Below are 115,607 nucleotides of genomic sequence, written 5' to 3' on the forward strand. Positions count from 1 at the left end.
GATAAGTGGTCCCCAGCACTGCAGATCCACACAGTTCTGCTGTCAATCCAGGCTTTGCTAAGTGCTCCCAATCCAGATGATCCATTAGCAAATGATGTAGCTGAGCAGTGGAAGACCAGCGAAGCCAGACCATGGAAACAGCTAGAGCATGGACTAGACTATATGTCATGAATAATATTTAAGTCGATCTGATCATCAAGTGTGCATCACTTCTCCTGTTCTGCCAAGGCTTCTTCCTTGTTTTGTTTGCATTTAATGGACACAGTCTTAGAACCATTACTGAATAAAAGCCCAGACATCTTCAGTCTTTTGGTGATTAAATGCACATTCGCAAAAAAAAAGAACTGTCATACCATATCCCAGTGATCCCTATGCATGGTATATATCCTAAAGAAATGAGAGCCAAAGCACAAAAAGATATATGCACATCCATATTCATCGCAGCACTATTCACAATAGCAAAAAGATGGGAAAACCTAACTGCCCATTGGGGGGAGAACGAATCTATAAGCTTTGGTACAGACACACAGTGGAATTCTACACAACGGGCGGAACAACGGTGGCTCTGTGAGCCACTCTGTGCATGAACCTGGAAGGAATCGTGCTGAGTGACACTAATTGATCACCAAAGGACACATCTTGTAGATGTTCTCTGTTATAGGGGCAGGAGGAAATCCAGCAAAGGTGTTCATGCTAAAAGAAACAGACACGAACGGCTGCCAGGGCTGAGAGGGAGCATGCAAGGAGACGCTGTCTCAGGCTAGAGGGTGGACAGGCTCCAGCTCGGGCAGACAGGAAGCGCATCTCCAACGAGACGGAGACTGGGTGAGAATGACGGAAACAGGCCAAGACAAGGGGAGGTTTGAGGACTTGTCGAAGGAGCTGCTCTGTCAATGTCTCTGGATTCAAAAATTTTTTTAATAATATGTAAATATGCAGATTCTGGTTTTTGTTGAGTTTGGGGTTTTACATCTGCTCCCTTGGTACTTACTTTCCCTTGTCCGTGGGCACCGTCTTCAGAGCTTTGCGAATTGCTATCTTCCAGTCTACCTCCACCCCACCTGCAAAGCGGTCCTTACGCACCTCTGAGGTGGCCCAGGCTCGGGAATCACTGGCTTATTTCCACAGACCTCTGTTTGAAGGTACAGAAGCCATGGCCAAGAGAAGTGTTTGTGAATTGTACATGGCCTTGAAGAAGGACACTTATTTCCTGACTGGTTTGCCCAGAGGGATGTCTTTTGCAATCCACCAGCCACAAAGTGGGAGGGATGGGAGGGGGCAATTTTCTAATTCTCTAATGGAGCCCATGCCAACAGCCCTTGGCAGGAAGTTATCTGTCCAAGATCATGCAGCCTGTTGAAGCAGAGCTACCTCTTAAGCTGAATTCCGTTCATTCGCAGGCTGGGTCTCTTCCCTCCTCTCCAGATTCTGATCGGGGTGACTAAATCTTCCATTGGAGAGGGCCTCTCTACTGAGGACAGAACAAGTCCACCTTGGTGGGCTGAGGGGTCCTTTGAGGCAGACCAGCCACCATGAGCACAGCCTGCATACCGCTGTTGTTGTGCTCGAACTGGTGGAGAGGGGCGCTGGGCATGATCAGTCCTAATGAGACCACTTCCAAAGAGATCATCTCAGGTTAGCAGCATTAAGGGATGGAAAACATTAGGGTTGATGGTGTTGTGGGTTAAGAATTCACTGCTCACTGAAAGGCTGAAAATGAGGCCATCTGTATCAGAGAGGAAGGACGTCTCCGAAACCCTGGGACGCATTCTCCTCTGTCCTGTGTGGTCCCTGAGCTGGAAGTGGCTGGAGGGCAATGTGCTAAGGGATGGAGAAATGTTCTTAGGAAAAGCCCTTTTGGGGGGAACTGATCACAAGCATCTACATATAACATCCTCCCAGGGGGATGGGCAACAGAAAAGTGGATGAAGGGAGAGGCCGGACAGTGTGAGATAAGATAAAATAATAATTGTGTATGGACTGTGATAAGAGTTGTATGAGCCCCTAATAAATTGTTTAAAAAAGATAAAATAATAATTTATAAATTATCACGGGTTCATGGGGTGGGGAGGAAGAGGTAAAAGGAAAATGAGGAGCTGATTCCAGGAACCCAAGCAGAAAGCAAGTTTTGAGAATGACAAGGGCAACGAATGTATACGTGTGCTTTACACGATGTATGTGTGGATTGTGATAAGAGTTGTATGAGCCCTAATAAAATTATTTGTTTTTTAAAAAAACGCTAAGAGATTGCTAAAAAAAAAAATTAAAAAAAAAAAAGCCCTTTTCAGTATCAGGAAGTACAGCAGCTGAAGTTTGGCAGGCTCTTTCCATGGTCAACCAATTCAGCCTCCACCATGAACCTGTCACGTACAAGGATCCTCCCTCCAAGAAGTCATTTTCCAGCCTCTGTCAGAACACTTTGAGCGACTGGGCATCAGGACCTCCAAAGGTGGTCCTCTGCTAACTTTCAGTGGTCCTTTGTGGGCTCCCACAGCATGTCTGCCACATGGTGCTTACTTGTAGCCTGGTCTTCGGAGCTCTGGAAGTGCTTTCTCCCCGACCCGATTCCCCTCCCCTGCACAGCTCCCTCCATACATAGCCTCAGACAGGTTGCCCAGCGCTTACCAAGTATCCAGCCCAGGCTAGGCCTGTGGAATTAGGAAGCTTCCAGCTCACTGGGGTCAAAAGTGATGACCTGTCGTGTCACCGGTATATCCGAGCGCCACTTTATAAGCAAGCAGGTCATGGGCCACATTTCTCCAAGCTGCTCCAGCCACACATGGCCTCATTCTCTTTACCTGTTTTCTGTCTTACTCGGGTCTTTAAATGACACTGAACATAATGGGCTCCAAATCATGACCACAGCTGCTCCCAGGGCCTTGGTCCAACCTTGGGGCTCAGCAAGGCAAAGATGTCTCCTCAAAGTCCAGGCCCCGAGGAGCCCCAGCCCAGAGGAGGGGGGCCTTCATGGGGGGCGGGCTAGGAAGTCATGGGCAGGAACGGGGCTCCGCACCCCGCTCTTCTCTGTGTTCCACGCCGTGTGCCAGAGGATCTTATCAAGACTCTCTCGGGAATGGAAGGGCCAGGCTGCCTTGGGACCGGGTTCTGTCCCAGAAGCAATTTAAAGTTTGGTGAGAGACTCAGCGTTCAGGCTTCAACCCCATAGGCCCAATTAGACAATGTTTTGGAAGTCTAGTGAAAGCGCCCTTCCCTACAAGGAAACTTCAACGCAAAAAGTTTCCTGCCTTGAAGTAACCAGAGTCCTCCAGGGCTTTGATGACAATAGAGGGCCCAAGGTGTCGCCCCTTGAAGAGCTCAAAAGGGAAGAAGAGCAAGACCTAGGTGACCCGAAATCCTGGGACCCACATAGTCCGGAGTGTCAAGAGGTCCCTTCCCTCCGCTCCACACAGTGACCCACCTCCTCCTCTCTCAAAATGACCATCGTCCCAGACAAGCTCCACGTCACCAGCGCATGCCAAATGTCAGGCAACAAAGAGGGTGTTGGAGGTCAACACAGGATGACTGGAAATGGATCTTTGGCTTTGGAGAACCGGCAGAGAGGCTGAGACATGACTGTGAGGGCCAGAAGTTGTCCAGGAGGTTAGGTATACACAGGAGGTACCTGAAGTGTGCAGACCTAGCCCAGACTCCAAACAGCGGAGAGGAGGGTAGCCCTCTGTGACGTGATCAGGTCGAGATGAATCTGAAGTCGAATATGCAGGATAGAGAGGAGTCGACAGTGGCCCAGCTCCCAAACCTTGAGAGCCCAGGGAACGACCTTCAGGAAGAAAGGAGAAGCTGGACTAATGTGGGGGGATGCGTTGTTTCTGGCTTTTCAATACACGGTGTCTGAGCATTGATTACGTCCAGCTGGTTCCTGGAAAGAAAGACAGAAATAAGAAATCGTTTTTGTGATGGAGGAGTGTGCAGTGCATCGAATGTGTTGTGTTGCAGATGGTGATCAAATGTCAATGCTAACAAGAGTTATTACTTACTATTGACAGCCGTTCTCCAACAGCTAATCTAGCGCTCACGTCAACCCTGTGACGTAGACCTGCAGATGTTTGGGTTGGGCTTTTTGTTGATTTGCTTGTTGGTTTGAAACTGACCTGTGTGCAAACAAAACATTGAAGTCCGTTTCCACGCTGTGGTTCCTCCTTGCGCCACCACTCCGACCAGTGTTTAGGTTGGATGGGGAAGGAAACGGGGCGGGGGGGGGGGTTATGCGACTTTGCATGTGAGCAGGTAGAAGGACCCTCCTTCATGGGCTGCAGCACGCTGCATTGACGATATCTAGCACCCTGAGCCTCTGCCCTCTGAATGCCCGAGACTCCCCATCTATCACGTTCAGATTTCCTCGGGGTTAGGGGAGGTTGTGTGGCTCGTGGACCTCGGACAGTTCACATTTAGTGAGAATTCTAACACGAAATAAAAGGGATCCTAGGAGTGTCAATACTCCCTCCATAGTTAATTTCATGCTTCTTATGAAGTCACTGAATTCAAGTGAGGAGAAACCAAACTCACTGCTATGACTCGTTGTGACTCGCTGTGGGTTTCCAAAACAGTAACTGTTTAAGGGGCGGGGATCATACAATAACGACCTCCTTTGAAAGCCTTCCAAGTCTTTCGCCCATGAAGCTGCTAGTGGTTTTGAACTGCTGACCATAAGGATCACAGCCTGTGTTAGTCTGGGTACTTTAGAGAAACAAATCCACAGAAACTCACATGTATAAGAGAGAGTTTTATATAAAGGTTAAGTGCCTATCAAGAAAACATCCCAACCCAGTGCTGCCCAAGCCCACAAGTCCACATTAGCCCACATCTCCAACACCAATCCACAAAGTCCTCCTCCATCTCACAAAACACACGCCATGATGCCGACTGCAGGAGGAATGCTGAATCAGTGAATGTGTAAGCATCTCAGTACTGGCAGGGGTCTCCACACAGCTGCTCCAGCACATGGGGCTGCATTGGGGTAGGTCCATGCGGTTTCTCCTCAGGCATGTCTCGCAGGAAGTGAGGTTTGCCGGCTGAAGAAGGGAACTGGCTAACGCAGCTGCACCCTGGTCTGGCCATCAGAAAACAAGAGCCCCGAGAACTAGAATGACGAAGCTCACCGAGCCATTTATCCCTCTGCCCTTCAATTAACCCCACATGTGTTCGGCCAGGTTGGCACAGTAAACTAACTACCTCAATCCACCCCTTGCCAACTTGGCACCTGTACATAATTCTTTAGCCTCACAATTGCGATTAAGTAACACCTACACCTTAATCCTATAATCCTGTGAATATGGCCCCCCACCTATGAAAGTTTGTAAGCCAACCACTTCATGCCTGGATCCCCCCAATTTTGGGTATCCAATTTATATTCTTCCCACTTACCTCAACCCAGTGCTCTGAGGAGACAATCATTTTTCAGCATAAAGAATCTTCATTCCTGTTGGAACCTTGTGAAGTCTGCATCCTTAAGCAAACCCGGACAGGCCATCCATAAAGTCAGCAATAATATGCACCCATTCACAGGCTCAAAAAAATCTCTTCATCTGGTCGGATTCTGGTCAACTCAATGTGGGCTGCCTCACTCAGCCTCCTCAGGGTGCCCATTGGTCGCCTTGCCTTTTGGCCATGGGCTTTCACCAACACTCAACAAGGCTACCCCCTTTGGGCTAGGTCATAAACCTTAGACCAGTCAACCTGCTCTCATCTTCTGTTCTTTTTCCTGTAAACCAAGTCCACAGGTGTCAGTGGACAAACTCAACTTGTCTCTTCATTGCTGCATTTCTCCCACTTCCACTCAACAAGTAGATCCAGGTGGTCACCTAGCAAATATTTTAGCCTGCTCTCAGGCTCCCTTTAACATTCAGTCCTAGAGGGGAGTTTTCTTCATGGTTCCAGATTTTTTCCAGCTTCTGACAAAGACTACTGGTTCCTGAGTACTCCAAAGCACTGGGCGGGGCATTTCTTTTCAAAGCTTTCTTTGCAGGCATGAAAACCCATCAAAAGATCAAATTTTAATGGCTGAAAGCAAGTGAGCTTACAAACTTTCTGTTTTCCTACTTCCCAAATTTTCCCCAGAAAACAGAGTAAAGTATGGCTTTATCTGACCTCTGGTTAGACATAGAAGAAAAAGTACCATGTGGGAGAGGTCAAACAAACATCTACTCTCCGTCTTATGATTTATTTCTCCAGTACTCCACTCCCAAGGTACCATAATGTGCTAGTCTGGGTACTTTAGAGAAACACGTCCACAGAAACTCATATGTAAGAGAGAGTTTTATATAAAGGTTAAGTGCACATCAAGAAAACATCCCAACCCAGTGCTGCCCAAGTCCACAATCCCAACATTAACCCATATGTCCAACACCAATCCTCAAAGTCGTCCTCCATCTCACAAAACACGCCATGATGCTGACTGCAGGAGGAAAGGAGAATCAGTGAATGTGTAAGCATCTTAGCACAGGCAGGGGTCTCCACATGGCTGCTCCAGCACCCAGAGCTGCATTGGGTAGTTCCATGTGGCTTCTCCTTGGGGATGTCTTGCAGGAAGTCAGCCTTGCAAGCTGAAGCAAGGAACTGGCTAAGGCAGTTGTACTCTGGTCTGGCCATCAGAAAGCAAGAGACCCAAGAACTCGAAAGACTAGGCTCACTGAGCCATGTATCCCTCTGCCCTTCAATTAACCCCACATGTGTTTATCAGCCAGGTTGGCACAATAAACCTCAGAGAAGGACAGGGCTTTCTACTCCCACAGAGTAACAGTCTTGGAAACCCACAAGGGCAGTTCTATCCTGTCCTGTAGGTTCGCTGTGAGTTGTTGTTGTTTTTTTTTTTAATAAATCTTTATAGTAGCAGATATCATCATCTTTCTCCCATGAAGCCATGATGGTTTTGAACCGCCAACCTTCTACCAACAGTGCAGTGCATACCTGACAGTGCCGGTACATTCGAAGGTTTAGAAAGTATATTGGCATAGAGTTTTAGCCTTGTAGATATATTGATATATGTAAGCTAGGCTTTCAAAATTATTTTTGTTATAACTGCCATGAAGTCCAAATAGAGGACACTAAACCAAAGTCCAACGGTTAGCCCAGGGTCCAGTCTTTGACCCTTCTTAACTTCTGTGTCTTCCTGACAGGCTATGAACCTGTGCGAACTCAAGTACATAACTCATGAACATTTGTGCTGTGCGTGGTTATGATATAGCCAGCATGTTCTATTAGGGTCTCTCTCGCTCTCTTTTTAATGCAGATTGCTAACACGATCTGTTATGTAAGAGGCTCTCAGAAATGTATAAGGGGACTCCAAAATCTGGGGTGTTCGACTACCTAAAATGAGATTGTTCAAAGGCCTGAATCAAACTCCATTTGTCCTAGGCGAGGCTCTGCTTCTGTTTGTGAGGGGCCCCATGACTGTTAGTGGGTAAACAAAGGAGGGGCAGCTTGTCCTCAGGAAGAATGTGGCTCAAAGTATAACTAGTGTGTATAAAAGTGCTCAAACAGGGAACTTGCCTGGGAATGGCCTTAATGATTTACATCAACTAGCCGATCAGGAGTCCCGGTGGGGTAGTGTGCTGCTAATAGTAAGATCCGTGGCTTGAAACCACCAGCCACTGCGCTGGGAGAAAGATGAGGCTTTCTACCCTGGAAAAGATTCAGAGTCTTGGAGACCCACAAAGGAAATTCTGCTCTGTCCTATGGGGTCACTATGAGTCAGAATACACTCTATGGCAGTAACTTTGGGCCCATCAATTAGAATGTTCTTTACTGTTAACTCCTAAGTCTAACCTGCATCTGTACTCGCAAAAGGCTTCGCGGTGTGCACACACTGAGACACTATGAATCCCTTTCAAATGGTCTGGTGCTTTCAATAAATCCTCTGGATTTGTTGTCTTTTTTAACAGAGCCTGGAAGGTTTTGTGTTTTGCGCATACTGATGATATGTTGGATTGATGACCCAAAAGCCAGCAGGCTGAAACCACAGGAGAAAGATGGGACTTTCGACTCCTGTAAAGGGTCACAGTCACTGAAGCCCACAGGGACAGTTCTGCCTTGTCCGGTGGGGTCACTATGACGCAGTATTGACTCGATGGCAGTGAGCTTGGGTTTGGTTTGGTTTGGTTTTTTTGGGGTGGGGGTTCTTTGGGAGACACAAAGTAATAAATGTCACTGTGATGTCACCCCTTTGACAGCATCCGCTGTGTGGTCTGCACCACCCAGGAAGCCTGGATCGGCTGCTTGCCTGTTATGTAGGTTTTCACAACAGTGTGGACGTTCTCCCTGGCTCTGCACCTCTCACCTCCATTAGAAATGGTCTTTCCCAGGGCCTCTCTCCTGCCACTAGAGGGTGGACCCCTGGGAAGCCGAGAAGGTGAGCTACTCTGGCTAGATTTTCCTTCTGTGCAGTTAGGAACTTTTGTTGTTGAGTCTATTCCAACGCCCAGCGACCCTCTGGCACTGCTGCCCAGGGTTTCCAAGGCCGGCACTCTTTGTCGAAGCAGACTACTGTAGCTTGCTCCCACGGAGCAGCCAGTGGGTTTGAACCACCAACTTTCCAGTGAGCCGCTGACCACATGACCACTTCAGCATCAGGGCTGCTTTCCTGTGGAGTACAGGCTTAATACCTGCCTGCTGAATGAAGGAACACACCCATCCTCTGGACCCATCCTGGGCCTGGGTCACGTTCTGTCTGTGGTTCCTACAAGGTTTGGGGGCTGATGCCCAGGTGATGGGAAGCTGGAGGGGCAGGCTGCAGAGTCAAAACTGAGGAAGAACGAGAAGGGCCCTAAGCCAGGGAGATGAACCTTTGGGGGGGGTGGGTTTAAGCCTTTCCTTCAGACTGTGCCCCCTGCTCTCCCTGCACAGTGGGCTTGGCCGCAGCCCAGGGGGAAGACTCAGGCTCTGAATGAGTCATAGAAGCCCTGGCCAGCAGGCTGTTGGCCTTTCTGATCGTGACGTTATGATACTCAGGGAGAGAAGAGAGAGAGGGGAAAGGAGGGAAACAAAGAAGCGGGGGGAGGGAGGCAGCAGAGCCCAAGCTTCTTGGTGTGCCCCACCATAATTGGATCTTGGGGATGTTATCCCAGAAGGATGCCAAGTTTCTAAACTAAGTACAACTCACTTTCCAAACTTTAAATGACTTCAGGGACTACAATGATCCCAAAGAACAAACTCAAAATTTAATTATGTTCTAAGGGCGCTGGCCAGCCCTTTGAAATTGTACCTCAAGCACACAAGGTGGGTCGAGAGGCATAACCGGCCTGACCCTTCACCTCTCACACGTTCAGAGCCCCACCCTGTTGCTTCAGACCTAGTCTCACTATTCTGGCATGCATCCTCTTCCCAACAATTAAGAAATTAATGCTTCTTGTTCACCATGGTTCTGATAAAGGTAAGAGCAGTTTGGGGAGAAAGGAACATCAACATTTTCCTTCACCTGGCTCCGTGTTGACCTTCAAGTTGGAGGGAATAGATAAAGAAGATAGATCAAACATGTCCGCTGACCTAATGTTCTCACAGAGTCAAGTAGACCCATCACACTTCAGGAGTCTCCAAGATCAGCGGACTTCGCCACATTATTGTACAGAAGGGAGGGGCTGGCTTAAGGTCACAACAAAAGGGGTAGGAATTTGCCTAAAACCATGCCGTCTCCTTCTTACACATATTTGTCTCTCCTTGGTTCAAACTTCTGTGCTCTTTGTCCTTTGGTTGGGGGACTGCAGAGGGCTGATAAGAAGAAGAAACCATGTTTCTGGATCTGATGCACACAACCAAAGGCCAACCTGATTTCCTGCCTCAGCATCACAGGTAGTTCTGGGTCCCGGCCACTGGGAGGCACTGTCATCCTCAGAGTGATCAGCCTTTCTGGTCCATTCTTGACATCAACATCTGCCTCTTAAAAGAGACACAGAACAGATGTAGGAAAAATGGGAATGTGGTTCTTGCTTGTCTTCATGCTAAAGCCAAACTCTTTCTGGATCTGTGTACTGTAGGGCTGTTGTGTAGAGAACCGATGAACTTCCTGTGGGAGCTCTAGAGGGCAGAGCCGGGCAACCAGGAGGCAGCTATCAGCAACTTTTCAAAGGACCGACATCAAAATGTAATTCCTGGAGGGAAAGAGCCCCACCTCACTCAGGTAATTGAGCCTAGGCTTGGACTTCTGGTCAAGGACGCAGAAGAGGAGTGTGTGTGCTACCCTGTTCTTAAGAATCTCTATGAGTAAAAATAAAAAAGAATCTCTGAGTCAGAATCAACTCGATGGCTATGACCTTGGTTTTGAGTTTGAGATCCTGCCTATGGATCTGCTGATGGGCGTTTGAGTTGTTACCAGTTTGGGATTATCATGAATAGGATGCTATGAGCTTCATTGTCTGCGTAAGCCTGTGCATGCACTCCTGTTGAATACATACCTAGAAGATTCCTTAAAATGAGTATGAGTTTTTTTCAATAAAATAAATAAGACATGTTTTCAAAGTGGCTTTATCAATTTACATTCCCAGACACAGTTCACGAGCGAGACGATCCCTGTCCTCGCCCACACTTGCACAAGACGCCTCGCAGTTCTGATGACTGCATGCATACAAGAATCTTACTGAGGTTTGTATTTCAACCTCCCTGGCTACTAGGGATGCCAAGCTTCTTTTTCACATGCTTATTGGTCATTTTTAATAATCTTGTGTGTGATGTTTCTGTTCAAGTCTCATTTTTATATTGACTTATTTGGGGGGAAGGGGTTCCTTATTAATTTATAGTAGGGTCTTACACTTTGGAAGCAAATCTTTCCCTTGTTTAAATATTGTAAATACCTCCCTCAACCTATTTCTTGCCTTTCTCATTCCCTTGACAACACCTTTTCATGAACACTCACTGCCCACTCGTGGCAATGCTGTGGGACAGGGTAGAACCGGTCCCAAGTTTCCGAGCCTAGAAATCTTTCTGGGTGCAGACAGTGTCATCTCGCTCCATGGAGTAACTGATGGGTTTGAAATGGCAGTGTTGTGGTTAGCAGCCCCATGCTTAAACCCAGGGTCCTTCTTCTCAGGAATAGAAGTTCTTAATTTGATAAAATCTAATTGATGCCTCATTTATCTCTATGGGTCGTGCTTTTGGGGTCCTGTCTAGGCCATCTTAGGCTGCTCCGTGTTTTAAATTAGTCAGAACGCTTGTCCTCTCTCCAACAATGCAACTGTCTTCGAACCCTGTAACTCCATTCCCGCTCCTGAGTCACGCGATGATGTCATGTGTGTTTTACCTGTGACGTATCTTTTAAACCCAACGAGGCGTTACGACTATCATTGTGTAGTTTGTGTAGTTTGCATTCACTGGATAGATCCACCTATTTGTAATTTACCACGTTTGATTGCTCTTCACTTTATCTGGCATTTCTGACCTACCATGGGAATCGTTCTCCTGCCTGGCCTTTAGTTTTCCCTTTGTTGAAGCTCCACTCCTGACGGCTTCTCTCCGGTTAATATTTACCACATCGTATCTTTGTTACCAGCATTTCTGAAGGATTTTGAGGAGTAGAGAATTCTAGTTTGCCACCTTATTTCTCTTGGCACCTGAACTACATCATCTGGTTATCATTTATCCTACTGAGATAAGAAAGTGAATTATTGCTTCCTTGAAGGTAACTTACCTTCTCCCCCTGCCTTCTCTGAAGATTTTCTCCTGTCTTTGGCGCTTAGCGGTTACGCTCCGGTGAGTCTACATGCGGATCTCTTTTTACCTACGGTATTCTGCTGGAGGTTCTTGGCGCTTTCTGAATGTGACTTGATAGCTTTCAAACACGTTAGAATGGATATTCTGAAGCACTCTCTCTCCCTTGCCGTCCTCTTTCTCAGAGCAGTTACAGGTGTGAGAACGCTCTCCTGAGTGTTAGAGGCATCCCGGCGGTGTGGTGTGTTAAGCACTGAACTGCTAACCACACTGTCGGTGTCTCAAGCCCAGCTGCAGAGGGAGAAGGAGAGGCTGTCTGCTCCCGCGAGGGTAGCAGATTTTGAAGCCCTAGCTAAGGAATCCGCTCCGTGGTGGTGAGCAGTGAATCTCACAGATGTAGTAGTTTCCTTTGGTGATCCCGCCACACCTCAGACTGCTCCTTCTGCATTTTTTATTCTGATCCATCCATCATTCAGCGCATGACATTTTCCTCAGGTGTGTCTGATTGTCTCTTCTAGCGACCCATCGAGTTCTTGTTCTTTTTAGTTCTAGAATTTCCATTTGGTCCTTTTATTTCATTAATTTTTAAAATCATTCTACTGGGGCTTCATACAACTCTTATCACAATCCATCCATCCATCCATTGTGTCCAGCACATTTGCACATTTGTTGCCATCACCATTCTCAAAACCTTTGCTTTCTACTTGAGCCCTTGGTATCAGCTTCTCATTTTTCCCCTCCCAGCCTGCACCCCCTCCCTCATGAACCCTTGATAATTGATAAATTATTATTATTTTGTCATGTCTTACACTGTCCGATGTCCCCCTTCACCCACTTTTCTTTTGTCTGCCCCCCAGGGAAGGGCTTATATGTAGATCCTTGTAATCAGTTCCCCCTCTCAACCTCACCCTCCTGGTATCGCCACTCTCACAACTGGTCCTGAGGGATTCATCTGTCCTGGATTCCTTGTGTTTCCAGTTCCTATCGGTACCAGTGTACATCCTCTGGTCTAGCCAGATTTGTAAGGTAGAATTGGGATCATGATAGTGGGGGAGGAAGCATTTAGGGGACTAGAGAAAAGTTGTATGTTTCATCGTTGCTACCCTGCACCCTTACTGGCTTGTCTCCTCCCCTTGACCCTTCTGTAAGGGGATGTCCAGTTGCCTACAGATGGGCTTTGGGTCCCCAGTCTACACTCCCCCTCATTCACAATGATATGATTATTTGTTCTTTGGTGCCTGATACCTGATCGACACCTCATGATCACACAGGCTGGTGTGCTTCTTCCATGTGGGCTTTGTTGCTTCTGAGCTAGATGGCCACTTGATTACCTTCAAGCCTTTAAGACCCCAGACACTTTATCTTTTGATAGCGAGGCACCATCAGCTTTCTTTATCCTGTTTGCTTATGCACCTGCTTTGTCGTCAGCGATCGTGTCGGGAAGGTGAGCATCATGGATTGCCAGTTTAATAGAACAAAATGTTCTTGCATTGAGGGAGTCCTTGAGTGGAGCCCCCCCCCCATTTGGTTCTTTTAAATGTGTTTATACTTATTGGCTGAAACTCTCAATCTCTTATCTCTCTGAACGTGGTAAGCACCATTCTCCTGAAGTTTGGGTCTGGAAATACTGTGGACCTCTTTTTATTTTCTCTCTCTCTTTTTCCTGTTGGCTTTCATTTATCTTGTCTTTCTTCAGTGTGTGCCAGACGTTTGGTTTCAAATTTTAATTTGTAGAAGAGTTGAGGAACTGATCTGATGTTGTTTTCCTCTGCTAGGGACGTGGGAGCACGGAAAAGCTGCAATCACCCCAGTGCATTTACAAGGTTTTGAAAGGATTTAAAACTGAGGTCCAGCACTTGTAAGTACCTACATCTTTATTCACACTTATTACTGTGGTGCAGTACTTTGAAGTCCTATGGCAAAGAAGAAAACTTTATTTAGGAGCTGCACCTTAGTCCTCAAAGTAACATCCTTATTGAACAATCGTGGTAAAAGGATACAACCCTGAGCACACCTTTCCTGCTTTTAAACCATGCAGTATTCCCTTGCTCTGTTAGCACAGCTGCCTCACGATCCATGTACACATGCTGCGTGCGCACGGAGTGTTTGGGGGATCTTCTCATTCTTCTTAAGGCTAGCCATAGTTTGTTATGAGCTACACAATTTAATGCCTTTGCATGGTCTATAAAACACAAGCAAATATCTGTCTGGCATTCTCTACTTTCAGTTATGATCCATCGGATCCCAACAACAATATCTTTTGTTTCGCATCCTCTTCTGAATCCAGCCTGAATTCCTGGCAGCTCCCTGTCAATGTAGTGTTGCAACTCTTGTTGGATGATCTTCAGGAAAATATTTGCTTGCATGTACCGCCAATGATTTTCTCTATAGTTTGCACATTTTATTGGGTCGCCTTTCTTTGAAAGAGGTTAAAATATGGATCTCTTCCAGTCAGTTGGCCAAGAAGCTGTCTTCCAAAGTTCATGTCAATGAACATATGCTTCCAGTGCTTCATCCATTTGTTGAATGTTTCCATTGGGATTCCATCAGTTCCTGGAGCCTTGTTTTTGTTCATTCCCTCAGTGCGGCTTGAACTTCTTCCTTCAGCACTATTAGTTCTTGCTCATATGCTAAGTCCTGAGATGGTGGAGATTTGACTAGTTCTTTTTGTCGCCGTGACTCTGTGTATTCTTTCCATCATCTTTGATGCTTCCTGCTTTGTTCAATATTCTGCCCATAGAATCTTTCAGTATTGCCACTGAGGCTTACTGGTTTTTTTCTTGAGTTTTTAGTTTAAGATATATGTTCTTCCTTTTTGGTGTTCTAATTACTAGTCTTTGCACAGTTCACTATAATGTTTTGCCTTCTTGAGCTGCCCTGTGAAATGTTCTATTCAGCTCTTTGACTTCATCGTTTCTTTCATGGGCCTTAGTTACTCTATGTCCCAGAGCTACTTTCAGAGTCTCTTCTGGCATCTACTTTGAACGTTTCTTTCTTTGCTGCCTTTTCAACGACCTATTGCTTTCTTTCTTTTAATCGTTTTATTAGGGGCTCATACTACTCTTATCACAATCCACACATACATCAATTGCGTAAAGCACATTTGTACATCCATGTGTCTTTAAATGTCCCTTTGCTTTCTTCGTGAACGCTGTTCCTGGTGGTTTCCCATAGCCCATCAGGGCTCCTGTCATGAGTGTGCACTGCAGAAAATCTGTTCTAAAGTCAGGTGGGATGGACGGAGGATATATTTTCGTTCTCTTGGACTTCTTTTCATTTTCTTCAGTTTCAACTTGAATTTATATGTGAGCATTGGTGGTCCGTTCCGCAGTCAGGTCCTGGCCTGTTTGAGCGGCTGCTATGGAGCTTCGCCGCGGCCCCTTCCCACAGAGGGAGTCAATCTGTGTTCTGCGTAGTCTAGCTGGAGACGTCCACATATATAGTTGCCTTTTGTGTTATTATAAAGAGGTATTTGTTGCAAACTTCTGTCATATGACCTTCATCATTGTTTCTATCACCAAGACCATATTTTCCAATTACTCTTTCTTTTTTATTATTATTCGTTTTATTAGGGGCTAATACAACTCTTATGACAATCCACACATACATCAATTGGGGTTTTTTTTAATTACTTTATTGGGGGCTTATATAACTCTTATCACCATCCATACATACATCCATTGTGTCGAGCACATTTGTACATGCATTGCCCTCATCATTCTCAAAACACCCACTCTCCACTTAAGCCCTTGGCATCGGCTCCTAATTTTGCCCCCTCCCTCTCTACTCCCCCCTCCCTCATGAATCCTTAATAAGTGATAAATTATTATTTTGTTATATCTTACACAGTCCGACATCTCCCTTCACCCACTTTTTTGTTGTCCATCCCCCAGGGAGGGGGTTAAATGTAGATTCTTGTGATCAGTTCTCCCTGTCTACCCCCACCTTCCCTCTACCCTCCCAGTATCGCCACTCTCACCACTGGTCCTGAGAGGTTCATCTGTCCTGGATTCCCTGTGTTTCCAGTTCCTATCTGTACCAGTGTACATCCTCTGGTCCAGCCGGATTTGTAAGGTAGAATTGGGATCATGATAGTGCAGGGGAGGAAGCATTAAAGAACTAAAGGAAAGTTGTGTGTTTCATTGTTACTACACTGCACCCAGACTGGCTGATACAAACACATTTCTAGCACACACAGTCACACACACTATTTTTAGGAGCTGTCTGATTGTGTGTTCAGATCCATATTGTTGGGGGTTTTTAAACGTTTTATTAGGGGCTCATACAACTCTTATCACAATCCATACATACATCGCTTGTGTAAAGCATATCTGTACATTCATTACCCTCATCATTTTCAAAGCATTTGCTCTCCACTTAAGCCCTTTACATCAGGTCCTCTTTGTTTCTCCCTCCCTCCCTCCTCCCTCCTCAACCCTTGATAATTTATGAATTATTGTTTTGTCATATCTTGCCCTGTCCGACATCTCCCTTCTCCCCCTTTTCTGTTGTCCATCCCCCAGGGAGGAGGTCACATGTAGATCCTTGTAATTGGTTCCCTCTTTCCAACCCACTCACCCTCTACCCTCCCAGTATCACCACTCACACCCCTGGTCCTAAAGGGATCATCTGCGGCTGGATTCCCTGTGCCTCCAGCTCCTATCTGTACCAGTGTACATCCTCTGCTCTATCCAGACTTGCACGGTAGAATTCGGATCGTGATAGTGGGGTCGGGGGGTGGGAGAGGAAGCATTTAGGAACTAGAGGAAAGCTGTATTCTTTATCAGTGCTACATCAGACCCTGACTGACTCATCTCCACCCCTAGACCCCTCTGCAAGGGGATCTCCAGTGGCCGACAAATGGGCTTTGGGTCTCCACTCTGCACTTCCCCCTTCATTCACTATGGTAAGATGTTTTTGTTCTGATGTTGCCTTATACCTGATCCCTTTGACACCTCGTGATCGCACAGGCTGGTGTGCTTCTTCCATGTGGCCTTTGTTGCTTCTGAGCTAAATGGCCACTTGTTTACCTTCAAGCCTTTAAGACCCCAGACACTATATCTTTTGATAGCCGGGCATCATCAGCTTTCTTTGCCACATTTGCTTATGCACCCGTTTGTCCTCAGCGATTGTATCATGGAGGTCTGCACCCAATGATATGATTTTTTATTCTTTGATGCCTGATAACTGATCCCTTTGGAACCATGTGATCACACAGGCTGGTGTGTTCTTCCATGTGGGCTTTGTTGCTTCTCAGCTAGATGGCCGCTTGTTTATCTTCAAGCCTTTTGATAGCCGAGCACCATCAGCTTTCTTCACCACATTTGCTTATTCATCCGTTTTGTCTTCAGTGGTTGTGTTGGAAGGGTGAGCATCATAGAATGCCAATTTAAAAGAAGAAAGTATTCTTGCATTAAGGGAGTACTTGAGTAGAGGCCTAATGTCCTTCTGCCACCTTAATACTAAACCTATAAATATAGGCACATAGATCTATTTCCATATATATATATATATATATATATATATACCTTTGTCTAGACCTCTGTAAATGCCCTTTGCCTCCCAGCTCTTTCCTCTATTTCTCTTTACTTTCCTCCTGTCCCACTATCATGTTCCATCCCCACCTGGGTTTCAGCTATACCTTTTTGTTACATTACCCTTGATCATCCCTACCAGGCCTGCCACACCCACCTCACCACCAATTTGGATCACTTGTTCCCTTGTCCCTGGGTTTGTTAACACCACTTCCTTACACCTTACCTCCCCTATCCCATTTCCCCCCAAACTGTCGGTCCCGTTGTTTTTCCTCCAGATAGTTCATCCAGCCTGTCTTATTTAGACAGACCTGAGGAGACAATAACATGCACAAAAACAGGACAGAGCAAAACCAAGCAACAATATACAACAAAACAACAATAAACCACTGACAAAGAACAAAACAAAACGCAACAAGAAAGAAAAGCTTGTAGTTAGTTCAAGGATCATTTTGTTGGCCTTTAGGAGTGTTTTCCAGTCCAGTCTGTTGGGGCAACGCCCTGGACCCAAAGTCCACCTTCAGCATTCCCTGCGGACCTTACCACTCCATTCCCTTGCTGTTCCGCTGCATTCCCCCAGTGCTTTGCCTTGGTGTGGTGGGATCAGATTGGGTGCAATTCCCACACTGTGGCTCCGGTGCTGTCCCCCACAGGGCCATGGGTCAGTGAGGGACGTCATGTCTCATAGTGGGGTTGGCCATGTGGTCCTCTCTGTGGACTGGCTGCTCTAATTGGGATCTTCATCCTCAGGGCCTGGTGAGCCAGGATGTGCTCCACTCTCTCCTCTTCCCCCTTCATCTTCTCCCATGTGCTCCCATCAGATATGTCCCTCTCCTGGAGCTGCAGATTCAATGTCCTTTGGAAGAAATTCTTCTGGGGGAAGGGGCAGGCATTCACTTAGTATTTGGGACTGGGGCCAGCCTCCCAGACCTCTCCGCTGGTTCCCTACTCCACCCCGGAATGTTGTACTCACACCTTGAGGCACTGGGTTGAAGTCTGGTCCCTCTTTCCCTGTGGAGATATAAACAATACCCTCCGCTTGGGTGGGTCAGCGCCTCGTGCCCCTGCTCCCCTTTTCTTCCTTATTTTCATCCTTTATTTTTCCCTTTCCCCACCTCCTCCCCAGTTGTCTACCGTATGCATCCCTAGATTTGATCTGGTCCCTGCCACACTACACGGTCCTCACCCCAAGAATGTTTGTATATAGTAGCTTTTTCCCTGTGCCCCTTTTGAATTTTTCTTTTTAATGCTTACCTCAGCAGGCTCATGTTGTAGCTGTCCTTTTGTGCCTGACTTACTTCGCTTAGCATGATTTCCTCCAGTTCGTCCCATGCCGCTATGTGCTTCATACATTCATCACTGCTTTTTAGTGATGCCTAGTACTCCATTGTATGTATATACCACAGTTTTTTAATCCAATCGTCAGTTGATGGAAATGTGGGTTGCTTCCAACTCCTTGCAATTGTGAACTGTGCCGCAATGAACATTGGAGCGCAGATGTCTGGCCTTGGTTTCTTTCTTGCCTCTTCTGGGTATATGTCCAATAGGGGGATGGCTGGGTCATATGGTAAATCGATTTCCATCTGTTTTAGATATCGCCAGATCGATTTCCATAGTGGTCATACATACTTACAAGTCCACCAGCAGTGGATGAGAACTCCTGTCTCCCCACAGCCCCTCCAACACTTGTTGCTTTCTGATTTTTTTTAATTGGGCTACCTTTGAGGGTGTTAGGTGGTGCCTCATTGTTGTTTTAATTTGCGTTTCTCTTATGGCTAAAGATCGGGAACATTTTCTCATATGTTTATTGGCCATTCAGATTTCTGCCCCTGTGAAACTTCTGCTCAAGTCCTTTGCCCACCTCTCAAGTGGGCAATTAGTTTTTTCCTTTTTGGAGGCTAGCACAGTATTGTAGATTTTAGTAATAAGACCTTTGTCTGATGTGTCATTGCTAAAGATGTTTTCCCAGTCTGTGGACTCTCTTATTACGCTGTTGGTGAATTCTTTTGATGTACACAGGTGTTTTCTCTTCAGTATATCCCATTTGTCAATTTGTGCCTCCTCTGTGTGTGTGTCCTTCCCTATTTCTGATAGCCTGTGTATTCCCTGTGCCAAAGTTCTCAAGTTGGTCCCAATTCCCTCCTTGATGGTCCTATTAGTTTAGGGTTTAACTTCAAGGTCTGTGATCCACCTTGAGTTTATTCTTGTGCATGGAGTGAGAAAAGGGTCTTGCTTCATTTTTCTGCAGGTAAATATTCATTTTTTCCAGAACTACTTGTTAAAGAGGGCATCTGCTTCCCATCTGATATTTTGGGGGCCCTTATCAAAGATCAGTTGTCTGTATGCTGATGATTTTATTTCTGGGTTTTCAGTTCTTTTCCATTGGTCTGAGTATCTGTCATTGTACCAATGCCATGCAGTTTTGACAACTGTGGCTGTGTAGTATGTGCTAAAGTCAGGTAAAGCAAATCCTCCCACTGTGTCCTTCTTCTTGAGGAGTTCTCTGCTAATTCTGGGCTTCTTCCCTCTCCATATGAAGTTAGTAATCAGTTTTTTTGTTTCTTTGAAGAAAGATGAGGGTAATTGTATTCGAATTGCATTAAACTTATATAGTGCCTTTGGCAGAACTGACATCTTAACTATATTGAGTCTTCCAATCCACGAGCATGGGATATTCTTCCATTTGCTGAGGTCGCTCTTGGTTTCTTGTAATAATGTTCTATAGTTTTCCCCATATAGATCTTTTGTTTTTTCAGTCAAGTGTATCCCTAGATATTTCAGTTTGTGTTTGGCTATTGTGATGGGTACCACCTTTTTGATCTCTTCTTCTGTGGTCTTATCTGATGTGTATAACAGTCCGATGGACTTCTGTTTGTTGATCTTGTATCCTGCCACCCTGCCAAACTCCTCTATTGCTTCCAGTACTCCCCTCGTGGAACTTTTGGGATTTTCCGTATATAAAATCATATCATCTGCAAATAACAATAGTTTCACCTCTTCCTTCCCCAGACAAATACCTTTGATGTCTCTTCTTTGCCTTATACTGTTAGCTAAAACCTCCAGCATGATGTTAAATACGAGTGGGGATAAGGGGCATCCTTGTCTGGTCCCCTTTTTCAGTGGGATTGTGTTAGTTTTTTCTCCATTGACTACCACGCTGGCTGTTGGTTTTTCACATATAGCTTGTATTGCCTTGAAGAATTTTCCTTCCATTCCTATCTTCTCAAGTGTCTTAAACAGGAATTGGTGTTGGATGTTGTCGAATGCTTTTTCTGCATCTATCAATATTATCCTGTGGTTCTTATAGTTTTTCATGTCAATGTGACGAATAATACTAATGGTCTTTTGTATGTTGAACAATCCCTGCATCCCTGGTATGACTCCCACTTGGTTATGGTGAATTATTTGTTTTATATACTTTTGTATTCTGTTGGATAGTATTTTGTTAAAGATTTTTGCATCGATGTTCATTAGGGATATTGGTCTGTAGTTCTCGATTCTTGTGGGATCCTTGCCCGGTTTGGGTATCAGAGTTATACTAGCTTCATAGAAGGAGTTTGGGAGTTTGCCATCTTTTTCTATGTTCTGGAAAAGTTTGTGTAGGATTGGTGTTAGTTCTTCCCTAAATGCTTGGTAGAATTCTCTAGTGAAGCCATCTGGTTCAGAGGATTTTTTTTGTTGATAATCCCTTGATAACCTTTTCTATTTCTTCTATTGCTATGGGTCTGTTGAGATTCTTGATGTCCACCGAGGATAGTCTAGGGAGGGATTGTTTTTCCAGGAATTTGTCCATGTCTTCCAAATTGTTGAATTCATTGAAGTACAATCCTTGATAGTACTGTGTAACTATCCTTTTGATTTCATTAGGATCTGTTGTAATTACCCCTCTTTCATCCCTTATTCTTGCTATTGAAATTTGTTCCCTCCTTTCTTTGGTTAGGTTTGCCAGTGGTCTATGGATTCTGTTTATCCTTTCAAAAAACCAACTTTTAGCAGACATACATCAATTGTGTAAAGCACATTTATACATTCATTGCCCTCGTCATTCTCAAAACATTTGCTCTCCACCTAAGCTCCTGGCATCAGCTCCTCATTTTTCCCCTCCCTCCCCACATCCCCCTTCTTCATGAGCCCTTAATAATTTATAAATTATTATTTTATCATATCTTGCCCTGTCTGATGTCTCCCTTCACCCAGTTTTCTGTTGTCCGTCCCCCAAGGAGGAGGTCACATACTGTTTCTTCCTCTTTGTTTCCAACTTTTGGGTTCCATTCTCCAATAATTATCAATGCACCTTGATTGAGTGTTTGATAAATTTCTCCTTTTTTCCAAAAAAAATATTTTTATTAAAATGTCTTACTCATTCCAATATATCCCTTACCTTCCCAATCAGTTCTGATGTTCAATTCCATCAGGTGGGGCTTTACAATTATCAAGCCCCTTTCTCTCCCCCCTTCCTCCCCACCCCCCATTATGAATTTTTAACTGAAGATGTTGATAGACTTCTTCAATTTCTTCTTAGCAGTCAGTGCATAAATTTGAATAATAGTCATATTGATTGGATTTCTTTAATGTGTGTAGATATAATCCTATCATAGCCAACATTGTATTTCTAGATCTTGAAATGCCCTTTTTAACAATGAATATAATGCCATTCTTCTTAATTGTGTCATTCCCAGCATAGTAAACTACAACTTCCTGATTCAAAATGGCCAATACCAGTCCATTTCAGCTCACTAATGCCTAGGATATCAATCTGTATGCATTCCATTTCATATCACTCACTCATTTCCTTTTCGCTTCCAATTTTCCTATATTGATACTTCATACATTCCAAATTCCCATTAGTAGCAGATCTTTTCAACTTTTTCTTCTCGTTTTGAGGCATACCCATAAGCACATGAGGGTCCCAAAGGTTTTACTCCCATGGACTTTCCTCCAATCATGTCCTTATGTCGATTCAACTGAGAGAAAGTGGTCAGATTGTGAGTAGCTGCTGACCTGAGGGCCAGAAGCCCTGATGGTAATTACACCAGAAGGTCAGCATTCAAAGTCACCAGACTTTGTGGGAGAACGAGGAGGCTCTCTATCCCATAAAATGTTAGAATCTCAGAACCCCACCGGGCAGACAACTAGATGACCGTGAGAATCAACAGTCAGAATCAACCAGATGACATTGAGTTTGATTTGGGTTTGAGCTCTCAGACTGAGGAGCTCATCTTCGGACAATGTTCTGCTTCTATTTATAAAACCTTCCATGTCTGAGCATGGTTTGATGCTGCCCATAAGGTTTTCCGTGGCTAAGTCCTGAGAAGAGGACAATCTGCTCTCTCTTCGTAGTCTGTTCTTAGTCTTTTTTCTGCTGAAACCTTTTCCCTTTGGATGACCCTGCTTGCATTTGAAATACCAGTGGCATCGCTTCCAGGATCACAGCAACACACAACCCACCACAGCACAACAAACTGACAATCATTTAGTGGGAGTTACAAAGAGGTGGATAAATGAACTATATTAAGGAATCTCACTTTACTACATGGGCTCTTCACAATGGAGCTGGCACTTAAAGCCTGTTCCCCAACTCCAAAAGATTGCCTGTAGTGCTTTCCAACATCTCAATGGGTCCCCAGAAAATGTAAATGCCCTAGATGAGAAGTATCCTCGAGTTCTGGTTTCATCTGTCTAGGTCTTTGGTATTCCCAGAAACTTATCCCCCCCCCCCCCCGCCCGCCCCAATAACTCCTCATTGTCTTATTGTCTCTTCAATGCTTTGCAAAGATTTTAAAAATATGTTTTGTCCAAGTGTTCTAACTGTCCTCCGCAGAAGAGTAAATCCAAATTACACCACTCGTTCTTACTGAAACCTGAAGTTAAATATTGGTCTCTGCGACATCTTTCCTAGGTGTTCATTGAGACATCTCAATTGCCAGCGTTATTCTTGGATTGGTCAGTAGGGCAAGAATTTTTCCCTGGCTGCCAGGTCTCTTTTCAGAGAATGTGGCAGAGCAGAAGCACCGTGGCAGGATTCAATCAGACCTCATCTGTGATCAGTTTCATTCTCCTGGGACTCTCTGCCCATCCCAAACTTGAGAAAGCCTTCTTTGTGCTCATCCTGCTGATGTACCTGGTGATCCTGCTGGGCAATGGGGTCCTCATCCTAGTGACTGTGACTGACTCCCGCCTGCACACACCCATGTACTTCTTCCTGGGGAACCTCTCCTTCCTGGACATCTGCTACACCACCTCCTCTGTCCCCCTCATTCTCGACAGCTTCCTCACTCCCCGGAAAACCATCCCCTTCTCAGCCTGTGCAGTGCAGATGTTTCTCTCCTTTGCCATGGGAGCCACAGAGTGTGTGCTCCTGGGCATGATGGCATTTGATCGCTACGTGGCCATCTGCAACCCCCTTAGGTACCCTGAGATCATGAGCAAGGCTGCCTATGTGCCCATGGCTGCCGGCTCCTGGGCAGCTGGTATCATGAACTCCGTCATACAGACATCTCAGGCAATGCGGCTGCCCTTCTGTGGGGACAATGTCATCAACCACTTCACCTGTGAGATCCTGGCTGTCCTGAAGTTGGCCTGCGCTGACATCTCCGTGAATGTGATCAGCATGGGGGTGGCCAACATGATCTTCCTTGCAGTCCCAGTGCTGTTCATCTTTATCTCCTATGTGTTCATCCTGGCCACCATCCTGAGGATCCCCTCAGCAGAGGGAAGGAAGAAAGCCTTCTCCACCTGCTCAGCCCACCTCACAGTGGTGGTCGTCTTCTATGGGACCATCCTCTTCATGTATGGGAAGCCCAAGTCTAAGGATCCACTGGGAACTGACAAACAGGATCTTTCAGACAAACTCATCTCCCTCTTCTACGGGGTGGTGACCCCCATGCTCAACCCCATCATCTACAGTCTGCGGAACAAGGACGTCAAGGCTGCTGTAAAGAACTTAGTGACTAAAAAAGAGTTTCACTGAGTCATTGTCACCAATATTCCCAAATCGCTGGAGCACATGACTTCCAAACCCTTGGTGTTGGGTGAGAAAGTGGTAACCCGGGAAAGTCGATAGTGTGACAGAGAAAAGCGCCTCTCTATTGTTGACATTGCTCATTCATATGCTTGCTTCACATGTACCTTTCTGTCTTATCACTTAACTCCGCTTTTCTACCCAAATATTAAATCCTCTGATAGCAGATTTGAATGTTCATCATGAGCAATAGTGACAAATAAATGAACAAAAACTTACAGTTATCCTGGGATCGTGAGAGGCATTATTTTATTCTGTGCAGAACTTCTCCTAACTCTACTCTTCACTCATCTCATTCCAAACAACTCTATTTTATCCAAGTGGGCATCAGTTGGAAAGTCTTATCCCCCTAACATACAGTAATGTGCTTTACCGTCATGGTATGACTTAGCTCTAGAAATAGTATAAGGTAGTGGCTACTTTGATTTGATTTGATGAAAACAAGGAAGATGTCATTGACCACATTCTTTTTGTTTTCACTGTAGGGAAGCTCCCCACCCCCACCCCCACTGCAGTCATAGGAGAGTGTGTTGTGAGTGACTAGTGACTCCCAAACTTTTCCCCGGGCAATGGGCAGGATGCAACAGAGTGATGTTCAACACACACCCATGGGGATGCCCCATCATGCTGAAACCCTGACGCAAATGGAAAACAGCGCTCAATCCCACAACTACTGCCAGGCCGACCGTTACAGCTCCTCTCCACCATGTGGCAGAGATCAGATCAGCTGCACATTCTGGGCAGCTCCAGGATTCTGACCCAAAGCTCATGACTTCCTCTTCTGCTCAAGGATCATACTAAATTCTGATGAAAAGTGGCTGTATTATAAGGATCGTTTTAAATGCTACACTTGATCTTAGCCAGCAGGTCAAGAAGCGACCATTTCCAATCCTATTTCATTTATATTTGTAAAATTAGTTCTTTCTCAGCTTTGGTTCTGTAACCACCGTTAGTCTCTGAGAGTATATGATTAGTCTGTGAGCGTATATGTTCTTTCCTCCCTCTTCCTTCCACAGCCCTGGGTAAGCCAGACCCAAGCCTTTGCCTCTCCCGGGTTTTTGTTGGTGGTAGTTCAATAGGGTCCGTGGGGCAGGGCGGGGGGTGGGACAGGGAATGATGCAAAGAACTTTAAAAATTGGAATTCATCAGCTATTTCGCCTTTTTAAAAATCTAAGCCCACTAAAGAGATACATTCGGCTCCGTGACAGAGAAAGGACAAGAGTGCCCATGAGAACAAGAAAACCAAACCAACTCACTGTTACCAAGTCCGCTCTGACCCACCGCGACCTTCTGGGACAGGGTGGAATGGTCCCTGTGGGTTTCCAAGACAGTCACTCTTTCCAGGAGTAAAAAGCCTCCTCGTTTCCTGTGAGAACAAGAGGAAGGCGAAATTCTTAAAGGCAGGCAAAGGATAGGTGTTGGCAGTCACTTGGGGTGGGAATGGCTGTTTCTCAAAGTTGCGCGTGCGCGCACACACACACACACATACACACACACATACACACACACACACACACATACTGATACATTACTTAGTGAAGAGGGTGGCTTTTGAGCCTCCCTAGGTAACACCGTTGGGTGGCAGTCCATTCCAACATTTCCACACTCCCTGGACCTTCTGAGCAATTCTTCCATACTCGGCAAATTCACTTCCAGCCCCTTCACCCCTTTTACTCATGGTCGTTGTTGCGTCCCAGCTTCATGAACCCATCACAGTAATGATTAGCCTTGCCAATCCTTTCACCCTAAATCAGAGAGGTGGCTGCATACCAAGAAACTCTCCCCTTCTGGTCTTGGATCCTCTCCTGCCCAACACCTTCAAGATCCACTCCCATCCAGAGTCCCCATGCTGCTTCTGGTACATACTAACTGGATCGTAAAATTCTGTCGTGACTACGTCATTTACTTTTTCCTCTCAGGAACTTGAATGAGTGGGGATATGAGAGGAGGCAGCAGTGGATCTTGTGCATAATATCTGCTTTAGGTGAGAACTTTGCATGATCTCCAGGCAAAGGGAGGAGCTGCTTCTGTTGGCCTGGAGGGTTCATGTGAGAACCTAAGGTCCATCGATCTTAGGTGCCTACATTCAAATATCCTGCATGCCGGGACTCAAGACCCACATTTCACCACCAGGACCTTCATCGTTGGGAAGTTGCTAAGCCGACAGATTCCGACTTCTTCGACAATTTAATTTTGACAATTAAATTTTTTTAATTCTTCTTTTTAGAACAATGTGCCCTTTGGGTGCAGAAGATAAGTATTTCTTTTAAAGCATTCGTAGAGACTGTTTTACGTTTCTAGTGCCGCTGTAACAGACATAACACTAGTTAATGACTTTAAAAACTAATTTCTTTTCTCCTGGGTGGGGAAGCAAGAAGTCCCCACTCAGTGTGCTGGCTCTAGGGAAGGGCTTTTTTCTCTTGCCAGCTCTAGAGAAAAGTCCTTGCTTCTGCTTCCTGGCTCCTTGGAGAGTTTTATGTCTTTGCATGTGTCTTATCCTCTCTCTCTCTCTCTCTCTCTCTCTCGGCTCAATTATTTAACCTTTTTCTTAAATATCATAAAAGAGATTGACTCAGGTGGCTGGGTGGCTATGGTTTAACCACAAGGTCCACAGATTCTAAGCCACAAGCTGCTCCTCAGGAGAAAGACGAGGTTTGCTGCTCCTGTAAAGAGCTACAGCCTTGGAAATCCAGAGGCAGGCCCAGCCTGCCAGAGGGTCACCGCGAGTCGGAATTGAGTGGATGCCAGTTGAGAACAACCCTGTGTTATCAGCATAACAAAGACAATCCATTCCCAAATGGGGTTGTAACCACAGGCATAGGGGTTAGAATCGATCACACATATTCTTGGAAGACATAATTCAATCCATAACAAGCTTTCTGACTCTTACTGCGTAGCCTGAATTTACAGTTGGCTTACCCAACTTTAAGGCTTACATGGTTTTGAACAGAAGCAAATCAATTCTGCTACCTTAACAAATTCCATTGACCCATATTTGTTGACGTGTTAGAGCTATATCTCTACTTGTACTTCTTTAAGACTGGACTCTTGATCCCCACCTCTCTTTCCCCATTGGCTGAACGTCACCTCCACAGTTGTTAGATTGTTTTTCTATCACAGTTGATAGTTTAGCAGTTTGAGCAACACTCCTTTATTATGAGTGCATGGCACTCCTCGCCGTGGGTTCTTTGTCCACAATATCAAATAACTGAATTCAATCACAGTGTCTTCTGGACACTTGGAGACGCTGGGGGGAAATGAACATCCAAGTTCATTCATGTTGTCGGTACAATTTCAACAACTCCTACATCTATAATTCAGTTCCATTGATCATACTCTTTGAATTGTACAACCACTATGGATATCCTACTCCAAATTGTTCCTCCACCACTAAAATGACCTCAATGTCCCCTGAGCAAAACCTCTTCCTCCGTCCCCCATGGGAACCATAGGTCAAGTTTGTTTTGTTTTGTCTGTAGTTTTCGTGATGACATATGCACCTCTATGCCTAGCAACAATTTTGACGATGACACAGGACCACCCAGTGTTTTGTCCTGTTGATCAAAGGGTCCCTGTGGGTGGGAACCGACTCCACGGCACCTGCAACAACCACAACATCTCCATCCATACAAATTCCCAGCATCGGGACTCCTGAAGATGGTCACTATGAGTCAGAATGGATTTGATGGCGGTTGACTGGTCTCAGCTCTGCATTTAGATGCCAGCTGAGAATACAGGTCCTCATAAGATTACTAATGACAACCAAGGACCAAAAGTCTTCCTCTGTTGCTAAGTCCCAAGTGGTGACATGAGTGCTACATAGTTCTCTCAACACTTTGGTCGTTGGGGAGAGAACCTGACTAGATCAAGAACTGAACTGGCTGAGATTAAGTTGTATTCATTCAGTCAAAAGAGGATGTAGGAGGGACAACCGGTCATCCATCAAAAACTGTACACTCCTTCTGGAAGTTCCTGTTGGGAAGTAACTGCCCAGCCAAAGACATTTTCCAGATGCTCGTGTATCGTGTCCACTGTCGATGTTATGATTGGGGGCATGGCCGTGGTTGTTCACTAAGGGTCCCTGTGCCATAGAGTGGAAGCGGTTGTTTGCCATTCGCATGGATGTGCTAACCACAAGGTCAGCAGTTTGAACCCAACTGCCCAGAGGGAGAAAGATGAGGCTGTCTGCTCCAGACAATAGTTAAAGTGTCGGACCTTGGAAACTGAGGGGCAGTTTGATTCTGTCCTAAAGGGGTGCTATGAGTCACAGTGGACTCTGCGGCAGTGGATTTTATTGGTCTCCAAGTTGAGAGTTCAGAGAAGGAAGGAAAACGCTGTCCCAAGGCCCTGGACATCTGCAAAGGGTGACAGCAAGCTTTGTGAGTCCTGACCCGGGCTCCGGGTGTAACATTTTACCAGCCTCACATTAGCCTTCAATGATAGGAGCCTCTGAAGAGGAATATGACATTGTTTTTTATGCTCTGCTTTCTTTTCCTACTTATCTTAGTAGTTTTAAAACTTAAAAATTATTCATTTTATTTTCCGTTATGGAATTCTTTCCTCCGTAAAATCTTAGTCCTACTTTATAAAGCAGGGAAAGGCTGTTTCCTTGCTACACGTTTATTTCATAAGTTCAAGTTTACGACAGTCGCTTGACTCAAGGACAATGAATGAGGATGTGAGGTTCTGACGAAGACACAGATTTGGAAGGAGGAGTTATGGATAGCAGTTGTATTCATACCATTGTCAGCTTCTAATTTGTCTCTGTGTTTTGTCTTATTGTCTGCGGCAGAGAAAATGCTGATGCATACAGAGGAGCAGTTTGCACAGGGTCACATTTTTTTTAAATGGCTCACTTTTCAATGGCAGGCTACTCTTCTATTAAAATAAGATGAAACCTTTAAAAAGTAGGGGATTTTTGTTTCAATCATAGCTTCAGCTTAATATATCCAGCCTACTTAATAGATGCTCAAGTCCCTTATCATAAACATAAAGCCAGGGAAGTAGCATCTAAAACTCACCGTGAACGCGATGCTGTTCATCGTACTATTTATCACTTGTTATGGTGCAATCGGCTGTGCCACCGTGGTGAGAACATGCACTGAGCAGATGACTCTGAGCTTTGTCTGGCCCTAATTGAGAGCAGCGCCCATAAGTACTCCCTTGTATAATTTTGCACGAGGGGACATGCATAGGCTCAGATTAAAGAAAAGATCCGTGCAGAACTACGCTTGTCCTAATCAAGGACACATTTGGAGAAGATCAAATATGCACAGAGATGACAGGGAAATATTTATCTGTGGGCTGTTCAGACGTGAGTGGATATGACAGCACACGTGGCCTCGAGCATGGTAAAAATAGAAACACGTTTGTGGGAAACTCTTTTTTTTAACTACATATTAAACATTACTTACAAACCTCCATCTGGGAAAAAATTGGTTCTAAATTGATCAAACTAGATTATTCAAGAGTTTTGTAAAAGGTGCTTTTAAACACTATGTCGGATAAAAAAAATATGTTTAATAACAGTATAAAGAATCTGCAAAAAAATGTTAAACTTCAGAGGGGTGAGTTAAACAGAAAGCATCATGATTCTAAAAAGCTAGAAGAGACCAGAGTGACATATTTCCGCCAGCTGTGGTGGAGAGCGGGATTCATTATTTTAGAAGAGAAAAGGGGAATCAGTTAAAATAAGCTCATGAGACTGAAGAGAGGATAGAACGCTGGCGGACCTTGCCTGGTTTTAAACCCTACAGTCAGTCCTTCCCTGGTCGTTTGCACAACTGCCTCTTGATCCATGTACACGCTCCGCAGGAGCACAATGAAATGTCTGGAATTCCCGTTCTCCCCGAGGTTACCCATAGTTTATGATCCACACAGTCGAATGCCTTGGCACAGTCAATAAAGCACAAGGAAACATCTTTCTGGTATTCTCTGCTTCCACTGAGATGCATCTGACCTTAACAGTGATGTCCCTTATCCCACATCTTTGTCTGATTTGGGCTTGAATTTCTGAAGCTTCCAGTCAATGTACTGCTGCAACTGGTTTTGAATTATCTTCAGCAAGAATTTCCTTGCCTGTGATCTTAATGGTATTGTGCAATAATGTCCACACTCATTTGGGCACAGATGCTGATTTCTCCTAGTTGGTTGGCCAGGTACCTCTCTCGAATGTGTACTCTCGGTGCTTCATCAGCTTGTTGAAACATTACCATTGGGGTTCTGCCTACTCCTGGAGGCCTGTTCTTCACAAATGTCTTCAGTCCTTCCTGGACTTCTTTCAGTGTCATCGATTTTTTTACCATATGCTTCCTCCTCAGATGGTTGAATACCAACCAGTCTTTTTTGGTACAGTGACTCTGTGTATTTCCTCACTTTCTTTCAATACTTTCTTTTGATTTTCGCGTCCTTCAGCAGTTTGACCAAAGGAACTTTCAATACTACAACTAAAGGGTTGAATTTGTTCTTCAGTTCTTTCTGCTTGAGATATGCTGAATGCGTTCTTCCTTCCTGGTTTTCTGAATTCAGGTCTTTGCACATTTCATTTTAATGCGCTACTTTGTCTTTGAAAGCGGCTTTTAAAGTTTGCTAATCTGCTCTTTCACTTTATCATTTCTTCCATTTGACTTGAACTACTCTGTGTTCCAAAGCAGTGTCTTCTGACATCCACTTTGCTCTTGTCTTTCCTCTTTTTAAAGACCTCTTTCTCTCCCCTATATGATGTTCTTAATGTCGTCCCACAGCGCATCGGATCTTCTGTCAACACATAGATTCTTGAGATGTTCTTGAAATTCAAGCAGGATGGAGTCACGGTCGTATTTTGGCTCTCATGGACGTTTCTTCTGCTTCCACCTGAACTGACATATGCACACCTGATCATCTGTCCTAGAGCCCCCTGGGCCTTGTCTGGCTGCTGGTGTTGACTTTCGCCACGGTGTCATACCACAGATGGAGTTCATTTGATTCCTGTGTATTGCGTCTGGCAAGGTCCATGTGCACAGTCACCATCTATGTTGTTAAAAGAATTTGCAATGAAAGAGTCACGGGTCTCGCAGTTTTTTATAATGGGATCTCCAACTTCACTTCTGTCATCAAGAATCTATATTCGAACTACCGTTCCTTCCTCTGTGGCAGTGGGTCTCGCCTTCCTCACGCCGCGACCTTTCCATACAGTTCCTCATGTGGTGGGGACCCCAACCAGAAACTTAGTTTCGTTGCTACTTCATCACTGTCATTTTGCTACTGTTATGAATCGGGCGACCCCTGTGAAAGAGTCATTTGACTCCCAAAGGGGTCACGACCTACAGATTGAGAACCACTGCTCTAAAAGGTCTGGAGTGACAAAGTAAATTCTGCTGTAAGGATAAGGGAGTGTGTGAAAATTAAATTGGGAATGGGTTTGGACCCATTTGCTACCAATGCTATCTCCATTACATAAGGATACGTTACTCTCTCCTGAAAGGTGTGGCCCCTTTATGTTTGAGAGTTTGAGGCAAAAGAACGGTCTCCCAAGAGCGGTGTTTTAGGAAGTTCACTGTAACCTCGTCATGTTTTCCTTTTGTAAGTTTAGAAGAGGACGAGAGCATGGATTTAAAGGGACTGAAGAAGATATAAGGAGCACTGGTGGTGTAGAAGGTTACCAGAAGGTCAGCAGTTAGAACCCACCCACTGCTTTCAGGGAGGACTAGACTTCCGGCTCCCTGCAGAAGTGCAGCCTCGGGAATGCAAAGGGCAGTTCTACTCCCTCCTGCAGGGCCGCCGTGAGTCTGACTGTCCGTGGGTTTAAGAGACAGGTAAGCCCACTGCAATATAGAGACTCTATTTGGAGCTTGAGCTGAACAGGCTGTCAAAAGAAACAATAAGACTAACAGAAAAGAAGGTGACGACTAACTGGATAGTGAATGACACTGAAGTTTGCTTTTTTAATTGTTTATATGTGTGTGTTTAAGGAGAATGGAAAATAGTAGTTTTAATAGCCAGTGGACTCTCTCAAACATTGTCCACAGTAGGGCTGAGTGTGTGTGTATGTGTGTGGGTGGGTGGGTGGGTGTGTCCAGGGAGAAGTGATGAGGTATGGTGGGGAATCATCACCAAATTGTCTCTCAAAATCTATACTTCAAGGATCTCTTCACATCTATACATCCCTACCCCCACCCACCCTGTTTCTTGTTTTCCCAAGCAGAATATGTGCTTAATAGCATTTTAAAAACATATAGAGGCTCTTTGATGCCTGATACCTGATCCCATTGACACCTCGTGATCACACAGGCTGGTGTGCTTCTTCCATGTGGACTTTGTTGTTTCTGAGCTAGATGGCCTCTTGTTTATCTTCAAGCCTTTAAGACCCCAGACGCTATATCTTTTGATAGCCGAGAACCATCAGCTTTCTTTGCCACATTTGCTTATGCACCCATTTTGTCTTCAGCATTGTGTTGGGAAGGTGAGCATCACATATTGCCATATTATTAGAACAAAGTGTTCTTGAGTTGAGAGATATGTTAGACAGGGTTCTCTAGAGAAACAAAACTAGGACACTAATAATTTTGTATATATTTATATAGATAACATAAGAAATAAAGAGTTAATTAATCTATGAAGCAGTACAAATGGCTCAGTGCAACTCACTTCCATGAGACAGCTAGTACACTGGCAGTCCCTCAAGTCTTGAGGGCCAAGGGATAGTCCTCTGTGGAGCAATTCAAGCTATCTGTCCACAGGCAGCAAACAGCAAGCAGGTCACCAACAGTCAGCCAGATGACAGGGTCCGACAGTCCCCAGCTCTAGAGATGTACCTTCCAGTGGCACGGCGAAGCAGGTCTTGAAGGAACCTCAAGTTACAGCAACACAGTCCACGTGTAGTGAGTTAGTTAGTTTATTGTGCCAACCTGGCCAATAAACACATGTGGGGTTAATTGAAGGGCAGAGGGATAAATGGCTCAGTGAGCCTCACCTTTCTAGTTCTCGGGTCTCTTGCTTTGTGATGGTCGCACCAGGGTGCAGCTGCCTTAGCAGTTCCCTGCTTCAGCTTGCAAGGCTGACTTCCTGTAAGACATTCCCAAGGAGAAGCCACATGGACCTACCCCAAAGCAGCCCTGGGTGCTGGAGCACCAGTGTGGAGACCCTGCCAGCGCTGAGATGTTTACACATTCACTGACTTGGCTTTCTTCTTCAGTCAGCACTGTGTCTGTTTTGTGAGATAGAGGACTTTGTGGACTGGTGTTGGACATATGGATTAATGGGTTAACGTTGGGCTTGTGGGCTTGGGCAGCACTAGGTTGGGATGTTTCTTGATGCGCACTTCATCTTTATATAAAACTCTCTCTTATACATGAGAGAGTATGGATTTCGGTGGATTTGTTTCTCTAAAGTACCCAGACTAACACAGGTAGGCATCCCACAGGTAGTGTAGCTTGCAAATGGAGGCACAGAACAAGCAAGGCAGCCGCACGCTCGTCTGATGACCAAAGAGCCAGAGAGAAGGAAGAGAGGTTCGCCGAGCCATTTATCGCTCAGCCCTTCAACTAATCTCACATGTGTTCATAGGCCACGTTGACACAACAAGCCTATCACAAGGGAGTACGTGAGTTGAGGCCCAATGTGTATCTGCTACCTTGATACTTAACATATAATGTTAAGATCTAAAAGTACATAGATCTATTTCCCTATTGTTATATATAAATGTATTTAAATATGAGGGGAAGTGCAAAGTAGAGACCCAAAACCCATCTGTAGAAACTTGGACGTCCCCTTACAAAAGGGTCACGGGAAGAGATGAGCCAGTCAGGGTGCAGTATAGCACTGATGAAACATACAACTTTTCTCTAGTTCTTTAATGCTTTCCCTCTCCCCCACCCTTATTCCCCCCCCCCCCACTATCCTGACCTCAATTCTACCTTACAAATCTGACTAGACCAGGGCATGCACACTGCTACAGATAATAACCCACAACACAGGGAATCCAGGATAGATAAACCCCTCAGGACCAACAATGAGAATAGGGATACCAGGAGGATACGGTGAAGGTGGGAGGAGAGAGGGGGAATCGATCACAACGATCGACAGATAACCCCCCCACCACGCCCACGGGGACGGACAACAGAAAAGTGGGTGAAGAGAGACAGTGGACGGTGTAAGATTTGAAAATAATAATAATTTACAAGTTATCAAGGGTTCATGAAGAGGGGAGGGTGTTGGGTGAGGAGGGAAAAAGATGAGGGGCAGCTATCAAGGGCTCAAGTACAAAGAAAATGCTTTGAGAATGATGATGATGGCAACATATGTACAAATGTGCTTGACACGATGGAAGGACGGATGGATTCTGAGAAGAGCTGTAAGAGCCCCCAATAAAATGATTTAATTTTTAAAAATGGATAAGCAAGAGAATCTGAAAAGAAAAAAAACATATAGAGGCTACAGGTGCCAAAGAGCTTCGGAAGGGAATCCACGCCTCTGGTGCTTGTCAGTGATGTCTGAGACGGCGTGGGAGAGGTCCATAGCCCTGGGGCGACCCGCCTGGTTTCGGTGAGGGAGGGGCGGCATCTCAGGAGCAAGAAAACTAAGCTCCGTAGAGGGAGCGGTTCCTTGGTCCGCGCTTAGCCCGAGCTCTAGTCCTCCGGCCCATCTGTAAGAACCGGTCCGCTTCCTCTCCAGCTTGGGTGGGCCGGTCCGCGGGTCCAGCTTCGGTGAGCCCGGCACGGCGTCCTGGGGCTTCGTAGCTCGCACGCCCTTGACTGGCACGCGCAGCAGAAACTGACACCCAGCTGGCCCTTAACAAAGAGCCGGGGTCCCGGGCACGTTCCCGCCCGCAACACTTTTCAGAAACTCTGCGCGGCCGAGGGGCGGGGCTTGCGCGCCCCGCAGCCAATCAGGAACGGTCTGGGGCGGGGGCGGAGCCTCGCGCGAGCCTGGGCGGCCGGCTGGGTCCGAGCATCCTGCGGCGGCTGCGGACCCGTCCGGCGCGGACATGGCGCCTGCCCGCCCCTCGCCGCGAGGCGCTCTCCTCCTCCTGCTGACGGTGACGGGGGCCGCGGACGTGGCAGGGGGCTTGGCCCCGGGCAGCGCCGGTGAGTGCCCCCTGGAGCAGCGGTTCCGAACGACGCTCCAAGATGGCGCGGGGCACGGGCGGGGGCGCGCGCGACCCCCGGGCCCGGCGGGGCCCACGTCCGGTGACCCCGAGGCCCGAGCGGAGGCAGGGGCCCAGGCCCCGGACCCCACCTTCGGGCTCCCGGCCCGGAGGTCCCGCGAGCCGGGAGCGGAGACCCTGGTTCGAGGCCCTCCTGTGTCGCTCCGGCCCCGGGCCCCCAGCGCACCGCCGACCTTCCCGGGCAGCACGCCTCCGACCGCGCTGTCCTGAGCCGGTTCCGAGAGGCCGGCCTCGGAGGCGGTGCGCTCTGCCGGGCCCGGTTCTAGTCCTCTAAACCCAGTTCCGCCGCCGATCGTCCTGGCCCTCCTGCGTGTTCGAGACAGTGCTGGGCCCAGGCCACGGCTAGTGGGCAGGCTTGAGTTTTGACCTTGCTGTGCAGAAATTGTCCGTTAGGATTGGATAGGGCATAAATTGTGTTCAGTGCCAGTTGATTGTCTCCCAGATGCCGGGCTTTAGCCGTTGGGGCCAACTTCTGGCTAGCAGGTGAGACACCACAGGACGATTGGGGCACGCAGGACAGGCGTGTCGCTGCGGCAGGTGAAGGGCTGGGTGCACAGAGGGAGAGATGTCCACTTCATGAATCACCCCCACCCCCACAGCGGCATCAGATATTAAAAGATGCATGGGGTTTGCACTTGCAGAAATGAAGGGCAGTGCTTACAGGGCCAAGCCAGAAGCAAACACCTAATTTACGGTCCCCTGGATTCGACTCACAGTGACGCTGTGGGTTTCCGAGGCTGTAAATCGCTGCGGAAGCAGAAAACCTCATCTTTCTTCCTCCAGGGGCTTAGGGCTTGGTGGGTTTGAACTGCCCCTGGGGTTGGCAGTCCAGTGTGCAGCACACTATGCCACCAGAGCGATGTCAATGCCAACAAGGCTTAGTACCAACGACAAAGGAAAGCTTAAGGAAGGAAGAGGATCCCTTGTTTGCGGAATGCGGCGTAAGATAGACACATGTCACCTGTGAGTCAGCCCAGGCACCGAAGGGGAGAGAGAATGCCTGATTCACTGCAGGTTCCCCCTGGCCCCCTGTGAAGGGAAGGAGATCAGACCAGCGCACTGCGAAGTCGTGGCCCGGGGAATGAAGGGAGACTACTGTCACTTGCATCCCAACACCTACTTGATTGATACTCCAGTGAAGTGCTTCCCTTATTCTGTTGGACTCTTTCGTCCCTTGGTGTCCACAGTTAACCCTTTGCCACCAGTCTTTTCCAACTCCTAGCGGCCCAGTGACGGGGACAATGGCCCCTGTGGGTCTCTGAGACAAACTCTTCATGGGCGAAGAAAGCCTCATCATTCTCCTGCAGAGCACTTAGGGGCTTCAAACTGCCCACCTTGCAGTTAGCAGCCCAACCTATTACCTGCAGGGCCACGGGGGCTCCCGCTTGTAAGATGTAGCTATGAATAGTACCTCCCGATGGATACAGAAGTTAGAGGTGGCCGCGGCCGTGCATGTACATGCAACGTTTCATTGTTGTTAGGTGCCGTCGGATCCGTTCCGGCTTAGAGCGAACCCCGTGTAGAACCGAATGCCACACTGCCTGGCCCTGCACCTCCCCCCAGCTGCTTGTGTGTGAGCCTGTTGTGAGAGCACATATCAAGCCCTTGAATGGTCACTACCAAATATGTTTGGGAAACATTTCACACTGTATCCCACTCTTAGAAATTCACAAAACACAGTGGAGTCATAAAAGGACCCAAGAATTCCCAGGGTGAAGAAACATGTTCGCTGGGGGAATGGATGTGGTGCGTGTGGCAGTGCTGAAAATGTTCTAAAATTGAATATGCTAAGAGCCGCTGAACGGCACACTTTAAAAGGGTGAATTCTGTAATCTATGAATTCTATCTAAATAAAATTGTTACCAAAAAGAAAAAACTGATTGTTCATAGTCCGCCCACTCCCATCCCGCCCCCCAAACCCATTGCCATTGAGTAATTCTGACTCGTAACTGTCGGTCTAGGGAGTCTGAGGCTACAGGTCTTGACAAGAGGAGGCAGCCGTATCGTCCGCCTGCAGAGCAGCTGGTGGGTTTGAACTGCCAACTTTGTGGCCTGTCCATGGACTTCTGTTTCCCTCTTCAGAACACCCACAGCACACTTTTGAAAATGCTGAGCTAGATTATTTCTAAAGGCCCTTTCAGCTCTACAAGTCTGTGACAATGCACATTTAGTATTGTTTGATGAAAAGCAACATTCCAAGTTGGTTCTAAAAGCGAATCTTGTTCCTTGCCCTAAATTCTAGGAAGCATCTATTGCCTGAGCCATACAATAGACAAAGGCCTCCACTGTTGATTTGTAGGAAGTGTGGGAAATGTTCTTCAATGTGAAATAAAAACTAAGAGCACAATCTTAAATTGTATTTTAATGAAAGTCTGGCTTGTGTTCCTCTCGGGCAGTCTTCTAAACCTTCTCTTTACTGCCATCCTAGCTTCCTCTGGTGTGTAAGGCTGTGCCTGTCACACACACACACACACACACACACACACACACACACACACACACACACACCTTGTAAAGATACAAGCCTTGAGTCTTCTCTGCCTTGACTGAAGGATGTCCATTCCCATTCCTGAGGAATGGACAAGGAGAGTAAGGGCCTTCACTTAGTCATTATCTCTTAGGAAGTTTGACCAGAAACATCGGCTCAATGGTGCTGCATTTTATATTCCAGTATGCTGCTCAGTCGCTCACACCCATGCACACACACCCCGGGCAGAACTCCCTGTGAAGGGGAAGACTGAGACCGTGCTGTAGTCCCAGGATCTGTGTCTCCTGGCACCTGAGCGTAGTCCTGTTTCCATTGAAGATGTTTTGTTATAGTACAAAAGAGGGAAACGTGTAACATTCGTGGCTAGGTTTCAAGAAGTTGACATTTAAGGAATTATGTAATGGCCTGGAATCCTGAAAAAGAATGGAATGAATTTTCGCTTGGAGCCAGCATTCTTGTGGAGGAAAGTGCGGCTGTGCATTGCTTGAGGTCCCAATACCTTCCGTGAAATAGGTCATTATCGGACCTCGGTGTTGTGAGAACACCATTCTAGCCTAGTCTCTGCTGTTCTTTGAGCACCTCAGGCACGCTTCATGCTTAGCAGTGCCCGTCAGTGTTCAGGGGAGGGTTCTGGTCTGGATGAGGTCCTCAGTCCACATCACTACCACTTTCTCCGGATCTAACGGAGACCTTGTCACGCGTTCTCAGGCCTCGGAGCTCTCCGTGCAGCTAATCCTTTAAAAAACGTGGAGGAGTCTTTCCTTCCTTTTTGAGGATCAGGGGGATTGTTGAGTGTGACAAGCCGGCATCACTGATTCCCCACCTTCGTTTGTTGAGCCCCCTTGTGTTTCCCTCCAAACCCGTGCTCTGTGCTTCCTGCTGCTGCTGGGCCATGATGCACGGCACAGGGATGTTTTTAAAAGAAATTTTAACGGAGCTGAGTTGCAACTCAGAGATGAAACTAGATGCTATTGCAACCAAGTCGAAGCATACCGGACATATGGTAAGCCTTTGAGCTAGAAAGCACCATGCAGTGCATACCTGGGCCTGTAAATCTAAGTGTGTGTTAGTCTGTCAAGACCTATGCACAGTAGGTTGTGTCTATACTTCTGCCAGTGCAGTTACTTTGTATACGAAAAAAAACGTAGAAAGTTGTTGCACTGCTCCATCCCTTTCTCCAGTCAAGATTTCTGAACTCTGATATAACCCTATGTGTGCTAGCCTGGGCAGACTAGAGAACAAATCAATAGACACTCGTACGTGTGTAGGAAAGAGCTTTATGTACAAGAGAGTTGAATGTTGAGAAAGCATCCCAGTCCAGATCAGTCCATCAGTCCCATATGAGACCATATGTCTGATACCAATCTACAAAGTCCTCTGCAGACTCACGAGACACATGCAGTGACGCTGAATGCAGGAAGACCACAGGCCAGCGGGTGGGAAGTCTTGAGGATTCAGTGGCGTTGTAAGCATCTCAGCCCTCGCAGAGGTCTCCATGTGACCTCTCCTGGCTCCATCAGCCTCCCTCCATGTGTCTTCTCCACAGGACTGTCTCTCAGGGAGTGGCCAAGAGAGAAAGTGTCTCTCCTGCCTCCAAGGAGGAAATACTGGGGTTCCCAGAATCCTCAGGACAAGGGCATGCCCACACAGAGGCCTCGTTGGCTACATCCTGATTGACAGGCTAGACTCCACCCCTACACTCTTAATCCTCAAAGTGACACCAGATTATATAACTACCACACTAAGGGGCCCCTAGTATACATACAGCACATAACTAATCAGAAGCAGATTCTCGTCCCATGGAAGTATCTTGGGCCGCCTCGTTAACACATGGGGGACTGATGACAGGCCAGCCATGACGGTTCAGTCTGGTATGCTGCCCTGCGTTCTAGCGCTTCATCCCGTGGTGTAGGCTCCTGCCCTGTCAGTTCCCACCCACACCAACACCACGTAGAGCAAAGTGAAACGCTGCCTGGTCCTGTGCCATCTTCACAACCGCCGTGGCTGCCACTGCGTCACCCCATCTCCTTGTGGGGCTTCCTCTTTTCCGCTGACCCCGCCCTTCATCAAGGAGCCCTGATGCCCATATGGTTTCCTCCAGTCACCTGTCCAAAAGATGCCAGGGCAAGTCTTGCCACCCTCACGTCTACGGAGCATTCTGGCCGCACTTCTTCCGAGGCAGATTTGCCCCTTCTAGAAGAAAGTAGGAGCCTGTTGGCCTAGTGGGTTACACATTAGGCTACCAACTGCAAGGTCAGCAGTTCAAAACCACTAGCTGCTCCACAGAGAGAGATGAGGCTCTCTACTCCCATAAAGATTTACAGCCTCAAAACCTCAGAGAGGCGGTTCTCCTCTGTCCCACAGGGTCGCTATGTTGATATTGACTCGATGACTATGAAAGTGAACGAAGAGAGCGGGGCAGGACAAGGAGGGGGCCTTGACACCACAGGTCACCTGGCCTGTGCCAGGGCGCTTCGGGACAGGTGCAAACAGCCAGCCTTCTGCTCACCACTGACATCTCCCAGGGGCTTTTGATTTGTTATAAGTGTACTTTTTTTATTTTTTAAGTAAAACAAACTTAAAGATTTGTTTATTTAAAAATACTGACTGCTTACTGTTGTACTTTCAGGGTTACTGCTCACAAAAGTAAATAGTGATAGGCTTACTTTCTAGTGCAGAGAAGATACACAATAAACAAACAGTGTTCTCTGACAGTGATAAGTATGTTATGAAATGACCAAACCAGACAATAGCTCAGAGCATTGTGTGAGTGCGCGAGGGTGCAGTTCTCACACCTGCTGCCCTCCGGTCCATTCTGACTCGCCATGAGCAGATCGCCTCATCTTTCTCTCAAAACACGGCTGGTAGGTTTGAACGACTGACCTAGCAGTTGACAATCCATTGCTTAACAGACTGTGCCACCTGGGCTCCGTGATTTCTTTTTTCCTCGTGTACAGAGTTGAAAAATGACAATCACTTTAATGAAGATGTTTTCATTAAATTTGATTTTAAAATGAGATTTCACATCAGTAATAAAAACATGACCAAGATTTTTAACATTAGCATGTCTTTTTTATTTAGAATGATTTTTTCCCCAGAATCGGCTCAGATTTAGCTCCTTTCCCTTAGTATATATTTTTATTTCAGTAATTCTGTTGAGAGATTAACTAAAAGGAATCTGTATTTTTATTTTAGAAAAGAAAAACAAGAATGACTTTTCGTTAACCTAATTGAATTACAGTTTGGAGGAAGCTTTTGTGGCAAAATCCCTATAATCTTCAAAATTCTATAATTCTATGAGTATTTCTTATTTTTAGGTTAGGGTGTGTATTAGTTTTTTAAATGCTAGTTGGTCTTTGGGAAGTTGCACTTTTCTGTGCGTGGCCGGAGCAGGCGTTTCCTGCCTCTCTCTGGTGCACACGTGGCCCAAACCAGCTGGCCAGACCTTGATGTTTCTAATTATTGGAGAAGTCTGCTTTTCCTGGGCTACGTAAATGCCTTGTTCAGCTTGGCACGCATAGCCTTTAGTGGTCAGTTTTTAATTTTTATTAGTCTTATGATTACCGATTCTTGGAATAAGTGTTCAAGACATGACACAACACCCTTACATTCCTTAATAGCACCTGAGCTGCCTTGTTTTCAGCATCTTGGGTTTTATTTTGAGCTTCACTTTTTATCTGTTACATTTCATTTTTGAGAATAAGGTGAGTCTTTGATTGTTTTTGTTGATTAAATTATGAAAACAGGACTTTCATGGAATGCATTGTTGTGTCCTGTGGAACACATCCGGCCTTGCAGAGTAAACCATTCTTGCTCTGTAATAGTTAAATGACCCAATTAATGTATTTTAATTGCTCTAAAAACTATTAAAACCTTTATTGCCACATTAGTTGCACTTGAATTCTTCCCTCCCGCAGTAATCCTTAATGAAGGCGTACGCACTGATGTATTCAGAGTGTTAAAGAGTCTAATAAGTGTTTTTCCAAAGAGAGAAAAATGTGTGCTAATGTGATTGTGGCTGAAGTTAAGAAACAGGGTGGGGGAAGGAGGGGGAAAATGAGGAGCTGATACCAAGGGCTCAAGTAAAAAGAAAATGTTTTGGAAATGATGATGGCAACAAATGTACAAATGTGCTTAATACATTGGAATGATGAATTGCTATTAGATCTGTAAGAGCCCCAATAAAATGGTTAATATAAACAGGAAGAAAAACTCTAGCTTTTATTTCTGTTCCCAGGTATAGAAGTTGTGTCGGGACCAGGTATAAGGCATCATGCAAAAAAAAAAATACATGTGTGTATATGTATATATGTGTGTGTATGTATATGTATGTATGTGTATATATATATATATACACACACACACCATATTGAATGAAGGGGGAAGTGCAGAGTGGAGACCCAAGGCCCAAGTGTCAGCCAATGGAGATCCCCTCATAGAGGGGTTTAGGAGAGGAGATGGGTCAATCAGGGTGCGAGGTAGTACCGATGAAGAACACAGCTTTCCCCCAGATCCTGGATGCTTCCTCCCCCCAACTACCATGATCCGAATTCTACCTTGCAGGGCTGGATAGGACAGAGGCTGTACACTGGTACATATGAGGGCTGGAGGCACAGGGACTCCAGGGCGGATGATACCTTCAGGACCAAGGGTGTGAGGGACGATGCTGAGTGGGTTGGAAAGGGGGAACTGATTACAAGGATCCACATGTGACCTCTTCCCTGGGAGAGGGACGGCAGAGAAGGGGGGGAAGGGAGACTCCGGATAGGGCAAGATATGACAAAATAATGTATAAATTACCAAGGGCACATGAGGGAGGGGGGAGTGGGGAGGGAGGGGAAAAAAGAGGACCTGATGCAAAGGGCTTAAGTGGAGAGCAAATGCTTTGAGAATGATTGGGGCAGGGAATGTATGGATGTGCTTTATACAATTGATGTATGTATATGTGTGGATTGTGATAAGAGTTGTATGAGTCCCTAATAAAATGTAAAAAAAAAAAAAGAGGAAAAAAATGATTAGGGCAAAGAATTTACAGATGTGCTTTATACAATTGATGTATGTACATGTATTAGAGTTGTATGAGCCCCTAATGAAATGTTTTTTTAAAAAGTTGTGTCATCGTATAACAAGATTGGAACATTTTAATCTTAATAAAGGAGTCTAAACCCTGCGGGGAAGAAAGAAAGAGGACGTGGAAAATGTGGAACCAAGGTCCCCTAGCGTGTTTGTGGAAGGTAACAGCGCTCTCGAGGGGAGTGGATGAGGGAAAGATATCACCAGAGAAGAATGAATACTTGGTTGTGGCAGGGAAAGAAGACTTGTTACCAGGAGAGTCCTACGGACCTCTTTAATACAAATTTTCAGTAAGATTGAGAGTGGGGGGGCTACCAGAAGGAAATCTGGCATCCACCATGTCAACAGAGGTTGTCACAGAATGCAGTGAGTGAGTTATTTAGCAGTGCCTCTTCTGGCCAGAGCCCTTCTTGTTCCCACCAAACAACCTAGAGCTTGGAGTCCGGCGCTGATAGGATTCCGTTTGGAGTGACTGTTGACGGGATTGATGATGACGGCCACTCTGTTGCATGGGAAACGAGCTGCCTTGAAAGCAGGAATGGCAGGAGCTCACTACCAGCACCAGAGAGGAGCCAGGAGTGGAACGCATCCTTTGGACCCAGAGCACCTTACACTTTGAACCTCCTGGGTCCAGGAGACAACTCTGACACCAGAGGAGCCGTGGCAGAACCCCGCGCCTGAGCACCAAGCAGCGGTGGACGTGCCAGCACTCCCAGCACGTGGCGTGAGCTGCCTCCAGACATTTATTTAGGAGCTGGTTTTGCCGGCCATTGGTCAGCTAGAGCTGAACCCCTTTGGGCGGAGGCGTGCTCCTTGGACACTTTTTGGCAGCCCCACGAGTGCTTTGTAACATTGCACAATCAGGGTAGAGACCAGTGGCCCATGTGGCTGAGAGCCCAGAGATCAAATAGCTGCCTGCCTTCAGGCACCACTGAGAAGCTGTCCTGTCTGTGTGTATCCGTGACTGGCTAGCTTCCTTAATAAACATCACCATCCTGAGGATGGGCTGTGATTTCTCTGTGGCCGTGGCAAGGAATTCGCAAACCCAGCGGAAAAGTAGAGTGCGGTGTGGGTGGGCCGCTCCTGACCTCCGGCGCACAGAATGTCAACAGATAATGGGAGAAAGATCATTTTCCTTTTCTTCTGAATTTTAAATAGAAAAATAAGAGATTATTTTGAAATTGGGGAGGAGGGGAGTCACTCCATTACAAATTTGACCTTCACAGTAATAGGAAAAACGAGGCTTTTAAATCGAGATATTTTTAATAACACCTTCACTATTTATTATTGGTGGTTTTTTCTCTTTTTTTTCCCTTTTATCTGTTTTTAAATCGGTTTATTAGGGGCTCATACAACTCTTATCACAAGCCATACATACATCAATTGTGTAAAGCACATCTGTACATTCATTGCCCTCATCATTCTCAAAACATTTGCTCTCCACTTAAGCCCCTGGCATCAGCTCCTCATTTTCCCCCTCCCTCCCCGCTCGCCCCTCCCTCATGAGCCCTATTATTGGTGTTTGAAATCAAACATGTTGTGTGTTTCTGTTCTAAACAGACGTCTGTCCCAAGAAACTGTTTCCCAAAAATCGCAAGGCCCAAGTCAGACGCTCGTCTGTCTGCCTATTTGTTTACTTTCTGCTAAGCCTGTGTTTATTGGGACCAGATGTTATCCTGAGTTATCAGCAGGATATTTTTCTCTCATCTGACCTTTGTGTGAGAGGGTAGTAGAAAGTGCCAACTTCTAGAATACTTCAAAACCACATCCAAGTGGCCCGGAGAGCCTGTTTCCCCTGCCCACCCTCCCCATTCTAATGAGCCGCCTGGTATGCTGTCGGGAGGGGGAGGAGGGGGCCTTGGGAGTGACTGGACCCTCCTCCCAGTCGGAATTTCTTAGACACTAACTGCGGCCTTAGAATCAAGAGACCAGCTTCTCCCTCTGAAACAGCAAGAATGTTAGACATTCTCCAGAATGTTCCGAGTCCCATGCTTAGGACTTCAAAGCACCCTTTCCCATAGAAATAGTACCCGAAAACCAACCTGCAATATTCCTTTATGAAACCAAATGACGGTCACATGCCAATAGCATAGATCCTGTCATTTCTGTTGGAGAAGCAAGGCCCAGTTCCCACCGTAAATCCCAAAGAGGGGCGGTCTAAAGAGAAGTTCCGCTCACCCTGTGACCATGCATTCCTTTCTCCTCTGGACCACTCCTGACTCCAGTCAGGAAGCACTCTGCTTCTCTGTGATTTGCATACGGGCATAAGAGATAGCTTTCTAGCTTTTGTCCTCGCTGCCCGGATGCCACCCTCGCCCTTCACTCACCAGTGTGCATTGCCAGTCCCAGACAGTCCCTGTTCAACCCAGGGCCACCTGTGCCCGCCAGCCCCATGGCTAGCCCATCTCCAGAGCCAGCGCTGTAGTTCCTCACGGCTCGGAAATCTGCTTGGCACCCTTTTTGGCTTTCTTTAATTTTATTTTTCTCAAGCTAGTGTTTCTGAAATGTTCATACGTGACTTGCAAAAAAAAGTGTTTCGTGCACTGAGAAATCTGTTTATAAGATCTCTATGTAGAAAGCAAAAGTTCTGAAGAAAGCTGATGGTGCCTGGCTATCAAAAGATAGAGCGTCTGGGATCTTAAAGGCTTGAAGATAAACAAGCAGCCATCTAGCTCAGAAGCAACAAAGCCCACCAGCCTGTGTGATCACGAGGTGTCGAAGGGATCAGTTATCAGGCATCAAAGAACAAAAAAATCATATCATTGTGAATGAGGGGGAGTGCAGAGTGGAGACCCAAAGCCCATTTGTAGGCCAGTGGAGATCCCCTACAGAAGGGTCTCAGGGAGGAGATGAGCCAGTCAGGGTGCAATGTAGCAACGATGAATCATACAACTTTCCTCCTAAATGCTTCCCTCCACAAGCTATCATGATCCCAATTCTACCTCATAAATCTGGCTAGACCAGAGGATGTACACTGGTGCAGATAGGAGCTGGAAACACGGAATCCAGGGCGGATGATCCCTTCAGGACCAGTGATGTGAGTGGCAATACTGGGCGGGTGGAAGAAGAGTGGGGGACAGACAACAAAAAAAATGGGTGAAGGGAGATGTTGGACAGGGCAAGATATGACAAAAATAATAATTTATAAATTATCAAGGGTTCATGAGGGAGGGGGAAAAATGAGCTGATGCCAGGGGCTTAAGTGGAGAGCAAATGTTTTGAGAATGTTGAGGGCAATGAATGTACTAATGTGCTTTATACAGTTGATGTATGTATGGACTGTGATAAGAGATATGAGCCCCCAATAAAATTATTTTAAAAACAAAACCAAAAAATATCTCTGTAGAAAAGTCATAAGGTACATTTGTATTCTAAAGGCTTTGTGAGAAGTCCCGCGATAGAGGAATCTGTTTAACTTGGTTCAACCCTTCGTTCGCGCTTTATTTAGACTTGGAATGTGTGTTTCCTGTTGAGGCCAGATACGAACAGTGGACAGCTGTTCCTTAGAACTGTAAGGGTTTGCTGTGCTAAAGGGCTAAGGAGTGGCCACCCACGTGAAGTGAGGCCTCGTGTTTATTCACCAGGGGCAACGGGTGTTTGTCTTCTCTCCAGGTGTGCTGTGCTGTAGTCACTCCAAGGACAACCAAATGTGTCGGGATGTGTGTGAGCAGGTAAGCTGGCATCAGGGCTGTGAAAGCTGTGTGTGCCGTTGCTTCTAAGGTACCGCTGTTTTCGAGGAGGGGAAGTGAACCTTTTTCTGCCATTGGGTATTTATAACATCACTCTCAGACCATACAAAATCATCAAGGTCAGCAGTAGCTGCTCTGTGGGAGAAAGACGAGGCTTTCCACTCTTGTAAACCTACCCTGTGAGTCAGAATCCAGTCGATGGCAGTGAGCTTGGGGCTTTTGGGGTTTATATTTGGTCACATATTTAATTACTTCATCCCCATTGTGATGGCTGGGACTTTCTCTCTGGTGGGGTGTGATGTGAACTGCTAGTAAAAGTTTCAAAGTCTTTATATGGCCTTTGGGACCAGATGTTCCCCACCCCTGTTTTAGAGGAATCTGTTGGCGATTGCCTTAATCAAGTGATGAGATTTCACATTACCAATAAGGGGACAAATTGATGTGTCTGTTGACACGAAACCCTGAGGAGTGAAGATGACTGATGTTGGATTCCTGCCCACATTGCACACTCTGAATGATAGGAAGCAAGCCCCGTCCAGGAAGCTCACTCAAAGCCACAGCCGGGACAATTCAAACATATCAGTGTGATAAGAACACAAGCTAAGAAATAGGTCCAGACTAAGAGACGAAGGAGATGGGACAGCTAAATGCAATGTATGACCCCCTGCTATATCCTAGAATTTTAAAAAATAAATTGCCGTAAGGGACACTGTTGGGATAAATTGATGAAATTTGAACCTAGACCAATAGAACTATAGCAATACTGTGACCCTGAACTTGATTTTTGTCTCTTGGTTAAGTGTGATGGTGACTTTGTGCTCATACATAAAGAACGATCGAGAAGTCAGTAGTTTCTAAACTGGATCATTAAAATAATATGAATAATAGTGTCTAATATAAAGAGAGGGAAAGTTAAAGCAAATGTCACGAAACTCAGTGTCGCTCTAGAAAGAGAACGGGGGTGTTCATTTTCTTCCTGACGTTTTTTGTAGCTTTGGATTTTGGTGATTAAGTTTTGCTGGGCAAGTCCTACTGAGACCGTCACTACCTGTTCGTAACGGCTACCTTTCTTTCATCATCCAGGTTACAATTCTATCCCTAAAGCCTGAGGAGTAATGACCCCAGTTATCTTTTGGAGAAGTTTTGATGTGATAACATATATTTGTTTTCAGTATTTCTTCAAACTGAGAAAGCTACCTAGTTAGAATTGTAAGGGCTCTCAAGTAATATTTTGGACTTGGAAAGATGTTTTCAGTACATTCTCTAATGATAAGCTATGACAATGATTCAGTTTGCCGAGGTAGCTGCTAGAGAATTCAGTGACATGGTGCAGTTGGCAATTGCTATTGCAAATTAAGTTGTCTGCAAATTTACAATAGAGCTGCAAACTCGAGTTCTGTGGAAAAAGCCACCAGGTGCACTGTCCGTGGCCGTGCACAAGCTCTTTGGGCCTCAGTTTGCACTCAACAGAGCAGGCTGTAGCACGCTGTGTTTGTGGACTGGGTTACTCCAGTTGACCTTGGTGTCCCCCGCCCCCACCCTCAACCATGGTCCTGAGCCCCAGACTCCTCCAGGTCTGTTTGGTTATGTCTAAAAAGTTTTAATAACAGGCAGATGTTGGATTTATGTGCTTTTAGCTTGTATGCTAAATTAAGGCACCCTGGTGGCATGACAAGGGGCCCTCGAGGTGCTGAGGATCAGACGTTGGTTGCGCTGCTAGCCTTTAGGTCGGTGGTTCAAATCCACCAGCTACTCCATGGGAGAAGGATGAGGCTGTCAGCTCCCATAAAGATTTACCATTCTCAGTGCAGTGTAGCACCGATGAAACACACAATACTCCTCTGGTTCTTTGAGGCTACCTTACCCCCTCCCCGCCCCCCGCTATCATGACCCCAGTCCTACCTTTCAGTTCTGGCTAGACAGGAGCATGTGTACAGGTACACATGGAATCCAGGTCAGAGAAACCCTTCAGGAACAGAAATGGGAATAGCAATACCAGGAGGGGACAGGGAAGATTGGAGGAGAGAGAAGGAAGGACACATAACCATGGGTAAAGGAAGACAGGGCTGAGTGTAAGATATGAAAATAATAATAATTTATCATTTAACAAGGGTTCACAAGGGTGGGAGGGTAGGGGGAGGAGGGAGAAAAGAGGAGCTGATACCAAGGGCTCAAAACAGAAAGTAAATGTTCAGAAAATAATCATGACAACCTATGTACAAATATGCTTGACACATGGATATATGGATTGTTATAAGAGCTGTAAGAGCCACCAATAAAATGAACTTTAAAAAAAAAAAGATGCACCATTTTGAAAACCCTGGATTGGGTCCTTCTGAATGGCCTCAGTGTCAGTGAACTTGGTTTGGGGTTTCATGGCACGGTGGTTCAGCATTGGACTGCCAACCTCAAAGTCAGTGTTTCGAGCCCATTAGCTGCTCTGCAGAAGGAGGTGTGATAGGCAGCTTTGTAACGAGTAAGATCAAGCTCACTGCCATCAAGTTGGTTCCTACTCAGAGACACCCTATGGTTCCTACTCAGAGCCAACTGCTCTTGGGAGTTTTTCTGAGACTGTAACTCTTTAAGGGAGTAGAAAGCCTCATCTTTCTCTTGTGAAGTGGCTAGTGGTTTTGAACTGATGACCCGACAGTGGCCCGATGCAGCAATCACCGTGAGTCTGAATTGACACAATGGTAACACAGTTGGTTTAATTGGTATTATGTATAATTATAATTATAAATTATAAGGGCTCGTTTTTAAAGTTGCAGTACTATTATCACTCCTTAGAAAATGTAATGTTCGACAACTGATCATTGTTCAAATTTCTTAATTGTTAGTTTTAATCAAGATGCAAGTGGAGTATGTGCATTCTAATTGGCTATATGCCTTTTAAGTTTGGTCTGGAGACCCTTTCTTGCCATTCGATGAAGAAATCTGATTGTGTATCTTGTATCATTTCTGAGTCTCCCTGTTTGCAGCCTGTGGTGTCATTTATCCCATTCCTTTCTCCTCTGTGTTCCCTGGCACTCGGTACTGAGACGTAGAGCCCACCTGCCCAGCACAGCACTGCACAGTGACGGCCCTGTGCCTGGACTGTCGGTATGGGAGCTGCCAGGCAGGTGTGTCTATTGAAATGTGACCAAAGAGGCAGAGGAACTGAATTTTTAACTTAATTTTAATGGATTTAAATTTAAGCACACATGACTGGTAACACTATTAGATCCAGAGACCTGGTTAGATTCAGGTAAAATGTGTCCAGTTGGGCAGGTCTTTCTCATGAGTGGCATTGTGTCTTTTTCTAGTATTAGTAGCCATTGCTGACAGTTCTCTAAATGCATTAATTCATTAAACCCAGTGCCTTCGAGTCGACTCTAGGACAGACAGAACAAGTCCGTAGGTTGTGACGGAGCACCAGCCTCACCTCCTCCCGAGGAGCAGCTGGCGGGCTGAGCCCCCGACCTTGTGGCAAACGGTCGGTGGCTTAACCCACCGTGCCACTACCCGGGTTGCAGATTGTCCGTCTTAGTGCTCTTCTCAGTTCCTCATTCTTGGAGGCAATTTGGATGAAAAATGATTATTAGATAAACTAACTGGAAACAAATCCTTTTTTCTTACCCTTAGCATTCACGGATGGTATAATCTCGACTATTTGCAGGTTACAGTGAAGGTCTGTCGGATGTACGTAGAGGGTTATAATTTTCTAAGGTTCCAAATTGTGATTGTATTAATTAAAGTCCTATTTGGAAGTGAGCCATTTAGCCTGGTAAGTGAACCTAGTCGCCGTAGCAAAAAATAGCTTGTGTCTGTTATTTTTGGAGAAGAAATATACTATTGTTCTGTGTTCTTTGCCAATATCAAGGGTTTAGTCAATTTTCCATATAATTAGATGATGAAGAGCAATTTATGGATACATTTATCTATTCTCTCTCTCTCTCTCTCTCTCTCTCTCTCTCTCTCTCTCTCTCTCTCTCTCTCTCTCTCTCTCTCTCGCTTGCTCTCTCTCCTCTCTAACAAGTTGGTAGCTTGGTTTTCTCATTTTAGATCGTTAGGAAAGGGTCTGCATTTACTGTATTTGAACTTGATTATGTACCCGACTATATATATAAAGGATCGTGAGCCTTATCTTTTCTCTAAAACAATGCTGCCATTTTTTTATATAGATTTTCTCTTCAAAAAGTGACTCCCGTTTAAAACATCTGCTGCAGCGAGCCCCAGATTACTGTCCTGAAACAATGGTAGGTCTCATGTAGTTCTACTGCGGGAGCCTTTGTCTAAATGAGCCACCTACTAAGTTACTTAGACATCTAACAGGGTTTGAAATGTTTTGGGTTGGGGGCTTGTGGTCAAAATAAAATTTAACTGGATATTTTTTAAAGATCTTAACAAAAATTGCTAAATAGACTGAAGTTTTTCATCTTTATTATCTATTCTGCGATCTAGGAGCAAACAGACATAAATGTATTTCAGGCTTTAAGTTTCATTGTAATATTTTATCTGGAGTTTGGGGGTTTAATGTTTATTATATTGTGACCAATTTTATGAAATTATGATAACTAAACCTTACATTTACTTTGAACTTGAGAAGTTGTATTTGGGATATGTGTGGCTTCCCTCTGACCTTCGTACTACAGATGTATTACGGAGCCCTGGTGATGTAGTGGTTACTCACTGGGCTGCGATCCGCCTGTCGGCAGTTCCAAACCACCAGCCGCTCCAGACACTGGGCTTTCTGCTCCTTGAGCAGTCACCGACTGAAACCCCACAGTGGGGTCGCTATGCGTCTGCATTGACACAGTGATGGCAGTGAGATAGATACCTCCCTTGTTAGTGTGCACCGTGGAACCTAAAAGGGCTCAAACACTTGGGCACATGTTGGACATGTCCTCAGTTTCTTAGGCTAAGAAAATCTGACCTTGCCTGAGAGAGCCTCTTCTGAGAGGTTGATTGGCACGGGGAAGGCGGGGGAGAGCAGGCCCAAAGCAGGAGGCTGGTCAGCAAACAGCTCGGGTGCTTTGGTCTGCATCCTTGGAAACTGAGCTTCCAAGAAGCACCCTGAGTGACCGGCCTCTCCTCGGGACTCAAGAATGGAAAGGAACCAACTCTCTTTCTGTATCTCCACTCCACACCCCCTGTGTGCATACTCCGAGACCCTCACTGTAAACACAGCCACACGTCAGCTAAGCTACACGCCACTTCTCTAGAAGTTAACCGGTACGTTTAGGAATTGGTGACTGACATAAAACTCTTGGCGATTTCTATTTTAGGTTGAAATTTGGAGTTGTATGAATTCATCTTTGCCAGGTAAGCAATAACAGTTGAATGTTTAGCACTTGATTTTTAAAAACCTATTTTGTGATCGCAAAATCTGTATCAGAGGTGCTGTACCCCAGCGTGCGCTGGGGTGTTTCTGTCGTCTCCTTCCTTGGGCCCCCGAGGTTGTCAGGCGTGCGCTTCATCCCCACTCGCGAAGCCCTGGCCGTGGTGCCTTCGCCACTTCTGGCATTCTCCTGCAGCCTCTCCTTGAAACACCACCGAGTTCTCTTGGACTCTATGTCTTACGGCTTTTCTTAGGACTTACTCGTTCCCACTTTCCTGCCACTCTTGAGGCTGTGAGCGCCTCCCTCCCTGTGACCTTACATTTCTCCTCTTGGCCCCTTCGGGGCGGATTGTTTCTGTGTGCCTTGTCCCTACGTGCCTTACTCTATCCATTCTCTCTCTGCTTCTCTGCTTCCAAAACCATTAACAAGTTACCTCCGAGAAGGAAGGTCACTCTTTGATCCAGACCATGTCCCCTGACTTCTGTCCAGCTCTCTCTCCATGGGACGCTGCATCCAGGTGGCATCTGAAGTAGACAAATCCCAGACCAGACTCCCAGCTGCCCCTTGTGTTAGTGGCACCAGACCAAAGCCCAGACCCCGAGCCTGCTGTTGAAGGTCGTTCACCAGCCTTCGTTAAAGCGACACCCTTGAAGAAAGGATGGGGCTGTGTGCCTGAATTCTAAGGGCTTGTCACACTGTTTAAAGTTTGCACTTCAAACAAAGTGGTCTATTTGTCTTCCTGGCATGTCCCACCTGCTTGTCCCTTCTTCTAGTTGTCCCTCTGCTTAGTTACCTAGCATCTCTCTCTTACATGCCATCACTGCACACTGTGACCCCCACAATGGGACAGAGTACAGGCGGGTTATCCATTCCCTAGCCTACATGGAACCTAGTGCCTTGTAGTAGTGGCTCACTGAGTGGAAATGCTTGGTAAAGATGTTCTGTTTCCTGAGAGGCCCCCGAGCCTGTAGACCTATAGCACCCAGGAACATAGCAGCTTATCCTTTGAACCATTTTTAAGCTGTCTTCACCGCTGGGGTGGTTCTGTCTGGGCGGTTTACAGTTACATTTGAGGCTTTGTCTGTGTGCCATTTGTCTGCTCTTTGCTTGTTGGGGTTTTCAGCAGAGGGACCCGGTGCTAGTTTCACCTGGAGAACTTGGTTCCCTATGCCACTGAGAATCCCTGGGATGTTGTTATACGTCAGTAGGGGATCTGCAGATCCCTGTGTTTTATGGGAAGCCAGCAGCGAGCTCTTTGTAAAGCACGTAAGGAGAATGTGCAGCGTCTCTAAGCTTAAGTCTCTTGCTCTTCACAGTTCCATACTGTGTCTCCTCATCGATGCCCAGGAGCCCCACTGACATTTATGATTGCACAAGGCATCCAGAAGCTACATTAGAATATGTGTGATAATTGTATCATCTCTCAGCGAAGCCATGGTTTTGTTGGGAAAATCACTGCTGCGCATACTTTGAACCAGAATGGTCCTCTGGCGTCTTGATCCAGTTCACCCATCAGAGCCGAACCCAGTTCACAGAAAACACTCCTTGTTTCGTTCGCTAAGTTTCTCTTTTTAAATAAGATCTTGGTGTTCACTGTCGATACCTGTCCATTTGGTATTCATATTTGGAACACAGTCATCCTTGCGTTTCGTTTGTTTGCCTGCTCGTTCCGTTAAATTGGAACCTCTGCCTGTGCTTCCGTGTGGAGCTGAGGAAGCCCTCTCCCGCGCTTCCCTTGCCCCGTGTGTCCTCTGACGAAGACATGACCGCCCCTGAAGTGAGTGTGACCGCCCAGAGTCAGGGTGGACAGGAGGAGGGGAGAAAACAAACAAGGGACCTAATGGGGAAGGCCGCTGCCTTGGGTCGGTTTGGACGCGTAGCACCCCCACATGGGGTCTTCTCTAAGTCTTGACAGGGCACCTGATGGGCTTGAACCGCCGACTTGGTGGTTAGCGGCCCAACGCCTAACCCGTCAGGCCACCAAGGAGGAAGGGCTCCGGAGTTTGAGATCCTGCTGCGTGAGCCACTTACCCTGTGGACACCTGCCTCGACTTCTCGCGGTCGCCGTGAACCCATTTGGCATGCTGTTTGTGTTTGTCGGTGCTTATGACCCACATTTGGACATTTTGTTTTTAAGGTGTGTTTAAGAAGTCTGACAGCTGGGTTGGCTTAGGCTGCTGTGAACTGTCTATTGCCTCGGAGTGTCGACAGGCATGCAAGCAGGTAACGCTGGGCAGTCAGGCTCACGAGAGAGGATGCAGGTGGGATTGTAGGCCGTGCATGCCCTAAGCCTTGCCCAGCGCATTCTTCGCTTCGGCAAGGCGACCCCGGCCCTGCAGCCTGGGCACTTCTTGCACAGACTCTATCTCCCTTCAGCCCTGCTGCTGGTTTAGCTGTGGCTACTGCATGTAAGACCCTGCCTTCTCCCATCACTTCTTTGTCTTTCCTCCTCTCTGCCACGCAAAGGAAGACTGGTCTAGGAACTCGGGACCCTCTGTACTTTGCCCCTGGGCATGCCAAGTCGATGGCGAGTGGCCCCCAGCGGGTGGGCACACACACTTAGCCTGCATCCGGGTGACCGCAGCTGGCATAGTTGCCTTATTTTCATGTCATCCTCCCCGCTCTCTTTCATCGGGAGTCTTCCCGATGCATGTTCTTCTATCCCGCCTCCTCTGCTTCTGCTTCGCAGGTGAGCATGGCTCCTGCAGCGGGTTTTGACATCTGTGTCGAGTTGGTACGTCTCGGGCCCACACCAGGCTAGGCTCCCGCTTTCTTCCTCACTGCCTATGTTTCCAGAGCACTGCTCCGTGTGCTCTGGGGAAAGGCCCTCCCGGCTCCTCGAACCCCAAGTGAGGAGGGCAGGCTTCACTGGAAGTCAGAAAGGATTATTTAGGTAGGCTTGACACTAGCTTAGTTTCTTCTTGGGACTGGTCTCTGGACGGGAAAGTCCTGCAGCCTGGGCAGCACGCAGCATAACCGCCTGAGCCTCTCCCCCAGGCCCAGGGATGAGCTGGGTTGTGGAGGATTTGCACGGCCATGAACAAGCCACCAGCTGCTTGCCCGTTCTGCTCGCTCCCTCCCTCCCTTACCATTGGGCCCGTTCTGAACTGCACAGGCCCGTGTGCTGGACGGAGGTGCTGAAAGCGCATTTCTAAGCGGGATTGTCGCCATTTGGAAGAAAGCGCCCCGAGGCAGATTTGCTGTGCCCTGTGTTACACCGGAAGTGGCTGTTTCAGTGTGGTAAATAGCGTGTGGGCTATTTCTCCGGGCGCCCTGTCCTCATCTGCCCAGGAGATGAAGATGTCTTCAACTTCCTGAGGGACTTTATATGAAAACCCCAGTTAATCGCCTGCCCCTTTTTAGTTCTCCATCCACTCTTCTGAAGAAGCTCAGTGAGTCCAACATGAAAGCTCAGACCCGCCGGGTCAAAGAAAAAGCAAAGTGTGAGGGTCCTGGCAGAGCTTCACAAGAACGTTTGCCACCGAGTTGGACTCGGCTAAAAAAAAGCCCTCTGATTTCCATCTCCTTCAAAGTCAGCCCGCTTCTGAAATCACAGAAGGACCCGTGAGATTCCAGCCAGAGGCTAGTGTGAAGTTCTTGCGCACTGGCCCATCCTGGGGGAGGTCCGTCTTCAAGAGACTGCATGAGAACCGTGGCTCTCATGAGCTTTTAAATACTTTAGCTTAAGGTTTTCCTTGGCGAGATAAAGAATTCTGTATCAGCAATTAATACATGCTTTATTTGTGTTCTTTCTTGTCTTGTTTTGAATACTGTGAATAATATATTAATGGAAAGATTTGTTGGCTTTTAGGCATCTTCAAAGAATGATATTTCCAAAGTTTGCAGAAAAGAACATGAGGTATGCATTTTATTTAATAAATTGGATATATGATTCAACTGTTATCAATTTATAAAGCCACTTAAAGTTTTTTAAATGAATTCATTCTTTTCTAAACTGCCTTACACCTTACAGAAAGTTTAACCTTGATAAAAATACCGTTTGCCTTATTTGGAAACATTGTGACTGTAGTAGATTTTTTTATTGAAATTAAGCATTAACTTGAAAGAAATGCCTAAACCTTATATACAGAGGACTTAGCCTGTAAGGCTTTTATATTAAAAGAAACGGTTATCCCCGGATTGTGAAACTGATCATGTTTTTCTTAGGTTCCGTATCTTTTTATTGCTCCTTTTGAATGCCCCTTGATCCATCCGGTATCTATTTATATCAAACACCTTCATTATGAAAAAAAGTAATCAGAAACACAGTCAGCATTTCTGGCGTGAGTAGCTTTAGGCATTCCTAGTATCGTGCATTTCAATGAAAATACAAAATGGCTAGGGCTCTGGTGAACCTGAGGCCTCCTCCCAGCGGTAGAATTTCAGGCACCGTCTAGATGGGGAGGGGCGTTCGGTGGGGGTAGAGAGGTTTCCACACCATACAAATAGGTGCAGAGGATTGTCCCTGAATTGGGAAAAGCCCATCCATCTAAATAACAATTCAATTTCTAGAACTGTTATTAAATACGACCGTATTGACATTTTTCATAGCATGTAAGGATACTTAAAGGCATATGCTTCATTCATCCTTTTTCCCCATCTTTTTTATATACAGTCATTGAGATTTAATAGTCTGTCTTCTCTTGGAGAAGAGAGAAGCAGTTCTTTTAACTACCTCTTAGATTATAGTTCTGGTGGGTTTTTTGTTTGTTTGTTTGCTCATGTCCTTTTCCCAAAGCCTGATGATAATACCTCTATTAGCATTTTTAAGGAGAAAATCTTGTTTATCAATTGTTCTGTTGTATGGTGTGCTACTGTATCTATTTGCTAAACTACATACTTTGCTCTGAAGCCAAGTTTTCCAAATAACTGCAGCTCTCTTCTTTCTTACTGAGAGGGGCCTTGCTATAAAGAAGTTAAAAATCTTCCTTTTTTCCCTTTTCCGCTCTCTAGCTTTGAAATGACCGTGGTAGTTCCTCTTGACCAAAGTGGCTACCTGCGACAATTCCTTTTCTCCTACCTGATGCCTGACACTGCCCACCTCCTCTAGCCTGTCCCCCCACTTCCGCGCGCTTCCTTCCCTTTCTGGATTTCTCCATTGCCCTAGGAAGTCTGCCAGTCTGTGTTGATGACGGACGGACAGGAGAGGTAAGAGAGACAAAAACTGTCCTGTGATGGAAATACTATGAGTCGTTTACGTTTCCTGGTTTGCCTGCCTTCATTTGGTCTAGGACTAAGCATCTGTTTCCCAAATAACTACATCCCAAGAGAGTTCCTTTATTTTTCTATTAAAAACTGGCTCACAAATGATTCAAGACTCGATGTGATTTTTCTTTGTTTAGAAATAAAAAGACAGACAAGAAAAGAAATAGGTTCTACCTTATAGAAGCCACGTAGACCCTGCATGTCCCAGTTACTGACTAGAGTCTAGAGATGCTGTTTGCTAGAATACATGTGGCAGCATGTATTTGACTTATTATCCATGACTGCGGAAAGAGTTGGGAAACCCAGCTTTTAGTACTTTTCCCTGAACCTTAGAGTGGTCCCCAGGTGAACTTCTGTTGGGGTAAAGCCATCCGAGAGGCCGGTTTCGTGTGCTTTGATTGGCGATTCAGAGAATAAGCACGGAACTGGGAGGTGCTGGTGTGTAAGAAGCCCGAGAGGTGATGTTGGATAGGTGGACTGTTCAAACCCACCATCTTGTGCTCCGAGAGAGATGTGCAACCTCGGAAACCCTGCAGAGCATCACTAGGGGTCAGAATCTGCTCTGTGGCTGTAGGCCTGGCTTCATGTTGATCTTTCTTTGCTGTAAAGCTGCTGCTAAGTCTCTTTGGACAGAATTTCCTAAGAAATTTACTTACATGGCTAAAGTTTTAATGTCATCTATGATTCTGTTTCTTTCTAACCAAGCTAAGCTAAGCCAGTTCCATCTGAAGTATTATCTGATGGAGTCTGAGTTCCTTGTTATACAAATCGGCACGTGTTTATTGATGATACTGAGAGGGAGCTGTATTTATTGTACAACACAAGCACAAACTTTGGAGTCAAGCCTAGGTTAGAATTATAATTAATTTACTTAGAACCTAATGAAATATTCTAATACTAAAAAATGTAATACAAAATTGAATTGTTTCAGTACTAAAGAATTTTGTCTTTGAAGTCTAGTTGATAGGGTATATATGCTGCACACAGAGGGCTGGAGAAGTCAAAGGGCCGTGTTGGGAGGTTTCGGGGAAAGCTGCACAGGAGAGCATGGTAGCTAGGAACGAGAACGCTACGGACCCCAGGCCCGCGCGCAGAGGCGCGCGTGGGTTGTGCAGTCGGAAAATAAATGATAGTCCCGCTGGGAACTGAAGTTTATTGTTTGATTGGCAAAGTCGAGTCAGATCCTGGGAAAATGGTCTTGTGAGGTTCCACCCATTATTAAAGAAAGGGAAGAAGAAGAAGATTTTGTAATGGGAGACCCACATAACAAATACCAAATTCAGAAAGGCCCGAGAAAGAGATCATGGAAACTTCATTTGAAAACCTCTCATCACATAAGAGGAAGCTAGTTGAAGGTCAGCAGGCTCCTGCCGTAGTATTACAACCCTGAAAATAAAGAAATTAATTCCAAACCCTAATAAGGCAAGGAAACCACCCAAAAGTAAGAAGACGCTTCAAAGTAACCTTGTACAAAATGCAGAGCTGTCGTGTTGTATTATTTGTAAACCAATACCTGGAAAGAACTGGTGGGACTAATAAAATGAACCACTTTTATTAAAAAAAAACAAATACCAAATTCAGAATTTTAGAAAGCTGAAATTCCTAGTTCTGTTCAGGCCTACAGTGCCCCCACAGCCTTCTCTGGCTTAGTTTAAAAGAGGTAGGGTGATAACAATAGGGTCAAGTATTAAAGGAGAAATAAGAGATTTGAAGGCAGAATCCACTCCACAGAATGAATGTGTTATGTCGGGTTGAATATAAAGGGTATTTGCAGAGAGAGAAGCCATGCTAAGCCTTGAACCTAGGGGCTCCCTGGTGTACATTTACTGTTGCGCTAAGCTTGCGATGCTGTTTGAGACGTCTCGTTCTGAAATAGGGTGGACTTGGTACCTGGACCCACTCTCCTGCGGAAGCAATTCAAATGCTGGATTAATTTGTTGGAAAGGAACAATGTTTGGGCCAAAGACTAAGTGAAAGCAGGGCCCGGTGAGGCAGGCAGACCGTAAACGGAGGCCTGGGCCGTGAGGGACTTTGCTGGCAGGATTTCACCACCTTGTAGCGCCGTGGCTTCGGAAGTCAGAAGACACAGCTCAGTCCAGAGTAAGGTGAGAGATCTAATTGAAGCTCCCTCTTCTCACCAGGAAATGCGGGCCCCAAGGAACACCGGGCTCAGTGCTTGGGTGATGGAGGTACTCCCAGGTCTTCCTCGGAGGCCTGCTAGGAAAGTGCTCCTCTGACATGGCCGTGTCCTCGCCACTGGGCGTTCGTAACTACAAACTGGCCCGACTCCAGGCTCAGCTACTGTTCCGAAAACCTCAAGCTGTGAATTTATCTCAACTTGTTCTGAATTGGTCGGGCTCCTCGGGAAACGAAGGAGAGCAGACACAAACTAGTCTTCTTACCAGGCTTCTCCAGGCTTCCACACTCGAGTTCTGAGCAGAATTAGCAGCACCCAGTGAAGACGGTATAAAATTTACCAGAAAGCAAGAGCCAACAGAAATAGTGAACAAAACCACACCCGAAGACATTTTTGTTATTGAAATCAATAAATGTAGAATATAAAGCGTTAGATATGTTTAAGAAATCAAAGTTTATTTGGTAAAGAACCAAAGAGACTTTCCAAAAAATAAAGTACAGTGATTGGGTGTTACTACACATTGCTTGCAGTGAAGAAAAGTTAGCGAACTGGATGATAGAACTGAAAAAAAATTGCATAAAATGCTACGGAAAAAAGCACAGAGGACAAGAGGGCTGGAAAATGAAGTTGGCACCTCCATCCCTGTGCCTGTGAATGTGACCTTGTTTGTAAACGCAGTTTTCTGCTTGTTATCAGTGAAGTCAAATGCTGTCCTCCCGGAGTTGGGTCTCTCATCATCCTAATTCTTTTTGAGTGATGTCTCATGTAAAAAGACGACACCGTCTAACGACAGGCGCAGATGCATCTCTAGGCAACAGCGAAATGCTGATACGGCTTGCTGGCAGGCACCAGAAGCTGAGAGAGCCATGGGACACATCCTCGCAGAGAACTCTCGAAGGCATCAACACAGGCCTGGTGTGCGTTTCTAGGCTCCATAAGCCGGGCAGATGTCTAGTCTGTAAAGCCACCCACTGTGTGTTGTTTATGGCAGCCCGAGAAGACAAAGAAGAGACGTGGAAGATGGAATGAGAATATCTTCTCATTGGGATCCTAGAAGAAGAAGGAAAAAATTGGGCAGAGGCAGTGTTTAAAGACGTCTGACCAAAAAAAAAATAGTCCAACAAATTCTCAACAGGATTTAAAAATATATATCCACACATTATCATGAACTTGATGGCAGTAGGGGGCATAACCAGAGATCTTAAAAGTGGTCCAAATAGATAATATGATATTCAATAAGATCATGAACTGATCTCACAGTATTAACAGAAAATAGTAGAGTGATACAGAAACTGTTCTGAATGGAAGTAACTATCAACGTAGAACTCTATATTCAACAAAAAGATATTTTCAAGAACAATTAAGACATCTAGGCAATGAAACCTGAATGACATTACTGAACCATTTCTTGAAATTCTTCTCTAAAGCAAGTCGTGAAAGGTAAATTTCAGTCCCAAAGTCCCTTGAGATGCAAAAGGAACTGATGAAAGTGGCACCTTGAAGCTCACGGGGCCACTTGATGGCAGTGGGGTTTGGAAGGCAGGAAGTGACCCTTGGACCTGGCGTGAGTGAAAAAGCAAGAGCTCCGTGGGAGAGAAAGTGCCCAAAAGACAGTAGCGAGCTGAGTTTCGAAAAGATGCTTCCTTCAAGGGCCTGGGAAGAGGGAGCCAGGTACTGAGTTGGCACACCAGCAGGTAGACCTTCAGGAGAGGCTCCGAGAAAAAGAACTTCCTGCCACAGGAAATGGCCAAGCAAAGGCTTACCTGGTACTTCAGGCAGGCAATGACTTAACAGCCGTCACCCCTTCTGGAGGGGATTTCTGCCACGAACGGGAACTTCATCTGCAGAGCCCCCCGTCCAACTCTGCGGCTTTTATTCCGGTCTAGACTTGAGAACGAGCATTTGCTTGCAAGTCCCCAAGCCCTGGCCTGTGACAGCTACCAAAATCAACTGTGGACAGGTGGCCATGGTCAAGTATGTGGACACACTCCGTTTGGGTCTTGGGTCCTTTGGCACGGGCTCGGCCCTGGCCCATTACAAGGCTCCCTGGCCGGGCCAGCTGGGAGCCGTTACAGGTAAGTGGTGCCAGTCCTTCGTGGAGCCACCAACACTTCTCGGCGGTTGGAAGGAAATGAGGACCACAGGACAGAGGCTGGCCTGTCGCAGCCGCACGGGTCCTGTGACTTCCTGAGACTGCGCTACAAAAGGAGGTCCTGCTCTTCATGAGGTGGGAGACATGTACTGGTTCTTTTTGGTACAGACTTTGTCCACACGTCCCGACATTTTCCGGCCACTAAAATGGTGACTTTCTGTGGTTGATCGTCATGTTCTTTCCTCCCTGGCAGAAAAACACCATCAAGGTGGTGCGAAGCCTGTGCATTCAGAAACCTGACTGTGCATCCCTTGAGGCCCACTTTAATGACAGCTCTCTGTGTGTTCTCTTAGCCGTGGCCCAACAGCCTCGCCGTGTCCTGCGTGCTCCGTGGATGCAGAGCGATGTGGGTTTGTCTTCAGACGTTTCTGTTCCTTTCACACATCTTGCTGTAGGGTTTTCTTTCTGTTTTCACAAGTAGCATTTTTCTCCCTCCTTTCCGCGCTTCCTTCCGTCCCATTCGTTGTTTGACGCTGTTTCCTCGTGAGGCAGAATTCTCAAGCCTTGCTCTGCTGGTCCACTCTGGTTCCGTGAGAATGCTAAGATACCAGTCAGGCGGAGGACATTAAAAAGAGCCCCCAGGAGCCACAGACCCAAGGATGATCCGTCTTCATGAGTTCCCATTCGGTTGGCACCGCCCCGTCCACACAGCCGAATGCATAGCAAACAGGTGCAGGTGTCTGTTGAAGTTGGGTTCTTTCTGAACACTCACAGAGCTCAAAATTCCAAATGGCGTAGGGCCCAAAAGCCTTTCCCCCTGGTTCCACGCCAGCCACTCGGCGGCTAAGGTTGTCAGAGGTAACGTAGGTGGACAAGAGTGGGCTCCCCGCCCCCTTGCCAGATCCTTGGTCGTGAGTGCGAAGCAGCTGTATGGGACGCCCATGGGTGACGGGATGTGGGGGTGTAGGCTGCAGAAAGTGTCCTCGGGTCCTGCCACATCAAAGGCTCTGCTTTAAAGGTGCTTGGTTTATTGTTTCCTTGTGCACATTAACCTCGATTCTAGCTCTCCTCCCGGAAGCCTAAAAGGGAAGGGCCGCCTGCGTGATGAGACGGGCAGGGTCGTGGACACCAGCCAGGTTGTTCCCACAGCCTGTCCCCAAGGCCTCAGGGATCGTATCTGTGCCTCGGTGGCTCCGTGTGAAGAGACTTTCTGATGTGGCAGATGTCCCTCACCCAGTCAGCTTTTGAATGTTCGACCAAATGAGCTTTGCTCTGGGACCTAATGTAAAAGCTTCGGGTTGAGGCTCAGGAAGCTCCGAGAGTTGTCGTGAAATGCAGCCCCGTTAGGTCAGGGCAAAGTGCCCCGTCACCATCCCCCGGCTGCAGTGTTTACAGATGCACATCTCCGTCCTTTCGCCTGTGGGCAGCTGAGCCTGACTGTTGTGCAGAGTGGAGATAGACTGAATTGAAGAGCTTGGCCATGAGGCTTTGCGAATGGTATTAGGAAAGAGCCGAGCCGTTGCCTGCAGCTGATGAGCTCCAACAAGAGCGAAACCGAACAGGTCCTGCAGTACGGGTGGGGTCAGCAGCAAGCCCTGGGTTCTCGTCCCCGGCGGTGTTGTGCGGTTGGACGTGTTTTGTTTTGTACTTTGGGGAGGAAACTGGCGCCTGCTTGCTCTCCTTGCTGCTAGTTTGTTCATGGCTCCGTGGCCAAATCCATCCCCCTAGGCAATCTTGTGCCCCCCACCCCATAGCGAAGTGACTCTAGCCTTCCTCTTATTAACCTCTCCAAGCTCCAGGCCCATGACTGGACACGTGTGCTTAGACCGAGCAACTTAAGCCAAGACGTATTGTCTAATCTTTACTCTCTCACCATGGCCCATTCTTAACTGGCTCTCCAGCTCTAAAGATTTTACCTCCTAAATATGTATAGACCGTATATACTCGTATATAAGCCGAGTTTTTCGGCACATTTCTAATGCAGTTTTTTGCTAAAATTAGGTGCCTCGGCTGATATTCGGGTTGGCTTATACTCGAGTATATACTGTATTACGTCATTCTCCCTTTCAGATCCTACGTTACTACCTTAACTATGTTCGCTCACTAATGTACCTCACACACCTTTCTGAATAGCTAGTTTTCTTACTGCAATAGCAGCCCCCAAGGAGATTTCTGATCTCTAATGGTTCCTCTTACCTACTATCCCAAGAATGCTGGTGTTGTATAGGGGGCTAGTTTTGGGCTTCCAGGGTCTTTTGTTCAAACCCACCAGCCTCTCTGCAGGAGAAGAATGAGGCTCTCTGCTCCTGTAAAGATGACAGCGTGGAAACTCAGTACTATAGGGCTCTGTCCTATAGGGCCACTGCGGGTTGGTTTGGATTGGATAGCCCTGAGTTTGGTTTTTAGTTGATCTGTCCCCACTGCTCCCAGAGTGAGCTTTTAACGTCCAAACCCTTCGCTCTTCTCCCACAGGGTACCAGCTGTCGCCATCTAGTCCGACGCTGGCCTCGTTTACGTTACTGCCGCGCTCCTTGTAATTTCCCAGTTGTACCGTGTTGTCTTGGTAGTTTTATTTGCATGTGTTGTTGAGCTCTTAGCTGGAATTCTCTCTTATCAGCTAAGGAGAGCCGATCATTAGCAGGAGTTTTGCAAGCCGTTTGTGACTTGGAATCAGTTGTGATGGGAGTGTTTACACCACATTCCGGCTTTCCCCTCATCCCATCCCAGAGAGCCAGATCAGCACGCTGGCCAACTGGCAACTGTGACCTCAATTTCCGGCTTCTTGGAGACCTGCCCCTCCGCCCTCCGTGCACGTAAAGTCAACTGCCACGCGAAACCATTTACACGCTACAGTATAGCACTTGTAACTTTGTGTGTACATGTCTCTTTTTAATGCTAAAAAGAATCTCATATGGAAATGTAATACTTTAAATTTAATTCTAAAATGTTCACTCCACGTTATTGGAGTTGAGTTTATGTCTCAGTCGTCTTGTAGCTGCCATTTGTTCATTCACTCAATGTTCACGGAACTGGTGCAATTCATATGACCAGAAACCAAGATTAAACTAGATGTATGTATGTGTATAGCCACTGTCTGCAAGGAGCCCCGGTGGAGCCCCCAGTGTCAGTGGTCAAACTCACTAGCTGCTCCTGGGGAGAAAGATAAAGCTGTCTGCTCCTGTAGCGATTTACAGCCCCAGAAACCCTATAGAACAGTGGTTCTCAACCTGTGGGTCGCGACCCCTTTGGTGGTCTATTCATAACCATAGCAAACTTACAGTGATGAAGTCACAACGAAAATAATTGTATGGGGGGGAGGGGTCACCTCAACATGAGGAACTGTATGAAAGGGTCGCAGCATTAGGAAGGTTGAGAACCACTGCTGTAGAGAGGGTCTCTTTAGATCATCTAGTCCAGGGGCCGGCAAATAGCGGCTTGTGAGCCATAGGGGGCTCTCGGTTACATGCACGTGGCTCTGAAGTATAATGGAAAATCAAAACAAAATTGTCAGTTTCATTTATAAAATTTGAAAGGATTGATATGGAGGGAGGGGGTTGGAAAGAGGGAACCGATCACAAGGATCTACATATAACCTCCTCCCTAGGGATGGGCAACAGAAAAGTGGGTGAAGGGAGACGTCGGACAGTGTAAGATATGACAAAATAATAATAATTTATAAATTATGAGGGTCCATGAGAGAGGGGAGAGCGGGGAGGGAGGGGAAAAAATAGAGCTGATACCAAGGGCTCAAGCAGAAAGCAAATGTTTTAAGAATGATGAGGGCAGCAAATGTACAAATGTGCCTGACACAATGGATGGATGTATGGATTGTGATAAGAGTTGTACGAGCCCCCAGTAAAATGATTTTTTTTATTTTAAAGGATAATATCTCGATAATGGTGATGTCATTTGTTTGTAAATATATATTTATTTTTAAATTATTGTGAGTGACAGGATTGGCTCTTCCATCTCAGAAGTTTGCTGACCCTGGTCTAGTCTATAGGAAAAGAGAAATTCAAATAGCCTATTATGCAAGTTCATTGACGTGTGTTCAAGACACTTGGAACCTGGAAGGAGAAACCCTACCAGAATCATGTGGGAGTCTTCCCGGAGCAGCTAAGACTTAGAGGATAAGCCAACATGTGTTGCTTATTAAGAGATCCTACTGTAAATAGTTTCAAATTTGTCTTCTTCGTTTTAGACAGCTGAATACGCAAGCTCAGAGTAAATGGCAGTTCTACACAACTCTATGAAAATGTCTACCAGGCGGCCTTTGACTGAGTCGAGAATGTGCCATTCATTTTACCCAGCGAAGATTTATTGAGCATTGTTAACAGTTACCTGTTCTATGATTATGATTAAGCTTTATAGTGGGCAATTCTCAATTCAAAGTGGGCAATTCTCCTTGGGGCCAAGCTTAGCTGGTTCCACTGGTCTCGCTCATGCCTCTAACCAGCTAGAGCAGCGGTTCTCCACTGTCCTATTGCTGCGACCCTTTCCTACAGTGCCTCATGTGGTGGGGACCCCCAACCATACAATTATTTCCATTGCTACTTTATAACTGTAACTTTGTTACTGTTATGAATCAGGCGACCCCTGTGAAGGGTCATTGGACCCCCAAAGGGGTCGCGATCCACAGGTCAGCTCACCTCTCCTCGGTGTATCTCTCATCCCCCTCGCAGCCAGCTCAGGCATGACCCCAGGGAGGTGTCCAAGAGAAGAAGTAGAACCGTGCAAATGGATGCTCAGGCCGCAGTTTCAAGTACGCTAAGACCTCTGCCTACTTCCCTTACCAACTATCTCATTCACCAACATTTCTCACTGACAGCAATGGTGAAAATCTGCCAGCAACTATTTTGTACATTAACCATGTATGTTTGGCAGTAACAGCAAGGAGGCCGCACTGACTCGGATGGTTGCGGTGGTGTCAACTTGCTAGGCCATGATTTGGCAGTTATGCAAAGCAACATTTGGCAGTTATGTAATGGAAGATGACTTTTCGTTTGATGCTGGTTTTTGCATAATAGCCTGGTGTTCGGATCTCCATCATGTTGATAAGTGAGGAGTGGGTGTGTTCCATTTTAAAAAGCAAGTTGCTCAAGTTCTGAGTTAATGGGAACAAAACCACCAAGGATCCTGCACAGATACTAGGAAGTGTGGAAAGTCGGGGACGGCCGTTGGTCTACCACAAGCACATAAACGGCCCCAGGGGCACCTACCGAGCACTAATTGCCAGTAAGGGTGCTCCCACCTGATTGCATGCTCTATGATGATCATGAACAAACTTCTGACCGTTTGAGTCATATGCAGCTTATTCCAGCTTTGAGTTTCCATTTTTTGTTTGGTTTTTTAGATCATTTTATTGGGGACTCTTAACAACTCTTGTTACAATCCATACATCAATTGTCTCTGACATATTCTTACATATATTCCATTGTTCTTTTCTAGACATTTACTTTCCATTGAGCCTTTGGGATCAGCTCCTCTTTATTTTTTTTCCCTCCCGGTGGCCCCTTGATAGATTATAGATTGTTACTATTTTCATATCTCACACCGACCGCAATCTCCCTTCCCCTCTGGATTTTGTTGTTGTTCCCCCTGGATGGGGGGAGGTGTGTGCCGTTCATTGCATTCTGTAGCTCCTTCGCCCCCATTTATCCTCCCCTCTCCCCTACCCTTTTGGTGTCACTATGCCCATTCTGTTCCTGGGTTCTGTGTGTCGTGAGCTTTATCTCTTGCCTTTACCTATGTACATGCTCCTGTCCAGTCCAGGGTGGGGAGCAGCACTGGGGTCATGATAGTGGGGGGTCAGGAGGCCTCAAGGGATCAGGGGTAGATGAGTGTCTGTTTTTATCCAACTATTTGAAGTTACTGTTATCATTTGGCTGGCCGATAATTGAAGCTCTCCACGTCACGATACCAAATTTCTTCACACAGTCTAGTTTCTTGCTTTCTGCTAGCCATCGTGCCCACCGTGAAGAAAAACACCTTGTAGAGGTTTAAGAACCTATGTTTTTCAGTGTCTACTATTTCACATCTCCAACTGGGCGTTGAATGAGTCGAATTCCTCTCCTGAGATGCAGCGCCTCCAACGGGGAGGAGCGGCAAGCCACCTGTGAAGTTGCGAACAGATTGTATTTGTTGAAGCCTTGGTCTCAGATCGGCACTTTCCTTTTATTTAGCTCGTCGTCCGGAGACTAGAAAGCATTCGGTAACCGTGCACACAATGTGCTCTTTTCAGTCTTCATCCTGATACGACTAAAACACCCAAAAGGCAACCCGGAGTCTTAAAAATATGATTCATAAGATCCGTGTTCTCATTCTCAGTGCCCTCAGTGTTGGCCAAAATAGGCGAGGGAACTGGAGGGGCGGTCGAATTAGGGCCTTGGTCAGAGAACGGCTTGAGACAAGAGGACAAGAGAAGAAATATGAGAAGAGAGCAGGGCCTCTGGAGTGGACAGCGGGTGCTTGGGGCAGAGAATAAGTAAGGGCTGGAGGTTGGACCTGCTAGGTGCTCTCCAAGACGCTTCACCCCACACGGAAGGTCAGTGTGGCACGAAGGGAGAAGTTGGATGTCCTTGACTTTGATCATGCAGTCTCATCGTCCTAGTGTCGGGTCTGCCCCCGGCTTGCCTGGTCCCACCATTCAGGAAAGAGCTTGTCGAATCCTCTGAAGCCACTGGGAGGCGGTTAAGGAACTGGTGAAAGAAGCACCTTCCAGAGGAAGGATTTCAGGATCGATAGTGTGTCCATTCAAATCGGGTCATAAATTCAACCCTGCGTTGACGGTGAAGGCAAAGTCCTCAAAACTGTGCTTACAGAAAACTGAAACAAAATATGATCATTTTCTACTAAATAAAGAATTTTGAAAGGGCAAATATTTTAATGTAATATAATATAATATTTTGGAGTAAAACAAGACTACAAGCCTATGGCAAAAAATGTGTTAAATTATGCTATGGATTTTCAAAGGTATCCTCAGTAAAATATTAATTTATAGCTAGTATTTCTTACATAAATAACCTGCATATAGTTGGGAGCAATTCATAAGAAATCATCTCAAATTACCTAAGGACATTTTTTAATTACACAGGAATAAAAGTGATCTGTTTGATATATTTTTGAAGGATAAAATAAGCTGTGCTTACAGCATCCCTATCCTGGAAACTGAGGGCGAGCAGAGCAGAAGCTGTGCCCTTGCCCGTGTTCAGCGAGGGGCCTCTGCAGCTGATTTGGGAGGTCTTTTAGATTTGAAGATCTCTCGGGAGCTTGTCCCTTTGGCCCTCTGGGGTTGTGGCAGACGCGCCCCTCCGGAGCCCCACACTTCTGATCTGTGTGGGACTCCGTGGGCGGGGAGATGCCCCGGGGTAAGCAAGTGGGAGTAATTTCAGGGTCAGCGCGTGGGTACCTCCTGCTTTTGCCGCCAGGTGGCGATCAAGCGTTTGAAAGACTTAAAAATGGACTTCCCTAAAGCCCTAAGGTTGGATAACTTAGGAAACAATGAACCAGCCATAAGCTCAAATGCGGCAAATTCTGAGTGTGTGTGTGTATATCAAATAAATTCATCTGCAATGATTTTAAACAGTGTAAAACTAGTGTTGCTACATTTAGTAAGATTAGGAAACTTTCCTCAAAGAATTATCAATGGAATCTTAATGGATAATCAAATGAAAAACAGAATCGATAAAATCCTCAAACCAGTATTCCAGAATGTCACACCACTGGAGACACCGTAGAAAAGATGTAACTCATGCGCTCCCTCACCTCACTGCCATAGAGTTGACTGCAATCATAGCAGCCCTATAGGACAGAGTCGAGCTGCCCCTCTGGGTTTCTGAAGCTGTGAGTCTTCAAAGGAGCAGACAGCCTCAGCTTTACCCTGAGGGGCAGCGGGTGAGTTTGAACTGCTGGCCTTGCAGTTAACAACCCCACATATAACCCACCACATCAGCCGGGCTCCTTATAGCGAAAGATCGAGGCATAAAGTTAAGGACTAATTCTAGGGCACTGCCATGTGAAATGCACAGATTGCACCTGGAAAACCTATCGATGAATAGTAAGAGAAATGAGAGGTACCTTGGGAGATCTCTGAACTCTGGAAGTGACGACAAGGGAAAAAGGCCCCCTTTCTCCTGTCCAAGGGATTAGAACCAGAAAGAACGTAGTTTAGACTCTCGAGCCACATGGAGTGTTTCCCAGCTTGGCCACAGTAGAGTGGAGGTGCTGTGGAACCATTGTCCAGTTGGTTCCAACTCACAGTGACCCTGAGTCTCAGCAGAACTCTGCTCAGCCCTTGAGAGGGTAGACACGCAGGCTGACAGGTGTGGGGAGAAGAGTGGGAGTGTGCCCACAATCACATGAAAGTTTGACAAAGGATACTTGTACGTGTGTATTTGCCTTTCCTGCAAATCAACCCATAAATGTGGTAGAGCATAGAGTGAGCAAATTTAGGAAATACCTTGAAGAGAGGAGCCACTGGGCCTGGGGATTCAGGACCAGTCTCAAAGGACCCCGAGGTTAATTGGCATCAAAGACCAATAACTGTTGGCTGTTCCCGTCCAGATGAAAGAAGAGTGACAGAAAATCAAAGATTTGTGGAAGCAATTCCAATGGACTAACGGACCTTGCAAACACAAGTCTTCGCCAGCCTGAGATCAGAAGAACTAGACGGTGCCCAGCTACACTGCCGGCAGCTTTGACAGGAGTCACATGATGAGGTGCTGGATGGACTAAGAGAAACCCGTGGAACAAAGCCCCAAATGACCCGCAGATACCCTTCAGGTCTGGAAATTCACGTGTCCCCGTGGCTCAGTGTTCTGCCAGTCCAGGTCCGTATGGGGAACTAGATGAAGTAGTACACCTCAGGATAATTAATTGTATGGACTCAAAGGTCAGCATCTACTCAAAGACAAAGTTCAGAAGGGTTAGGAAAGGAGGAAGAATGAAAACAAAACATGGGTGAATAAAAAAAAAACAACTGCCCAGCCCTGCTCCGTCCTCAACCACTGCTGTCTCTGAGCCCATTGTTACACCCAGTGTGTCCATCCATCTTGTGGAGGGTCTTTTCTTTCTTTGATGCTCCACCAAGCCTGAAGTCCTTCCTCCTCCAGGGCCAGGTTCCTCCTGATAACATTCCCAAAATATGGGAGGCAGAGTCCCACCAGACTCCTTTCCCAGGAGCCTTCGGGCAGTGCTTTCTTCCAAGACAGACTTGCTTGTTCTTCTGGAAGTGCCTGGTAGGGACAGTTCCTGGCCAACACCATCATTCAGATGCGACGATTGTTCTAAGGGATTCCTGATTGAAAATATATGGCTTGGGTCAGGGCACCTTAGTCCTCAAGGTAGCAAACATCTTTACTTTGTAACACCTGAAAGCCATCTTTCGCGGCAGATTTGCCTCGCCCGGCATCGTTTGATTGCTTGACTGCTGCTTCCGTGGGGCTTGATTGTGGATCACAGCAACTTGAAATCTTTGACAACTTCAGTCTTTTCTCTGCCTTTCACGATGTTACTTACTGATCCAGTTGTGAGGGTTCTGTTTGTGTTGCGGTGTGAGCTTCGTCAGGGCTTCCAGTCCTCTTTGCTTTCAGCAAGCAAAGTGTGGCTTCTGCCTGCGGGGATTTATTCACGAGTCTTCCTCTAGTCTTGACGCTGTGTTCTGCACGTCGTCCAGCTTCTTGTCTGACTTGCTCAGCCTACAGATCGCATGAGTATGATTGAGGGACCCAACCCTCACACACACCTTTCCTGTATTCCCATGCTCTGTTCAGACACCTGCTTCTTGGTCTAGGCAATGGTTCTGTACAATTAAATGTTCCAGAATTCCTATCCTTTGAAATGCTTCCGGTGATTTGTTATGTGCCACACAGTCGGACGCCTTTGCCTAGTTGATAACGCATAGTAGGCATCTTTCTGGATGATGTTTGCATAGATGATCTCCTCGATGTCATCTCTTACCCCATCTGGCCATCTGTCGGTGGTGTTCAGTGCATCAATCTGTTCATGAGGTGCTCTCTCAATTCAAGTGGGAAACACTCAGCGTTGTATTCTCCTTGCTCTGTTGTCATTTTCTTCGGCTTCAACTTGAGCATGCATTTGAGTAATTGGTGGCCTCTCCTGCAGTTGACCCCTGCCCTTGTTTTGACTAAGGACAATGAGCTTCTCCACCATCTCCTTACACCGATGGAGTCTGTTTGGTTCCTTGTAGAGCATCTGACAAAGTTCACATGTATAGCTGTTGTTTGTGTCATGGAAGAAAGGTGTTTCTAGTAGGTTACTGGTTTTGTAAGATTCTGTGATGCAACCTCTGGCAGCATTTTAGCCAAGATCCATCTGACGTCAGCATCAATACCTCGTCTGCCCTCTCCTAAATCCAGCTTGAGTTACTGGGCACTCGCTGTCAGTGTCCTGTGGTAAGCCTTTTTATTTTTTTCAATGACTTCAGCAAAATTAGACTTAGAAGCGATATTATTTGATGGTGTGCACATTGCTGGGTCACCCTTCTGTGGGATGTACGTAGACCTGGACCCCTCTTCTAGTCAATTGATCAGCTCTTTCCTGGTTCGGATGAGGTAGCATTCCAGCAGTGCATCGAACCGTCTTGCCAGATCTTCCACAATCCTGCCTGTCCGTTCACATGCAATTGTGTTGTTTGATCCCATACAGTGAGACGTCTTCATTGGGGTTTCCTCAGTTCTTGACCACTGACCCCTGAAGGCCAGAGCCCTCAGTATAGCTTGGACGGACTGCCTGATCCCATCTGTTCTTCAGCAGATGCCTCTTGGTCTTGTGCAAGCCATCGTGCACGTCCTCTGTTTCCGACCAGCTGACACTACATGCAAAGACCCTGACTTGCTTAATGGCTGAGCACGTGAAGAGTGGGACATGGCATGTGCCTGCAGCAAAAACTAGAGCTGATAGGGGAGGGGAAGGCATGCCATCTGGGGAATCAGATCAACTATACACAGAAACAAGTGTAACATTTGAGGCACCGAAACAGTTGTTGGCCAGTGTTATCAATACCTCTTGATTATATGTTACATGTCTGACCCATCTCCGACTGCAGAATTTGGTGAAGAAAATCTTCAATTTCTTCATCTTTAGCGTTGGTGGTTGGTGTTGGAACTGAATAATGGTTGTGTTAATTGGTTTTACTTGTAGGCATGTGAACAGTATCCTAGCCCTAAAAGCACCTTCAGGATAAATCTTGCAGGGTTATCTCTGACGACAAACCTAACATACTTCCCCTCTTCAATGTGTCGTTCCAGCATTCCCAGTGAAAGTAGCCATACATGATCCATGAGCCATTGCGTGTGGCTGTGTGTAAAAATAGGTTTGGGGGCAGTATGTGACTTCACCAGGGAGAGAGAAAATCAAACTCCACGGCTGAGTCCTACCAGGCAGAAGTCAGACTCGCCTCCGCTTTCCACCCTTCCAATTCTGCCGTCAACCATCTCCCCCAGGGCTCCCTCTGATTCTCAGCTGGGTCCAATAATTCATAACAGTGGCCACACAGAACTCAGACAATACTCACAGTTAATGTGCTTTACTTATTAAGGAAGTTAACGGGTTACAATTCAGCGTGAGAAATGCTTCAATCACTGTTCTTCATTCAGGACAGCATCTTTCCAGCCATGCCCGTAGGCAGGCTTCTTAGCCGCAGGGCCCTCGGCCTCTGCCCTGTGGCTTCTGAGTAAGGTTACCAAGTGCTTTTAGGAATGCCGAAAAATGCCTACAGGGCCCGCCATTCTAGCCTAATCCTCAGCCTAAAGGCAGTCCAACTCCAGCTCCACGGCTAGCAAATCTAGCTCCCCTCATTGAATGCCTACAGGGTCCGCCATTCTAGCCTAATCCTAGCCTAAAGGCAGTCTACTCCAGCTCCACGGCTTAGTGAATCTAGCTCCCCTCATTGAATGCCTACAGGTGCCCCACTCTACAAGCAGGCTCCTACCCAAAAGCACTCAGCTTTCCCCTTTCTGGCCTGGGAAGCCCACCACTGGTTCCTGCTCTGGCTCTGGGTGGGGCTTCTCTTCTGGGAGTCACTGGTTCTGTGCCTGGAGCAAGGAGCTGTAGTGCTCCGAGATCTCAAGTGCACAGGATGCGCTCCACTCCTGGCTGCTCTTTCCCCCTCTTGTCTCTGAACTGGCTCCTTTTATACCCAGCAGGAGGGGCAGACGGACCCAGCTCCACATTAGAGTTCCAAGTTTTCCCATCACAGTTCACCCTGCTAGCCATCATCACAACGGAGCCCTGTAACCCTATCAGCAGCAGCCTTCTCTTACACAAGCCATATCAAATGGTGCACTGCACCACACTGAGTTTCAATAAAACTTTATTTCTAAAAAGCAGGCTGTAGGCAAGATTCGGCTCTTAGGCTGTTACTTCTGACTCCTGTGTGTGAGTGAATGATTAGTCCCCTTTCTAGGGTTCTGCCAACTGAGGAAGTTGATGGAGGCTCCCCTTGGCACCCCTCTGTTTGTGTTCCCTTTAGTAGTTCACCCAGAAGCTAGATCCACGCGGCTGACCCAGAGTATCATCTCCATTGATGTTTAAGGTCAAATGTGTAGGTCTCGAGCCCTGGCAGGGTTCTTAACCTCAGCACTGGTGACATTGGGGCCAAGTAATCCTTTGTTGTGGTGTCTATGCTGTGCCTTAGAGGGCGTTGCCAGTAGTAACCTTCCTGCCACCCCTCATTTCTGACAACCAGAAATGCCCCCTGGGAGGCAAAATCAGCCCCGTGAAGAAGCACTGTTGTAGAGACTTTTTTGGTAGCTGGGAGAATACAAAACGCCAGAATAACAAACATGCAACCCAGGACAGCCACCAAGAGAACCAACCTGTTTCTTCAGGCATAAGGTCCAACAGGACAAAGCCCAACACCAGCTTTTCAGAAAGGGAAAGTAAGAAAAACTGCCTCCGTTTGGTCAAAGGGGGCGAGGAGTGGGTAAGAGATTGAAGAGTGATTTAACTCATACGACAGGAAGTACCCGGACACAAGGGCTCAAATAGAGGCAGATCTGCAGGGGGGACGTGAGAAGACACTAAAGCAAAAAATCATGGCGAGAAGAAGCAGAACCGCCTTCAAGGTCATGGCGAACACCAAGAACACACGCAGCTACGCGAGTTGCTTGGTGCAGTGTCTAGCGGAGGAATGCGCAGGTGCTTGCCTTCTGCTGCGTCTCTTTTTCCTTTCAATGGCTAGATCCAGCGTGGCTTGTTTCTTTTCTTTTTTTAATCATTTTATTAGGGGCTCATACAACTCTTATCACAATTCATACTCCATACATACATCAATCGTGTAAAGCACATTTGTACATTCATATGGCTTTGTTTCTACAATGACATATTGTTTGGTGGTGAAAATAAAGCAATATCACCTCATGCACCTGAGTGGATGGATTTTGAATCTAGGCTTTCAATGTTGGAAAGGCTGGCCTTTATCAAGTTTGGTCACATAACCTGTTTGTGATTTAGCTACAGATAAAAGCCAAAATCACATTGTGTTAGACTAGGTTGACTAGAGAAATCCAGAGACGTTCATATATGTATAAGAAAGAGCTTTAAAAGATTTATTTTAAAAAGAAAGAAAGATCTTTATGTCAAAGAGCAATTGTATATTGAAAAAACATCTCAGCCCAGTCTGGATCAAGTCCATAAGTCTGATATTAGCCTATCTGTCCAATACTAGTCCGTAAATTCCTCTTGAGACTCCTGTAGCCACTCACAATGATGCTGAATGCAGGAAGATCACAGGCCGCTAAGTGAAAAGTCTTGTGGATCCAGTGGCGGGGAAGCATCTCCAGGGCACTGGCTGCCATCGGCATGGCTCCTCAACAGGAAGGTGAAGCAGAGGGAGAGTGTGGCCTGCTTCCAGGGAGGAAGAGCGGAAGTTCCAGGATCCTCATGAGAAGGCCACGCCCACGGGAGGCATCATCAGGCTGTGACCTGATTGACGGGCTAGACTCCGCCCCTTCACTCGTAATGCCCTCGAGTTGACACGAGATGATGTGACTACCACACATACCTACCAGTGAGAATGGGTTTTATTTTTGGCTCCTTTTATTTATGCCCGTATTCTTTGTCTAACGAATATCTTACCTTCTAAGTGGGAGTGATACTAATCCTAGCCAGTAAGCCCTGGATATCTGAATGGCTTTTGTAGAAGGAACGTTTTATTTAGATCTTGCTTCGCTTCTCATTTTCTTATATTTTCCTTACAGTGACGTTAATATGGGTGGTGTTTTCTGAACAGTGACCTAAGAACTCTAAACACAGGTGTAGCCTCAGACACTAGGTGCCTAAGCAGTGGAAAGCATGCCTTCATTTATAAAATGGTAGGGAGAGTCTTACACTGTGGTCCTAAACGAGCTACATCTGAACCATCTTTGAAGCCCCTTTAGAGTTCAGGTTTCTCGGCCTTGCTCCCAGATTCGAGTTCTGTAGTCCAGGGTAAAGCCTAGGAGACCACAGTTCCACAAGCTTCCCAGGGGATCCCGAGGCATAGCCATCTAGGAGATGATCTTAGGTCCTTTCAACTATAGAATGTGGTGACTAAAAGAAATATGGATTTCCCTAAATGCCCTTTATTAGATTGTTTTCTGGAAGCTTTTAAATATTATATAAGAAGTGATTTCAATTAATTCATTGTAGACCCCCCCCCCCCCAATGTACATACTTTGGTGCAGCTTAAATTTAGTTTGCTCTAGTGTGGTTAGTTTGTGGCTCAGGGACATGATCCTGCTCCCCCATAATCGTGATCACCAGCATGTCATTACACAGCGTTTTTGTTTTCAGTCTTGCATTAGAAAGTCATTACACCGTTTGATGCCCCGATTCCCATGTAACCATAAAGTAGATGAGGATTAGAAATTCTGTCTGGTGGTTGATTTCTGCTTGTTTCTGTTTAATTTGCAGAATGCTCTTTTCAGTTGCATCAACAGAAATGAAAGTAAGTGAGTTGCCAGTGGTGATGGTGCAAGCAGTTCAAAGAGCCGAACGCGGTTGACAGGACATGACGTCACTGTCGGGATACTTACTGCCAGGGCACTGGCGTTGCAACACGCTCGAGAACCAGCGGGGTGGATGGGCACTGCAGGGTTCCGCTAGGCATCGGGTGTTGGGTTCATTGCATATTGTAACAATTCCTGTGACCTGATTGGAGAGCTGGACAGGAGGTACCAGAGCTAGTGTGTTGTAGCAATCTTATGTCCCACTTCAATAAAAGGGTCACTTGCAATCATTAAGTCCACCAACATTATATTATGCAACTTGCCAAGGATTGAGGAGCCCTGGTGGTATAGCAGGCTGATAGCCACATGGTCAGCAGTTCAAAACCACCAGCCATTCCTTGGGAGAAACATGAAGCTTTCTAGTCCCATAAAGATTTAGCCTCGCAAACCCACAGGGCAGTTCTGCTCCGTGCTGTAGGGTCTCTCAGGCAGATCCGCTCGATGGCAGTGAGTTCTGCCTCTCAGTTCATTCAGTGAGCACTTACTGAGTGCTGACCATGGCTCAGGGGCAGCAGATAAAGATGCCTGGCACAGGGTGATACATGAGGACTCTGGTGCTTAGAGACTGACAAGATGCCGAAGGAGGACCCACATCCTGCAGGTGCTTAGAGACGTCTTCTCAGAGCGAGGAACTCACCCAGGCCTTGACAACATGCATGGACCTGTGTGAGCAGGAGAGACTGAGGACGGGCATTCCGGTCAACAGAAGAGTGGCAGCAGTTAAAGATAGGAAGACACAGCTAAGGAACAACGAGTGTTCAGTTTCACTTGCCCAAACAGTGTAGCAACAGCTTGTAGAAACACTGACTCGCTGTGGGTTCTCTTCTACCCTTCCGCACTGGGGCTTAGTTCAAGATTTCCCAGAGACTCTCTGGCATCAAATCCTAGACCCTCCGGCACTGGGGAGGATGTCAGCCTCTTTGGAGGGTCAGGGGAGTGAGGTTGGGGCAAAAGATGGGACTCTGTGTCTCTTCTGCCCTCAATCATCACCACCTGTTTAGTGTTCTGAGTTTTACAGTGGTATATGTAGCCCTTAGCAATGATTCTTGTGGTGAAAGTAATCTTTTTTTTTTACATTTTATTAGGGGCTCATACAATTCTTATCACAACCCATATATATACATACATCAATTGTATAAAGTAATCTTTTCAGCAATGAGCACAGGAAATTTGATAATGATTACAAGTTGGAAATTTAGGCTGCACAAAACATGTGCGAGTTTCCTGACCCAAGAAACAGAGTTGACACTGCATCGGGCCAGACTTAATTTAATTTGTTCATGATTATTTTCAGTATTGTTTCTAGAAATCACCTCAATTCCCTGCTCACCCATCTGTGGAACTTACCAGAAATCTGATTCTACTTCCTCCAGGCCCAGCTCTAGTAGTTTACCAAGGGAATCCTATGACTCCTCTCAGCCTCTTCTGCGTACCTCCACCTTGCCCCCCCCCAGCTCCTTGTTTTTGGTTTGTTTGTTTGTTTGTTTGTGGAGTAGGAGGGTTGTCCTTTCCCCTCATTGTTTAAGCACACAGGGACGGACAGTTGCCATTGCTACACTTCTCATGCGTATAGTTCATGGTCATTCATTCCAGCCCCACTTTTAAAGGTCTCTGGTACCTCTCCGTTATAAGTCCTTTGTCTGCACCCCACCCCAGCTCCTCTCCACAGGAACGGAAAATGCCCTCCATTGATTTTTGTCATTGAAAATCCAGAAAAATCTGTTTATCTAACAAAACCCTTCAGTACTGAAGTTGTGAGGTCAGGACTATAGGCACATTCTTAGAGGTTCTTAAGCGCCATAGAAACTGTTTGGATTTTGTTTGAAGATCTGCAGTTATTTAATTGTCAAATTTACAACATGATTCAGTATGGCTTGGTTTTTGGGGTCCTCCTTTATCAATGCGAGGCCTTTCTTTTTTTAATAAAACCCCAAAGCACACTGCCACCAAGTTCATTCTGATTCTTAGTGACTCTTCAGGAGAGTTAGGACTGGGCCTTTGCCTTCCCATGTCTATGAGCCTTTATGGAATCAGACAGCCACCTGTTTCTCCCTAGGAGCTGGTAGTGGGTACCAACTGCTGATCTTGAGCTCAGCAACCCACTCTGCCCCCGGGCCCCTTTTTGAAAATTAGCGTCCACTAATTCAGTATGGAAAGAAATTGTCAACACGGACACAGTTGGCATTTGGGGAGGCAGTTTGGGTGGTGGGTGACTGTCCCACATGACAGTCAGTAGCCCCCTAACAGCCAGAAATAGGTCCACGTGCCTCCACACGCCCCAGCAGAGTGGGTAGTACCGCGCGAGGTGGGGACCGCTGCACGACAGACTCAGTTGGCAGTGGGCACCTGAGTGGCCATTGCCATGCCTACAGGACCGCTGGGGGAGACGCGCATTTCCTCCGGCCTGTGGACGGGCTGCTGATGAGTGTGGTCTCTTCTCCCCGCAGGGGGCTCGCTTTGCTGCGGGTACGCCGGCCATCACACAAACTGCCGGGAGTACTGCCAGGCCATCTTCCGCACGGACTCGGCCCCGGGGCCCTCTCAGATCAAGGCAGTGGAGAATTACTGCGCTTCCGTCAGTCCACAGTTGATACACTGCGTGAACAATTACACCCAGTCCTACCCAATGAAGAACCCAACCGATAGTAAGTCAGGGGCGTCGCTCCCCTCGCCAGCGTCGGTGACGAGTGTCTCAGACACGGTGTCGTCTGAGCCCGTGGGACAACAGCCAGCTTTCTCGAGGGTGGACACTGGGGAGATCAGGCTCCGTTAATAACTGCCGAGCACGGCGGGCTGTGGAGGATGTGAAGAAACGGGCGCTCTCTCTTGGGAAGAGAGCTTTGGGGGAGAGTTGGATCGTAGCCATTAAGATTTCAAGTAATCCTTTTTTCATCTGACATTCTCACTGCCCCACAATCAAAGTGCACATCGTTTACAAAAATATAGAGCAGACGTGCCTATGAAGGATGTTTGCCACCTTTGTAATAAAAAATACTACCACAAAAATGAGAACCCTGAAAAACTAAAGAACCAGAAATCAGACACTTTCTTAGAGCAGGACTCCTACGAAACCTCTGTGTATTGCGTCCTGTAAAGTGTCTCCTTTGTAAGTCCTAGAATCCCTCTTTATCCAGAGGTGCCCCTGCTCAAAGAACTGGTTAATTAACCACGCTGGCAGAAGACTGGCTTCTAAGCCAAGTTATTGATCTGCACTGGGGCATTAAAAGACCTGCCTGGTGAACACAAATGCCGTGCCATCATCCAAACCGAGCTCCACAGTTTGGGCTTTCTGGGATGTAGCTTTCGGGTGGAAGTCGGAGGGTGAAGCACCGGCCACGAGTACCCTCCAATCATCACTGTAAAGGTAGATCTCCCTTCCCTCGCACCGGGGCCACACAGAAAGGCTGTGGAAGCTAAGGACCCGTCTCAGGTATCTGCTCTAACACACCAGAATCGAGGGTGCAAACTGCCAGCAGACACGCTTGGATAGGCCTCTTTCAGAGTAAAACACACCAAGTCAATTACTTTACACAAACAGTCCTGAATTCTACAGGCAGGTTAAAAGTGTTCTTCCCCTTTATCATTCTTGGTGGAAAATAGAAGGCAGAAATTCCACCGCAGTAAACTGATCCCTCGGGAGAGAATGATATTGTGGTATATATTTATTGTGGTAAAGCCTGCAAAAGCCGGAATCTGTAGAAGGCAGAAACCTGTCAGAGAGGGAAAACCCAAAATAGCTTCCATCACTTGAGAAATCAAGCAAAACCACTGCCTGTGAGTGGAGTGGCAACAGTGAGTCCCAGCTCCCCCGGTGTCCTGTGATTCCCATTGCGTCTGAGCTTACACAGATTCAGAAGCATTTATGCCGTCCTAGAATATGATAATATAGTCACCTCTCTCGTATCACGAACATAATTCCTTTTAGACGGTTGTTTCCAGCAGGATAATCACTTCAGTTTGATCCACCATACCTTTTCCAGATCTATAAAATGGCTCGCGTTCTAGGACTTCATAGTGTCAGCTGTCCTTGCATTTATGTAGGATGGAACGCAAGCTCCTGTGAGTGTGGGCAGTGGTAACATCTCTAACCCACATCGTGTCCACTACCCTGCAAAGCAGTAACGATACGATTCAGTGGGCGCCTTAGATGAAGCCGCTTCAGAGAGCTGGTAGGAAACTGGGATTGAAAGATACGGAATTTCTCCACTCCCTTGGAAGCCCCTCCCACGGCAGGCAGTGACATCATGACTCAGTAGTAGTGCCCAACCCGGGTGCTTTCTTTCCTTGTGGCGCTGTGCCTCATACAAAAGCAGCTAATGGAGCCATGGATGTTCCCACCACGCAGGTTTGTACTGCTGTGAAAGAGCTGAAGACCACGCCTGCCAGAGCGCCTGCAAGAGGATCCTGATGTCTAAGAAGACAGAGATGGAGATTGTCGACGGCCTCATCGAGGGCTGTCAGAAGCAGCCCTTGCCGCAAGACCCCCTTTGGCTCTGCTTCCTCCAGGGCTCCCTCTCCCGCCCCCCCGGGGTCACCGCACGCCCTCCTCCCTCCACAGGCCTGGATGGGGCTAAACTGCATTGCTGTTCTAAAGCAAACACTTCCACTTGCAGGTCAGCATCCATTTCCCTTTGTTAAAATAGCATGTAACGTTTTATTAGCGAATTTAAGCTGAGCACATACACGTTGCATTCCTCAGAGTACAGAAGGTGCGAAGTCGCCTTCATTCTTTCCATCAACAAGTATCCGTGGAACCATATATGTCCCCCAAACTGTGTTTTCATACAGGGATGCTAAAACCACGGGGGGCGGGGCATGGGGCATTGGCAGGACAGTCAGTTCTTAAAGATGGTGCAGGAGATCATGAAAGAAGCTTACTGTGTAGAAGAGATTTTAATCTGACATCTAAAAGATACTCTTTTTATTAAGTTATAGAACTTTGACCATAATCAACTTTCTGTCGTACTGATCTTTGGTCTGAGTTTGCAGGTATACTACCCCACCACCCCAAGGGATAAGAAATTGGGCCTGATCTTGTTTTTAATACTTTCTGCATGCTTTCTCATATTGGGGTGAACTCTGATGTATTTTGTTGTTGTGGGTAGCCTTCTTGAAGATTTGTTACATGGTTTTCTGGGTTTTGGTATATGAAACCCAGGATTGATGAACCTATAGGGACAACATGTAGATCAGGTTCCTGGGCAGTAGGGTGGGAGAGGGAGGGGGTAACGGGGAGCTAATACCAAGGAGTTCAAGAAGGAAGAAAATGTTTGACACTGGTGTGGTAGCCATTGTATAGCTCTGCTTGATGTGACTGAACGATGGAATGGTATGATACCTGAAATAGCTTCCGATAGAATGGTTTCCGGGGGAAAGTGAAGGTAGCCCCCACGTAGGGCAATTATGAGAGACCATTAAAATGTGAGGGAAGTGAGGAATATTTGCTGGTGATGCTGTATATTTCAGTGGTATTAAGATTTTCTATGGTGAGCATGCATTACTTTCTTTTTTATTATTTAATTTAATTTTTTCTGTTACTTTCATAAATGAAAAAATGAGTGAATATAATGTGTGGAAGTACTTTGGAAGGGATGCAGATATTGTTTTAGATCTGTAAACCCACTTAAGTTTCTTTGTAGTCACTGAGTTTCAAAAACAAGAATGTATTGTATTAACTAACAGTATACAGAGACTTCAGAATTTATAAATCGCCGCCTGTAGGCTGTCATGGTATGTCTTAAGGCATTTAATTGATTTGGGGATAGTTTTTCAGAGAGAAAATATTGAACCCTAACTTTATAATGTGTCTTAAAGATGCCAGAGGGCCCATCTTGCTTTTGCTTCCAATGATCGGGTCATCGACATGAAAAGATATTTTTGTGGAGGTAAAGCCTGTGATTACTGTACTTTAATAGTACATTAAAGAATCAAGAACTACTCAAAAAAACAAATTCAATGCCATTGAGTCTATTCCGACTCATAGTGACCCTACAGGACAGGGTAAAACTGCCGCTGTGGGTTTCTAAGACTGTGACATTTCAGGAGCGGAAAGCCTCGTCTTCCTCTTGTGAAGCAGTAGGTGGTTTCAAACCACAGGCCTTGCAGTTAGTAGCCCAATGCATAACCACTACACCACCTGGGCTCCTGTATCAGGAACTAAGGGGGTTCAAATACTGTAATTGAACATTAAATTTAGCGCTGAACTTTCTAGCAACCAGGACAAAAGACAAGAGATGGACGCTAAAAGACCTGCTTTTCCAGGAAAAGATTTTTTTTTTATTGGCTCTAAATTTTAGTGGGCAGATTTTAGTCTTTGGGCTTTTTGTATATTTTCTCATTCCTATGCCAAAATATAGTTTATAGCGCTTGAGTTTTATATCTAGCAAATGTTTCTTCGGCTCATCGATATGTTTCTGTGGTTTTGTTTTAGGGAATTGTGCACGAAGCTGTATAGCATGAGCTGGGGCAACACGCAGAGTTGGCAAGAGTTTGATCGCTTTTGTGAATATAACCCAGTGGAGGTGCCCATGTTGACCTGCTTAGCAGATGTCCGAGAGCCTTGCCAGCTGGGTTGTAGAAACCTGACTTACTGCACTAATTTTAACAACAGGTAGGTGGGGAGCATCCTATCGAGAGTGGGGATAGTTTGTCATTTTATGTTGCTATGTAATCGTGAAAACATCAATTGGCTCTGGTTTCATTTCTGCTGGATTGAAAACAGGCTGTTTTTCTTCATGGTTTCTTGTTAAAATTCTATAATCCGTCCAGGAAAATTCTGTAGCCACATGCTTTCTAATGCAGAGAGACCAGAGCTTCCAGAGTTCCAAACACCTGCCACTCGTCCCGCTTCTGGACCCCAATGGATGCAGATCACTGCAGAATAAGTCACCGTGCGCTCTCTGTCATGGAAACGCCCACCTGTGTCCAGATTACTGTGAAGGACCTTCAGACCAGTTGACTTCCCCCTCAGTGAGTCCAAAAGCGTTGTCCTTCCAGAAGCCATTTGAATGGGTGTTTTCCTGAGATCCAGACACTGGGTGTTCGGGCTTATCTCCAGTTCTGATGGAAGAAAGAAGGAAGAAAGCAGAAAAGGTGCGTCCAGAAGAATGGCCTGCGAGCACTCAGAAACTGCCGAGGAGAGGTTCCAAAGAAGAGACTCGTGCGTTACAAACCAGAGCTGAAGGAGCCAGAAGGAAGAGTGTCATCTGGTTGGGCCAGAAGGAAATTCTATATATTTTTGTTAGGAGGTTTTTACCTCAAGCTAACACATCCTATCCTCTTTAAGAGTAGTCAGATTATCATTTTGAGTAAGAAAATTGAGGTATATTTACAACTGGTGATAACAAAATAAGGACTTGGCTTTAGAGATGGAGGCAATGCACGTATTTTAAATCTATGAAATACTCGGAGTTCCTACAACACATACGAGGGCATGGGTCCCTGGGTCCAGCAAGATCAAGCGGCACAGCATGGTCACAAAGACAGGCGCTGCACCCTGTGTTGGTGCGTAACAAGTGGGGGTCCAGTCAAGCTCCCGAGCAGATAGCAAGGTGCAGCGCTTGGTCTTTCCCTGTCTGAAGGAAAGAAGGACCATCAGTATCGGCCCTCGCCTCCGAGACGACAAGAGCTAGCTGGTGTCCAGCATCACTACCATCTACTCTAAAATGAGCCCAGAAAAAGCTCCTGGATGCAGCAGGAGAGAAATGTAGAACAAAATTCAGAATCATCCACAAGACCAGGCTTAGGGTTGGATAGAGCTGGGGGCCCTCGACCGTGGCCTTAGGCATCCTTCCGTTCTGCAGCCAAATTCACCCAATGGCACAATTTTCTGCCAAAAAAGACACGGGCCCATGGGGAGGACAATAACACTAGTGAGATACATGTGTTTTAGAATAATTAACCATTCAAGAACTAACAGGCAGCATTCACCCAAGAACAAACTCCAGAGGGCTGGCAAGGAGGGCCCGGAGGGAGGGAGAAGGGGGGTAAGTGACGTCACTGAGCATCCCTGTGAGAGAGGGAGACACACTGTGTGAGTTGTTCAGTGTGAAGCTGAGTGTCTGCTCCGTAAACCTGCACCCAGTTCACCCCGGGGCGCTGGTTGGTTGCTCTCACTCCCTGGAAGCATCGGAAATAGATTGAACCCAACAGAAGACCTTAGTGGCCTTGATGATGGCGCTGCCGAACGATCTCAGAAAGCCAGGACCCAACATCTGTAATTGGAACGTGGAAGGAAGCGGGCGGACACTTTCCTAAAATGGATCGATTGCGCTAACCCACTGCTTGGGGCAGCGTCGTCAACCCCAAGTCCGATCCAGACATAGAAGACCACACCCTAGCACATCTTCTCAGTCAAACTGCTGACACCCGAAGGGGAAGAGAAATCTTAAAATCATCCAAGAGGCGAGGGGACAGACATGTTGCAAGTAATGTGGAATTACAGCAAATAGGACAGCCGGCCTCCCTTTTGACACCATGGGGACCAGAGATCTTAGATCCACGAACTGTGCTAAGTGAATGTGAGCGCACACAGGCGCTCCCGTGGGAGTGACCCAGGGCTCACGGAAAAGACAAAGTGGAAAAACGTTCCAGCCAGTCCCGTGGAAGTATCATTCGCAGCTAAGTTGACGTTAAGCTCTTTGTAGTTATTTAAAAACAAAACGAAGAGCTTGCTGCCAGCAGCAACAGTAACGGGCGAGGAGAAAGTCAGAAAGCCGGTCCCTGTGATGCAGCGGGCGGCAGAGGGCTGCCTGCCAGTGTGATGCAGCATTTCCCTGTGGCTTTAGACGCGCTCACAGTCGCTGTCGTCTCAAATTTCATCCCACCCGTAAAAGCTGTCCAATCTCTTTTTGTAAATTAGACCTGCATTTTTAGAACTTGGACACCACTATTTATCTGTGATCTATTACTTATCTAATATTTCTTTGTGATCTATTCCTCACTGCCATCGACTCCCTCTGAGGCTGTAACTGTTGAGTGGAGTCGAAAGCCCAGTCTCTGTCCCACGAGGCTGCTGGTGGTTTCAAACTGCCGACCATGCAGATAGCAGCCCCACACGTACCACTGGACCTCTGGGCTCCTGTGATGCATTAGGACGCCTGATAGCAGTTGTGAATTGAAAGGTCCGGGTGAGTCTGGAGAATGTCTGATAGGCCTGCGCAGAGCATTTTGAAGTTTTAAAATGAACCCAAACCTGCCTTCGCTCTCTTTATGCTGGGGTCTGCGCTGAATGGCCGTGATCAGAAGCTGATGTTCTTTGGTGAGTTCTTCTGTACGAGAAGTGAGTCTTCCCTGAAGTCTTCCTCCACGGAGATTGTACCCCTTCCTTTTCCCTTCTTCCTTCGTGTCTTTTTCCCTCTTTAGGCCGACGGAGCTTTTCAGGAGTTGCAATGCGCAGTCGGATCAAGGAGCCATGAATGACATGAAGCTCTGGGAGAAGGGCAGCATAAAGATGCCCTTCATCAGCATCCCTGTCCTGGACATTAACAAGTGCCGGCCCGAAATGTGGAAAGCGGTCGCTTGCTCGCTGCAGATTAAGCCTTGCCACAGTAAATCCCGGGCAAGTATCATCTGCAAGTAAGTCTTTCCTGGGACACTCACTCCAGTCTGTGCACAGGCTCTCTCTCCAGCCTCCCTTTGCCCATCACCGCCCCACCTGCCACTCGCTTTCCTTCTTTGACCCCCTCAGCTTGAGATCCCTTGCCCCCATTTCCACCTGCCTTTATCCTCCCTGTCCTAGGCGCTCCTTCGGACCTGTGCCTGTGAGTGTTGCTTAGGAAGGAAGTAAAGATGGACGCTGCTGTGGTGAATGAAAGCGCAGCCGTTAACCAACACGTAATTTGTCGGCCTCTGCTCAAAGATCTTTTTCCCAGCCAGCCCCCCAGTTGGTGTGTGGCCCAGTGCTGCTGGGTCTGGCTGGCATGACTTGCGGGTGGCCCGGGTAGGGGAGGTTCTGAAGAGCAGCTGTCAGATGACAGGAAGCCAGGGGGATGTGGAGGCCCTGGTAGCGCAGGAAACTGATAGCAGTCAGGTCTCTGGAAGACCAAGGGAATGTTAAAGTAGCAAACAGGCATCTGAATGATGATATCTGAATGTCCGAATGGATGATAGCTGAATTCTTTTAAATATCTGAAGATATTTTTAAAAGAAAAAAAATCAAGGTCAGAGTCCTGAAAGTCAGATACATGGTTTTAGAGGATTTCCTTTCAAAGAGATTGAGAAGCCACATGGTCAGTGCTAACCGTACATAACCGTACATAATATAGCAAGGCCTGTGACCTCAGAGAAGAGGACATTCGTGGTGCTTCACCATGTAATAAATGACTTATTATCCAACCCGGGCCCAACCCATGGTGACTCCTGCTCTCTTTTGTCCTGTGTACACCTAAGCAACCGGAAAACATGAAGCCCTGCAAACTCACTTTCTGGAGAGTCTCAGACACAGGATTGATAGCAGCCTAGACAATCCGAGCAGGTTCCTGAAGCCCTAAATCGCTGTGTATTTTTCCTTTCAAGGTCAGATTGTATAGAAATGCTCAAGAAATGTGGAGACCAAAACAAATTCCCGGAGGACCACACAGCTGAGAGTATCTGTGAGCTCTTATCGCCTACAGATGACCTGGAACATTGTATGCCTGTGGACACATACCTCAGTAAATATCATTATTTTGTTTTACGACTTCAAGCGCTTCTCCCTTCTCTGCCTGCCTTTCGCGTTTGTTTTGATTGAGCAGCTATCTGTTGAGAACTTGTGCTTTCATGGTACAATCCCAGTCACAGACTCTTCTCACTTGCTTGGCCTTTGGGGGCCGAGGCTGTAAATGCCGTCATACAGTATAAATGCAGAAGTAATTAGAGTTCTTATTTTTCCCTTAATCTACGTCTCCGGCCTTGACTCTTGAAAAGAAGAATCTTGTAAAAAGGCACAGAATAGTTACTAAGTTTTTTATTTTAGTTTTACCAGTTGGAGTGGGGAATGTGACCTGTTGGTAGCCAGCAATTGTAAGCAGTACCCTCCCGCTCAGGGCCATTGCTGTCACCTGGCAGAGCAGGACTGCCCGCGGGAATCTTTAGCTTCTTGTCACCGAGTGTCAGTGGGTCTGAGCCTGCTATTGGCCTAATTTACCTCCCAAATGGGGACTAACGTGCTGACTTGGGCTGGTACAGCTTCAGCTTCTGTCTTCCAACTACACCTGCCAAGAGCTCAAAGAAGTTTGTGTCTCATTGATGGACCCTGGATGACATGGTCCTCGCAGCCAGGCCGCAATGTCTGGTGGAACCCAGAGCACTTGGCGTTGTGGTTGTGGTTGTTGTTAGGTGCCACAGAGCCCGCTCTGACCCATAGCAACTCGCTGCACCAGGGAACGCAGCACTGCCCGTCTGCGCCAGCCTCACTGTTGCTCCTGTGCCTGAGCCCATTGACGCAGCCACTGTGTCCATGCAGCTCCTCGAGGGCCTTCTCCTGTTCACGCCCTCCCTCTCCCACGCATGACGTCCTTCCCCCGGACGGTGTCTCCTGATGAAGAGGAACACCCCTGGGCAGACTTCTTCCACGACAGAACAGTGTGACCTTGTAGCAGGCCACGGTACTTTCCGCATTCCTCTCCAGCGCCACACTCACATGCATCGATTCTTCTTCCATCCCTTTATTCCGTGTCCGACCTGCACATGCCTATGCGGCCGTGGACATAGCAGGTAGAGCTCCTGCCGGCCACGCCGTTTGGATTAAGCTGCCACCAGGGGGCAGTGCTTCGCTCTGTTGTCCGTGGGGTTGCTAGGACACCACCTTCAACAACAGGGGCATCAATGCCCTGAGCTGGCTGGAGGGCGATGAATTCCACTACTGCTTGATTTTCCTGATAGGAATTAAGTCAGATAAGATGAGGCCCAGCTGCATATAACGGAACAACAAACTACAATATCCGAGGGCTGCTTTCGTGGCTCCAAGATCGTCAGAAATCCAGATTTCTTCTTTCTCCACCATCCTTAACATTTGGTTTCTGTAAGCAAGTTGCTTCTGCACTTCATCATCACAGTGCGACTGCTGGCGTGCCTGCACCTTATCATCGTTCTAGATGGGAAAGGGGAGAAGCTCTTCTTGAGTTCATTGGCCACCCCTCGTGATAAGGGAGACTGGGAAAGGTTGATCTATTGCCACCCTACATAAAATGGGGCCTCTGTTAAGAAATAGGAGGAGGAGGAGTGGGGATGCCAGATGTCTCAAGACCCACCAACTGTGTCTCTGACTGTGTTCAGTAGAGCAAGTAAGAGACCCTGTGTGACTCTTAGCAGACCAGCTTCACCTCTTGCAGCCTCAGTTTCCCTGTATGTAAAATGAGGCCCTAGTTAGTCACGGATTCTGACTCTGGCCTCAAGTCAGCAAACGAATACGTTCACAAGCAGCTTCTCTTAGAACCGTCAACTCTGTGTTAGAAGGAAACTAGTTCAATGAGAGGGAAGTTGAAGCTTGAATTTCAGTGCTGTCAACATGTCAGTATACCATGTTGTATTACATATAAGGTGCCCGTTATATAGTAATGCACACACAGGAGCGTGATGCATGAGGGAACCGTGCCGTTGCACAAACAGATCGCACACACATTGTTTACTTGAAAACATGGCCACTTATATCGGCTGTGGCTTTTTCTTGGTCATTATTTCACAAGTTAATAAATGTGCCCACATAGCCCATCGTGCTCGAGCACATTATTCTCATTCTTGGCAAGTGTGCACGATTCTCCTGGTAGACATGACCCCCACTGGCCGCCCTTCTCAAAGATACCTAGCTCACTTTCCTACCCAAAAGCTACTTTTCTTCTTGTGTTTATCAATACCTGGTTTTATCTGTGTGTGTGTGTAAAATCTCTCAACCAAAATGTTAACTGCGTGTTAGAGATTGTGTTCACCACTGTGTCTCCAGTGCGTACACCCTTGCCTGGCATCTGGTAGGCACGCTGCTAGTAAACAAACAAGTGTGTGTTCATGCTGAATTGCCACGGATCAAAGCGGCTAACTGTCCGGATCGCTCACTGGAATTAGGCCTGACTCTCGTCTCCTGGGCTGACCACTCAGTTCACCTATAATTAATGCAGGGAATTTTCAAGCCCCTGTGACTGTTTTCGGTTGGCTAACCTGATCTTTTACTGGTTTTCAGGGCCGAGTACTTTAGGTAACATTGTCGAAGAGGTAACTCATCCCTGTAACCCAAATCCTTGCCCTGCTAATGAGCTCTGTGAGGTGAACCGAAAAGAATGTCCGTTTGGAGAGCCCTGCCTTCCCTACTCGTGCGTTCAAGGTGAGAGGGAGGCGGGTCTGGCTGTGGGTGGGTGTGGGAGGAGCTGCTCCTGTTCACGGATGAGGCTTCCCTTGGGAGTGAGGTAACGGGACTGCGTCCATGGGGTTTCTCTTCAGTATTCGAGACTTGCCAGTGAGTGTGCTTTATGTATGTAAACAGAAAACAGTAACAGATATAACTGGAATCTTCAATTGCCACTTTGATTGTCCACTGAAAATGTCCATCCAGAACTTGCGTCTCGTAAGGAAGCGTGGCTGCCAGGAGAAAGAGAACCCTGGGCCAGCGGTCCCTCCTGGGTCTCTTCCCTGCTGGCATGCGCTCCTTTCCGCTTTTCTCCTTCCTGTCCATCAGGAGAGGAAAGCACAGGTGTACTCAGTAGCCAAAACCAAGCTCATACGCCTTGACACACCACATTGAATCCCTGTGGAGATATTGATAAATTCTACTTACTCAGTGTATATGTGTGTGTCCCCCACCACCTCTATCCAAATAAGATGTCAGGGGAAGCCAGCCCCTAACACATCATTATGGGTCCAGTAGGCGCAATTGTACGGCGATAATAAGTAAAGATCATAGTAAAGTTAGAGAGCATGAGAGATAGAAGAGAAGTATTGAAATAATGGAGTCAGACACGATTCATGGTAGCATGCTCACCTCAGCCCTGCTTGGTAGTCCATGTGGAGGGAGAGAGAGATCTTTAATGCTAGCCCAGGCTTTTATCTTCTCTGGGGACATGCAAGCCCCCTAATTACAGGTGAGGACATACGTCACAGGAAGGGGTTGTGCTATAGGTAATACAGTAGTGACGGGGTGGTCTAGGGAAATACACGCAGTAGGAAGAGGAGGGGTTGGGGTATACATGTGACAAGGTGGGCAGATCCTAGATTTAGGATGGCAGCCTAACCTTGGTCATCCTGGGTGGCTTTGACCTCTCTGGTGTCTCCTAAAAGGAAACCGACAACTCCTATCTTTGCCAGAAGGGAGTGGACCCTACTTGTGGGATAAACAGTGGTGACTCCTTGCTCTGCATGACTGTTAGCTCTCAGGGAGAATGACCCCTGATGACCTCCAAGTGTACAGTCATTCGCAAGCAGCCAAGTTTGGCATCTATTTGGGGGAGACAGCTTGGGAGAAATCCTTCTGTTTCCCACAATAGGATGTATAAATATCGTCACAGATATTAATATGGTATGTAAAGGCATATGATTTTAAGACTAAACAAATCTTTATTGCATAAGTTTTGAGAGTGTCCATTTCTTTATAGGTCCCTTTAGAAAACAGTTGTGGTCATGTGGACTTTCTTTTATCAGTTGCCCAGTTGAAAACATTTATCATGTTACCCTCGACATCTGTGAAGTAAAACGGAGCCAAAGGCCAAATAAACATGACGTCCCCAAGGATCATCCAGAGCAGAGATAGGGAGTGTCTTCTCCCGCAAGGGCCGCTTACAACGTCATCCACGTGCCGTACAGAATTCTCAGCCTCACAATTAGCCTGCTGTACTTGGTCAAACATTTAATTAACTCCCCCTTAAGGTGATGGCTGGAACTGCGTCTCTTTGGCAAGGCAAGGGCCGGCCTTTAGACTGCCCATGGACACACATCGGGCAGCCGCTCGGTCTACGCGAAGCAGTGGAGACCACCGGCCACGCCGCGAGGGAGAGACCAGACTCCACCCCTGTAAAGAGTGATGGTCTCAGAAACCCACGGGCAGTTCTCCCTGTCCTGTAGGGTCCCTATGAGTCCGCAGGGACTCGATGGCCATGAGGGAGATGGCCCGTAGGCCGGCCCCACCTCTGATCTGTGCCAAGATCTATCAGCTATGGAATCATAAACCGTATTAACATGGGAACTGCTGGGGTGCTGTACACTTCAAAAAGATCTCCTGTCCATTGCGTTAGTATGTTGCTGCTGTGTTCCTTGCTGAAGACAACACATTAGTCTTTCTCATTCTTTCTACGTGGAATTCAATTCCGCATTCTCTTGTTCAACTAAGAAAACCCACCCTGTCAATAAGTACACATGTTTCAGATACAAAATGCATTTTTCCCAAACTCACCCAAATAATCACATTTTCTTTCCATTTAAGGTATGTTTGGGTACCATTGCTAAGAATTTTCCTGCCAAAATCAGTTTCCAAAGTCCACTTTAAATGCTTCTAAGTAGCCCAAAAGAAAATTTTAAATTACATATCGTATAGCATTTTAGTTCATAACTGATTTGGGGGTAGATCTCCACTCCTTGCCATCCAATAAAGGGCTGTTATTTGAGAGGAGATATTTGGGGGCAGTGGATCATCCTTAATATGGTGAAAGTTCTGCCACAGAACCGACGAGACGTGTGTGGACTGTATTTAATGTCATAAGATGTTGTGTCATGCAGCAGCTAACTCTGTTTTTCAGGCTGCAAACTGGGGGAAGCTTCCGATTTCATCGTGCGCCAGGGAGCCCTAATCCAGGTGCCCTCGTCGGCAGGGGGAGTCGGCTGCTATAAGATCTGTTCCTGCGGCCACAGTGGACTGCTGGAGACCTGCATGGAGATGCACTGCGTAGACCTTCAGAAGTCGTGCGTTGTTGGGGGGACACGGAAAAGTGAGTGTTGCCTTCAGTGGGCCTTGAGTAGGAGATGGGATCCAGACTCTGTGGGGAGAGCACTGGATACGTTCTTGTCAGAGAGGGAGCTCGGCAGATCAGATATCCCCAGTGTGCTTTTTCAAACTCTTCTGGGCCCCGGGACTCTTAAGAAACGCTCCTGGAAGCTTGCTCAAGAAGACACTAGTGGCGTATCATGGTTCATTCATTCGTATTGAACGCTAACCACGTGCCAGGAGGAGGCTAGGTCCTGGCCTGCATTCCCTCCTGGACGCTGCAGGCTACTCTGATATGAGGGACTCCGCGTTCCTACTGCGTCGTCCAGGAGGCCGAGACAGAGCGAGCGCACCCAGCCGGTCAGCGGCCAAAGTGCGATGCCCTTCTGGTCTGTTGGAACCAGCGTCCATGGTCTGCACAGGCAAAGATACACGTGCGCATCGGCCCACCGCTCCCCTCGCCGTGCCCCATCCCACCACACACACACACACACACACACACACACACACTCGGCTTGGATGGCATGGAAAGCAAACTGGAGAGTGGGAGACACCGTACTCGTTAGGAGTCGGGAGAAAGCCCCTTCAATGTGCCACCCACCAATCCCCTTCTCGGAAAGTGGCATCTGGATTCCCCCCTGCTTGCTTCCCCACCGTTTGTTTCTCGCCCACACGCCCTCACAACCACACCGCCCGTCGGTACCATGGCCCCTTTCCACATGGATCTGTGGGCCCCTGTGTGGTCCCTGCAGACAGCACAGTGCTTCGGGCTAAAAGAATTTGCAAACTTCTGCCATGGAGCAAGTCAAGTGTTTATTTCTTCTTTCATATTGTGCTTTCAGAGGTAAGCCGGCTCATGAAATAGTGGAGGATAAACAAACTCAGTCTTTCATGAACGTTCACTAATTAAGGGCCTAATTTGTACAAAAAAGCGGGCTAGGACGGTGTGAGCCGAAACTCAGATTGCAGACTGGGTCAGGCTTCGCAGGACAAGATGGGTAAGACAGTGACCTGCCAGAAGGACCTAGGAGTCCGTCTTCCACCCACAAATGGCACCAGGACGCAGCAGCGAATGACATTCTGGAAGGCGGTCAGAGCGCGCCCAGGGGAGAGGGCACGGAGGGACGTCCTGCGGTGTGGAGGCGCAGACTTAGCCCCCTCGTTTGCACGTTGAGAAAGCATCTTCCAGGAGTGGCATTTTAAACCTCCGTGTTTCCTTCCGCTGGTTTCTAAATCTAGGTCCTCATTGTGCCTCTTTCCCGTTAGGCCACGGAGCCTCCTTCACTGTCGACTGCAACGTGTGTTCCTGCTTCGCCGGCAGTTTGGTGTGTTCCACCCGCCTGTGCCTGGGCGAGCACAGCTCCGAAGACGACCACCGCGCCTTCACAGGTAACCCTGGCCCCAGAGCCCCCCAATAATGTGCTTGCCGAATGGACAAGCCGGGCTCTAGGCCTCGAGCCGGGGCTAAACGGCAGATCTGCACGATAGCATGGTTTTCCCTCCTGGGTCTGCGCTCCCTGCACTGTGGATTGGAAGCATTGCCCTGCATGGTTTCTTAGGGCCCTTCCCTGAGTCGAGAGACCAGCTCCCGCAGCCCGGGGCTCAGGAGGCCCTCAGTGCTCTTTCCCCGCCACCCGCTTCCCCAGAGAAGGGAGCCGTAGAAGGGGGTGGGAGGGAGAACGAGCTAAATATTTACAGAGACGGCCCTTACTCTTTATTTCTATCTAAAAATTGTAAATCATTTTATTGTGGGTTCTTACAGCTCTTATAACATTCCATACCTCGGTTGTATCAAGCATATTTGTACTTATGTTGCCCTCATCATTTCTAGAACATTTTCTACTTGGGCTCTTGATATAAACTTTTTTTCCCCGCCCTCCCCCACCCTCCCACTCTCATGAATTCTTGATCAATTATATATTGTTATTATTTCATATCGTACACTGTCCGTTGTCTCCCTTCACCCACATTTCTGTTATTCGACCCCTCTGGGGTGGGAGGGCCACGTATCCAGCCTTGTGATGGGTTCCCCTTGCTCCCCCTTCCCCTCCCCGACCTTCCCCTACCCTCATGGTATCACTGCTCCCACTACAGCTCCTGAGGGTTTATCTGTCTGAATTCCATGTGTCGAGAGCTCTTACCTGTACCAATGTGTGTTCTCCGGTCTAGCCAGATTTGTACGGCAGACTGGGTCATAGTGGGGGTTGGGGGGAGCATTCAGGAACTAGAGGAATGATGTGCGATTGGTCGGTGCTGCACTGCTCCTTGGTAGAATATCCCTTCCTTATAACCCTTCTGTGGGGGATGTCCGATTGTCTACAGATGGGCTGTAGGGCTCCGCTCCGACCCCCCTCGTTCTCATCGATGTAGTTGTTTGTTTTGGATCTTTTGATGCCTGATCCCATCGACCCCTCATGATCACACAGACTGGTGTGCTTCTTCCATGTGGGCTTATTTGCTTCCCTGCTAGATGGCCGTATCTAAATGTTTTTAGAAAGTGAGTTTTATAGCTAGCAGAACCCTTTTTGTCTATAGTGTCCCCTCGTGCTCTTGAATAAAACACATAAACAACTTAGTTAGTTAGAGGAAATTTTGCTGGCCACAAAGTGTACCGCATTTCTTGGGATTCAAACATGAGTCAGAAAAAGAGATTCGTAAAAATCCATGTTTCAAAGTTACATTTGTTTCCCAATGGCCTTCTCATGCGGTCCCTCCTTCGGAGACGGGAGCCATGGCGGCACTGTTAGCTAGTGCTGCTGGACTGCTCACCACATCCGTCAGTGGTTCAAACCCACAAGCCGCACCTCGGGAGAGCGATAAGGCTGTAATTCCTGTAGCAATTTTCCGCCGCCTGGACACCCCCTGCAGGCCGCTGTACCTTGGACTGCACTTGATGGGAGCAGGTAGGTGGGCGAGGACGAAGATTAGCGTGAAGAAACCTAGGTGGGCGTCAGAGCTCCAAAGTCCACATGAGAGCTTTGAAGTTCCAGAGTGGGAACACGTGCTTAACGTTTCCTGACCACAGCCTGCCCCTGAGACAGAGACGCCCCGGCAGGTTAGTGGGTCGCACATCCAGCTGCTAACAAGGTCAGCAGTTTGAAGCTCCAGCTGCTCCAAGGGAGAAAGATGCGGCTTTCTGCCCTTGGAAGCACCTCCAGCCTTGAAACCCACAGGGACATTGTGCCCAGGCCCAGGAGTTAGAATGGATGGACTCAGAGGTGTATGTTCGAGTTTTGGGCTTTTTTAAAAATCATTCTATTGGGGGCTCATACAACTCTTATCACAGTCCATACATATACATGCATCAATTGTGTAAAGCACATCTGTCCATTCATTATTCATCATTAAAACATCCGCTCTCCACCCAAGCCCCTGGCACCAGCTCCTCATTTTTCCCCTCCCTCCCCACTCCCTGCTCCCTCATGAACCCTTGATAATTTGTAAATTATTATTTTTTTGTCATATCTTGCCCTATCCAACGTCTCCCTTCACCCATTTTTCTGTTGTCCGTCCTCCAGGGAGGAGGTTATGTGTAGATCCTTGTAATCAGTTCCCCCTTTCCAACTCTCCACTCTCCCAGTATTGCCACTCACACCACTGGTCCTGAAGGGATCATCGACCCTGGATCCCCTGTGTTTCCAATTCCTATCTGTACAAGTGTACATCCTCTGGTCTAGCCAGATTTGTGAGGAAGAATTGGGATCATGATGGGGGGAGGAGCATTTAGGAACTGGAGGAAAGTTGTACAATTCGTTGCTACACTGCACCCTGACTGGCTCATCTCCTCCCCACGACCATTCTGTAAGGGGATGTCCAGTGGCCTACAAATGGGCTTTGGGTTTCCACTCTGGATTCTCCCCCTCATTCACAATGATATGATTTTTTGTTCTGATGATGCCTGATATCTGATCCCTTCGACACCTCGTGATTGCTCAGGCTGGTATGCTTCTTCCATGTGGGCTTTGTTGCTTCTCAGCTAGATGGCCACTTGTTTACCCTCAAGCCTTTAAGACCCCAGATGCTCTACCTTTTGATAGCCGGGCACCATCAGCTTTCCTCACCACCTATTTGCTTATGCACCCATTTGTCTTCAGCAATCATATCATGGAGGTGAGCACACAATGATATGGTTATTTGTTCTTTGATGCCCGATAACTGATCCCTTCGGCACCTCATGATCACACAGGTTGGTGTGCTTCTTCCATGTAGGCTTTGTTGCTTCTGAGCTGGATGGCCGCTTGTTTAACCTTCAAGCCTTTAAGACCTGATATGCTATAGCTTTTGATAGCCGGGCACCATCAGCTTTCTTCACCACATTTGCTTATGCACTGGCTTTGCCTTCAATGATTATGTAGGGAAAGGTGAGCATCATGGAATGCCAGTTTAATAGAACAAAGTGTTCTTGCATTGAGAAAGTACTTGAGTGGAGGCCCAATGTGCATCTGCTCCCTTAACATTAAACCTATACGTATATGCACATAGATCTACTTCCCCATCATCATATATAAGTATAATTACATATGTACATGTTTGTATTTAGACCTCTATAAATGCCCTTTGCCTCCTAGCTCTTTCCTTGTTCGAGTTTTTATGGCCTTTCAGAGTGTTGCTCTGGAAAACCCTGTGAGAGACTGGAAGGTAGTTCTTTCTGACTTCATTTAAGATTCACGTTAGGCCTCGTTAAAAAAGAACTCTGAGGACGGAGGAACAGACACATACACGTTGCTAAGGCTGTTTCCTCTTTCCAGGTCTGCCCTGCAACTGTGCCGACCAGTTTGTCCCCGTGTGCGGGCAGAACGGGCGCACCTACCCCAGTGCCTGCATCGCTCGCTGTGTGGGGCTGCAGGACCATCAGTTTGAGTTTGGATCCTGCATCTCAAAGGAGCCATGTAACCCTAATCCTTGCCCCCAAAACCAAAGGTAAGTCCAGTGCCTTTTACCGTTTTCAGCCTCAGCCCACACAAAGCACAGCCTTCTTTAACGTGAAACCAAAAGACTTAGACTGTGCCCAGAGACCAGGGACACGGTAGAAGGTCTGGAGAGACAGTAGAACCAAATTCACATTCCTAAAACAGGACAGACTGCAGGAATCCCCCAGATGATAGCCCTAACATAGCCTTTGAGTGGGGATTTGAAACTATTTCAGTAAACCACCTGTCAAAGAATAGGTTGTTTTCTATAGTCAACACTGTCACCTATGAGTGACGCGCTATGAGACTGTTCTGCCTGGTAACAGACAGAGGACAAACTGGGGAGGATGTTTGTGTCGCACCCCAGAGAAAGGGCTGGTATCCTGACGATGTAAAATCTAAAGAGCCGTATAAAGCAGTAGGAAAAAGCTCCGTGGCCTAATGTGAAGTGCGTAAAACTCACTAACCTGTCAGAAAAATATATTGAGATCATAAACACAGACACAGAAACGCAAGTGGTTCTTAATATCAGAAAAATATATTGAGATCATAAACACAGACACAGAAATACAAGTGGTTCTTAAATACTTGAAAAGATGCTTTCTTTATTGATTAGGGTAGGTGGCTGTGGTGGCTGCTGCAGTCCACCTCCACACCCCAAATAGTGCTTTCAGGTAGATTCTGACCCACAGGAACCCCCTGTGTTACCGAGGAGAATTGCTCCAGGGGGTTTCTTAGCGATAATTTATTTTTACCTCATGTTATTGGGGGCTCATACAACTCTTATCACAATCCATACATACATACATACGTTGCGTCAAACACATTTGTTGCCATCATCATTCTCAAAACATTTTCGTTGTACTTAAGCCCTTGGTATCAGGTCCTCATTTTTTCTCCCTCCCTCCCTTACAAACCCTTGATAATTTATAAATTTCTTTTTCACGTCTTACTGTCCGATGTCTCCCTTCACCCACTTTTCTGCTGTTTGTCCCCCAGGGAGGACGTTACATGTAGATCCTTGTAATCAGTTCCCCCTTTTTACCGCACTTTCCCTTCCCTGTCCTGATATCGCCTCTCTCACCACTGGTCCTGAAGGGATCATCTGTCCTGGATTCCCTGTTTCCAGTTCCTATCTGTCCCAGTGTACATGCTCTGGTCTGGCTGGATTTGTAAGGTAGTATTGGGATCATGATATTCGGAGAGAGGAAGCATGTAGGAACCAGAGGAGAGTTGTATGTTTCATTGTTGCTACCCTGCACCCTGACTGGCTCGGCTCCTCCCCGGGACCCTTCTGTAAGGGGGTGTCAAGTTGCCTCCAGATGGCCTGTTTGGGTGTCCATCTTGGCAATAATTTGTCACACAGATACAAGGCAGGCTCCAGTCACAGCCTCTGGGTTCCTGAGTCAGTCCCCGTCCACGGCGACCGTCCTCCCACAGGAGGAAGCACTCCCGGTGCTGCAGCGTCCTCACCGTGGGTCTCACTCGGAGCCCATTGTCGCAGGCACTGCGTCGTCCATCTTGTCACGGCTGCCCGGCCGCCCTCTACTTTCCCAAGCACAACGCCCTTCTCCGGGGACTGCTCGCTCCCGATAACATGTCCGACGCTATCATTAGGTTAGTGCCCAGTCACAAGCCGCGGGCATCATCCATACTGAACACCGGAGAAGCTCAAGGAACGGCTGTTGGGTGACTTTCCACAGAGTGACCCCACCTCTGGGTCTCCTGCATCTGACCAGCATCACGCAGAGAGGGGGCAGGCCGGCTCCTCCCGCAGCCCCTGCTGGAACGGAATTACGGCTGCAAGGCACAACCCTCCCTCCGAGATCCAGATGTATTCCTAGGAGGAAAATGAAGTGAACCCAACAAGATTCTAGCAAGACTGCCACGATGGTTGACTTCAAGTTCTGTCTACAAGAAGAATATAAACTAAATTAAACCAGCAGTTGTATACCGTTTTTCACCTAACAGAGTGATAAAAATGAAAAGTTAAGAGAGGAAACAACAGGGAAACAGGCTCTCGTGGTAGAGGGCGCTGGGTAAAGGATTGGAGATCAGTGTCAACAAATCTACCCAAATGGTAAATGCGCTCACTCTTAAAATCAACATGTCCACGTCTGGAAATTTCCAGATGAGCGGGGGCTGAAGAAGACATCGCTACGAGAGTATTTAAGGGCACGTTGTTTGCGACCCAAGTGATAGGGCCCCTCTCCATCAGAGGGGCACTGGCTAACGACCAAGGGCATCAGCAACGAACAGCATGTAGTAATAAATCGTGGGAGAGCTTGATGAGGCAGACGTTTTCTCCTCCGTAAAAGCAACATAGAGCTGGCAAGAAGTGTCCAAGTCAGACTTTGCTAGACTAGAAATCCCCTAAAAAGCTTGTAGTGACGTGCAGTTCTAGAAAAATAGCTGAATCTCGGTAAGAACAGTGAGCTCAGTGGTGTTTTAACCCACCCCACTCCCCTCTGCCTTACATCCCCAATCTCCCCTCTGCCTTACACCACCCCACTCCCCTCTGCCTTACACCACCCCACTCCCCTCTGCCTTACATCCCCAATCTCCCCTCTGCCTTACACCACCCCACTCCCCTCTGCCTTACACCACCCCACTCCCCTCTGCCTTACACCACCCCACTCCCCTCTGCCTTACACCACCCCACTCCCCTCTGCCTTACACCACCCCACTCCCCTCTGCCTTACACCACCCCACTCCCCTCTGCCTTACACCACCCCACTCCCCTCTGCCTTACACCACCCCACTCCCCTCTGCCTTACACCACCCCACTCCCCTCTGCCTTACACCACCCCACTCCCCTCTGCCTTACACCACCCCACTCCCCTCTGCATTACACCCCCAGCTCCCCTCTGCCTTACACCACCCCACTCCCCTCTGCCTTACACCACCCCACTCCCCTCTGCCTTACACCCCCCCACTCCCCTCTGCCTTACTGCCTTACACCACCCCACTCCCCTCTGCCTTACACCACCCCACTCCCCTCTGCCTTACACCACCCCACTCCCCTCTGCCTTACACCACCCCACTCCCCTCTGCCTTACACCACCCCACTCCCCTCTGCCTTACACCACCCCACTCCCCTCTGCCTTACACCACCCCACTCCCCTCTGCCTTACACCACCCCACTCCCCTCTGCCTTACACCACCCCACTCCCCTCTGCCTTACACCACCCCACTCCCCTCTGCCTTACACCACCCCACTCCCCTCTGCCTTACACCACCCCACTCCCCTCTGCCTTACACCACCCCACTCCCCTCTGCCTTACACCACCCCACTCCCCTCTGCCTTACACCACCCCACTCCCCTCTGCCTTACACCACCCCACTCCCCTCTGCCTTACACCACCCCACTCCCCTCTGCCTTACACCACCCCACTCCCCTCTGCCTTACACCACCCCACTCCCCTCTGCCTTACATCCCCAATCTCCCCTCTGCCTTACACCACCCCACTCCCCTCTGCATTACACCACCCCACTCCCCTCTGCATTACACCCCCCACTCCCCTCTGCCTTACACCACCCCACTCCCCTCTGCCTTACACCACCCCACTCCCCTCTGCCTTACACCACCCCACTCCCCTCTGCCTTACACCACCCCACTCCCCTCTGCCTTACACCACCCCACTCCCCTCTGCCTTACACCACCCCACTCCCCTCTGCCTTACACCCCCATCTCCCCTCTGCCTTACATCCCCAATCTCCCCTCTGCCTTACACCACCCCACTCCCCTCTGCCTTACACCACCCCACTCCCCTCTGCCTTACACCACCCCACTCCCCTCTGCCTTACACCACCCCACTCCCCTCTGCCTTACATCCCCAATCTCCCCTCTGCCTTACACCACCCCACTCCCCTCTGCATTACACCACCCCACTCCCCTCTGCCTTACACCACCCCACTCCCCTCTGCATTACACCACCCACTCCCCTCTGCCTTACACCACCCCACTCCCCTCTGCATTACACCACCCCACTCCCCTCTGCCTTACACCACCCCACTCCCCTCTGCATTACACCCCCCACTCCCCTCTGCATTACACCACCCCACTCCCCTCTGCCTTACACCACCCCACTCCCCTCTGCCTTACACCACCCCACTCCCCTCTGCCTTACACCACCCCACTCCCCTCTGCCTTATACCACCCCACTCCCCTCTGCCTTACACCACCCCACTCCCCTCTGCCTTACACTACCCCACTCCCCTCTGCATTACACCCCCCACTCCCCTCTGCCTTACACCACCCCACTCCCCTCTGCCTTACACCACCCCACTCCCCTCTGCCTTACACTACCCCACTCCCCTCTGCATTACACCCCCATCTTCCCCTCTGCATTATACCCCCAATCTCCCCTCTGCATTATACCCCCATCTCCCACGTCCAGCTCCACTCGAGGCTTGAAAACGTGGAAATCATGGTTTAAAAAAAAAAATACAACCTCTCAGCCACCAGGAGAGGAGCCGGACGGGGAAGCTCGTGGAAAGCTAGATTCCCAGAGACTTGTCACCCTTTGACGTGTCTGGTGGGTCTCCACAGTCACCCATCGACTCAACGGCACTGCGTGTGGTTGGAGAGTTGGTGGTTCTCAATGACACAAGCGTCCTCTTAGGCACGGGGGCTTTACAAAGTCCAAGGGCAAAAAAAAAAAATTTTTTTTTTTTACAAAATCCAACAGGCTTTTGTGATTAGAACACTTGCTGAACTAGAACTAGGACGGGACTTTCCACAGCCTGGTGAAGGCCAACCATGGCCACACGCCACTACCACCCTACTCGGTGGTGACAAATTGAAAATGTCCCCTGGAACCGTGCCTGTGGCAGAGGACCGCCTGCCCTCAACACAGCCTCACGTTAACAGAGCGGAAAGGAACCATTCCCTGCCGGGTCCGTTCCGATCCACGGTGACCGTGCGTGTCAGAGTAGGGCAGCGGTTCTCAACCTGGGGGTCCAACAACCTTTTCGCAGGCAGGGATCACCCGATTCATCACAGTCGCAAAATGACAGTGATGAAATAGCAACGAAAATAATGTTATGGTTGGGGGTCCCCACCACACGAGGAGCTGTATGGAAGGGTCGCGGCAGGAGGAAGGTGGAGAGCCCTGGAATAGAGGTGCCCACAGTGCTTCCATGGGTGACGTAGAGCAGACACAGATGCCCTTCCTCCCAGGGGCGTCCAGCCTTGTCATGAACACCCAAGACAACCATTCTCACCAGCGAGGCCTCTCACCGAGGGGTGCCATCCGGGCCTCTACGCTGTGGGTCCGTGTTCCGACAGTCAGTTCCAGTCCTTTCCCTGGAGAGCTGCAGGGTGGGCTTGAAGCACCAGCTTCCCGGCTTTCAGCCGGGTGCATAGCCACTTACCTCGATTGCCAAGGCTCCTTAGCAGAACCTCATTAAGCACCTGCGAATGTGTCCTCCTTCCTGACTGCAAGGCCCCCATCCCTGGAGCCCAGCCCACCTGACTGGCCTCATCTCCAGCCACTTCTGCCACCTGCATCCTTTGCTTTTGCCCGGGGGGGTGGGGGTCACTCGAACCCCATTTTGCTCGTCCTGCATGCTCCTTACCCTCTACTCCCAGCTAGACCACCACCTCCTCCAGGATGCTCTCCCGGCCCGCTGTGCAGGGTGACCGAAGTCTGCGTGTCCTTGTCTACCTGGTAAGCCACTTCCGTCTGAGTGCTGGACTCCCTGCTGTTTCCGATTTGTACCCTGCTTCCTGCCCGGCTGCCTGTGCCCAGCGCAGGGTTTGGCTGGCCCCACCACGCCCGCTCCCTCCAAGGACACACAGTGCTGCGTTCGTGTTTTGCAGATGCATACCGAAGCCACAAGTCTGCCTGACCACTTTTGATAAATTTGGATGCAACCAGTACGAGTGTGTGCCACGACAGTTGGCCTGTGACCAGGCCCGCGATCCTGTCTGTGACACCGACCACACGGAGCACAACAATCTCTGCACTCTGTACCAGCGAGGAAAGAGCCTGTCTTACAAAGGCCTGTGCCGGGTACGGTGAACCCAAGCGCCCTCCGCGTCAGTGTTTGTGATTGTTCACGGGTGACTCAACAGGGAGACCTCGGTGACTCGCCCAAAGTCCACAGAGCTCAGCCTCCACTGCAAACAAACCATCCCCGAGGCTGGCTCTGTCCCCCAGTCACCAGGCCTGTCTTGCTCCTGTGTGCGAGGGAGTACCTTCCCGCAGGCCATGCCTAGGAAAAAACGTCCAGTCGCACACCCGTAGGTCCCCTCAGCACCATTCCGCTCCCCCTGGCTCTGCGGTTACTCGTGAGAAAACCGGTTGGGAAGCATGTGAATTAAGACAACCAGGAATGGGGTTCTCTGTTCCTCGGTCACATTCACCCTTGCCCAGCACTGACAAGTCATTCAGCATTTCTCTAAGACTTGGCGTCTTTCACACTGGCGCATTCTCCCTCTCTTGGGGATGCCAAATCTGCCTTCAGCAGCCGTCAGGACAGCTCCCACAGGGACGCCCACGGGCCTTTCTCCAGCAGGGATTTCCCATCTTTGGGCCCGGAATCCCCTGCCAACCGCCAGCGAGCGCTGAGAAGACTGCTTCTCACTCCCTGGTCTTCGTGGTCAGAAATACCCTTTCAGCTTGTCTTGCCCTGGCTTATTTTCTCTCGTAGCTTCAGTTCTGACTATACTTTCTACCCCGAATTCTCAGGCTCTTCTTCCTCCTTCTCCCTCTTCCTGGCCATGATTGGTCGCTGACATTTCCTAACCCAGCGGATGGGCCCTGTCTGCCCCACTGTTGATCTTCTCCCTGCTCGGGGGTCCTCTCACCCTACACTGCACACCTGCCTGAAGAGACGTCTTGTTTCCTGCCACTCATAGAAATGTGTATCTCATACCCATTCTCACAGATAAGCACCCAAATCCCAGGGGCTTAAGGCGTCCCCTCTTCAACTCATGCTGGGGTATTCCTGGATGCCCCCTCAGCCCATCTCAGCAGCTTACGAGGGTCCCCGGAGTTTGTTTTCTCCCTGCAAACAGACCTGCTCTGAACGCCCGCTTAGGAGAAGTGTGTGACAGACGTTTCCAGGCTCAGTGTGCTTTGTTCGCCCCAGTCCTTCTGCAGAGCCACGGAGCCCGTGTGTGGGCACAACGGCGAGACCTACAGCAGTGTGTGTGCTGCCTACTCGGACCGGGTGGCCGTCGATTACCATGGACCCTGCCAGGCCGTCGGGGTCCCCGCGGAGTACGGTTCTCTCGCCGAGTGTGCTGCTGTGAAGTGCCCTCCGCTCTCAGGGACCGGGTGCAAACCCGTCACCCCCCCGGGTAGGCTCCTGGGCGTCATCTGGTCTGGGGGTTGGCACACAGCTTGGCAACTGTTTTCAGATGACCTCCTGCGTCAGGCCCCCGTCTGTGGACAGGTACAGGAGTGCTTGTGCAGCAGAGTGTGGTTCTGGGCACACAGGCGTGTGTCTGCTTGCCAAGAGGTAATGGAGAGCGAATTAGTGATTGGTGTATTCGATTAGCCTTCGCCTCTAGGGCCGTGGTTTGGTGGTCCACGGTCCAGGAAACCTTGTGTCATACAGACTGTTGTAAGTGGCAGTTTTCTCAAGTTCACATCGGTTTGGGGAGAGGGGCTGTGAGCCTGCACAGACTGGATTAGCCCCCTGCCGAGCTCATTCCTCCATCCATCACCTCATCGAGTCATTGTTGAGCCTCCAACCCATGGCAGACACGTTTCTAGGCACTGGGGACGCACAGTGAGCAGAACAAGCCTCTGCCCCGAGACCATGGTCCACGGGAGGAGACAGACCAAACACCAGTTACAAATCCATGTCGAGTCAGGTGGCACAGAGCAAGACAAAGTGGACTGAAGGGGGACAGGGCGGGGCTGGATGGGGAGGTTGCTAATGTAACAATCACTGATCACTCTCATGTTCCTATATTACAGTTTTGACGGTTTAAAATCATTTTAAGATTATATTTGAATCAGGCACCTAGGAATCCCCTCAAACACCAGCTCCCTCACTGCAGAAAGAGAGGTCCGGGCAACACTGCCCAGGTACACCAGCGGGTTTTGAGGTTGAGCCAGGCCAGGCCCCTCACCTCCCAAAAGACCAGGCTGCGTCCTGCTGCCTGCCCGCTCGGCGGCCTCCTTTGCGGAGAGGGAGGATAAGCCGGGGAACCTGTATCAACCAGGCGCCCCGGGTTGGCCAGGGACCTGCCTGTATGTGCAGGCGTCCTTCCATGCTTGCAGCACAAAACAAGGGACTGATCGTGTCACCAGCTATTCTGAATCCTGTTTCCAATTCTGAACACGCACAAACTGCTTCTGTTCCCCAGGAGCTTGTTGCCCCCTGTGTGCCGGGATGCTGCGCGTCTTATTCGACAGGGAGAAGCTGGACGCGATTGCTAAGGTACACCGCCTGGTCCACCAGCGCCTATGCCACTGTCCCTGTCATGTTACAGAATAGACTGCACTGTCCCCAGTGGCAGGTGAAGCCCTTCATGTTCACAGGAGCAACGAGCCCAGGCCAGAGAGCTTATCATCAGAATTAGGGTTTGGCCCCCAGGCCCTGTGCTTCCTTTCTCTCCACTTCGGCTGTGTGGTGACCTGGTCCACCATCGGTCACCCAAAGCCTTTCCTGGAGAAGGTCCCCTGCTGGACAGACAGTAAGCATCCTCAGGGCCGGAGGCAGAGCAGGGCTGCTTCCCCTCACACTCAGCGCCACTCCTCCCGAGGGGAACTGCAGAGCCTTCCCGGGTTAGCTTCCCCAGTTCCCATGACTCCTCCTGCTCCCTGTTGGGGAGACGGGACTTCAGAAATGTAGCAGCCAGCACCCAGCCCTTGATAATGATCTCCATTTTTTATTAAAACCTGCACCTTTGCAGCAAGGCTTTGATAATCTACCTGTGACCCCAGCCCAGATGACTCCCTTGGAAGGACAATGCCTTGGGTGAGGGCATTGAAGTTGGCTGCCAAGGTCTCCAGTCTGGACAAACCCGAATTCACTAGCAGAGATTTCTTAGTCCAAAGTCTCCTTGACTGGCAGCCTGAGGCAAGGTGGCTTGGCAGTCATCAAGAATTCTTTGGTTTTGTAAGGAGGGTATTAAAATGTTTTTCTCTTCCCAGGTAACAAGCAAAAAGCCAATAACAATTCTGGAAATACTTCAGAAAATCCGCATGCACGTGTCTGTCCCACAGTGTGATGTGTTTGGGTACTTCAGCATTGAATCTGAAATTGTGATCCTGATCATTCCGGTTGATCATTACCCCAAAGCTTTACAGGTAGGGCTCAGCACACTGCCAGGCAACCTTTTCCGTTTGGGTGACCTTCAGAGGGGGGCTCAGCACAAAGCGGGACCCGGGGGGAGCCGTTTTGCCAGCTGGGCGGGGTAGGAAGGAGCCGGCCAGAGCAGCTGCCCAAGAACGCTTATCTAGGTGACCGGTGCCTGGGACGCGGTGGACAGCAGACCGTGAAGGAGGGAGGGAACCAAGTTAGGAGTCCGTACGCTGTCTGTGCAGACGTGAAAGGAAGCGGGGAAGGAGCCCTGGGCTCCTTCCCAGCTGCTTGTGCCGCTGAGGCCCGGGCGTTACGCAGTGAGGGAACAGACCAGGCTCAGACCCATTTCAGCCTGCTTGATCGTGGCGCACACGATGAGCCTGGAAGGGACCTGAATGCTCTCAATGTGGGTGAACAGGAACGCTAACCAGAATGCGGGGAATCCTGGAATGGGACACTTGGAAGAACCCCTCAGGATCCTGAAGTGGGATATTGGATTGTTGAGGAGCTGCTGAGGGAATAAAGTGCTGGGGGCTGCTGTTTTGAGCCAGCCCCGCGGTTCCCAACTCCAGGCAGGACCCGCGGTTGCTCTACAGCAGGTCTGTCCTAAGAAGGAGAAGCTTCTAGCAGAACTGTGACCCCTAATGTTTCCCACTCCAGTTCGCTCTCGTTCTCTCTCTCTCTCTCTCTCTCTCTCTCTCTCTCTCTCTCTCTCTCTCTCTCTCTCTCTCTCTCTCTTTCTCTGTCATCTCGTCGATTCCCACTCACGGTGACCTTAGAGGACAGGGGTAGAACTGCTCCTGTGAGTTTCTGAGACTGTCACTCTTTATAGGAATAGAAAGCCCCAAACCTAGTTCACCCAGATCTTAAAAACTCAGGCCTGCTCTAGTGGGTCTTCCCCAACCAGGAATGAGCCCAGCAGGACCAGGTTAGTGCCCAGGAACAGACCCTGGTCTCTGAGGGCTGTGCCCCCACTGTAGAGGGAAACCTCACTGAGCTGGGGACGGCGGGGGGGGGGGGACGAGTTCAGCTTCTGCCCTTCCAATGTCGAGGTGCGTGGTCATCCACGGGGCCCGGGTTCAGCATCAAGGGGGTGGGGACTCCACTGAAGGGCATGGGACAATGGGCTACCAGTGCCATCATAAACCTACCATCACGTCTACTCCTGTAAACAGCAGCTGCTGGTATATCCCAGGCCACTCTGCCTCTGGGAGTGGGTCCGAAGGGAACAGGGGGAGAAAGGGAAGCAGCTGTCTTATCAGAGGCGTGCTGCTGTGCAGCGTGGCTGGTTTGCTTTCCACTAATGCTGTTGGAACTCCGGTACTAAAGAGACTAAGAAGAACGAAGGGACAGCCTCTGTTCCCTCCGGGCCAGGGCTGTGTGTGGCGCGGATGGGTTGGACTTCTTCACAGGACCTCTGATTAAGAGACTCTGCTTTTCCCCTCCCAGATTGAGGCGTGCAACAAGGAAGCAGAGAAGATCGAATCCCTCATCAATTCCGACAGCCCGACTCTGGCGTCCCATGTGCCTCTGTCTGCCCTCGTCATCTCCCAGGTGCGGGTGTCCAGTAGCGTGCCCTCAGCCAGCCCCCGCGCTGGACCTCCGCACGGCGCCCGCCTCTTCCTCTACAGCCTCGGCCTGGCCTTGCCCTCGCTCTGGAGACACAACTGAGTGCCCACCGAGGGTGCACAATGCCTCTCACCCAGACTTCTCTGCTGGCGAAGCCTTCAGGACTGCCGGGGTGAGGCTGGGCCCGGTGGCCAAGAAAGCGCACACGTCACCTCTGAGCACCACACAGTGTTTCTCCCAGCATTCGTGGGCCGAGTGGATCGGGGTTCGGCCAAGGTCACATTGCTTCCTCAAGCACCAGCGGCTCCGGTGGACCCCTGCTTGATGGTCCCTTTTAGTGGTTGGCTGGGCCCTCCGTCCTGAAAGAAGGGCAGGGGCCCCAAGGCCCAAGCCATTGTTCGCCAGATAAGAAGCTAGCTAACTCCACGATGGGGTTCAGGCCACAGAAACCCCATTTCCCTCTCTGTCAGTATGAAGGTTCCCTGGGTGTTTGTGTCTGGTTACAGGAAATGACCTACTCGATCGAGAAGTGAGGGGCCGCCGCGATTTGAGTAGAAAATGAAGAGCATCTTTGCAAATACATCAGTCCGATTGTAGTTACAAAGCCGCCTGTCAGGAGCCTCCTCACGTCCATCAGAAAGGAGCGGCGGCAGAGCCGTGTTCTGAGGACTGCCGCCGTTGTCACCGGTGTGTGCCGGTGACTTTCCAGAAAGGGAGAAGTTTCACCGCCTCAAAGCATCGCGCTTTATGCAATTGTTTTAATTAGGCAGATACATATATTCTTAGGTATTCGTCCAAGTTGAAGTTAAAGTTTTTAAGCGTCAGTCTTTAAACCAATTGCTGCTACTTATATACAGAGCCCCCCCCCAAATAAAATCATTGTAGTTCATGTAAATAATACATGACTTTTCTATTTTCTTATGAGGAAGGTGAATAGCCATATTTGTAAAACGACAATCACGCGTGTTAACGCAGTCCTTTCCGTTCATGAAGACACATGTAGATAAGTGTTCTGTGGGGCTTTTTATATAGCATTATAAAGAATTATGATTTATGTATTTAAAAATGCCAATTTAAGTATTAAAATGTTTGCATGTTGTCAAAGAACTTAAATACTTCGAATGTTTCACAGTTTGAAATAAGCTATTCAATGTAATACTTCTTGTTTGTATGCACCTGAACTTAGATTCGACATGAAGTGTTCTTTTCAGTATTATAATGTGTACCTCCTGAAATACATGGTGATATGCTGATTATACCAAAACGTTGTTGCAAACTGGGCACTTAAAGCTTCCAGATGATCTCAGTGCTGAGATAGCATGTCTGTTGCAATTTATTTTTTTCTGTATAAATGTCGTCAATGCAGTATACTGGAAAACTTTTCTATTTTAATAAAATAATTTTATATGATCATGCATCCAACTTCCAAGCAATGTGGATGTTTAAAAATGAGCTCATTGATGGCTCGTGGGTGAGCTGTGTCCGTTGCTGGGGAATAAGAATTCGTATCTTAAAAAGAATTCATATCTACAATTAATTTCTCAAGCCAAGGACTCCACGCGTGTGGGGCAGCTGGAACAGAGCCAGCTAGACTACTAGACTAGACCGACAGGGTGGCAGTGACACAGGTCAGGTTCAAAGACCGCAGCACTGGGCCTTGAGGACACAGAGCTCTCAGGCCACGGCACAGACGAGACAGGTGTGCTCCTCGCTGCTGCGGGCCTGCTGTGCCAGCTCCACTGCACGGTTTGTACCTCCCAGGGAAGAAGTCCCGGGGCTCCCAGTCACAAAGCTGGCCCACATGACATGTTCATGGCGGGTCAGCTGCAACTCCTCCCTGCCATCTTCACCCCAGGCCCGGCTGGGCCGAGCAGCTCCCATCAGGGATCTTTCCAGCGGCTGACTAAGGATAAAAGACATAAAGGCGCCAGCTGACTTGTAGTTCTCCATTCAAAGTGAAACTGTCGCTCAGTCTTCATTTTGCTACCTGAGGCAGGTCACGCCTGAGCACAACTGGGCTGTATAGTCGTTCCGGGATTTTACCAGTAAGCTTGAGACAGAGAAGGACTTGGGCGGGAGCAGTGGGGACACTGAACGATACCGCAACCTACTGAAGCCTTTTCTCAAAGGATAATACAGCTGAGACTGGCCAGATGTTCCGGATTTGTATTAGAAAAGCAGTAGAACTGGGGGGCGGGGCGCGCTCGGGTCATGGGGAGGAGATTCTGTCAAGAGAGAGCATCTAAAAGTGGGTCCTGCTCTGGAACATCATCATAAAAAGATCTCTGAAGATGCTTATGGGAGAAACAAGCCACATCAGGCCAGTTCAGGGAGATCACCTAGCTGACTGCCAGGTGTACACCCAGGCTGCCTGTGGACCTTGTCGGTGGCCTTCCCAGCAGCAGGACAGGGTGAAGCCCCTGTGGACTGCCCAGGGCCGAGAGTATCAGGCTTTGAGAGGCCAAGAAGCAAGTTCCCATACGACAGAACTGGGGCCATGGGAGGAATCGATAAATAGGGTACCTGTCCCCCTGTTGTTTTTCTAAAAACCAGGATCACAGAGGGCCCGGAACCCCAGGAGAGAGCAATCAGCAGCAGTAAGCTGCTCATACCATATCTCATCATGGAAGTAAGTGCATAATGTTAGATCACATCATGGTCTACTTCTCAAAGGGAAGGGAGGCCCTGCACCTGAGTCCCCTCCTCCCTCCATCTCTCCCAGAAGAAAGTAAGGCAGAAAGACTCTGCTTCAAAAAGTTATTTTCCCTTGTCCACAGGTATTGGGGGGTGAGGGCAGGTTTCCGCTTTGTAATAGAGGAAAGTGAGACTCAGAGAATGGAAGTACTAGCTAGCAGTGGCTCCCCACCTTCCTCACGCCGCGACCCTTTCATGCAGTTCCTCATGCGGTGGGGACCCCCAACTATAACATTATTTTCGTTGCTACTTCATCACTGTCATTTTGCTACTGTTATGAAAGAGGCAACCCCTGTGAAATGGTCATTCAACCCCCAAAGGGGCCTCGACCCACAGGTTGAGAACCACTGAGCTACAGTGATTCAGGGCAAAGGTAAAGCTGGAGCCAGGAATGCTGGCTCCCAAGTCTGAGTCTCCTCTGAACCAAGACAGCTAGAGGGCATGTGTGCTTCTCCAGGATGGAGCCTGCCACATGGAGGGGCATCAGAAGGTGGGCAGAATGAAGCAGGCTGGAAGGTCAAGGCAGACACCATTGGAAGAAAGATCAACAGCGATCCGGTCCTTTCATGGGACGATGATGTCCTTAGATGCTGTCAAGTCAGCTTCAACTCATAGCAATCCTTGTTTTGAGCATTCAGGGTCTTTTTAACCATTTTATTGGGGGCTCATACAGCTCATCACAATGCATACATACATACATACATACATCGTGTTAAGCACATTTTTACATTTGTTGCCATCATCATTTTCAAATCATTTTCTTTCTACTTGAGCCCTTGGTATCAGCTCCTCATTTTTTCCCTCCCTCCTTCATGAACCCTTGATAATTTATAAATTAGTATTATTGTTTTCATGTCTTACCCTGACTGATTTCTCCCTTTACCCACTTTTCTGTTGTCCATCCCCCTGGGAGAGGGTTATATGTAGATCATTGTGATCTGTTCCCCCTTTCTCCCCCCCACCTTCCCCTTACTCTCCTGGTATTGCTACTCTCATTATTGGTCCTAAGGGAGTTATCTGTCCTGGATTCCCTGTGTGTCTACTTCCTATCTGTACCAGTGTACATCCTCTGGTCCAGCTAGATTTGTAAGGTAGAATTGGGATCATGACAGTGAGGGGGAGGAAGCATTCAAGAACTAGAGGAAAGTTGTGTGTTTCATTGGTGCTATACTAAAGCCTGACTGACTGGTCTCTTCCTTGCGACCCTTTTATAAAGGGGATGTTCAGTTGCCTACAGATGGGCTTTGGGTCTCCACTCTGCAGTCCCCATTATTCACAATGATAGGATTTTTTGCTCTGGGTCTTTGGTGTCTGATACCTGATCCCATGGACACCTCATGATCCCACAGGCTGGTGTGCTTTTAGCAATCGTATGAACAACAGACTAACACACATCCCTAGTCCTGAGCTGTCCTTAGTCATAGCTGCAGTTGAGCCCATTGCTACACCCACTTTGTCAATCCACTGACCACCTCGACTTTACCAAGGGACCTTTCCCCATGGACTGGTCCCCTGATAACGTACCCAAAGGATGTGAAATGAAATCTCATCACCCTCACTTCTAAGGAACGTTCTGGCTGTACTTCCTCCAGGACAGATTTGTTTGTTCTTCAAGCAGCCCCGTGGTGATAGTCAATGTTCATTGCCAACGCCATAATTCAAAGGTATAGGTGATTCTTCGGTCTTCGTTATTCATTGGCCATCTTTTGTATGTCTATGACGGGCCAGGTGCACATTGGTCCTTAAAGTGACACTTTTGCACTTGCGTACTTTAAAGGTCTTTTGCAGCAGGTTTGCTGAATGCTGCACATTGACTTCTTTTAGTGCTTCCATGGGGATGTGGGTTGGGTGTTCAAGTAAAATAAAATCCTTGACAGCTGCAGTCTTTTTTTTTCTTTCTGTTTACCATGATACTGCATGAGATAGTTACTTTATTTGCCAGCCTGGCCGATAGACACAAGTGGGATTAACTGAAGGGCGGAGAGATAAATGGTTCGGTGAGCCTTGCCTTTCTTGTCTCTTGCTCTTTGATCATCGGACCAGTGTGCGGCTGCCTTGTTTGTTCTGTGCCTCAATTTACAGGCTACACGACCTGTGGGATGCCTATCCTATGTACATCCTCTGGTCTAGCCAGATTTGTAAGGTAGAATTGGGATCATGATAGGGGGAGAAAGCATTAAGGAACTAGAGGAAAGTTGTGTGTTTCATTGGTGCTACACTATGGACTATGTCGCTGTAAGTTGAGGTCCCTTTAAGACCACAAGATTGGAATTTACATCTCTGGAGCTGAGGACTGACAACTGGTGACCTGGCTGATAGTTGGTGACCTGCCTTGCTGTTTGCTGCCTGTGCTGGCATAGCCTAGCTCTCTCTCTCTACAGAGGACTACCTGGCGGCCCTTAAGACTTGAAAGACTGCCAGTGTCTCACAACTCTCTCATGGGAGTGAGTTGCACTGAGCCATTTGTACTGCTTTATAATTTAACTGTCCATTTCTTGTACTATAAATCTATCTATCTGTATATATTTTAACAGTTCATTTCTTGTGTTATATATATAACTAGCTTTATAAATATATATATAATTACCAGCAATCTGGTTTTATCTCTCTAGAGAACCCTGTCTAGTACACTGTCCATGGTCCAGCTGTAAAGATTTTTTTATACCGAAGTATAATCTGTAATGATAAAGTTCAATGATCAAGATTATTATTAAAGTCCAATTACGAAGGATTGTAAATGTGTACACCCTAAATAGAAAGGTTCAAAGTACTAGAAGTGAAACTGATAGAATGTAAAACAGCTATAGGCAACACACGCAGCATCTTCAACATCCCTCTTTCAAGACTTGATAACAAAAGTAGGCACCCCCCAAAAAAGCCAGTAAAAATATTAAAAATATGAACACTATCAACCTACTTCACACTGGGCATTTACAGGACATTCCATTCAAGGACCACAGAAGCAATCTTCTCACGGGTACACAGAATGCTTACCAACATAGGTCACGTTCTGGAAACCCTGGACAATGTCAATTGACAGATATCATATAAAGTAGATGCTCCAATCACAACAGCTTTAAAATGAGAATCCACAGTCAATAGGTATCTGAAAAATCCAAACTATTTAGAAAAGGAATAACATTTTTAAGGATCCCATAGGTCCATAAATAAATCATGATAGAAACTAGAAAGGATTTTGAACTGAACCAAAATGGAAACACAAGGTATCAAATTCGACCTCAACTTTTAACTGAAGAAACAAAAAAGAAGAGCAATTATTCAAAGGACGCCCAAGATCGAAATGGAAATCAGTGAGAGGACAGACGCGGAAAGAGTTGAGGGAACCAAAAGCTGACTTTGGAGAATAGAGATCATTTCCCAACGTATCCTGAGACCAGCATCCTTCTGCTCCCCAATCAGAAATGTGTCTAAAATTCAATCCTAATGCAAGGCCCATCAGAATCCCAGTGGGCTTTCACCCCCGTAATAGACAAACTGGTTCTAAAGTTTCTGTGGAAACACAAAGGCCCTAAGATGAACAAAACATCTGTGGGGAGGGGGAAGTCAAGGAATTTACAGTGTCTAATTTCGAGACTTACTATATAAGACTGCTGTAATCTAGACAGTGTGTTCTTGGTGTCAAAATGGACAGACGTGTGGATCAGCATCATAGGGTCTAGAAATAGACTCACAATACATGCTAAATTTGGAAAGGATAGCTTTCTCAAGGAATGCTAGTGAAACACATGGACAGTCACATGCCAAATTAAAGGGGCAAAAGGAGAGGGAAGAAGAAGTAAGTAGTCAAGGCCACACCATCCACACTTGATCTTATCTACCATAATTAAATGAATGTAAGAGCCCAAACAGTACCCTTTCTAGGGAATACAAAAGAGAGCATCTTCGGGATCTTGGAGTGGGCAACCAAACCAAGCCAAGTCCACTACCATTGAGCCAGTTCCAACTCACAGCATGGGCACAGTAGACCCACTCCGCCCAGCATCCCAGGCTATAAATCTTCATGGACACAGACCATAAATCTTCATGGACACAGACCGCCTCCGCTTTCTCCTGCTGAGAGGCTGGTGGGCGAGAACCATTGACGTTTCAGTTAGCTGCCCAACATTTAGCCCATTACACCCCCAGGACCCCTCTGTGGAGTAAATAAGTAGTCTTGAACTGGATATTAAAATCAGGAACAAATTGAGTTCTTGCTACTGGTCTCAGTGGTCATTCCAAACTAGGAGAGGCAATTTAATTAGAAGGAACCTTTAAGTCCTAGAGTGGCCGTGGGCTGGGCCCACTATGACGCTGTTTAAAATGCTAAAATACAGCAAAGGATGACCCCCACATTCCCTCTGCCTCGCAGATAAAGACGGAATGAAGAAGGCAGCTCCCAGCTCTGCGGTGACACTGCTGGACAGCTATAAGCCTGGAGTACTGTAAAGTCTAGCTCTATAACCCGCGGGTCAGGAGCCCGGTGGCAGAGTGGTGAAGCGTTGCACTGCTCCCCGCAAGGTCAGCTATTTGAAACCACCAGCCGCTCCGTGGGAGAAAGATGGGGCTTTCTACTCCAGAAAAGAGCTACAGGCTCTGAAATCCACAATGGCAGTTCTCCCTGCCTTCTAGGGCGCTGTGAGTGGACTTGGCCGCAGGGAGGTGGGGTTCGGTTTGGATTCGGGTTCGGGTTTGGGGTGAGCGGAGCAGGGGAGAATTGAGAAGTGGAGTCGGGTCTGGCTGTGCTTGACCCCCTGGTCTGATCTGCCCGGAGAAACCCGGAGAGCGGGCAGAGCCGGCCTGAGCCGAGTGAGGGGGCACCCAAACTGCCACGGCGACAGTGCCAGGGTCGCAGAGGCCAAGCGTCTCGGGGGCGGCAAGGGGGCAGGCACGGAGGTGTTTGGGGGTCCGACGGGGCAGGGAGTAGAGT

At 47.6% G+C, this 115,607-nt stretch overlaps 2 protein-coding genes and 1 pseudogene across 2 annotated transcripts; all 3 read left to right on the forward strand.

Annotated features, from left to right (window-relative positions):
- The window catches only part of LOC142457881 (ubiquitin-conjugating enzyme E2 N pseudogene), a 465-nt pseudogene extending 283 nt beyond the window's left edge, over nucleotides 1-182 (forward strand).
- A 22,996-nt stretch (nucleotides 183-23,178) lies between these two features.
- LOC142458477 (olfactory receptor 13C7-like) lies at nucleotides 23,179-24,156 on the forward strand. Its single transcript, XM_075559503.1, has one exon. The coding sequence runs from the start codon at nucleotides 23,179-23,181 to the stop codon at nucleotides 24,154-24,156; it is 978 nt and encodes a 325-aa protein (XP_075415618.1).
- Nucleotides 24,157-35,102: 10,946 nt separating this feature from the next.
- Nucleotides 35,103-109,403, forward strand: RECK (reversion inducing cysteine rich protein with kazal motifs). The gene is made up of 21 exons (XM_075560133.1): nucleotides 35,103-35,270; nucleotides 46,524-46,582; nucleotides 50,761-50,835; nucleotides 51,865-51,901; nucleotides 54,056-54,141; nucleotides 55,730-55,777; nucleotides 76,266-76,299; nucleotides 78,808-79,005; nucleotides 80,706-80,973; nucleotides 82,791-82,970; nucleotides 85,724-85,936; nucleotides 86,876-87,012; nucleotides 89,514-89,654; nucleotides 92,056-92,244; nucleotides 93,507-93,629; nucleotides 96,989-97,160; nucleotides 102,975-103,167; nucleotides 104,249-104,459; nucleotides 105,477-105,550; nucleotides 106,267-106,422; nucleotides 107,867-109,403. Exons 1-21 carry the CDS (start codon nucleotides 35,171-35,173, stop codon nucleotides 108,086-108,088), a joined length of 2,916 nt encoding a protein of 971 aa, XP_075416248.1. The 5' UTR covers nucleotides 35,103-35,170; the 3' UTR covers nucleotides 108,089-109,403.
- Nucleotides 109,404-115,607: the final 6,204 nt, after the last annotated feature.

Source organism: Tenrec ecaudatus, chromosome 10 (assembly GCF_050624435.1).
Source record: "Tenrec ecaudatus isolate mTenEca1 chromosome 10, mTenEca1.hap1, whole genome shotgun sequence".
NCBI lineage: Eukaryota > Metazoa > Chordata > Mammalia > Afrosoricida > Tenrecidae > Tenrec > Tenrec ecaudatus.

Bases quoted from the DNA above. Each gene is read 5' to 3' on its own strand.
- LOC142458477 (XM_075559503.1), top strand. From the start codon at position 23,179: ATGTGGCAGAGCAGAAGCACCGTGGCAGGATTCAATCAGACCTCATCT.
- RECK (XM_075560133.1), top strand. From the start codon at position 35,171: ATGGCGCCTGCCCGCCCCTCGCCGCGAGGCGCTCTCCTCCTCCTGCTG. The intron at 51,902-54,055 runs GTAAGCAATAAC...TTTGTTTTTAAG, and splicing joins TATGAATTCATCTTTGCCAG to GTGTGTTTAAGAAGTCTGAC. The intron at 92,245-93,506 runs GTGAGTGTTGCC...CTTTCCCGTTAG, and splicing joins TGTTGGGGGGACACGGAAAA to GCCACGGAGCCTCCTTCACT.